At 43.3% G+C, this 122234-nt stretch overlaps 4 protein-coding genes and 2 long non-coding RNA genes across 6 annotated transcripts; 2 read left to right on the top strand and 4 right to left on the bottom strand.

The window, feature by feature from the left end:
• Positions 1–3329: 3329 nt before the first annotated feature.
• LOC147415090 (uncharacterized) lies at positions 3330–4635 on the bottom strand. The gene is made up of 3 exons (XR_015183567.1): positions 4604–4635; positions 4027–4090; positions 3330–3513 (listed from the first exon to the last, which is right to left on the bottom strand). It is a non-coding gene; the product is annotated as an uncharacterized LOC147415090 (long non-coding RNA).
• A 5968-nt stretch (positions 4636–10603) lies between these two features.
• Positions 10604–11913, bottom strand: LOC147415091 (uncharacterized). The gene is made up of 3 exons (XR_015183568.1): positions 11876–11913; positions 11299–11362; positions 10604–10787 (listed from the first exon to the last, which is right to left on the bottom strand). It is a non-coding gene; the product is annotated as an uncharacterized LOC147415091 (long non-coding RNA).
• A 20470-nt stretch (positions 11914–32383) lies between these two features.
• On the top strand, positions 32384–33704 carry TMPPE (transmembrane protein with metallophosphoesterase domain). Its single transcript, XM_009957564.2, has one exon. The coding sequence runs from the start codon at positions 32384–32386 to the stop codon at positions 33698–33700; it is 1317 nt and encodes a 438-aa protein (XP_009955866.1). The 3' UTR covers positions 33701–33704.
• Positions 33705–35757: 2053 nt separating this feature from the next.
• On the top strand, positions 35758–75384 carry GLB1 (galactosidase beta 1). Its single transcript, XM_086468536.1, has 16 exons — positions 35758–35856; positions 40788–40957; positions 47861–48011; positions 48310–48370; positions 49189–49283; positions 50606–50786; positions 51978–52036; positions 52929–53050; positions 53149–53189; positions 53673–53785; positions 56869–56943; positions 62639–62728; positions 64630–64743; positions 65851–65982; positions 70878–71117; positions 75108–75384. Exons 1-16 carry the CDS (start codon positions 35758–35760, stop codon positions 75366–75368), a joined length of 2004 nt encoding a protein of 667 aa, XP_086324662.1. The 3' UTR covers positions 75369–75384.
• Positions 75385–91618: 16234 nt separating this feature from the next.
• LOC104351452 (C-C chemokine receptor type 4) lies at positions 91619–92706 on the bottom strand. The gene has a single exon (XM_009957565.2). It carries the CDS (start codon positions 92693–92695, stop codon positions 91619–91621), a length of 1077 nt encoding a protein of 358 aa, XP_009955867.1. The 5' UTR covers positions 92696–92706.
• Positions 92707–105204: 12498 nt separating this feature from the next.
• Positions 105205–106304, bottom strand: CX3CR1 (C-X3-C motif chemokine receptor 1). Its single transcript, XM_009957567.2, has one exon. It carries the CDS (start codon positions 106297–106299, stop codon positions 105235–105237), a length of 1065 nt encoding a protein of 354 aa, XP_009955869.1. The 5' UTR covers positions 106300–106304; the 3' UTR covers positions 105205–105234.
• Between the last annotated feature and the right edge of the window lie 15930 nt (positions 106305–122234).

Here is a 122234-nt window from a genome sequence, read left to right on the forward strand (position 1 = left end):
CCTCCCCAGAGCACAAGGACAGAGAGGCTTGCTGGCCATTTCCCGGCCACCAGGGCAGACTAAAGCTGCAGCTGTGAAGAGAGCTGAAGTGAGCAGAAGAGAGCTGTTTCTCGGACTTAAACAGCTGTTCCTGCTGTGAAAGCCCACATGAATATGACTTCATGTTGCAGCCACTGGAGAAGATCCCATAAATATTTGGGAACAAAAATATTTTACACGTTTGGGGGAATAAATTTGTAAAAAAACCCCCAATCTTAAAACTTGTACCTGAAGTTATGCAGTGGCTAGAGACTGAAATAATATACACCGCATAATTCTTACTCTTGCCTCAACCTGGAATTGCTACCCTGATACCAGCAGTAGTGTTCATCGAGTGGAAACACAATGGCTCGGGCAGTGTTTCTATTTCAGGCGACATCAGCTTCAGAAAGAAACACAGCAAAGTTTTCGCGCTGCAGTTTCCGAGTCTTACAAGATGCCCCAATGGCCTAAGCGAGAACAAGGGGTTTTGGGGACCTGACTTTGGAAAAAATTGTTCCACAGTGAGAACCCCAGAACCCCAAGTGACACCTGCAGTTTATTGTTCAAAGAGAAAGATCCCCACGGTTTTATCACAGGGAATCAACAGCAGTTTTAAAAATCCTGTTTTGAGTAGACGTCATCGCAACGAAAAATGTCAAAACTAACCAACAGCCATGGAGAAAAAAGTCTGCACAGTTTGCCTGCTCCAGTAGCTGTTGCTTGACCTGTTCAACCCAGGCCTGAACTCTTGAGACGTGGGTGGAAGAACCTGATGATCCTGCATTCCTGTGTCCGTGGTCATTTACACAGCCCTAGATGGGTTGCTACTCCGCTTCTTCAACTCCAAAATACAGCAATTCAAATCCTGTCTTCAAAAGCATCCCTTCCCTGCACCCCGTTTACAATTTGACCCAAGGTCTTACACAACTAATTCCCAGTTGGATTGCTGGGACACCCTGTAGCTGACAAAAAGTAAAAAAATTCCAAACTGAACGATTCTGTACAACACTTTCAGCAGCGCGCTTCCTTCTCTATCGCTCCTTGAAAAGATGGATGAAAACCAAAAATTTCTTAGAGTATCGACTCAAGCGAGGAGACTGCCATTCTATTAATTCCTCTGGCTTGTTTCTGCACTACTTGGGGCAGCCTCGAGATTCCTGGAAAGAACAGACACAGAAATAATTCTCATTTCTCTTAGTCTCTGCCAGGAGTAGCTGAAAGGGGCAGCTTTACTGAGGGCCTCTTTAAACCTTGTCCACCTGGTTTCAGTCAAATCATCCAAAGAAACGGCAAACATCTCCTTCAGAATAGCTGTTTCTTACTCAGGACAACACCCAGTTACAAGGAAATAAATGGGCAGAAGTCCCATTGCCTGATGTCATAAAGGCTGTCAGCTCGGATACCTGGTCTCACCTCAGAACACCACTAAGGAGGGGAGTGCCAGGCACCCTTTTCTCTGCTAAGCACAGCCAACAGGCTCTTTAAATGGCATCAGAAGAGCTGCTACGGGGATTCTGATTCCAACCTGGAAAGGAATGACGTAGTCAGGGCAGAAGTCCCTCACATTTCTTAACAGCACTTTTACTACAGCTTACAGCCAGCGTGCGCTGGTTTCTTGGCTACAGACTGGCAGGCCTGAAGATGCATTGCTGCTTGTTTTAAATGTACTTGGGAGCTTGCGCGCGTGCTTAAAAGCAAATCTGGCCGACCAAGGGCACGCCCGAGTCCTCATCAAAACGGATACGCGCCGTACGGCCGTAACAACTGAAGGGAAGCAGAGACACCCAAAGGTTCACAGGGCAGACAGTCCACAGAACTCACTGCAGACTAGAAAGGAAACATAATTCTGGAAAAGTTAGCACTCACTGCAAACTAAACCTGCTTGCAAGCTGAGCATACCAAGAGGCTGCAGAAACACGTACTCAACACCTTAAATGATCTTGTGAGGAGCTGCGACTGTAACAAGCCTTACTTGTTCCTTACACCTGGCCACTTTGTGGTGGCTGCTGCTGGTTTCGCCTGCGGTCCCACAGTTAAATCACCCGGGGGGGGGGGGGGGGGGGGGGGCGGGGTTGGAGGTCTCCCTAATACTTTTCCTGTCCCACTGGTTGGTCCCAGGTTCCAACTCCTTTCACGCACGCCCACGTCCTCTCTTTGAGGAGGGCACGTGCTGCTGGCCTGAACCTCTGGGTTTCCCAACCCCATGAACTAAGCAGGCTCCTGCTCCTGTAAGGGAAGTTTTCACAGGAACTAGCCTCACGATTGATGGGGGCCACCCCTAACAGGTGCAGCAAAATGTCAAGTGTTCTTTATTGACCTGAAAGCCATGATAAGAAAAAGACCCAGAACTGTGCCTGATTTAAACACTAACTTCTCCTGGTGGGTCTCAGTATATTACACTCAGTACCTCTTCCATGGCACCTTCCCCTCAGCTGAGGCGCCGGCGTTTTCTTCCTCTTGAGTTTGGGGTCTTGAGTCTGTTCAATACCTTTAACTCCGTGCTCTGGCCTTGAAGGAAAACCTCCAGTTGGCTAAAGCCACATGGGTCAGCATTCCCCAGCCTTATGACACCAGTACTTTTTCCCTCCTTGAAATAAAATGAGGACATTTCAGAGATACCTTGTTCCTGCCTCATTTCTGAAACTGATTTCTTTCACGTAGTTTCATCCAACACTCCTTCCACTCAGATGCAACTCCACGGCAGGATCAAGCAGATCAGCTCTATAAACAAAGTTGAGTACCGGTTTCACTCGCCTTGGTTTTAGACGGGAATTGTGCACTCCCTTGTCTCAAAAAAATCCTAATCATTACAAACTCAGAATGTCTGTTATGTCAGGGTAATTTCTATTATATCGCGGTATCAGTTCATTTGAAAGCTACGAGAAATGCAGTGTTAGTTCTCTTTTGAGCTTTTGGAAAAAAAAAGCTTTTCTTTATCAACAGGTAAAGGGCGAGTGTCAGGAGGATGGAGCCGGGGTCTTCTCGGTGACGGCCAGTGACACGACGAGGGGCGATGGGTGCAAGCTGGAGCACAGGAGGTTCCACATTAACATAAGGAAAACCAAAAACTTTTTCACCGTGAGGGCGGCAGAGCACTGGAACAGGCTGCCCAGAGAGGCGGTGGAGTCTCCTTCTCTGGAGACATTCAAAACCCGCCCGGATGCGTTCCTGCGTGACCTACTCTAGGTGGTCCTGCTCTGGCAGGGGGGTTGGACTGCATGATCCTTCGAGGTCCCTTCCAAGCCCTGACATTCTGTGATTCGACCTGCGAGTTTATCAACGCAGAAGACAGAGAGAGGAAACAAAAATTAGCTCAAATGCAAACATTTTATTATTCAACTCATTTCAAAATAAATATAACTTATAAGCCATGTAAAAGTTCTAGGGGTGGGGGATTAATTGGAATGCGGCCGATCGTGAATCTCTCTGCTGTGAACTCTTGTATTTCTTCAGCCGACAGCTGGCTAACGCTGCTCCTCCAGCACACATTCACTAGGAAACAAAAAAAAGAAAACCACAGGTGAAGGTGAAATTACATGGCCAAAACAAAACCACCAGAGGCTACTGCCTACTTTGAGTCCAGAGTCACATTCAAATACCCGCTACCGTGAAAATTAACAAAATTAACTGGACGATCTTACCATATAAATGAACGTGCGCTGCATTCCATAGCAAAATTAAGGAAAAAAAAGAAGAAAAAAAGAGGAAAAAAAAGAAAGGGCTATGTTTTTCTATAAGTTTTTGGAAAAGAATCGAAGGCATAATGCTGTCCCAGGGGCTCTGACAAGTCCTGAAATCTTTGTTTCCTTCCTTGTCCTCCCGCCTGCAGCTCCAACCCCATCTTGCTAATAACACCACCAGCGTCGAGTGCCCAGCCCAGGTTCCAAACAGGGATCGCTTTCTTCCCATGCCAGCAGGACCACAGAGAACCAAGCGAAGCAGTGTTTTCCACGGTTCTTACTGTATGTCCCAGCCTGCCCCTCGTGATCATGTCCTCTGCATTACCTCTGAACGGCCGACGGACAGGCGGCATCCATGGGTCCATCGCCGCCTGGTCCCATGACGGTGCCTTCCAACAGAAAGAAAAACCATTAAGTCATTAAAATGTGAAACCACACCACATCAACATGAGCTGCAAGTGGAACCGTTCCAGCGGTGGCGATCAGCAGCTTGAGCAGAAAAGGCGGCTTTTCCCCCCTGCGCTGAGCCGGTCTCTCCGGGAGCTGAACCCAGCGAGCTCCCCGGGACCTCCTCCTCACGGCACCGCGCCAGCAGCAGCTCCGGGGCACCGCAGGGAAGGGGCCGTTTGGCTCACGCTGCTTCCCCGGGGAACTGCCCCAGCCCGCAACGAGACACTCGCAGCCGCCGCTTCCCGAGACCCGCGTCCAACGGCAACTGGGCCAACCGCTCGGCTGCGGAGCTCCCGCCGGCGGCGGGCTGCGCGGAGCCCCGGCGGCAGGCCCGGCCCCGGGGGCAGGCCCCGCCGCTCAGCCCCCACCTCCAGCCCCCCGCCCGCCCGGCTAGAGGCTGCCCAGGCAGCCGGGCGGCCCCGCGCCCTCGGCGCCGCCGCCCTCGCCGGTACCTGGGTGCCGCGGCGCACAGGGCCCGTCCCCGCCGCCGCCACGGCCGCCGCCGGGAGGGTCGGTGCGGCGGCCGCCCCCGAAGAGGAACCGGCCCACGGCCGCCGCCGCCCAGCGCCGCCCCATGGCCGGGAGAGGCGGGCGCGGCGCGGCGGGGCAGGGCTGCGGGGGAGCCGGGGATCGGCGGGAGGAGGAGCGGGCCGGGGAGGAGGAGCGGGAGGAGGAGCGGGCCGGGGAGGAGGAGGCGGGCGGGGCCCGGCCGGGGCCCAGCGCCCGCCGCGCCGCCGCCACCGCCGCCGCCACCGCCGCCAGCAGCGCCACCGCCGCCAGCTGCCGCGCCGCCATGTCCGCCCTCGGGCAGCCGCCGGCAGAATGAGCCCGAGGGCCGCCGCGTCGCCCGGGCGAGGGCCGGTTGCTGCTGACGCCACAGTGGCTGTCACCCGGCAGCGCGGCCGGGCCCTGTCGCGACAGGCGGCCGGGCCGGCAGAGGGCAGCGTCGCCCTGCGACCCGCTGTCCGCCCGGAGGGGGGGGGTGGGAGGAGGTGCCGGGCCCGCGCGGAAGGCGGCCCCGTCCTCCTGCTGCCGACGGGGTTTTCGGCTGCGGGGCGGGAACGGACACCTCCTCGGGGAGAGAGAGAGACAGAGAGAGAGAGAGAGAGAAAGAGGCGGGAGAAGGGGCTTCGCCGTCTTCACAGCCGACCCAAACCGGTCACTTACCGATAGGGGATGTCTCCCTTCGTCATGTTATTTTAGTATCATCGAAGGTAAAAAGCCCAAGTCCCTTTGAAAAGGGCCAGGGGAATCCAAAGTCACTGGAGAGGAGCAGATTTGGTGACTAAGATTTGCTTCTTTCGGAAACAGGCCAGCAATTACACTTTACAAGATCTACAACCGTCCTGTTACCCCTATTTAACAACTGTAATACGGGTCACAGCAGCCAGGGCTGCTTCAGAGTTAACCCCCTCCCCTAGAGTTAGCTTTGCAGTCCATGCCTAGGCAGAGGTTTTGTTATCCCCTTTTTTCAGAGGAGAACCCCGATCAAAAATGGATGCTTTGTCAACCTTCTCCTTCCTTTTGACACAGCACCTCCATCACTCTGAAGTCTGAGCCTGGTTGACCTGAACTGGCTCTCAGCCAACGTGAGAGGAAGGCTCTGTAGGTGAACACTCTGTAGGCGAACGCTCTGCTGTGGAAAACACGCCACTTGCCGCAAAAGACTCGAAAGGAGATGTTGGGAATTCTATTTGAAGGGACCTCTGCATCATGACGTAGCAGTAGTTCATCAAGGCACTAGCTTTTAGTGGTGTTGTGTAAAATCGTTAAATTTGAAATGTTAGACCTGTGTGCATGTTTTGAAATCTGTAAGCATAGAAACCTCACCAGGTGATTGCGGTTTAGAAACTAGAGAAAGTGGAAACCTGTTATGCACCAGTGATGCTCTTTGAAAACCCCTTATTCCTTTTATTCTGATTTGAATACCAATAATTCTAGTTAGTAGATATTAGTAAGGGTGACTAGTGATAATTTTAGGTAGATCAGTCTTAAATAGAATAAATGATCAAATATAAAGTAAAATCTGTATTGCTTATGCTGCTAGCATGCCTCTGTAAAATTCCAGACCTAAGGTATTCACTAACCAATAATCTGTTAGTGGTTAGAAACAAGGACAGTATGTTGTAGTCCAAGATGTCTGCAAGACAGGATTTATGATGGTACCCATTGTGTATAATCTTTGAATCATGACCGAAGCAGGTACGAGCCAAGAGCCTGCAAGCCAGGGACATGTTCCTTGACCAAACATGGTCAGTTCGAGGAGTGGTCGAGACCTCCGACTCACGGTCCACCTACCCAAATTACACCACCTACTCAAAAGAGAACAACAGAAGACTAGGACAGAGGCTGCGCGCTAATTAGCATCAGAAGCGAGAGAAGAAGAACCCATCATCGAGAGGATGAAGCTAAATATGTATTGTATAAATTAACCATGTATGAATTTACTGTGTAAATATCTGTTGATTGCAATGTGCAGGCGGACATCTTTGGGAAGGATCCCATGTCCCCGGTGCGCATCGTTATTAAAGGACGTCTCTACTTACCTAACTTTGCGTAGATAAGTTTTTCTTAACCCACTGCAGATTTGCAACAGTGGGACCACGACTAGGTCAACACAAAGGAGGGCTCTCCTTACGAGGCAGCAAGCCAGGCCCTGGCAAGGTGCAAGCACTGCGTTTTGTTTCCTCTAATTTTAAGGTATTTGCCTTACCAGCTGCCGCTGCTGCCAAGGTTGCTAATGGCTTCAGCAGGAGAAGAATGAGAAATTTCCATCGGAAATAAGACGGACAATCGCTGTGGGCTTTTTGCTTGTGACTTGGGTGACAGCGCACAAGGCTGACACTCCGTGCTAACTGCTGCTCCACGCTGGATGACAAGGGTGGGCACTTGGTTACACAGCTTGTGTCTGACCTCTGTGGCACTGGGGCCTGTGGTAGAGACAATCCTAAGAAGGGGAAGCGTCACGTAGCAGAGCGAGTCTTACACGGTGTGAGAAACTTGACAGACGTGTGCCTTCCAGGCCCCTAAAGCGATCGATCACCTGTGAGCTTGCTCAGTCAAGCAGTGCATTCCTCCAGCTGCTCCCATGGGCTCGTGAAGCCAAAGGAAAGCTTCTGCTCCCTTCAGAGAGCTCTGCACCAGGTAGTTAAGGCCAACGGTCTAAGAGCAGAGAGGAGTCCTTCCCTCTGTCATCCCAACAGCAATCAATAACAAAGGATTTCTTTCTTTCTTCTCTATTCACTGCAGCTGCTCCTGCTGCGAAAGCCCACATGAATATGACTTCATGTTGCAGCCACTGGAGAAGATCCCATAAATATTTGGGAACAAAAATATTTTACACGTTTGGGGGAATAAATTTGTAAAAAAACCCCCAATCTTAAAACTTGTACCTGAAGTTATGCAGTGGCTAGAGACTGAAATAATATACACCGCATAATTCTTACTCTTGCCTCAACCTGGAATTGCTACCCTGATACCAGCAGTAGTGTTCATCGAGTGGAAACACAATGGCTCGGGCAGTGTTTCTATTTCAGGCGACATCAGCTTCAGAAAGAAACACAGCAAAGTTTTCGCACTGCAGTTTCCGAGTCTTACAAGATGCCCCAATGGCCTAAGCGAGAACAAGGGGTTTTGGGGACCTGACTTTGGAAAAAATTGTTCCACAGTGAGAACCCCAGAACCCCAAGTGACACCTGCAGTTTATTGTTCAAAGAGAAAGATCCCCACGGTTTTATCACAGGGAATCAACAGCAGTTTTAAAAATCCTATTTTGAGTAGACGTCATCGCAACGAAAAATGTCAAAACTAACCAACAGCCATGGAGAAAAAAGTCTGCACAGTTTGCCTGCTCCAGCAGCTGTTGCTTGACCTGTTCAACCCAGGCCTGAACTCTGAGACGTGAGTGGAAGAACCTGATGATCCTGCATTCCTGTGTCCGTGGTCATTTACACAGCCCTAGATGGGTTGCTACTCCGCTTCTTCAACTCCAAAATACAGCAATTCAAATCCTGTCTTCAAAAGCATCCCTTCCCTGCACCCCGTTTACAATTTGACCCAAGGTCTTACACAACTAATTCCCAGTTGGATTGCTGGGACACCCTGTAGCTGACAAAAAGTAAAAAAATTCCAAACTGAACGATTCTGTACAACACTTTCAGCAGCGCGCTTCCTTCTCTATCGCTCCTTGAAAAGATGGATGAAAACCAAAAATTTCTTAGAGTATCGACTCAAGCGAGGAGACTGCCATTCTATTAATTCCTCTGGCTTGTTTCTGCACTACTTGGGGCAGCCTCGAGATTCCTGGAAAGAACAGACACAGAAATAATTCTCATTTCTCTTAGTCTCTGCCAGGAGTAGCTGAAAGGGGCAGCTTTACTGAGGGCCTCTTTAAACCTTGTCCACCTGGTTTCAGTCAAATCATCCAAAGAAACGGCAAACGTCTCCTTCAGAATAGCTGTTTCTTACTCAGGACAACACCCAGTTACAAGGAAATAAATGGGCAGAAGTCCCATTGCCTGATGTCATAAAGGCTGTCAGCTCGGATACCTGGTCTCACCTCAGAACACCACTAAGGAGGGGAGTGCCAGGCACCCTTTTCTCTGCTAAGCACAGCCAACAGGCTCTTTAAATGGCATCAGAAGAGCTGCTACGGGGATTCTGATTCCAACCTGGAAAGGAATGACGTAGTCAGGGCAGAAGTCCCTCACATTTCTTAACAGCACTTTTACTACAGCTTACAGCCAGCGTGCGCTGGTTTCTTGGCTACAGACTGGCAGGCCTGAAGATGCATTGCTGCTTGTTTTAAATGTACTTGGGAGCTTGCGCGCGTGCTTAAAAGCAAATCTGGCCGACCAAGGGCACACCCGAGTCCTCATCAAAACGGATACGCGCCGTACGGCCGTAACAACTGAAGGGAAGCAGAGACACCCAAAGGTTCACAGGGCAGACAGTCCACAGAACTCACTGCAGACTAGAAAGGAAACATAATTCTGGAAAAGTTAGCACTCACTGCAAACTAAACCTGCTTGCAAGCTGAGCATACCAAGAGGCTGCAGAAACACGTACTCAACACCTTAAATGATCTTGTGAGGAGCTGCGACTGTAACAAGCCTTACTTGTTCCTTACACCTGGCCACTTTGTGGTGGCTGCTGCTGGTTTCGCCTGCGGTCCCACAGTTAAATCACCCGGGGGGGGGGGGGGGGGGGGGGCGGGGTTGGAGGTCTCCCTAATACTTTTCCTGTCCCACTGGTTGGTCCCAGGTTCCAACTCCTTTCACGCACGCCCACGTCCTCTCTTTGAGGAGGGCACGTGCTGCTGGCCTGAACCTCTGGGTTTCCCAACCCCATGAACTAAGCAGGCTCCTGCTCCTGTAAGGGAAGTTTTCACAGGAACTAGCCTCACGATTGATGGGGGCCACCCCTAACAGGTGCAGCAAAATGTCAAGTGTTCTTTATTGACCTGAAAGCCATGATAAGAAAAAGACCCAGAACTGTGCCTGATTTAAACACTAACTTCTCCTGGTGGGTCTCAGTATATTACACTCAGTACCTCTTCCATGGCACCTTCCCCTCAGCTGAGGCGCCGGCGTTTTCTTCCTCTTGAGTTTGGGGTCTTGAGTCTGTTCAATACCTTTAACTCCGTGCTCTGGCCTTGAAGGAAAACCTCCAGTTGGCTAAAGCCACATGGGTCAGCATTCCCCAGCCTTATGACACCAGTACTTTTTCCCTCCTTGAAATAAAATGAGGACATTTCAGAGATACCTTGTTCCTGCCTCATTTCTGAAACTGATTTCTTTCACGTAGTTTCATCCAACACTCCTTCCACTCAGATGCAACTCCACGGCAGGATCAAGCAGATCAGCTCTATAAACAAAGTTGAGTACCGGTTTCACTCGCCTTGGTTTTAGACGGGAATTGTGCACTCCCTTGTCTCAAAAAAATCCTAATCATTACAAACTCAGAATGTCTGTTATGTCAGGGTAATTTCTATTATATCGCGGTATCAGTTCATTTGAAAGCTACGAGAAATGCAGTGTTAGTTCTCTTTTGAGCTTTTGGAAAAAAAAAGCTTTTCTTTATCAACAGGTAAAGGGCGAGTGTCAGGAGGATGGAGCCGGGGTCTTCTCGGTGACGGCCAGTGACACGACGAGGGGCGATGGGTGCAAGCTGGAGCACAGGAGGTTCCACATTAACATAAGGAAAACCAAAAACTTTTTCACCGTGAGGGCGGCAGAGCACTGGAACAGGCTGCCCAGAGAGGCGGTGGAGTCTCCTTCTCTGGAGACATTCAAAACCCGCCCGGATGCGTTCCTGCGTGACCTACTCTAGGTGGTCCTGCTCTGGCAGGGGGGTTGGACTGCATGATCCTTCGAGGTCCCTTCCAAGCCCTGACATTCTGTGATTCGACCTGCGAGTTTATCAACGCAGAAGACAGAGAGAGGAAACAAAAATTAGCTCAAATGCAAACATTTTATTATTCAACTCATTTCAAAATAAATATAACTTATAAGCCATGTAAAAGTTCTAGGGGTGGGGGATTAATTGGAATGCGGCCGATCGTGAATCTCTCTGCTGTGAACTCTTGTATTTCTTCAGCCGACAGCTGGCTAACGCTGCTCCTCCAGCACACATTCACTAGGAAACAAAAAAAAGAAAACCACAGGTGAAGGTGAAATTACATGGCCAAAACAAAACCACCAGAGGCTACTGCCTACTTTGAGTCGAGTCACATTCAAATACCCGCTACCGTGAAAATTAACAAAATTAACTGGACGATCTTACCATATAAATGAACGTGCGCTGCATTCCATAGCAAAATTAAGGAAAAAAAAGAAGAAAAAAAGAGGAAAAAAAAGAAAGGGCTATGTTTTTCTATAAGTTTTTGGAAAAGAATCGAAGGCATAATGCTGTCCCAGGGGCTCTGACAAGTCCTGAAATCTTTGTTTCCTTCCTTGTCCTCCCGCCTGCAGCTCCAACCCCATCTTGCTAATAACACCACCAGCGTCGAGTGCCCAGCCCAGGTTCCAAACAGGGATCGCTTTCTTCCCATGCCAGCAGGACCACAGAGAACCAAGCGAAGCAGTGTTTTCCACGGTTCTTACTGTATGTCCCAGCCTGCCCCTCGTGATCATGTCCTCTGCATTACCTCTGAACGGCCGACGGACAGGCGGCATCCATGGGTCCATCGCCGCCTGGTCCCATGACGGTGCCTTCCAACAGAAAGAAAAACCATTAAGTCATTAAAATGTGAAACCACACCACATCAACATGAGCTGCAAGTGGAACCGTTCCAGCGGTGGCGATCAGCAGCTTGAGCAGAAAAGGCGGCTTTTCCCCCCTGCGCTGAGCCGGTCTCTCCGGGAGCTGAACCCAGCGAGCTCCCCGGGACCTCCTCCTCACGGCACCGCGCCAGCAGCAGCTCCGGGGCACCGCAGGGAAGGGGCCGTTTGGCTCACGCTGCTTCCCCGGGGAACTGCCCCAGCCCGCAACGAGACACTCGCAGCCGCCGCTTCCCGAGACCCGCGTCCAACGGCAACTGGGCCAACCGCTCGGCTGCGGTGCTCCCGCCGGCGGCGGGCTGCGCGGAGCCCCGGCGGCAGGCCCGGCCCCGGGGGCAGGCCCCGCCGCTCAGCCCCCACCTCCAGCCCCCCGCCCGCCCGGCTAGAGGCTGCCCAGGCAGCCGGGCGGCCCCGCGCCCTCGGCGCCGCCGCCCTCGCCGGTACCTGGGTGCCGCGGCGCACAGGGCCCGTCCCCGTCCCCGTCCCCGCCGCCGCCACGGCCGCCGCCGGGAGGGTCGGTGCGGCGGCCGCCCCCGAAGAGGAACCGGCCCACGGCCGCCGCCGCCCAGCGCCGCCCCATGGCCGGGAGAGGCGGGCGCGGCGCGGCGGGGCAGGGCTGCGGGGGAGCCGGGGATCGGCGGGAGGAGGAGCGGGCCGGGGAGGAGGAGCGGGAGGAGGAGCGGGCCGGGGAGGAGGAGGCGGGCGGGGCCCGGCCGGGGCCCAGCGCCCGCCGCGCCGCCGCCACCGCCGCCGCCACCGCCGCCAGCAGCGCCACCGCCGCCAGCTGCCGCGCCGCCATGTCCGCCCTCGGGCAGCCGCCGGCAGAATGAGCCCGAGGGCCGCCGCGTCGCCCGGGCGAGGGCCGGTTGCTGCTGACGCCACAGTGGCTGTCACCCGGCAGCGCGGCCGGGCCCTGTCGCGACAGGCGGCCGGGCCGGCAGAGGGCAGCGTCGCCCTGCGACCCGCTGTCCGCCCGGAGTGGGGGGGTGGGAGGAGGTGCCGGGCCCGCGGGGAAGGCGGCCCCGTCCTCCTGCTGCCGACGGGGTTTTCGGCTGCGGGGCGGGAACGGACACGTCCTCGGGGAGAGAGAGAGACAGAGAGAGAGAGAGAGAGAAAGAGGCGGGAGAAGGGGCTTCGCCGTCTTCACAGCCGACCCAAACCGGTCACTTACCGGTAGGGGATGTCTCCCTTCGTCATGTTATTTTAGTATCATCGAAGGTAAAAAGCCCAAGTCCCTTTGAAAAGGGCCAGGGGAATCCAAAGTCACTGGAGAGGAGCAGATTTGGTGACTAAGATTTGCTTCTTTCGGAAACAGGCCAGCAATTACACTTTACAAGATCTACAACCGTCCTGTTACCCCTATTTAACAACTGTAATACGGGTCACAGCAGCCAGGGCTGCTTCAGAGTTAACCCCCTCCCCTAGAGTTAGCTTTGCAGTCCATGCCTAGGCAGAGGTTTTGTTATCCCCTTTTTTCAGAGGAGAACCCCGATCAAAAATGGATGCTTTGTCAACCTTCTCCTTCCTTTTGACACAGCACCTCCATCACTCTGAAGTCTGAGCCTGGTTGACCTGAACTGGCTCTCAGCCAACGTGAGAGGAAGGCTCTGTAGGTGAACACTCTGTAGGCGAACGCTCTGCTGTGGAAAACACGCCACTTGCCGCAAAAGACTCGAAAGGAGATGTTGGGAATTCTATTTGAACGGACCTCTGCATCATGACGTAGCAGTAGTTCATCAACGCACTAGTTTTTAGTGGGACCACCGCTAGGCCATCACAAAGGAAAGCTCTCATTACAAGGCAGCAAGCCAGGCCCTGGCAAGCTGCAAGCACTTGGTTTTGTTTCTGACCTCTGTGGCACTGGGGCCTGTGGTAGAGACAATCCTAAGGAGGGGAAGCGTCATGTAGCAGAGCAAGTCTTACACGGTGTGAGAAACTTGACAGACGTGTGCCTTCCAGGCCCCTAAAGCGATCGATCACCTGTGAGCTTGCTCAGTCAAGCAGTGCATTCCTGTCCTAGGTTACAGTGTAAAATGTGCCAAAAGGAAAAAGAAGTATTCTATTACCATCTTCAGGAGCTGTTGAGACCAGTTGGGGCGGTGCTCCCTGCCTCCCCCCTCTGGACTATCTCCTGGTAATGGCCCATCAAGGAACTGCCTCACGACTCCCCATCCCATTGTGAGATGCTCCGCCCGGGGGGGGGGGGAAGGAGCCAAGCAGTCCATGCCAAATAAAAACTGAGATTTCGAACACCCTAGCAGCCTTCTTCCACCGGATTCCCAGAGGAGCTTTTCACCCCACTGGAGTTCCAGAGGACAAGAGCTACCTACCTACCACTGGACCTTCGGAGGAAGACCAGACTCTTTTACCTGATTGCTGCTTCCACAGAACTACATCCATCGCTTCAGGAGGACTGCAGCCATCATCTTATCGGACTGCTACTGCCACCCTAACAGGGTGTCAGGTTGTATTTCTGACTCTGTCAGTGTAAACCAGTGGGTTGTTTGTTTTTTCCTGACTTGTGTATATATATATTAGTAAAGAACCGTTATTCCTATTCCCCATATCTTTGCCTGAAGGCCCGTTAATTTCAAAATTATAATAATTTGGAGGGAAGGGGGTTGCACTTTCCATTTCAAGGGAGGCTCCTGCCTTCCTCCGCAGACACCTGTCTTTGAAACCAAGACAATTCCTCCAGCTGTTCCCATGGGCTCGTGAAGCCAAAGGAAAGCTTCTGCTCCCTTCAGAGAGCTCTGCACCAGGTAGTTAAGGCCAACGGTCTAAGAGCAGAGAGGAGTCCTTCCCTCTGTCATCTCAACAGCAATCAATAACAAAGGATTTCTTTCTTTCTTCTCTATTCACTGCAGCTGCTCTTGCTGTGAAAGCCCACATGAATATGACTTCATGTTGCAGCCACTGGAGAAGATCCCATAAGTATTTGGGAATATAAAATATTTTCAGTTTTTTGAGGAACGCATTTGTAAAAAAAAAAAAAAAAATCTTAAAACTTGTACCTGAAGTTATGCAGTGGCTAGAGACTGAAATAATATACACCGCATAATTCTTACTCTTGCCTCACCTGGAATTGCTACCCTGATACCAGCAGTAGCGTTCATCGAGTGGAAACACAATGGCTTGGGCAGTGTTTCTATTTCAGGTGATATCAGCTTCAGAAAGAAACAGCAAAGTTTTCGCACCAGAAGTCCCAGTTAATGAAAACAAATGCAACAGACAGAAACTCAGCCCTTGAGTAAGTCTGCGGTTTTAATACACTACTTCTACCTGCCCCAGAAACTGAAAAAGCAACCTGTAAAATTATGAAGTGACTATGAACCCAATGGGCTTCAATGCATAACAAGGCCAATCAGCATTTTTTCGCAACAAGATGATTTGGTTTGGTCCTTACAGGACAGAGTCTCTAACAAGTAGCATGCTGGTGGTCAGTTAAAAATGAAGCCACAATAATTCCAGACTGCCAAAGAATTCTGTGTTTCTGTCAGCTCACTCTCGTTGTCCAGAACATCCAAAATTGTAATTCACAAATCTTGATGGGTACAACTCTGACTGAAAGAAAAAGTATATAATTTTATCATCAGTGTTTCTGCTAGAAGGTCTGGTATACTTTCATAGGTGTCTTTTTCATTTTGCAATTACGTAATTCTAGCATTTGAAGATTCCTCTAATAGCACTTCTAAAATCCCAGTTTGTTCCAATGCTTATGTGACATAGATCTGTACCAGTTCCACTTCTGGAAAGCAAGTTACTTTTTCTTAATGTACTGCCTTGCACCACCATTATCTTCATCTTCTACTACAGGTTAGAACGAGTCAGCCAGGGAAATTCCTGGAAGCAAAAGAAAAAACACCCCAGAATAAAATTGTATCAGAATGGACAAACAGTAAGAGGAACAGGATACAAATATGTATTAACTACCAGGTGGAACCCACAGGAAAGACAGACTGCTCAAAAATGTTTTGTCTCCTTTTGTCAGGAACAAAAAGGAACAACCATAAATCCTGGAAACAGTCATGACAGACACTTTGCATTAATAAGAACCAATGGGAAAAACTAAACCCAACCCAAAACCACAAGGAAAGCAGATGGCCAGTGTAAAAACACTTACTCTGCTATCGCCCAGGTCCAAAGACAATCTTTCTCTGTTGCAGCTGACTCTGCACTGTCTGCGGTTCAAGTGGTACTTCCTGAAGGTTCCAGAGGCTCACCTACATGACCCTTGCAGAAAACAGAAAACATACATACCTGTTTCTTTCTCTCAGACTGTGGACCAACCATTACATTTATAAGAGGAAGTGTTTGCTTGTCAGTCATGCTTGCTTTCAGAGCATTCTACAATTCTTCCAGCATTTTAACAAAGTACCCTTTACCTCCAAAGGCAGACACCATTTCCTCATAGTGTGAGTTTGGCAGGAGAGAAACAGGAGGTACACTGTAACGAAATGGAAACCTTCTGATTAACCACAGGGATGAGTTGCTAGACTGACCAATTTAATTACTTCAGCACTGATTTTAAAGTGTGAGATGATTATTGTGCAGGCCTGATGAATTCTTCTGGGCTGCAAGAACTATGTCTCCTATACCACTTAAACTACGGTTATAGGGTAGCAGACTCATTTTCATCTCCTGGAGATATTCCTGAGCAAAGCTTTAGCCTACGTCTCTTGGTACCAAGATCTCAGCTCCAGGAGCAGAAGCCCAGCGTAAACTCAGAACACAAGTCCCAGGTAATTTTGGAGATTATCATGATTTCAGAGGTTAGCCTACTACAAACTCTGTACTGCGTGGCCTGAACTGCCGCAGGAACCTGAGACAACGAATAGTCATCCTGCTGCTGCACTGTTATCCCCATCCCATCCCGGCGCAGCGTGAGGTGGGCGGCGAGCGGCCATTAAATGTTGATGGCGCATGCGGAGCCTGGCTGCGAGCGGTTGGGGTGGGGAGGCAAACGGGCCTGCCGGGGGGCGAGAGGGGTGGGGAGGCGAATGGGCCTGCCCGCCGTACCAGGGGAGAGAGGGGTGGGGAGCGGTACGGGCCTGTCCGGTGCCCGCCGGGGGAAAAGAGGGCAGCGCTCTGCAGCACGCCTCGGCGAGCGGCTGGCCTCAAACCGGGGGAGGCAGGAGAGGGTGGGCGGGCTCAGCACCTGACCGAGGCTCCCCTAAGGCCGCATTTGGCATGTGGCAGCTTGGCCTCGAAAGCCTGTGGAGCCACGGGACGAACTGCGCGTGCGGGTGGGGCGGCCGGCTCCGCCATGTGATGCCTCAGCGTTGTGGGGTGGGTCGGGTGTGGCCGACAGGGAGCGCGGCGAAGGGCAGGGTGTCCAGCGGAGATTCCCGACAGGAGCATTCCTGAGGAGAGGCGGGAGTGCAGTGCAAGGCGCTGCCCCAACATCCTCACCGGAGAGTGGTGTGCCCCACTCTATTTATCTGACTCTGCCCGGCTCTGCCGCGCTGCGCCCGCATGTGCTGGAGGAGTGACGCAGTTGTCCTGCCCCGCCTGCTGGGGCTGCCGTCTTGAGTTGTTCAAGCCAGAATACTCATGATGGGAGCGCTCAGTTCATCTTCGCTCTGTCAATGCCTTAGATAACATAGATCTTTAATTATGAAAGTATATTTCAGGCGTCTCGTGAAAGGTATAAAACTTTGTGTAAAAATGTTATTTTAGAACAGGCAACGTTCTTTAAAAGTAGATTGTGCCTCGGGGTAAAAACCAGGAAAGTAGATCAAAGTTATATAGTGCCTTGCACACAGAATAAACATATTCCAGAAAAGGAAGTGCAGGACACCTGTTTATATTGAGCTATGATTGCATTGCTAAAAAACCTAGATAGTAAAATATGTTAAAATATAGTGCAGCATATAAAAGCAGTAGATGGGAGGAATCGGTGAAAAAACCCTTAATTTCACTGTATTTTTACATCTCTGTAGGGGCTGCTGTGTTATATGTTCTATATATTAGAATGACAGCATCACAGTTCATGGATACCACTCAATGTAAAAAAGACAATTATTTTTCTCATAGCAAATTTAATATTTTGCCTAATAACTGTTACTATTTATGTTACTATACTTTAACAGGCATTTGCTATTGGTCACTTAAGAGGACCCAGACTAGTGCTGTGCTACTTCTGCTTTTTATAGTCTGATGGATTCTTCTGAGTATAAAAGTGCTAAGCAGCAGGCTATGTGTTGCTTTCCTCTGCGTGTAGATCTATGTACGGTGAGAGTTGAGTTTCCAAAGTTGTTGAAAAGTGAGCTAGTGGATACTTTACTTCACAGTGTACTGAGATTAGATGGTTCGGAAAAACTGAATAGGAAGACTGTCTACGCTGTGACTGGGGGGAAAACTTGTCTGAATCGGCACCCAAAACTTAAACACCAGTCTTTCTACCTTTCGTACTAGAACACTGTGACTGCTATGAAATACTTACATTTGGGTGAGATGATCCTACTGAAGCATATCTGTCAGGCGAAAGACCACATAAATCACAGGAAACAGACAGAAAAAGAGATTAATTTATAAAGCATTTCAGTTCATGAAAATTTATTTTAAAGTCATGGCTCAGGTGAGGTGAGAGCTTTGTAGACCCTGAACAAATTAACTTCTCTTCAAGGGAAGGATTTATTAGATAGCGTAGCACTTCCCATTAGGAAAAAAAAAAACAACCAAAACAGAACGTGGCTGAGACTTACTTGGAGTCTCACAGCCTGACTGCTGAGTAAATGCAGATGGGATCTTTATTTTGGCCCGAAAGATTACTGTCCCCGAGCACAGCCTTGGAGCATGTCACAGCTCTCCCTGTTAGAAGCGATCCATTAGGTAGGAGGGTTCTGTTGTCTAAGCTGTCAAATAGGGGAAGGGCATTAGGGAGCAGTCATGTAGGTGCTCAGCTGTCATCTGTGAGAGTGGCAATAATCACAACCAAGTGTAAGGACTCAGAGGAATTACTTTAGTTATGAAATTATTTTAGTTGGCCAGGTTCAGCCAGATGGAATTGTCTAGTTGGCTGTTCAGTGCTAAACCTCTTGGGCATCTAAACGATGGAGGAGGGGATTCAGGTTAGTACTTTGAGTGTTTCTGGCCTTTCTGACCACCAGAAAAAAAACGTGATGGAAAAAAGAGAATTCTCCAAGTATGTCTGTAAAATACAACATTTTGTAGAAGCCTATTACCTGTTGATTTTTTGTGTTGGTTTGTTTGGCTTAGAAGGCAAAAAGGCTGTTTTTCTAACACATGGCAATTCCATCCTGAGATCTGAAACTCTCCAGCTTTTTCCATCACTAGTAATGATGAATTCTAATTACATCTTAGTTGACAACTTTGTTGAGAAACAGCTGACTAGAACCCATTCCTGTACTAAATAGGCATTTTGGCTCTGAAGGGATGACAGAAATAGCAAAAATAGTTTTGTCAGTGAAATGCAACACAGTATGTTTCTTTTCAGTGGCTTCCTTTACTGTGAGAGGCTTCCCACCTCTCCTCTCCCTGCTACTGCTTTTTATCTTCGTGAATACCTTGGTGTTTCATTTGCATCTGCACAGGAGAAAGTAGGATCTTCTGTTCTTGATATGCATTGCCAAATCACACACCCCACCACCACCACCCCACCCCCCGTAAGTGCTGGCTGTTTTCCTCAAGATGCAGAATAGCAAGGGGAGCTTATTGCACATCACTTATCAAAACTGTTTATATAAATGGAGTGTCTTTAATAAACTGCTTACAGAGATGCCAAGGCTTTATTCTGTTTTTATTGTGCTTTAAGTAACTGAAATTTACCCTTGAATGCATGTATATATGGACGCATTGGCAAAGTTCAAAAAAATATAATGTGTAGTTGAGCTTAGCAGCATCTAATAGCCAAGTTACTCCTGGACCCTTAGTAAGTGTTATTACATATTAAAACTCTTTGGTTGAGGAAACAAATCTTCTGCCTACTGTGGTCACTTCAGGTTATGATTTTCCTGTCCTACACAGTTTGCTGTCAAACCAGTGTTGCAAATAGCGTGTGGAGCTCATGGAAGCAAAGAACTGGCTTAAACTAAGATACTGCTTACTAAATGCCTTTTAATAGCTTTCCTCACCCTTCAATTTGTTCATTGTTGATACTAAACCAGTTGGTGTTTAGACAAAAGATAAAAAAGCATTGAGGAATGCTTAGCCGCTGCTTTTCATTCAGGAATAAAAGAGATATTTTAAGTTAACTTGCCATAGACTTTTTTTTTTTTTTAGGTACAAAACTACATTTAATATAACATGAATAAAAATAAAAATGGGATCAGTTTAAAATGGATCTTTTTTTTTTTCTGCTGAACTCCTAATGGGAACCAGAGAAGGCTCTTAACACATGTATCTTTCAGTCTGTATTTGCTTTGGAAAAATCAGGGGGTTGTGGATCACAAAGACTGAAAGGTGCTAAGAGTGTTTTGGAACATTTTTTTCCTTGGGTAAAGAGTTACTGAAGAGCAAATACCATTAAAAAGTCAGTAACTAAACTTGAAGGCTGTGAGCTATCAATCGATAGCATCAGTGCATCGCTCCTGCGTGCTCTTTCAGCTTCACTGAGACTCAAGATTTAATTCCCTAGTGATGCTAGTAACACTGCAGTGACATATTGTCAGAATAATTCTGAATGACATGGCATTTCTGTAGTATGTGTGACTGCATCAGTCAGGCCTTGTGGTGTGTAAGTCAATATTTTCCCAGTGTGGGAAGTCAAAAGGCTACATGGGGTGCCCCAACCTTCCAGACTCACTAATTCTTCCTTTCTTTTTAAGAAAAGCTCAGTAATGCAAATTTTCTGCATTTTGTATGGATTTTTGCTTTACTGTTACTACTATGAAAGAATTTTTAACCTTACGTATGTGCATTGTATAGGAGGAATGCAGATCTGAATTGCGCTCAACGTTTTTATAAATGCTGAAAAAAGCTGCACTGTGTGAGACAAATTAGTCTATTAATTACATATGTGGAGTTGGAATAGAGTGAATCCATAATCCATCAGGAGAGGCGTTTTCATGATAGATAGATAAATGCAGCAGTAGCATCTAGTGTAATTCTTTTGTCAATTATCTGTTTCTGTATTGATAAAATAAGTTCTGTTTCTACTTGACTACTAAATACAGTGTCCAAGTAATTTTAGGAAATGCTACTTTTAAATTCATCCCCCATCCCCAAAAGGGGGACAAACTGCAAATTTGAGAGCTACTTTTAACTTTTCCCAAAGGTGTTTTGACATATGGTGCAGTAATCAGAAATGAATGCGCAAGTTAATTGTAAAGAGAGACTAAGCAAGGAGATTAGTAGGACTAACTATATATGAAGCTAAAATGCTTTTAAACAGGACACAGTTATTTAAAGCACCAACTTCGATAGATGTAAGGGTTAGAAACAATAGGCGCATGGTCGTTCAGGAATTTAAAACCACCACACGGTTCAGCCACTGCTGAGTCTCGGTTACAGTCCCTATTTAATTCTAAATATGAGTTCCTGGCATGATTTGTTGCTCAAGCTCCCCCCACCCCACCTGCTTTTTTTTTTTTTGCTCTAGGTTTATGGCGTACACCATGGTGGATCTGTGCTGGAAGCTGTCCATCTGCTTTTTGTGCTCTCAGGTTGTCTCGGGAAGAGTTAAGAGGGAGGGGCATTATGCTGCTGCCATGTATGAACATAAGTCCATACTGAGTCCTAACCGAACAGCCCTGGTTGATTGACAGTCCGTGCTGGAACTCATGGGCAGAAACCTAGACATCTATGAACAGCAAGCAGTGGCTGCTGCAAGACAGGTATGCGCAGATTCGTAGCAGTTGCATGTGTCCTATATATAGAGAGCAAGTGCTATTTGAGGATAATCCTTCACATTTGTGTTCCCAGACAACTCAAGCCATGTTTATATACATAACTATGGTCTGTTTTTCAGATAATCTGACCTGCCAGCAGCTCTGAAAAAAATCAGGCCAATTAGCAACTTGCCTGACTTGAGTTATTCCAAGCTTGGAAAAACACGCCTATAGTTATTTAGTATATGGAAATTAATTTTCGATTTTGGTCTCGATACCTAGCTCCTGTTTTCTTAAATGGAATGTTTTTATTGAAAGATTGTCTTATAGGCAGCTGTCTTTGGGTTTGATTTTATTTCAGTGCTCTCAGTGGAAATTCTTGAATGTTTCTAAAAATTAAGGAAGTTAAATGCTTTGGAAGTGAATGTTCCACCATTAACAGCTTTGTGGAAGTAAAGTTTTCCATTCCTTTCTCCTACCCTCCATGGAACGGCTTTCAGTCTAAATAGATTTAGAGGAGAGACACTAGTATTTCTGGCTGTTCTTATGCCTAGCCTCCTTTCCTTCCCTCCCCAAGAAAACTCAAAGCTGGTTCTAGTCAGAGGAAGCAGGCATTGCTGCCCCCGCGCAGAGAAGAACTGACTTGCAAGTCACAGATCTGTGTTCTGGAACAGAAGAACCATTCTTATATCATTTGAAAATGTGGTTTGTTTTTTTGGGTTTTTTTTGAGATGTTCCATTGACTGGGCATCACAGTCCAGAAGCATAATAGCTGGTTTTATGCAGTACTGCATCCAGGGCACATAAGTTATCCCAAAGCCATAGCATAGGTAACATGTTTGAACTGACTTTTGAAAAGTCAGAGGAATTTGAGTGACTGATGCTGTGTCTGTTTTAAGAGGAATCTACCCCATTTTTAGGAACAGTTCAGATTTCCCTGAGCTTCAGGTAGAGCCAACCTAGCTCTGACATGGCTACATTTCTACCAGAGTCTGCTTTGCTTCCACAGTCAGGCTGTTTCTGAAAACAGCACTCCCAGTACCCTCTCCAACCCGATGTACCTGATCAAGGCATATAGCCTGGACTAAGCGATGCTGCACCTTTGACACAGGTGCAGCACCTTTGACAAAGTTCGTTTGCAAATAGCATAATCCTGAAAGAAAATTAAGACAAATGTTAACATCATCAATCTTTAAGCTGAATGATGTCATTCTCATGACTCGTGTGAATGGACAATACTTTTGATACGAATTTGGATGAAGGCTGCTTTTATTTGCATGCCCTCAAAGTAATGTCAAATAGGGTATTTTTCAAGCTAAAGGTATGCATCAGGTTAAATAAGCTTTTTTTTATACACATAGTTACACCTACTATGAAGTCAAAGAAGAGATATTTTCAAACTACATTCTTGTCACAACACACTTGGGTTATCCGTAACTTTCTTTAGCTCTTTTTACCCATGGGATTCCCTTTTCTCCTTTCGTATTTAGGTCGGTTTTGCTTTGCCTACAAAACGTGTCTCTGTTTTACATACAGGGGGCACAGGTCATTGTTTTTCCTGAAGATGGAATCCATGGCTTCAACTTCACCAGAAGCTCCATTTATCCTTACTTAGATTTCGTTCTGCATTCCCACGCTGTGAAGTGGAATCCGTGCAGAGAGCCGTATCTGTTCGATGACACAGAGGTAATGCAGGAGTGACTTCTGCAGAGTGGTGGAATAACTGGCTGCTAGCATTGTGTTCCTATTGGGAATCTAGCTCTAGTAGTTTTGCTTAGGGAAGTAAGCAAGAAGTTTAACAACTCGTAGTACTGTCACTTGGCACCATGCTACCGCATTGGCAGCATGGCATCCCCTTCCAAGGGAGCAGGGTGCTCCACACTCAACTGCAAAATCCCCACTAAGGTGTCTGCATATCTTTAATAATTAGTTGTCATCGAAACAGGTGTAGGTTGGTATGCAACAATACCTCTGTATGGCCTGTGGCCTCTCTTGCCTCCTGGATCTCGGGGTAGGAAAACAGAGGTGGGGGAGCAGCTAAACCCCAGGGCACTTGCTAAGGAAAACATAGGTATGAAAGCACAGGCGTAGCCTCTGGGCTCAGTCACAAGTTACTCAAGGTTGGCAAGTGGCTGCCTGCCAGCAAGATCCATGGTAATTACCCCTAATTCAAGCTAGTTTGGCACTCGGTGTAACGCAAGGTGATTCAGCGTTGGGAGAGCTACATTAACTGCAGTAGGGTAAAGGCAGGCCTGTGGGCAAAACCTTTGATGCAAAGGATCTTCACATCCTTTGGGCTCTCCTTCATGGATCTGAGACCTCACATTCTGGATTTAAGTGACTTTAATTAGACCTAGCTTAATTCTCCCTAGAAGCAAAGTAATAACAGAACCTGTCCACGTCACACAGCCAGTTCCATTGTCCTAAAAGTCCATGGGCAGATAACCAGACCGGAACATGGGCAGTGGCTCATCCTGGTCATTATTTTTCTGCTACATGCCATTTATTAAGTGAGTTTCGCTGACAATAATGGCATTTTTGTCCTCAATGGTGGGAACAGAAGGAGGAGAACAGTGTGAACCTTCCAAATCCTCTTGCCATATTTCTGCCATACTGGTTTCCTATTGGCATCCTTGCTCAGCGCTGTCCACAGTTAATTTGTTTTGAACCAAAACAGAGACAGTGTGGTCAGTTCCTGCGACACCAGCATGAATGATCAGATAACTTGTGATTTCCCTCCAGCTTATAGCATTACAAAACTAAGCAGCTCTGTTTTTCTTACAAATATATTGCTTTCATGCTTGCCAAGAGAACTTGCAAGTGTAACACTTTTTTTGTTTGTTTAAAGTAAGTGGGAAAATGAAAACCATCAGCATTTCTTGTACATCTTCTTTTTAAATTCAGGGTGTTTAATTTTAAGCACAACTTGGGGATGATTTTTTAAGCTACTCATTTAGTGCATGTACTAATGGCAGAGATGTACTCAGCTTGATGTGCTGATCAGGCACTGGAAAGATTTTGCAGAAACAGAACAAAACTTGGGGTTACACCCTTTGCTGAGGCTAACCAAGAAGTTTCCTTTTTTCACAGTGAAAACTGCACTGTGCTTGCACTAAATCTGTCTTTTTAATATCCCTATTTTCCCCTTCCCAGGTAAAAGAAGGACATTAACCCGCTTCTCTCCGAGCAGGCTGTTTCACAGGTTCAACAACTCCTCAGCTGGTCTGTTTAGGAGAGGCTGTGGCTGCGATTTGCCATCCTCTGTGAGGAGGATATTTGCAGTCGGTGAGATCAGTGCCTTTTGTATGCAAGCAAATCACATTATCTAGGAACTTTCTAGAGATCAAAATGCTTTTGGTGAGTCCTAGGAACATAAGACTGGACATGACAGGTCACTTCAGATGTTCCTTGTTTCCCCAAAGTGAGGCAATACAAAACACCTGGGCTGTTCCTGACAAGCAAGAGTAGTTATCCATTGAGCAGTCTCTTACATTTTCAAGCAAAGATGGCTCTGCATAGTATCATTCCCACCCTAGACACTCATCAACACTTTTCAAATCAAAAGCATGGTTCTGCAGATCTTTTCAGTATTTACTTATTCCACCAATAACTCAATTTCAGCCGGGTTACTCGCTTATGTAGACTACGCACAGTGTTTCCTATGGTTTTACCTAAGAAGCAAATGAAAGGGAATTCTTATTCCCATTTTCAGCGAGTGTACAGAGTCGTTACAATGATCAAAAATGTTTGTGATTTCAGACGTAAATTTTGAGATGTGCAAGACCTGCCTGGTTTGGTTTCTTTTTTTCTTTTTTTTTTTTTTTTTTTTTTCTTGGGAGTACATCATGTTTTCATAACTTACCCCCAGCTGACCCGGTTGCAGGTGGAAGTGCATGCAGCACTCCTGTGAATCTGATCCTGGATGTAACACACTGGGTCTCCAGAAAACAAGGTACCTGCGACCAGAAGCCACCTGCAACAACACAGGTATGACTCCCTCCCTGCTGTCACACAAGGTCACCGCAGCACACACAAGGTTAGACACTCCTGGGGGGAGCCAGGCTGCCTTGGTCACAAAGCCCTGTCTCTCTCTCTCTGACTCGGTATTTTGAGAAAGACATATTTGACCTTTTTAATGATGCTGAAGTCTGTGAATTACTAATCTTTGTTGGATGGATTAGGCATTCTTTTTGGGCTAGAATGTGGTTTTCTAAATGTGATGCATTCTCATTTTCTCAAATTCTCAAACAAGTGTTTAGCCATGAGTTTTTCAAAATCAATTCCGCATAGCTGTTCCAGGCCTTCATTCACTTGAAAGAATGTGTTTAGTCTTCACCATTTTAAACTGCATCAGACCATCCTAGTTAAACGTATGTTTTAATAACTTTATTTATGGAAAAGTTTTACAGGGCTAAACCTAATTTCTAGTAAGGAGGTTTAATGGGTTTCATTTAGCAAATGATGTCAGCAAGCACAATATTATCAGTGCTTTTGCAGGAGAGATTGGTGAAGTGGTAATGATAAATCACACTTGTGACAGCAGAAACTGTGATTTCACATGGGTAGCCAGCAGCATCCAGCAACTCAGCTGAGTCACTTTAAAGGATCACAGACATGTCATTTCTCAAGTTTAAGTGTATCTGTTAAAAATCTGTTCTCACTAGGAAATCCTTAGCAATCATATTAAAAGAAAACTTGTGTATCATCTCTCTGTCTCACTATGTTATTTTGAAGTCAGGAGGAGTGAGGAGAAAGTATATCACAAATATATTAATGTGGATTCTTATCTCAGAATTTGTTTTTATATTTCCCTTTTAGATGGTTTTGACATTTCAGTAAGTTTATAACTTTTGACATTTCACCTGACTTGTGGATGAAGGGAAGGTGGTGGATGTATTTTTTCTGGATTTTAGTAAAGCTTTTGGTACTGTCCCTCACAGCATCCTTCTGCACAAGTTGTCCAGCTGCGAGATGAGCAGATGTGCAATGTGCTGGGTGAAAACCTGGCTGAAGGGCCAGGCTCAGACGGTTGCAGTGAATGGAGATAAGCCACCAGCGGTGTTCCTCAGGGTTCAATCCTAGGGACAACTGTTCAATACTTTTATCAATGATCTGGATGCAAGACATGATTGTACCATTAGCAAGTTTGCTGATGATACCAAACTGTGAAGTGCTGATGACTATCTTGAGGGACAAGATGGCTTGCAGAGGGACCTAGATAGATTGGAGCATTAGGCAATATTTAATGGCATGAAATTTTAACAAGTCCAAATGCCGGATTCTGCACCTGGGGTAGAGTAATGCCAGGCACAAGTATAAATTGGGAGAGGAGTGGCTGGAGAGCAGCCCTGCAGAAAGGGATCTGGGGATGTTGGTCAACAGCAGGCTCAACAGGAGACAGCAGTGTGCCTTGGCAGCCAAGAGGGCAAACAGCATCTTGGGGTGCACCAAACACAGCATAACCAGCCGGTCAAAAGAGGGGATTATCCCACTGTATTCAGCATTGGCGCAGCCTCAGCTTGAGTAGTGTGCAGTTCTGGGCCCCACAATTCAAGGAGCATGTTAAGGTACTCGAACGCGTCCAGAAGAGGGCAACAAAGTTGGTGAAAAGGCTGGAAGAATGTCCTACAAGGAGCAGATAAGGACTTCGGGCTTGTCTGTTTTGGAGAAAAGGAGGATGAGGGGCGACCTCATTGCCCTCTACAGCTTCCTGAGGAGGGAAAGCAGAGAGGGAGGTGCTGATCTCTTCTCCCTGGAATCCAGGGATAGGACATATGGGAATGGTTCAAAGCTGTGCCAGGGGAGGTTTGGACTGCACATTAGGAAGCATTTCTTTAACAAGATGGTGATCAAACACTGGAACAAGCTTCCTGGAGAGGTGGTTGATGCCCACAGCCTGTTGGTTTTTAAAAGGCATTTGGACAACGCCCTTAATAACATAGTTTAACTTTTGGTCAGCCCTGAAGTGGTCAGGCAGTTGGACTAGATGATCACTGTAGGTCTCTTCCAACTGAACTATTCCCTTCCCTTCCCTTCCCTTCCCTTCCCTTCCCTTCCCTTCCCTTCCCTTCCCTTCCCTTCCCTTCCCTTCCCTTCCCTTCCCTTCCCTTCCCTTCCCTTCCCTTCCCTTGAAAATAACAATGAGACTATTATTTGCCTGAAATGCCAGGGGGTTTGCAGCTCCAAAACCACTTTGAAGGACACCTATCACAAAGATTACAAGTGGTAACAGGATTTTAGTTTACTCTTCTCAACCTGTTTCAGAGCTGATGCTTACAAGCAGTAGCATGGGGCACACCTGTAGCCAGGAGCAGGCTGATGCAATCCTCACTTTAGCTTGAAAATACATCACTTGAAGCCCAGTGAAGGAAAGTGAGAGCCACAGAAGGTTGCAAATCCCCTACATCGTGTGGAGAGCTGGGTGCATGGTTATTATGGTTGATGAAATATTAACCTTTGCCAGAAACAGGAAAGCAAGTAACTGACTGATTCCCAGAGAAGGTACCCTCAAGAACAAAGTGTTAGGAATGTGAGTTTTCTCTCTTTTTTTGGGTAATGATTTTTTTTCACATTAATTTTTATCTTGGGATCCAAAAAACTCGCAAAACATTCTCTCACCTAGTTTATAATTATTTCTTCTCTTGTATTTCTAAAGTCTTCCTTTGTTTCAGCCTGTGGACTGAAGAAAGGACTGTTACGAATGTCATGTATAACTTCAGATGAAAAACTTAAGTTTCCTTCCCCTGGATGTGAGACATAAGGGCCACCTTGGTGGAGCACAAGCACCAGGCACCTAGCCAAAATTGCCCAAAGGAGCCCTGGCAAAGGGCCATGATCAGCACTGCAGAGGAAGGCAAAAAAACCCCGGAGACATTTGCTAGCCCACCATGGGTGAAAAAAAGCCTTCCTCCTGCCAGCTGCAGGGCACGAGAGGCCATCTTGGTGGTGCACGAGCCGTAGGCAGTAACCCAGCCAAAAGGGGTGGAGAAGCCCTGACAGGTGGTGATGTTCAGTGCTGCAAAGGAAGGCAAAAAACCCCAGGGGACCAGTGCCAATCTGCCTGGGGGAAAATTCCTTCCTGACCCCAACGATGTCAACTGGCTATTCCCTGACCCTCCCTTCACCACCTTCTTCGGAGGAAGGCTTTTGGGGTGCTGATGCTGAGGCAATCCCCGTGCCCAGGAGTCCCAGGGGGTTGTGCCTGCCCTTGGTGGCCCTGCACTGAGCACAGCTGAAACCACCCAGGCGTGGCAGTGGGATGAAATTACTGAGGATGTTACTCGGCTGCAAAGGAACTCCTTTTTGTTTCCTTTTAAATTAATAAAAGAAACGGTGAAAACCAATCCTCCAGCACACGCTTGGTAATGAATCGGTTTGCAAAACTGGTGCAATGAGCGCAGAAGGCTGCTAGACTATGTCTATTCAGTTACAGAATCTCAACGCTTTGATGCCAGCTGTGTGTGAAGAGCCAGGCCCTCGCAGGTGCCCAGGCGTGACTCTGATGGCTCAGCAGACAGAGGGAAGCTGGAGAGGAATTCCCCTGCCAGGAGTGCCCCCTGTCCCGAGGGCTGTTAGGAAAAAGACGGTGCGTCAGGATCAAGGACTTCAAACCATCCCTAATTTATCAGCTCAAACCCCTGCTTTGAGCGATCCTTGAAAACGAACCGCTAGGCAGTGGATGTTGAGAGCATGCCTTCGCCACGCGAAGGGCCCTGCAAGGCAGAGGGGTGCTGAGCTGGAGCTGGAGCTGTAGCAAATGCATTCGCCTCTAGCGGTGTATGCAGTGACGATCCGGAGCGGGAGCACGAAATTCCTTGATCATTGCACCGGCTGCCCCCGCAGAAAAGGCAGGGGAGGTGTTGGAGGTACTGGAGGCGGCCCGGGCAGGTGGTGGGGTGCCGGCGGGCAGGCACGGCAGGCGAGCGGCCGTGCTGCGGGGGCCAGGAGGGGCGCGCCCGTTGGGCCCAGCGGACTCCCGGGCAGGGGGCGGGGCGAGGCAGTCAGCTGACGCCGCCGTGTCACGGGACGGCGGGCCAAGGAGCGGCCGCTCCGCAGCCGCCGGTTCCTGCCTGCGCGCGGCTGCCCGTGATGCTGCGGCTGCTGCTCCCGCTGGCCGGCCTGGCGGCGCTCCTCCGGGCGGCGGTGAGTCCCCTCGCCTCCGTCTCCCCTGAGGGCACCCGCGGCGCCGCGGGGCTGAGCCGTGCGGACCCGCGGCTGTGGGGAGCGGCCCCGAGCTGTGAGGGGCGGGGGGGGGGGGCCCCCGGGCGGGCGTGGCTACCGGCGGGTAGGGGGCCTCCTGCCGCCCCCGGAGGAAGACGAGTAGCTTCGGTCCGGTTTTAATTCGTTAGCGCCTTGCGGTTCATGGGTGGTGTTCCTGAGGGCGCGGGTGCCGGGCTTGTGGCCGCTCTGAGGGAGGAGCTGGCGGGGCAGGGGCGGCGGCGGGGTCCGGCTCCTTTTCCTGAGCAGGCCCGGCCGCGCCGGCCGCTGCGCTGGGTCCTTCCTTGGCGGTTTTGTGTTGAGGAAGGGCCGGCGGCGCCTGCCCCTGCGCCCCGGGCGGTGAGCTGTGCCGCCGCCGGCGGGGGGTGGTCGCCGGAGTGGCGGCCTGCTGGGCGTGCGGGCCGAAACGGAGGTGCCAGCTGCGCTCCTTCCACTGCTCGGAGAAATCATATTACAAAGCCTCATTAAGCAGCCCAGGGGTGTGTGTGGGGAGAATCGAGCAGCAATTGCCTGATAATGACACTCCATTAGCAGTTCCCATGGGAAAACTTGCTCTTCCTGTGGTGTGTGAGAGGAGGGAGAGGAGTTTTTCCTGTTCTGTCCAGGTTCAGCATCGACTCTCTTGCTCCTGCTTTGTCCAGTAGGATGCCGCACTGCTGCCTGGCCAGGGCCTTGTGCAAATTCTTAGTGTTTACAGCTGCTTTGGGAGCCGTGCCTTGTTGCTTATGCCTTGAGTTTGAAGCAGAGTGTCAGTATTATCTTGATAGATGTTGCCATTGAACGGTGCACGGATGGGTAAAGCGGTGTGAAAAGTAGCACAGCCTCACGGGAGACCTTTATCAAAGGGGAGATTGGATGACAGTAAGTAAAGTCTCTGAGGGGTGAAGTTATGGCTGAGACACAGTTCTGAAGGTGATGGGTAAAAGGAATGGAGAACCAATACTCACCAAATTTGATAGTATTAGAAGAGGGACACTCAGTGGATTTACTTTAAAACAGATAAAATACTTTAAAAATGCATAGTGAATTTGCTGCTACGGGAGGTTGTAGAAGTGGACAGTATTTAACAGATTAAAAAAAAAATGATCAGCCAGGTTAAAATACGTCAGGTTCTTAAACAACATGCAAAAATACTATAGAAGAATTTGCCTTCTGACATTAGTGTAGCAGCTTTGTCAGCTGGAGGAGTATGAGGGGTGCAGACTACAGACAGTGGCCAGGGTCATGGTTTTTCTTTAAACAGTATTTCTCACTGCTCTTGCCTAGGCAGAATGCGGCCTGGTGTCTAGAGGAACTCTGGACTCAAACCAATAGGGCATTTCTTATGCTATTATCTTCCTAGGTTTGTTTATTTTCTGTAGAGGTGTGTGTGTAAAACAGCCATGTTTTTAAGAATAGTTTTGTTACAGCTGAGAGGGCTTCAGGAACCAAGACTGGCAGGCACAATTTGTCTGACCAACTCACAGTTCCCTGACCAAGCAATGAAGGAAAGGGTCTTTTTAAAACTTGGTCTAGTCCTCAAAATATAGCAGGGCCCTGTCATCACAGTGGTGCTAATGTTCTTTTAAATTAGCTTGGGAAAAGTATATGCTGCAGATAAGCAACCTGGCAAACTCAGGTTTGTAGACTTCTGGGCTCAAGCTTACTGCAGAGCCCTACTAGGCTGCTTTTGTGCCCTAGTTCTGAGATATTTTTGGCTGTAACAATTGCTTGCTTTTTCTCTAGTAAGTGTGGACTGAGAGACAGGAAGTGTTTTGAAAGTAGGTGTATGCTGCTGCATGGCTTTAAATAAGGTAGTTTGTCTCAAACTTGCTCTCTATTTTATGTTGTGAAAGACCATCCAAACTGTTTTCATCCATGGTTAAAATAAAACAGTAGGTTTATTTTAAATTGAAATGTGCAAACTGGGCATTAGTAGAAACATGAAGAGCTTTGAGCAAAATAGAGCAAACAGGGAATTCCAGTACAATTCAAACATAACTGATGCTTGCTTATTTATTTTCAATCTGTGAGCAGAGATTTTACAGACTTAGCACTCTCTTTACTTCTAAAGTAATTTTAGTATTTGCCATTTTAGTCCCTTTTCAGCTTAGTTGCATCCTGTTAGACCACGGTATGCTGAAATAGGTGTTGAGTCTTGGTAATTGTACACATAGTGGAAGTGAGAAGGAAGTTAGTAGCAAAACACAGTGTGGGTTTCACTGGTCCTGCTGATTCTGAGGGCTTTGGGGAAGCCTTATTCACAACTGGAGGCAAGGATATCTGCCAATACATCAGCAGCAGTTTCTGGGACCACAGTTGCATCTGGTAGCTATTCCAGTGGGGATTTCACTGTTACTGTAGCATGTGTTCGTAGAACCTCTTGCATTTGGCAAGAATGATGTGGAGTGATACCTACTTTTGAGCTGGAACCAACTGCTTGGGAAGAAGAACAGAAAACAGAGGTGCTAAGTTAACAGCAGAAGCAGCTTAGTCCCAGTACATGTTTCCAAATACTATAACGGTTGTTTTCAGGACTCATTGCATCACTGTTGTGATCTACTGCCATCTACTATAAGGAAGTCTTAATGAAGAAAGAGTACATTAGGGAAAAAAAAAAACCAAAACCAAACAAATGGGAGGGAATCATTGAGGAAGACAGGCAGGGAGCTTGGAAGGGGGCTGCCAGAATCCAGTGTTTTCAGTTGTCTGATTTATTCTACATCAGGTAATCTCCTCTCTGTCTTTATGATAGTGATTCTGCATGACCCAGTGTCTTGGATGTAGTATGTGCAGAGTAACAGTCCTTTTGCAGTCTGGGAAAAAGGGAATGTATGTATTGTTTTAAAACGGCTGATACTGGTTCCTGGTTGCAGGCTTCGTTGACCCAAGGCGTCTCTTCATAACCACGTTATTGCCTACTGGAGACTTCCGTAGAACAGAAGGGAACGGTCAGGAAGCAAAGATGATCTCCTTCAAGCAACTGCCCCTTGAAGCAAAGGCTGCAGTGGCTGCAGGAGCAGTTTTCTTCTCCATGATGCTATCGCGGAGTTACGTGGCAGAAAAGCTTGATCTCAGGACGCGGCGTTGGCTTCTAAGGCTGCAAATGGCATTATTTGCTAATGCACTCATGTTGATAGGATCCCTTCATGTTTGGAGAAGCACAGTCACCACATTCTCCAGGTCTTCAGCTGCCAGCTCCTTCTGTTTCATGCCATGGAAAATAGCTGTGTTCATGTTTCTAGCTTTGGCTCATTCAAGCTTCTTTACATTGCTCTTTCTTGTTGCAGAAGAGCCCTATTTCTTTTCTTTAGCTGCCTACACTTGCCTGGGGGCCTATATCATTCTTATCTTCTTCCTTTTCACTCTGGGCTCTGTAGAGCAGGCTTACAAGTTCTTGTCTGGGAGAGGTGCTAAGGCAGGCACTGGCAACAAGAACAGAACAGCGATGAAACCAGTTTTGGCAGTCATGCTGACTGTTGTGCTGACTGTTGTTGGGCTGTTAAATGCTTCCCAGCCTCCTACTGTGAATTCAGTGGAGGTTCCAGTTCACAAGCTGCCCTTGACAATGAATAATGTGAAAGTGGTGTTGCTTTCAGATATCCACTTGGGGCCTACAGTTGGGAAGACCAAGCTTGCCATGATTGTGAGAATGGTTAAAGCTTTGAAACCAGATATCACTGTGATTGTTGGGGACCTGACTGACTCTGAGGCACAGATCATACGACCTGCTGTTGAGCCTCTTGGAGAACTTAACTCTCCTTTGGGGACTTACTTTGTCACAGGAAACCATGAGTACTACACATCAGATGTTAGCAACTGGTTTGAGCTGTTGAAATCATTTAACATTCGGCCACTCCATAATGAGAATGTGAAGATTGTTTCACCGAAGAGCTCTGATGACTGGTTCTGCCTGGCTGGTGTTGATGATATTGAAGCAGATGTATTACGCTACTCAGGACATGGCATGGATTTAAAAAAAGCTCTCAGAGATTGTAGCAGTGAGCGTGCAATAGTGCTGTTAGCTCATCAGCCGATTGCTGCAAAGTGGGCCCTTCAGGAGAGACCAGACATAAATTTAATTCTCTCTGGCCATACCCATGGAGGGCAGATGTTCCCACTAAATGCTGGAGCTTATTTTCTGAATCCATTCTTTGTTGGCTTGTACAAAGTTGGGCAGAACACCTTTGTCTACGTCAGCCCAGGGACGATGTACTTTGGAATACCCATGAGGTTGGGCAGCAGAGCTGAAATAACGGAGATAATTCTACGTTCTGCTTGAGGAGTTTTCTGTTTGACAGACTTCTGCCATCTTTTTTGATCAGTATATTGGCTCTTCTGCTCTGGAAGCAAATCCTTTTTCAGGGAAGGAGAAGATGTGTTGGGGTGGACTTCAGCAGGTTCTGTTAGTTGGAGCAGAAAACACTAACTGTATCTTGGGCCTGTGAAATGAATTTGGGGCATGTTAAAATACCAAAGAAATTAATTCTTTGAGTCCATTATTATTGAGGTTTTGCATTTAAAGATACCACTGACATCATGGAGATAACACGTGTCCTGTGCATGTTTTACTAATACCTGTGTCCTGTGGCTACTTCATGTTCTACTGTTTAGTATCCATCAGGCAGCTGCCTTATCAGATCCCAGACAGGTGAAAGTCTGATCTCTTGCAGTGAAATCGCTCATGCATGTTTTGTGGAAGGGACTACAGAGTATGTAAACTCTAGAAGCCTTCTGCTAGAAGTGTTACAGGAAGGGAATAGTTTTGGGTTTTATATTGAGGCTGGATGTCTTTATCCTGCTAGCTATCTGCAGCATGTACTAGGGCTTCCAGTCTCTGCTGCTTACCAGTACAGTAAGTTCCTGAAATTCAATTTTTTCCAGTTAAAAAGCTGGGGAGACTGATATCAAAGGGTGAAAGTAGCTGTCTTCCTGCAGGCGTTTTCCCCAGAATGACTGGGCATCTACTAATTACTTACTGAAAGTAGCTCTAATAAAAGCAAATGAGAAAGAAAACTCACAATTAACATAACTGCTGTTGCTGTCGGAGCATACAGTACCTCCCGATGTAAAGCACAAAATCCAAAGCTGAAATAGTCTCTTTTCTCTTCATTCTTGTATTTTTTTGTTTATGCTTAATTTCTCTTCTGTGATTTTTCTCTTACCAAGAGTAAGGCGATGCTATTTGAAAGCAATGCAAAAAGGTTAATGCTTGAACTTTCATATTTTAATATTTCAAGTAAATGGTGTCCTTTTTAAGAAGACTAAACTCTGCAGCAGATGACTTTCCTTAATAGCATTTGTGTATCAATGTCCTGGTTGTCTGATAGGCATATAGCAGAGTAACTGCTACAGAATAATAAGGGATAGAGAATTTGGCTCTGTCTTTCCTAGAAGGGCTTAACACAAATTAATATCATTCTGGGAAACTTGAGAGGTTAGAAAATACTAATAAAAAATTCTTACTTCCATATCTTTGTGTTCAAGTAAGAAAGCCAGGGTGTAAGTTATGTATATTGTCCAGGCTGATGAAACAGATTACTTCTGTACATCTTCCTCTCCTCCCCTTCCACCTCAGTGTTGCTATATGAAACGCCATGAACAATACAAGTCTGGGAATCCTGCTTCTGAACTCTGCAGCTGTGGCCACAGGGTTTCCTTTGCTCCGCCTTTCTGCCCACCTGTACCCAGGTGTTTCTCAGGCAGACCTGTGTAGCATGGGGCAAAAGAGGCCAGTGCTTACAGAGGAGACTGAGAATGGCAAGACCAAACTGTGGTGTTCAGTCTTTTCCTGCCTTCCTGCGTGATCCTGAACTGTACATGCTTCTGTTTTATTCTTCAGCACCTGTTCTTGTTTTGCTGCAGGTGTGTGGGGGTGTATTTGAAGAGTACTACAGGCTTGAAAAGTTGAGTTTTTCTGTAAGTGAAATTTTGATGTTTCACTTCATCCACTCCCCTCAGCCCTGCCCCCGCCCCCCCCCCCCCCCCCCCCTCCCAGGCAGAGTTTCTAACTGCTAAGCTAGTTTTTGTAGCCTGTTCCTCTGTACAAACATGTTGCATTTCTACTCACGGAAATATTGAGAAATACTGTAGATGTGTCATGTGCACTGGAAGGTTGGTGGAAGAGTTGCAGCCCTTCTTTAGTCTGAACACCTGACCAAGCCAGGCTGTCTACTTGCCAGACTAGATAATTTCTGTTTCCCAGCACCTGTAACTGTCATTTTTTTTATGCCTGTGCAATAATATCTGCTTAAGTATCCTAAAGTTTCCATGCGTATTTAATGCTGCCCACTGCCTGCATGAAGTCCTTCTGAGGTTCTTTCCTGTTTACTTATCGACATGCCTTCAGTTCAAGGCTGCATTCTGAATTTAGGAGTGCGGAGTATTCCCTCTAGGCCAGTGGTCCAGGAGGATAGTTTTTCATTTGTTACGCTGAGGGTTATTACTGTGTTAAGATGACTAATTGTTAAGCAAGTTTCCTTATCAGGAGGCTTTTGTGGGATTTGGTTTAGATGGTGTTAGTTTCCCAGTGAGTTGCTATTATTATTTCTTTTTTTTTTTTTCCCCTACCCTTTTTATTTCTCTTAATTCTGTCCAAATGTGTGCAAAAACCTAGCTGAAGTGGTCCTTCCATCCCAGAGGTGCATAGATGACTTCTTCATTAGTTTGTACATGCCCCTCTTGGAAGATCTTTGTGTACCCTTTCGGGAGCAGATACACATCCATTTAGGAGTGGTCCTATTATCATTTCATAAATTCATTGAGTTCTCCCAATGTAATTTAGTTCTTAATTTTTTTCTTTAAGTATCTCCTTCTGAAAGCTTGTTTGCTTGATGATTAGTGATCCCTGAAAATGTTTTCTCTCTGTGCCAAAAGGCTTTTCTGTTTCAAAGCCTTTTCCTATTTTGCCTTTTTTTTTTAAGTATGAATGGAAAGCTTCCTACATCAACTTTGGTTTTGATAGTAAGAGGGATTAACCTTTTCTGAAATCTCTCTGACAGCAATTCCTAATTGTCCTTCAAGGCTTTTCTATAGTTTTTCCAATTTTACTTGAATGTGCATGATGTAGACCTGTGTTCAGTATTCCAGATGAAAAAAAAATTACTGTGCTGCTTATTTTGTAATTTTTTTTGATATTTTTTTGTAAATCTTTTTCTGATGTGTGTGGAATGTATTTGATTTGGAGAACTTAACTAAATGAATATATATTTCTATAAAAGGCCAGTTTATTGCGGGGAGTTAATCACTGTCAGAATAGTACTAGAATAAAGACCAGAATAACTTGTGAAAGTTATATTTATTACATTATATAATCAGTATAGAGTGGCTTTGAAAATATGTAAATTGTGATATAATGAATGTTGGGATTTAATAAAACTTTATTCGCTTATCAAGAAAAGTGCCTCTAATGACCATTTATTTTGTACCGATATTTATTGTAGCAATTCATGCGGAATAGTTTTAACACACTAATTCTATTTACCAACAAAAAGCTACTGACAATAACTCTGACTAGTTTTGGAAAATCTTACACCTGCACTGCTAAGTGAGGCATGGTGGAAAGTGGGAAGGGTAAGGCCATTGTAAAATTTGCCTAATGCCTACTAGGGGGAAGAAGTGCAGGCTGAAGAGATGAGCATGTGATGCAGAGAAAAGGACCACTGCAAGGGCAGAGAAGAGATACTAAGAGGATTTTTTTGGAGGGAGCAGAAGAAAATGTGTGGATTGTGGTTCTTGATTTTGATACTTAATATTTGGGGTAGAGAAGGGGGTGTTCTATGTTTGATTGGTCTGTATAAGAGATGCTAGAAATATTCACAGTATTTGTAACCACATTTGTTTGTTTTCCAAATAAGAGAAATCCTGTTTTGTAAATTCAGAGAATGAGCGGTTCTAACCACCGTTAAATAGTTTTGTGTGCTGAAGCTATGATTTTTTTCTGATGTTGAGACACATGCACATTAGAAAATGTTGAAACAGCATTAAGGTTGCAAAAATAAATTCTTACTTGATTTAAGAAAGGACAGTTTCTTTAGTTCTTCCCTTTTCCATGCAAGTGTGTTCTGAACATGTAAGATGCAACATTATACCATTGTCTTTGAGGGTCTGAATTTTCAGGTGGGCATTAATGTGATGTGGTGTGAATGAACTGGCATCCTCAACAGTGCAGTTACTTTGTGTCTGTTGAATCTGCTTACCAAACTAGTAGACCCACTACCCCATCTTCTACGGAGAGGCAGGGAATTCATTCCTGCTGTATATTCACAACTGTGAGTACACAATATTAACAGAACTGTTAGTTTTCATGGCAAGCCCTGGTCTGCAAGCAATGGGTAGAGCCATGCACTGACAATAAAAGAATGTTGAGTAATTGATCAAGAAGGGAAGTCTGCTTACAAAGGGGAATGAATGAAGTGAATCGGAGCAAGTACTCTGGAAGCTTCCTCTCCCTCCTTGCCCCCATAATAATACTGTATCAGGAAGTGTGGGTGTAAGGAAGGTTACTTAGTTATGGTCACAGCTTTAAAAGCATGGCTTCTAAATGGTAACCAGTTCCACGATGATCACTTTGATAATTAGTACCTTCTTTTCATTGTTTTAAGAAAATCTTGTTTCTCTGCCAGAGGTGTCTGTCCCCTGAGGGTGGACCTATGTAAACACTTCATTGAACATTCCTCATCTCTCAGCAGTTATCTGCCATAAATGGAGCAAGTGTCTTTTCCATAGGCCTCTTGATGTGGTTAGTCTAAATGAGGGGGCTAAAAATCCTCTTTTTGAGGGAAAGAACAGCAATTTGTTTTGACTCTCCTTCTTTATTTCCAGGGATAATGATCTTTTAATGTGCTTTTTTCTGTAATGCTGCCTTTTTTTTTTTTTTTTTTAATTTAGTAGTGTTGCAGAATTGTGTTTCTACACCTGGTTTCTGAGTTTCATTTAGTTGTGATCACTCTGAAGCATTCAGCTCTGTTAATGCTGCGACTTGTCACAGTGCCCTAGAGTAAAAAAACATCTGAAGGGTGAGAATCATAGAAAGATCTGCATGGTGTTCATAAGATTGAATGGTTTCCTGTGGGGATATACACAGTACAGGAATCCCAGCCTTTGAGTTACTTTTGTTTCAGAGCAGTTGGCTTGTATTTCTCAGCTCTGTAAGGTCCTGATTTTGTGGAGACCTGGCATGTCCATACCTTTGTTGAGTCAAGATTTATTTCAACTTTCATGGAACTCTTTGTTAAATAACATTAAGAATGGGTCTGTGTTTGTGGGGTCAGGGCTTAAAAAGCTTCCCCTATGCCATACTTGGCAGTCCCTCGCAGTCTTTGTTTCCCTGCCAGCTCAGGGCTGTATCTTCTCAGCTCTGTTGTTAGATGTCCACCACACTGACAATTTTGCTTATTCACTGTTGGCAGAATGTTTTGGATTGCTAGGTGCATTGAAGACATTTTCCACAACTCTGTTTTAGGTTTTATGTGAAGAAATGCCTTTATCACAGTTGCAACACTATAGTCTTCCTCTTCTTTGGAGTTTGTAGTCTTCAGATGTTTGTAAAGTGTTATCTCACTCAGTTGCTCCATTTAATGACAGTCTAGGGGTACGCATGTCTACCCAGCAATTCTGTCTTACAGTTCAGGAGAGTGTGTTTTTTCTTTGTACTCTATTCAGTAGTTTGTACTCTTGTTCTTTTGACCTGTGGCATATTGCACTGGCTCCTTTTTGCTGTCTTGTTGCACTAAGAGTATGCTCTTCATTGGCAGTTGTGTCCAGTTGTTGGCCAGGAGTCTCAGTACTTGCAGCTTTATCATTATACATGCCTGCTGTATTTCACACTATTGTAATAAAATTGTTTATAATTTAACAGAAAGAAGTGGTTTCATGGGAAGAATCTTCAAAACTGTGTGGTTTGGTGGTCCCTACGTAACCTTTGGGCAGATTTCCTCTGACGGTGGATGGCTGTTGTGTAGCAGGGGTCATCTGGGGTCATATGGTGATCTACATCTCTCTTGCCTTTCTAATTTCATCACTTTCATTTCGTGTAATCAATTTCCTAATTGCTAAGCCTCATTCTCAATACGGGACAGGCCAAGGCCCATCTTTGCAAGAACAAGGCCTAGGTCCTTCAAACAGCTTTTAATTTATGCTGTTGAAAAATGTGTTTCATTTGGACTAGTATGACATCCAATGAATCATGAGGTTTGTTTGGTTGACTTCTGACTTGTTTTCTGATAGGTATGGAGAACTAGCTGATAACATTTGCTGACTTGTGATTTTTTCCGTAAATCCTTACTGATCTTTCATTGAAGGTTTTTTTTTTTTAATGTGCTCAGTAATGAATCTGATAAAACACAAATGTAAAGTCATAGAACATGAAGAAAAACAACCTACTGTTCAGTGGTGTGTGGAGGACAAAAGCAGTACTGGTGACAAGGATGCCAAAGATATGTGAGAGATGTAAGATGTTAAGGTTTCTTTAAAAACAAAAATAAATTAAAAAAAAAAACCCAGTTGAAAGTTTCTTAAAGACATAGGGCCAGGCACTTAACAAAAGGTCTTCTATTTTCCCTGGTTTTTAACAAGCAAAAGAAATACTCCTGTTGGTCATAGTAGTTTAAAATATGGGCTCACTTGAGGAGTAATCCTGTGCTCTTGAAGTTAAGGTGTTTTTCTTATGGCTAGGAAGTGCAGATTCTTATTCTTAATTTACCTGTTTCTTTAAGTTTGCTGGTTTGGGTGTGCTTAGCTGGAAAAGTATTGAAAGTAGGACTTTCTCTAAAAGACGGATTTTTAGTGACTTACATAAATGCATGCAGTTGGCCAGACTGATCTATCAAACAGTTTTATACTTACGAGAAACTGAGCTTTCAAGCATGTATGTATAGGTGCCCTGGAGCATCCAGAATGTAGTATTTGTTCCTCAAAAGCTCCCAGCTGGCTTTTGCTTCTAGACTTAAGCATGACATTAAGTTGGAATTAGAGTTGTGTTTTCCAGCAGTTTAGTAAGTTGAAGCATTGAGTGTTGCAAATGCAGTGTTGGCGTTCACCAAATCTCCCCTAGTTTATTCCTCATCGCTTGCACTGGTGTGAGCAACTGCAAAATGCGTCACTGTAGAGAGGTGGTACTACACACTTGTTCAAGTGAAGAATGCGTGTGGCGTATTTCGGTGTAGTAGTGAATCCTGTCATTACTGGGTGGTTGGCAGATGCACTGTAGTCCTTTGGCGTGTTAGGCTCAGGTGGACTATAGCTAGTGGAGACACATTAGCACCATTGTACCTTCTATTGTGGACAACCCACAGGTGTTGTATAGACTGGTCTCCGTGTCTTTCAAGGCAGAAAAAGATTATATTGTGTATATTTTTTTTTGTACACAGAATATACCTCAGAGAAATTTTGGGATTGATTATGACTGTGACTGCTTTGTCAAGGATGGGAGACCTTTCCGTTACATCTCAGGTAGCATTCACTACTCACGGGTGCCTCGGTATTACTGGAAAGACCGCCTGTTGAAGATGAAGATGGCAGGACTTGATGCCATTCAAACGTAAGTAGCTGCTGACTTTCAAAGTGATCTATAGCCCTATAGTCTGGGGAGATGTATGAGAAGTAGTGGAATGCTACCATTGTTACTTGGTTTATTAATTTTTAAGTAATAGGTGAGAAGTGAAGGGTGGTACAGGATGATCTCTGACAGCATAGACTGGGACGACTGGGCACGTTATAGCTACCAGTCTACTTCCCTGCTGATAGGCACACCTCTTACTTTGCAACCCAGGGTGCACGTATGACCTGAAATAAATTGTTGGACTGTGAACTTTGGCAACTGTGAAAGTTGTATGTGCTCTGCCTCTGCCAAGGGCCTTGTAGTTTCTGATCGCAAGGCAGATGAGGTGAGAGGGGATAATAACCTCTTAATACAGCCTAGGTTGTATTGCCCTGAAGCCTTGAAAATATTGGCAAAGGCTGCAGTAATACTTAAAGCTATTTCACCAGGAGTGTTTAAATTTAGAAAAATGGTTGGGTACTAGGTGTACTTTTTTAAAAAAGACGGTTTAAACAGCTTTCAGTTGTGTGTACCAGACCTTTAGTACAACTTCCTTGTCTTTCCTGCTTGGTTGTGTACTTACTGCAACAGGTGAGGCACAGATGAAAAAACCCCTGCAGTTTACTCTTATTTTTGCCAAAGCTTAGCTGACAAGGAAAGAGGAGTGGTAGAAAAGCGTAAGGCACAGTATTCTCAAGCAATGATTGTAATTCCCAAACATGTTTTGTTTTATTTCCTAAATCATTACAAGGCTTAGAGCTTCTCTTTGAAACAGCCTGCTTGTGTGCTATGGATTGCCAGACAGTGTTGGATCTGGCAGAGTAGAGGCTGTAGGCCAGGGCACTTTGCTTAGCGGGAGTGTTGCACCATCTCTCTCTTTCCCCTCCCTTGAAATCTGTATTTTGTTAGACCTGCAAGTTGCAGGCTTGCCTTGTACACTTGGGGATGTGATTAGTTAAAGGTTAATATGTGAAGAACAGATGGCAGAAAAAGAAAACTAATTGCTTTTCTTCAGATTTAGGGTTCTCTTTTTTTTTTTTTTTAATGTCTTAAAACTCATTCTCTGTGTTGTGATGTAGTGACTTTTTGTTTGGTGGGTGTTTTTTGGGGTGGCTTTTGTTGTTTTCTAATAAAGCGAACAAGTTCTATCTTCCCTCATATAACGTAAGAACAGTGGGATTAACTAACACACTTGCTCAGGATAGAGTTGCTGGAATTGTCCATGTAATTATTTTTCTCTGCAGTAAAAGTAATCTCAAATAGACCTGATGTTTATACCTTTTGATGTCTGGCTTGAAGGTCAGCCTGGGTCCTGACAATGGCTCTGACTCCTGTGATCCATAGTGCCTCATACTTCCCTTATGTCTCTGATTTATTTTTCTCCTCCTCCCAACACCCATATATCTTCAGTGCCCTCTTTTCATTTCCAGCTTTTTCAACCAGTCCCTTCCTTTTTTCTTTGAAATTTCGTGTTCATGTCTCTGCTGCATCACTGGTCTTTGGAGATGGGGATCTTTTCTTTCTCATTCTCATCAGTATTGTTTAATGGCAAAATTGCTGCAGGGCTGGGTTCCTCCCCCACCCCCCCCCCCCTTATTTCCTCCTCCTTCCTTTGTAAGCTCCTGTTAACGAGGGTTCTTTTTATTTTATTTTTTTTCACTTGTTGAGATCTCTTACTCTGTGCTTTACTGTTTAGCATTAGTGTCCTTCCGCTGCGCAGGAAGCAGTGGAGGTCGTCTTGTGTTGCTGGTGTCAACAGGTCTCTGTTGGTCTTGGGAGACCCGAGTTGTTTCTGTTTGGGCACAGATGGTACAGTACAGCTAGCAGGTGTTGCCCTGTGGTTATGTGGCCTGTGGCCTTAGGTGTTGTTGCTGGATCACCGATGACAGATAACAGGTTGTTTACAACCTCCTTTTCTTTCGGTAGAGCAGACTGGGATTCTTTAATTTTCTCCTCCATCATTGTTTACTTTTGGATGTTTTTCCACAGTGTGCAAGATAGCCCCGTGATGTATATCTTATAAGAGTACCTCTGTGCCTTGAATTTTCTGCAAGGATCAAATCCATACATCTTTCCATTTGACACTGATCTCTCTTTCTCTCAGTGCTAAGAAAACCAACAAAAAACCACCCACCAAAACACTTTAGTTTTTCTGTGAAATTTGCATATAATCAAGCCTTACTGCTCTTGATTATTTGAGATAAAGCAATAAATTTTCATGCTACCCCAAACAACTGTGCTGTGTTGCAGAGTTTTGTATGGTTTTGGTAAAAATGGCAATTGATCTACATGATTGTGGTTTTGTTTTCTCTTCTGCATGCTCTTTCCTGGATCAGTAAAACTATTAGCAAGGGACTGAAATACCAGTTGTGTAAAGTCATTCTGGAATGGGCAGCAGCACTGCCAGGCCTTCTGGCAGGATGTGTTATTGGACTCCCAACCTTGGGGCCACCTCTGAAGACTGATTTTGCTGCTTGGGGTTTTTCCCCTGAGACAGGGAAGGGTCTTGCTATAGTTTGAAATATGGGAGCCTTCCTTGTTCTTATCAAGGTGCTCCCAGTGAGATTTACCACCTCAAGGGAAATGGGCTCCTTTTATTACAGGGTTGTCCTTGTAAATACCTTGTGGTCAAAGCAAGTCAGACTTGCTCTTCTTTCTGTTCTCTGTAGCCTCATTTCCAAAAGACTTGCTATGCCTTGATGAATTGTTCAGCTAATGACTGACTCTGCAGCTCATCTGGTGCTCTTGAATGGGTGAAGTCAGGATATGTATTTAACCATCTGCCCATGGAAACATCTTAAGCAATAACCTGATATGAGAAAACAGGTGACAGGAAGCTTGGTCTTGCATTAAAGCTTAAAATACCAAGGCCAAACCTTCCAAATAGCAGTTTGAAATTCAATGTTGTGGTTGGTGTGACATCCCAGAAGCTGATGGAGGCATACCTAGGAGCTCTGCTCCTGACCTCAGCAGGTAGTGCTCAGAGGCATCTGGTCACACAAGGGTAACTGTCCTTGTTTTCAGTTCCTGAACTGTGTCTGCCAACTAGAAATGAGTGCTATCAAAGACATCTGGAAAGGACTGAAAGTGGTTTGGGTTTTTTGGCATGGAGGAGATAAACAAGTAACCACTAGATGGGGCTAAATATTTACAGGATTTACAGATCAGTGGAGAAGCTTCGTGGAAGAATCGGCAGTTACCATACAGGCTCATAGAAGGTTAAAGAATGCTGAGTGTTTTATTTGTTTTACTGTATTTGTTGACTAATAAGCAGAAAACTGTAGACCTTGTAGAAACTCCCTCTAAGAAAGAGCTTCTGTATAGAATATCTGTTAATTAAAAAATAAGCACAGTTTGCTTTTGCCTGAAGACTCATAAACATGTAGTTTAACTAGCACGTATAAAATGCTGCTCTATTATTTATGAAATTAGTACAAGCTGTTTAATTTTACACTCTTAAAAAAAACACCTGGTATTACAGAGGGAATTATTCTGTACATTAAAGTGGCTTTTTTTTTTGCCTGTTGAAATCTCTCTGAAATAGGAGAGGAAAACTGTGACTTTTAAAGAAAAGGAAGGTTATAGGATAAAGCTTAGAAGTGGTATGTGAATGGAAAGTAAATGCTATTTGAGTAATAACGCAAATACAGAAGAAATACCACATTTCAAGTTTGAAAAAGAATGTGGCATTCCTTTATAAATTCATTATTCTGTAGCTAAAGCAGTACAGCTTTTAACAACTGACTATAAATTTGTACGGTGGTATATAAGAATTATACTCACTAACAATTTTGAAATAAAATTATTTAATTTGAGGCTATTGCTAGCTGTAGAAAATATACTGGGGGATTAAAGTATATTAGTAGCAATTTTTAGACCAGTTTTTAAAATACATTTATATCATGATTCATCCTGTCAGAAAGTTTCACATAATTTTTTTTTTTTCTTCATGTTCTTCCCTTCTTCACTAAAATCTGCTTCTTTTTTTTTTTTTTTTTCTGGCCGTGTGGGACATAAATTAAAACTGTTTCTGGAAGAATTTGTCTGTCGTCTTCCATCTTGAGTGTAAGGGAGCTGGAGAAGCTTTGTCCTCACCTCAGACACTATTAAACATATTTAGACCTTCAGACTTGTTTCTAGAACAAGTTCATCGCACTCTCCAGTGAGTTTAACAGGTTACAAGGTGTAGTTAAATTATAGCTAGAATGCTTTTCTCGTATGAACCTGTAATTTCCTTATCAGTTGTAAATAACTTGTTCAGTAGCCTAAAGAGAAAGGAGTATAAGCAGTTGCTGTCTTTCTGTAGTAGTATTTTAGGCAGTGAGATACTGTTATGAAGTTAATATCTAGTCATCTTTATTTAGCTCAAACAGGAGCAGCTCTCTGGTAGAAGCATTTTTCAGTGAATGAGTTGTTACATCAGCATGCCTGTTAGTTCCTCCCAGAAAGAGCTTTGTCTCTTACCGCAGTGTCGTGTTGGTGATTCATAGTCAGATGGTACTTTTCAGTGGAACCTGCAGACCCTTTTCCTATTAATACCACTTCCATATGTCTTCTGTCTCATTTTGTATTTTTTTGCCTTTTCCTATGCAAGAGAGAATTAAAGTGGTAACTGTTAATTCCTTGTTGATATCAGACCATGTTGCTCGTTAGTTAAGAGCATTTAGAATCGTGATCATGTTCACTAGTGGATTTGCAACTGTTCCGCATTTGCAAAGTGTTCTGTGCATTACATCACCCAGATGTCAACAAAAGCTTTAGATATAGTTAGACCTACCAAAGAGACTTGGGATGCTCCTCAAAGTATCCCATTGCTTTCTCAGGAAATTGTGGGTTGTTCTGTTGTGCTTAATTTTTGTTCTATGTTAATGCCATACCAATTAGCCTCTTTTTTTTTTTTTTCCTTGTTTGCTTATAGGGATGTCATACAGCAAAGTACCACAAGCCTTCCTGAGTTAAGACCTCACCTTTTTTCCTTTTCTTTAATCCTTTAGGCAAATTTTTCTGTGAACAAATGGAGTTAGGCTTATCTGTTCTTGACAAATCCATTGTCACACATTCTCAAAACTCTTGCTTAGTTATATGTAACATAGTTTATATGTAACATAGTTGTTAACGGCTTAGAGCAAACTAAAATTATTCTGCAGCGATAACTTGGATAATGATACGTGGAACAAGGAAAGCAAGAACCATATGATACTCTGGTATTGGCTTTTTTGAGGTAGTTGGTCATTTGTTTGTTTTAAATAGTTTTCTACTTTATCTATTTTAATTTTAGATGTCAGCAATCAGCTTGCTCCTCTGCTTGAGATTTAGACAAAGTGCACAAAACTAACGTTGAATGTATTTTCACATGGTTCGTGTATTCATTAAATGCACATTTCGTTCTATGAGTTAATCGTGTACTTAGGAAACAATTACAGCAGGTTGACAAATAAATAAAATATACTACATAGAGGGGAAAATCTGTGTTTTGATGCCTGAATGCATTGCTTTGATTCCATCCTGGCATACAAATTTTAAGCGTTATCTTTTCAAACAGAGGCTTAAGATTTTGGCAATTGCGAGGCTATAATACTAGCTAATGTTGCTGAAATACTGTAATTTTTGTATTGGATGTTCGTATGCATATATGTCTGAGTATGTCCACTTCAGTAATGTGCTCATGTGCGGGTTCCTGTTTTTCTTGCTTATTGAAAGTAGTGTCTTCTGCACTTTCTTTCCCTCTTGGCTAGTTCTTACAAAATTAACTCTGGAACATATAAACAAACCCAGACACTAAGAAAAGTGGTGCCTGAAAGGATCTTTGCTTGACTAACCACAGTTTTAGTTTTACAGATTTTACTTAAATTTGTTCTCTCTGGAACAGTATCAACAGTTCTCTTAGAGGGATTGCAGACTTATGTGCAAAAAAGTAAAGGCATGGAGAATGAGTTTTCCTGTTGTCTTGAATACTTGCTCAGGCTGTATTCATCCCTAATTTTAATGTCTGTCTATGCTATGACTGCCCCTTAGTACTATCCCAAGCCAAAACTCTCATGGTTGTCAAGCATGGGCCATAGGCTACAACACTATGCATAGTGGTTGGTAGATACCATGTTTCTGTGTTGTAACCAAGTGTATTTTTTTATCTTCTGTGAAATGTTCTGTGGGGAGGTTGTGGTTTCCTAAGTCCTGGAAGTAGGAGAGGTGTTCTCTCAAATGGTTATCTTGTTTGGCAGCTTTATTACTTGATTGAAATGAAGTTTGACTTTGTCCAGGCTCTTGAGCACCTTAGCATCCTCTAACTTGACCCTTGTTCCTATGCTGGCTTTCTAGAACCTGTGCTGCCTCTGGTCAGTGAAAACTTTCAGGAGCTAGATGCAGTATCATTTGAGGCTTAGACATTTTTAAGTTCTTTGTAGCAGCAGCAGCATGGAACTGTCAGCCTAGCTGGTGTTCCCTGTGCAAGCTGGGTGATCCATTTGCAAACGGTCATGCGCTGTTTTGGGCAAGCTTGTTCTTTACCACCTCCTTTGTGAGTGGTTTACAGTATTCATCTCTGCACAAACCTTCCACCACTATACCACTGGCAGCTGGCTTGCTAACATCAAAATGGGTAACTACTTAAATTCCAGAACAGGCATCATGGTTTCAAAATGACACTACCAAAACCCTTCTTGAATTGATGTGGACTCCTGAAGACATACTGCAATGTACTAAGCCTTATTTTGGTATTAATTTTAACACCTGCTGCATGAAGTACCTTGGAGAATAAAGGCCCTAGAGTTATTCTTGTATTTTACTCATCTGAAGACCAGTTCAGCATTACAGATCTCTGGGGTGTGTGGTGCAAACAGTTGTTATTTGGAGTTCTGATTTAGTCTCAGTTTCCTAATGGAAGGCGATCTTCTCTCTTTATAGGTATGTGCCATGGAACTACCATGAACCCCAGCCGGGCATGTATGATTTTTCTGGTGACAAAGACCTAGAGTATTTCCTGCAGCTTGCTAACGACACTGGTTTGCTGGTTATCCTGAGAGCTGGACCTTACATCTGTGCAGAATGGGACATGGTACACCCTTTTGTAACAGTTATCTCATTTCAAGGCTAAATTTAATGCAAGTATTTCTGTCTTAAAGTAGACAAGCATACTTGGTGTATCCTTAGAAAGACTTTTGGTTTGGCATATTAAAATCCATGTATCCTAAGTGACTTCTTGCAACTTAAGCTTACTTTATATTTGTTCTTTTCATTGAGAATTATTACTAGTAGAAAATAAATCTTCAGGTCTCGCTATATATTTTGATAAAAGGCTAAATTCTTGCATTTCCTAAAAATGGTCACTGAAGTGATTCCCTTTGTTTTCTCAGGGAGGTCTTCCTGCATGGTTGTTGGAGAAGAAATCCATTGTTCTCAGGTCTTCTGATTCAGGTAGAGGCATCAAAAAGGACTAGAAAAATACACTTTAGCAGCAAGACAACTTGCTGTTTGAGGCCATTACTACATAATTCATATTTCGTCTTGAGTTATCTTGTGAGTAAAATCTTCAGTAATTAGAAGCATGCATTCAAGAACTATATAGAATGAATTAAGTAGGGTAGAAAGTTTCCAAGGTACTCAAGTTTTCTGAAAATTGGTGCCAAGAGAGAAATCATTGTCACCATTGAGGAAAAGAGAGGTAGCTCTCAGCTTTGAGTTTTTCGGTTTTGCAACAGCCAACTGGTCACTTGTCATGGGCATCCTTCCTGGCTGGTCAGTGTGCATTTAATTCCAGAACTAGTTACAGCCTTCCTATGTGCTACCTGGTCATGGATCAGACATGGAGGGATGAGATCAGACAGGAGATTAATGTGGTTATTAGAGTGTGTATTAGAGGACAAATATATATATCATACCTGACTTCAGTTCTGCTCATTGTGGGATAAATTATCCATTTTAAAAAATAGTAAAATAGTATCATTGAAATTTATTTTCCTGTTGAAATGTATTGGGACAACCTGTGTGAGAGACATTGAAGTCCCTCTGGTGATTTTCAAAGTTTGTCAGTATTTAAGTATTTTCTTTTTTAGTAAACTCTACTGGAAGCTGACATTTATGGGCAAGTATAAGAGCACATCAATTCATTAAATGCAGTTCTATTATACTTTACATATTTAGAACAGTAGGTAAAACTACCCATATATATTTTAAAACAAAAAAAAAGGAAAAAGCAGAGAAGTTGTGAAACATTTATACTTTGTGTATCACAGATTACCTGGCAGCAGTAGAGAAATGGATGGGTGTCCTTTTGCCTAAGATGAGGCCTCACCTCTATCAAAAAGGAGGTCCAATCATCATGGTGCAGGTAACTTCTTGAAAATCAAATGAACCCCATCAGTATGGATTCTTATATTGCTCTTGCAGACACTCCATGGGTGTTGGGTGGTAATGTCACATATGTTCCTTAACAGTTTCAGGTAGCTGAAAGTTTCTGATGAAATTCCTTGTCCTAAAGAACCAAATGTTTCCAGAATTCAGAGCGCGCTAGTCTGCTCTATCAAAGTTGTTTCCCACAACTATAGAAAGCAGTAGAGGAAACTCGTGGAGCTCTTTAGATCTGAGTTTCATGCCAGTTTTCACATAAAGCCAAAATACGTTACAGTTGCCTGAAACCCTCTGACAGGCAAAAGGGGAATAAGGATACCTGCAGAGAGAAGCAAAAGCAGTACGGAGTAAGCCTTAAACTTGTAACAAAAACGGCCTCAAAACTTAGGCTTTTTAGTTCTTAGCGTCTAACTTAAGCTGTAGATGTTTCGGGGCACAATGATGTGCATTTAAGGTGAGTAGCATCTCCCTTAAACTCCTTCTAGATGTGCAGTAGCAATTGCTCATAGTATTTAGTGATGATTGCTCTTCGTAATATTTGACCATAACAAAAGCTTTGTTTTAATTTTTTTTTTTGAACTCCCTGGTTGGCACCGGATGGAATAGGAGACCCTTCTTACAATATGCCCGAGATTATTTTTCTTGAACAATGTGTTGTAGCTATTGAGCAAAAGCACTGGGCAAAATTACTCTTTGGCAGAAGTAATATGCTTATAACAGGATTTTCAGAAATAACCTTCAGGTGTGTGCGGCATTGGATCTGGAGCTTGACAGTCCATCCCCTTGGGAAAGGGGCAAGATGTGTAGTACCTCTCAGTAGTAGCAGGATTGTCCTTCTCCCCTCAGTCCTTTGAGTCCACTGCAGGGCTTTGCTATTTCTGCGAGCCCCTTGTAAGGTGTCTCTGTTCTAGAAGTCCACTTCTGCTACAGTTTTGATCATGTCACAACCTGTTCTATGGTTTTATTGTTCTGCTTGGGAGGTGGGTCATAGCTCTTGATTTTAATAGAGGCTGTGTTTTGATCACTGTGGTTAAGTAGCTAGGGTAGAGATTTTTATGTGGAGAGTGATTTTGTAGGAAAATGACTTACCTCCACACAATGATTGCTCCACTGTAAGATACAGGTGAGAGGAATGAGCGTCTAGAAGTGTTGTCTTCTGTTACTCCTCAGGTCTGGAATTCAAATGACATTTTCAGCATTGCTATCAAAGGAAGTGAAGGGTTGGATTTGGGCTTTCCATTTTTAGTATTAGATGCTGGCTGAAATTTGCTACTGCTTTACTGACTTGCTTTTCCTGTGCAGGTAGAGAATGAGTATGGCAGCTACTTCGCTTGCGACTATGACTATCTACGTTCCCTTCTGAAGCTCTTTCGCCAGCATCTTGGGGATGAGGTAGTGCTGTTCACAACCGATGGTGCAAGCCAGTTTCACTTGAGATGTGGAGCTCTTCAGGGCCTTTATGCAACAGTGGACTTTGCCCCAGGTTGGAGACTGCTGTTACCAAAAAATTTGGATGTGGGCGGGTGTGTTTGTGGCAAGACAAACTGAATTGACTGCTTGACAAACCTGTCTGCTTTGTTTAAATGGGGTAATAGGCATTTATTTATATTTGAAGAATCACCCACAAGTACGCAGTTAGAGAGTCATAATCACTTCTTCACATTGTGAAATCACGAATAAACAATTTACACTGCTCATAGTGCGTATCTCTTAAAAATCAGCAGTAATAGTTGGCATTAATTACATTTGGTCTTTAAAATGTTTTTGTGTTGGTTTTTTTGTTGTTGTTTTGGTTTGTTTTTTTAATGTCCTCTGTCCCAGTATCTATACCTCATAGCTCATTTCTTTTAAGCCAGTGGTTACTGTAAAAAAAAAAATTACTGCTGAAGATCATAATTAGAAATGTGTATGCTGCTACAGTTATCTGTGATATAGGCCTGAGAGTGGCTAAGCAACTGCAGTGTGTTCAGAAAGTGCCCTTTTGATAGAAGAGGAGAGTTAATGATGTAAATATTCATATACTGCACAGACTTGGCAAAATAGGCTTAAGGCACAAGAAACAAACTCCAAGATAGATCTTCCTGTATTTTTTTACATGTGGCCTCTTTTGTATGTTATTCTTTGTACAAAGATGTGTGCTTAGTAGGAATCTGTTATCTTACAAGTAGATTGAAATTGTGAACTGCATATGTATCATTTATAGGATGGTGAGCTACTCATGGAAGTAGTTATTTCCAGTCACTATGGCTTGAGCCACTAGGAGCGATCAGAAGTGAAACTTATCTTCAGAGATTGCCTGACTTCTGTTCTTCCCCATAGTCTTGGTACTACAACCCCAGACCTGTGCTTTCCACTGACCAAGCAGCAGTTCTGATGCATATCAGACTTTTTGGTGCCAGGATGTCATTCCTGAGAAGAGCTCGGTTTTCAGAAGATGTATCTCAAAAGCAAAGACATACATGGATGCATGCATTCATGCATGTGTATATTTTAAATTAGTTCTGCAACTTAAACACAGGAATCAAAGGCATCGATTCTCATGTTCTCTGAAGTATCTTTCTTGTCTGGATTTTGGCTAAGTGTTGAAAGGGAGAAGAGACACCTATTTAAGTAAAATGAAGGACTGAAAAAGCCATGGATGTAGCAACTCAGTTTTATTTCTGTCTGCTTATAGGTGGCAATGTCACAGCAGCATTCTTAGCTCAAAGGGGCAGTGAACCTGCGGGCCCTTTGGTATGTCTTTTCACTTTAATTTCTTGTATCAATCCTAATCTTGCAGTGGTTAATAAGAAAGGAGTGACGACAGTGTCTTGGACAATTTTAGGGACATAGTTACAAAGACATAGTTTCCAAGTCAGTCAGAAAAACTGAATAAAGGAGCTTCTCTGTGTGTTTGTCAAATCCACATTAACTCTTGTTGTGCAAATACTATTTTAGTCTCAAAAGGTACTGATTTTGTTACAGTATTTTTACTTGCTAAGACAGCTGTTTACAAAGCAGCGGAAACAGTAAGTATGATTAGATGAGTTAGTGAGGTGTGTGTGTGGGTGGAAGCTAAAAGCAAAAATTAAAAGGGCAGGTTAGAAGTTGCTTCCTGTTTTCAGCTACCCTAGAGGTTTGACACAAGCTATAATGGGATGTGAGATCACTGGAAGCCATTTTGACAAAGGGAAAAGGACCATTGAGGTACATGATTATCTCTGTGCAATAAAATTTAGAACACAATTGAGTATTTGGAAGATTTATTTTTCATTACATCTAGTCTAGATATGGTAGTCTGCAGAGAATATGTTGGTTCTATCACTTACTTGAATGCTAAGCGTCTGAAACATGTTCATGTTGACAGGTTCTAAGGAAATCCATACTTTTTGGTACTTAAGCAATTACTTTCAGTGTCCCTATAAAATTACTGAAACAGTTCTTTAATTTGTTTGACCAGTAATCTGCTGAAAAGGACTGACTTAGTGTGTATTTTGCTCTGTTTATAGTAGTCTAAAAATGTCTTGAATGAGTCAAGGTGCCCTTTTTCCTTCCCTCTTACAGTTAGTAACCTTAAATCACATTGCATTCTGTTCTTGTTTCCTCTTCATGTTTTCCCTTCCTCTTTTGCCCTTCCGCCTTTCAGGTTAATTCTGAGTTTTATACTGGATGGTTGGATCACTGGGGGCACCGTCATTCTGTTGTGCCTGCAGAAACTATAGCTAAAACACTTAGTGAAATCCTGGCACGTGGTGCTAACGTTAACCTGTAAGTGTATGTTCAGTAGAGGTTAATTTGGGGGGATTTTTTTTTTTTTCCCAATTCAGCAAAACCTGATTTAAGTGGATGGCTTTTTTCCTTTTTAGGTACATGTTTATAGGTGGGACCAACTTTGCCTATTGGAATGGTAAGAAATTATTTGAATGATAGTAATGATGTAGGGGAGCTGTTTATAAATTAGGTAGTAATGTTTTCTGTGAAAGAATAAGCTATGCCTACTTTCACGTGACAAAAGATGACTGCGCTAGCTGTTCTCTGTCTGTTGCCAGCATATTGTACTAAACCCACATGGTATTTGTCTTTAGAAAAGCTACTTCTGCTTCACTTAGTCCTGTGAAACAGTTGAAACATGGATAAATATGTTTCTCTTCACAGTATTTCTGAAGACTGTATAACAGAGTAGTGTGAGCTCAGAAGGAGGTTGTCCTCCATCAGGAATAGTTTCTTTATGCCAAATATCAAGGCCTATGTTGAATCTTGAAATTGTAGTAGAGTCTGGCTGTGATTGGAAAGAATTCTGAAAGTTGATACCTTTGGGGAAAAAAAACCCAAACAACTCTTCCACTGCTTCTATTGCCCTTTTTTTTTTTTTTTCCCTTACCTCCCTTAGGTGCTAATATGCCCTATATGCCACAGCCCACTAGCTATGACTATGATGCTCCACTGAGCGAAGCAGGGGATCTGACAGAAAAATACTTTGCCTTGAGGGAAGTCATTGGTATGGTGAGTGTCCCCAGGACATGTTCAGAATGGTTCTCTGAAACATCCCTGTGTACTGCAAACTCTCTCGCTCTTTGTTGGTGCAAGTTACTTCTGAATTTACTTTTTTCTGCTGGTAAGGGAAGTAGAACAAGGCAGTTGGACCAGCCTAACTGCTGGTTGTTACAAAGAGGAAAGGTCTTGCACTTCTGGCTATCCTTTCTGTCCTGATGGCTCCCTCCTCCCTTTCAGAGGAGGGGATACAGGTGCAGATCTGATACTGAAATGGTTCAGCTCTGCTTTTTTTGCTGTTTGTTTTCTTTCAGCTGAAGGTGAGTAAGCTGAATCAGCTCACCCAGTTCGATGAGAGAGCCAGTGCTGGCCCAAGGGGAGCAGAGGAAGGCAGGAAGGGTTTGGCTGGGAGTAGAGACAGAAGAGGATTGAAGAGGACTTTGCTGTTGCAGTGTCAGTCAGTCATTCAGTCAGCTCAGGCTCGCCACCAATGTCAGCCTGATACGCACTCCAGCTTAGTGCTTTGGCTATCTGTATCCCAAGCTTCATGTGGTTTTGGGCCTCTGAGGAGTGTGCTTATCCAAATGAACACATCTTGTTTTTGTGATGCCACAAACTGTAGCTAGAGGGTGGGACCAGTTTTGCTTTGCTGTAAAAATCCACAGTATCTCTACAAACTGGAGATTGAAGTGAAACATGGAACCTGTATCTGGATTTTAAATACCCCTGCATTGGAGGTCGTTCAGATGAGGCTTAAAAACAGATTGCATGGGAATTCCAAGGCTCAGGCTTGTACTGGCCGTCCTGTTGCATGCTAGCAACATTCCTGTTCACTGGAAGACATTTTTCTTATGGGAGTAGATCTCCCAAAAGTGTATTACACTGTCTCTAGGGTTGAGCATGTCTTTATCTCTGTACCCGTGGAAGGCCTGCTGTGGATAATTTTCTTCAGTTTCTCCATTGTCCCTATGCTTTCTGCTGATGAGATAATTTTGATAACCTTTCGAGCGGAACCTCCTATCTTGATACAGCTTTTCGGACCAGAGAAATTCCCAAGCTTCCTGGTTTTGAGTAGTTTTCTTCAAGGCAAGGTCCCTATCTGAAATATAAGTTGTGTTCTAGTATGGTGAGAGAGCCTTGATGAGATCTAAAGTGTTCGGTATAACCTAAGGTGTGGGTCATGGTACAGCTTTTTTTTTGGTGTGGTTTGTTTGTCACTTACCTTCCATATCCATAGGATCACAGTGAAGTTTTTCTGTCTCTGCTGTGGGTTCTAAACCTGTAACAGTCAGTCTGAGGTGGAGCTGATGAAAGAAAATAAGTTGCCTGTAACTAATGACTGCATTCAACATGTTAGCTGTGCTACAAGGCTAGCTATGTTACAGTCTTCCTTTACTGTTTTCTTCAGTTAATAAATGTAATAAGAAGAGTTTCAGTCAACAGCTGCTTTCAGTTGCTGACAGCATGCTCTGATTTTTACTATTTGGGCTGAAATCTTCTACTTTTAACATCTTCTCTTGGGTGAATATAATTTTTCTTTAAGCCTGAATGTCTTGGTTATTTTCAAATACAGAGAGAAAGAAATGAACTTGTTACTGGAAATATAAATCAGGCTTTCATCAGTCCATAGTTGACATTTGAGACAAGGGCAGTGGGAATTCTACTGCTATGGTCTGGTTAAAAAACAAACAAACAAACAACAACAAAAAAAAACAAAACCAAAAAAAACCAAAACACTGCCACAAAAAACCCACCAAAGACTAAAAGAAACAGCCCCATTAAACAAAATAAACCCTTGTCTTGGGGCAGAGGCAAGCTTTTGAGTGTCAGTTTTATGCTGGATAGACCATGTGTTAGCCCAGCAAACCATGCCTTTTGCTAAAACTTTCAAGCTGAAATCAAAGTAAAATCTTTTAAGAAAAAGGCCCTTTCAGCCCCTTACCAAATGTATTTAAACAAACCTAGGAGCTGCCAAAGTAAGCCCTCAGAAGTCACCCAATGTGCAGATTAAGATAGCCTTCACAGTGGGGGTCACTTGTCCATGTGTGCTGTCGTGTGGGCTTAGATTGCTTGATCACATGGGTATCTCATCTGCAGAAGTTTTTTTCTCTGTAAAGCCCAGACAGGGCCATGTTCAGTAAATGAAAGAACAGAAGGGAAGAGTGGACATTACAGGAGACAAATAATAGCAGGAAAGGAAGAAGGGTATGATGGCAAGGAGGAAAGAAGGTTGGAGGCTCTGAAAGGGGGACGTTAGAGTATGGGGCAGAAAGCCACTGTCTAGTCTTGCCACTCCTCAAAGTTGTCCAAGAAAGTGGTGGACACCCTTCACTCCTTCCTGCTGATTTCAGGTGGTTCTTCCTAGAGATCTATGGCAAGTAGTAAGCAGAAATAGTCTGGTAGTCAAACTATGTTTCCTTGTTATGTTTCCCTGTGATTGACTGGGCAGTTGTCTAGACCAGAACCAGAGGGAAGCTAATGATGGGACCTCAAATGTTCATGGAGCTGTGGAGGAGGCTTTAGTCTCAAGGCCTGCTTCTTAAAGAAAGCAGCCCGGGCAGGTGGTGGTGGAGTATAGTAACACTGAAAGGAAAGAGACAAGAGGCTAATTATTCCCATATGGAAGTGCTGCTAAGGAAGGGTCAGGTGGGAATACTGCCCTACAATCTTGGGAAGGTTAACTCAAACTCCCATGGACTGAGGAGTCCACTGCAGGAGGGTTGTAGAAGACAGTAACGCAAGCTCTAGCCACAGGAGGGCTCCAAGGGCTCTGTGATTCTTTGGCAGCTCATTTGTTTGCTATGCTTTCTACTGTTACCTCGAGTTGAATAGTTACTAAAAATTGTTTTCCATATGTGATCAAGTCAGATTTTTGGTTTTATTTAAAACAAACAAACCAACCTCCATCTTGGACTAGATGCAGCTTAGATGCAGCTGTAATTCTTTAGCACAGTGAGATGATCTACTTTTGGCCAAAGTTCTGCTTTTGTAAGTAGTGAAGTGGAAAGTGAGGATTCAGTTAAAGCATGTTAGCATGTTTGTATTTAAGTTTTGTGTGTGTGTTTTTTTTGTTGTGTTTTTTTTCCCTTTTCTAGTATAAGCAGTTACCGGAAGGTCTTATCCCTCCGACAACACCAAAGTTTGCATACGGGGAGGTTCGTTTGCAGAAGGTAAATTAACATCTGTAATATACTGTGTGTCTTTCCATAATGTTGTATGTTTGCTTTTTGCAAAAAATGTTTATGAGGGTGTCTTTAGACGTCATACAAAATAAAGAGGAAAACCTTGAAAGCAAACTTTCAGGAAGGAGGGAGCAGAGTTTGGAACTTGGGAATCATGCCCATGGTAGAAGATGAGAAAATGTGTGCTATCTGGATATAAAAAGATGATTTTTACAATATGCAGTATGTGCCTGCATTTTTATAAAGTGAAATTAATATATTATTATATATTATTAATACAACAGATTCATAGTTGTCTAAGGTAACTTATGAATGCATAATATATCTGGGGGAATGCTAGCATGAGAGCTATGAGTAAAGAGTGGTTTTTGTAGCTGGTGATGCCTTTGAATTAGAAGCAGCAGTTAGGATATAGATACCTTTTAAATACTTCTAGGCGTTCAAATTTTTAATATGGAACTTTTTCAATGTATTTGAAGGTCTCTTATTGATAGTTTCTTACAAGATGAAAATCTGTAGTTGATAAGAGAAGTTAAATTAGTTTCCTGGTGAGGGAAAAGCATGCAGAACCTAGCCTTGCCTATATCCTGTCTGAACAACAGTGGTCAGCATGTGAGTAGGTGGGGCTTGTCCATAGCAAGGGACAGGGACACTTGACCAGGGACAATTTTCTGTGAAATACAGTTGAGAACTAGGTTCCTGCAGTGAGCGTAGAGAATGGCTTAAGGGAGGGGGGGGCGCTGGAAGAGACAATAGGTATGAGCTTGGGTAGATTCATTCTGCTGGGCATAAAAAAGTTGTTCTGAGGTGGAGGATTACTGCAGTTAGTGTATTGGATACTGTAATTCACAATGCTTTGATTTTATACTTTGTAGTTTTAATTTGGCAGCCACTTTTCCAGTCAGCAATGTATCTGATCTGTTATGCACTGCAGCTGAAGCATTGCAAAATTTGGTAGAGATAAGGCTTTGCAGGAGTTTTCAAGTCATCCCACTCAAGTGGTGGGCAGAAACACTTTTTGTATAAGAGTGATTCACCAGTGAAGTTGAAACAGATCTATATGATTTTCAACAACCTCTGAGGATCTTAAGACCTTTTAGGTCAGGGGTTGCTATATGAGGTTTCACTGAACTGGCTTATATTTGGTAGTGACTAGTCATATACTATTATCAGTACACCCGCTACTTCTGCTGCTGTCATAGATGTTCAGCGTTTGGGAGCCTGGCAATCAGATTTTGACTCTCCTGACTTCTCATGGTTCATGGCTCTCAGATAGGGCTGTCCAATTTCACTAGAATGATGAACTTTCTCTTTCATGCCTTCAAGAAATGAATGCTGCAGGGTGCCTGGCCCAGACGCCTGTCTTACAAAGAAGTGAGGTGACTAAACTTGCTCAAATATCACAACTTTGACCTGACCATCACACTGGGAGCCCTTTTCCTGCACTTTCTCACCTTCTACACTTCCTGGTTTATTTGGGAGGAGGTGTTTTACTCTCCACCCAGCAGTTTTAGGAATCCAGATGGCATGTCTAAACTGCCAGGTGTGAGGTTCCTGTCATTGCCTGTACATATACTGCCATCTGCATGGAAAGCTTCTACATTTGTTTTCTGGGAAGAAGGCTGCTTTTTTGCTCTGTGAACCCACTGCTTGACTTCATCAGCAGTTTATTCCTCTGCTTGGTTGCCCTCCACACAGGACGAGTCTCGTATCACAGTGGGTTTGTACCATGCCAGCCAAAGCTGTCATCCTAACTCTGTCACGCATTCTAGCCCCTGCTGGGACCAGATCCATGTATGTTGTTGTATGGAGAAGGCTGAATGTATTTGGGTGAACATCAGAGAGGGGATATTCTAAACGATTGAACTTAGCTTTGGTAATAGTAAACTTTCCAGCTATATCGTTTGCAGTGACAGCGCTAAAACAGGTACTGTATGAAGCTTCACTCTGCAGTTGAGGTCCAGCAGTCAGTCTGCTATGCAGACCACTGACTCTACTGCAGTGAACCAACACCCTTGATACTTTTGCAGAAAGGAAGAGGGACTCCAGAGTATTTTCAAGAGTCATATGGTATACTTTACAGAGGTACATGTAACCAGAGCAGGCTGTTCTCTGTCTAACAATTCAGTCCTTAAGTACCTAATCAGCTACTCAGAACTTAAACTTGAGGATAAGAGATCTTTGCCCTTAGCAGTGCTATCTGTCATATATGCCCGTTTTTTGGAGGTTTGCAGATAGGTTGCCTCAGATGAAAATAATTGGGGAACCCACACCAGCTGGGAAGGGAAAAGAAATAAAAAATAATAATAAAAACTCCCCTGGTGTTCCCTGATCAGGCACTTGTTCATTTTGAGCTATTGAATTATTTCAAAGAATTCTCCTGCGTAGGGAAAAGTATAATTTATTAAAAGATGTTGAGGACAGTGACATTGCTACAGAAGAGCAGAAGGCAGGCAAGCAGGCAATAAGGAAAATAGTCTTGTTGCACAGATGCAAAAGAGAAGCACTGAAGAAGGGGAATGAGGGCAGGCTAAGGAAGAACAGCAATAGATGGACTCAAGAAATGTGAGCAAGATGACAGGGTTTAGAGGTTTAAGACCCAGAATGTGGGGAGCATCCTTTCCAGAGAAAAATGAATGAGTCTTAGTGCCTGCAATGTGGCTGTGCAGGCTTGTGAGCAGGTGGTAGTTTCTGGGCACCACCTGGAGGGCCCTGAGAAGTGCTTGGTAACAAGAAAATACCTGCTCCAGCACTGCAACCTGCAGACTCGTAGGTCCTGGAGATGTGCTCAGTTCACGGGATGTGGAAGCTCAAGCAATAGCAAGTGGCATTGATACAAGTTGGGGGTAGAAAGGGGTTAAGCAAACAGGTTGCTGCCAGTGGTTGATATTCCTGTTGGAGCTATTTTGTTTCTTTATTTTTCATGCTTGATCTTATGATTTGGATTTGAAGACCTTGCTCTGGAGGATAAAAAAAGTATTTCTATTTTTTTATTAGTAGTCATCTGTTGTTTTACAAGTTGAGTTTTTAAAAATTCTTTACAGTATTTGTAATTTTTATATTTACTGTTAAGTTTCTGTTGCAGTACCGATTGTCCGGTAGTCAATAGGAACTTGCAGCAAGAGCAGATCTTGTTTTGTTTTGTTTGGGTGGGTTTTTTTGTATTTTTTTTATAAGACTGAAAAGCTGAACAAAAATAATCCATTGAAGTTTCAAAGAAACAAACTTCTACCAGCCCAGTCCGTAAGTGAATCATATGTGGTTGACCTGTATTCGGAACAGAAGCACCCTTAGTAGCAGGAATGCAAAAAAAAAAAAGTCAAACAGGAACACGTTCAAGCTGCTAATACTCAACTCAGCAAGGCACAAAGCAGCACTCATTGCCAGTTAGTAACATAGTGCTTATGTTCATTTCTAATTTCATTGTCCACCTGGAGCCAAGACTATTGATGCTCATAAAGTTGTTTTTTAGTTTTATAAACCAACTCTGTCAGTGTCTGTGCAAAGACACTCCTCTCTTGGTTCACAGCTGTTGCACAAGACCTGGCCGTTCAATCCCTCCTGTGGCCTGCCAAGTCCTGCATATTGCTTTAACTTTACTGGCTCCCTTGGAGGAGCACAAGAGAAAGAATGAAGCACATACAGAGTCTAGAGCATTTGGGGAATTTTACTCTACAAAAGCTGATTGTTACTTTAGGTATAATGCTTAAACTAAAAATGTAAGAGCAAACTACTTTCATCAGAATTCTGCAAGCCATTGTTTGACTGGCAGTAGTCTTGCCAGGGTGAACATGCTTAGCTATAGACTAGTGAGGGTGACCCAGCCTCCAGGTAGTGGTGGCGTTACCCGTTGTGCACTTACAGCCTCCTTTTGCTTTCTTGCTACTAGCTAAAGAGTTGAGATCAGCTCATTTCAAAAGTCCGTTTAGATCTCTGTCTACATGCTTGTCATGGTTTAATCCTGGTAGGAAGCTAAGCACCACACAGCTGGTTGCTCACTCTCCTCCAGTGGGATGCAGGGGAGAGAATTGGAAAGGTAGAAGTGCTTTGCACTCATGGGTTGAGATAAAGACAGTTTAATAGGTAAAGCAAAAAGTGCACACACAAGTAAAACAAGATAAGGCATTCATTCCCCACTTCCCATCAGCAAGCAGGTGTTCAGCTGTCTCCAGGAAAGCAGGGATCCATCATGTGTAATGGTTACTTGGCAAGACAAGTGCTGTAAGTCTGAACGTCTCCCCCTTCCTCCTTTTTCCCCCAACTTTTATTGCTGAGCATGACATTATATGGTGAGGAATATCCCTTTAGTCAGCTGTCCTGGCTGTGTCCTTCCCAACTTCTTGTGCACCCCCAGCCTACTTGCTGGTGGGGCAGTCTGGGAAGCAGAAAAGGCCTTGACTCTAAGCACTGCTCAGCAGTGACTAAAACATCTCTGTTACCAGCACTGTTTTCACTGTGAATCGGAAACAAGCTACTATGAAGAAATTTAATCCCAGCCAAAACCAGTACTATACTGAAGAAATAATTGCGCATACATAGATGATTCATGCTGACTTCTGTCACATACAGCATTTCGCACAGTGATTTTAATATATATTATATATAATAAAACATTTTAATATATAATTTAATATTTCAGCACTGCTGACTTTCATGTATGCTCTGCAAAAATTCAGTACTTCCATTATTGACATAGACTCAGAAGTTTGTATTGCTGTGAATGCTCTTATAGTATACACTTTTACATTATTTTAAATGCCTAATTTTTCTTACTTTTTTTCCCTTAAGCATTTGAAAGTAAATCTCCATTTGAGAAATATTTTGAATGTCTGATGTGTAATTACCACTGAACAGTGACAATACTTTCAGTGAAACAGACTGACATCTTGCAGTTGATTTTCTTGAGCTTGTAAGACACTAGGCATATTATGGGCATCTTGACTAACATAAAATTGATAGTGGACTTTGAGAGAGAATTGTAGATGAGTAGAAGAGACTGTTTTCACAGTAGAAAATTGCAGATGGCAAAAAAAGGCAATTTAATTATACACGTGTAAGTCCCTCTTCAGCAAGGTACTTAAGCATGTGACTCCCAGTCTCACTAAAATCAGTCCAGCTACTTATATGTGACACTGAATTACAGCGTTAGGGTTTCTAAAATCATTTAAGACTAAATAGGGGAAATTAGTCTTGGATAATTCTTGGTGGAACCAAATTGTATCCCTACTTAGCTCAGAACAATTCCAGAGTAACTCACTGGAGATCAGTGGCATTTTCCCTAGCTTGATTGTGAGTATAATTGAGCAAAATTTAGATGATGTAGTTGTTCTGTATTAATTGCCCAGAGCAGTTGTGTGTGTTTATAGAATTTTTGTAAGAAACTTCTGGGTTAGTTCTCATTAAACAATAAAGGGTCACTTTTATTTTTATGAATGCGTAGCAAATTTAGAACATATGGATTTTTTTAAAACATTGCTCCACATGTAGCATCTTGCTTTCAGGGTTCATCAGTTCTCTGTACTGTATTGTTTTATTAATGTTTCTGTAATGATGATGTAAAGGCTTAAGATTTCTTTGCTTTCTGGACAGATGCAGCTAGCTGGCTAGGTGGCTGGATATGCAAGCTGTTATATTTGGATTGAAACTTACTGATTATCATATATCTGCTTTTTCTATGCTGCAGGTGGGAACTGTGGTGGAGGTTCTTGACAGGCTGTCACCTGCTGGACCAGTGAAAAGCACTTACCCATTAACCTTTGTTCAGCTAAAGCAGGTGAATTTTCCTTCAGTAGGCACTGTGCAGTAATTCTGTAAAGTTTATTTGAACAACCCTCTGTGTTACTACTCTGGACAGTGTCTTATACCCTATCTCAGCATAGAAGTAATAGTATTATAAAGGTGTCTGGGATTTTTACATTGGAGATCTTTCTATATTCTACAGTGCTCCTGTTTTGCACCCAGGGCCTTCCTCTTTCCATGAATGTGGGTATCTGTGCTGTTCAGCCTTTCACCTTTATCCCTCTCCTTTCTGAAGTATTGATTTTGAGGTTAAGAGACTTTGTTACCCATCTTTTTCTTAATTTAATTTTCCTTACTCTGTTTTTCCTTTGCCTCTCCCCACCTGCTATCAGAGTGAGCACAGTAGCTGAGGCACTGCTCTGTCATACAAGTCAGGGGGCCTGGAGATCGGGCAATGCAGTCTATTTGACACTTCTATGGGCTTCCTACTTATTTGTAATCCTTTTCTTTTACTACATGTGTGGTGAAGCAAGAGAATGCAGTGAGAAACCTTTGGGAGCAAGCTTTTGGAGCTGTTGCAACCCACTGTCAAGGTCATTCACCCCGCTGGTTGATACAGGAAAAATACCTTTCTCTGCATTTTCCTGTGGCTTCTGCTCTGACTCCCACGTTCCCCTATGTTCCCTCTCTGTCAGTCTCTTCATCAGTTTCCGTGTCAATTTTGGTGACTTTCCATATCTTCTCTCATGGTCAAAGATCTTTCCCTTGCTTCTGAGGGACTCTGTCTTTCCATTAAGGTTACATGGCTCCTTGATCGTTTCTGTGCTGAATTTAGCAGAGACTAGAACGTGTGCCTGCAGCTAAAATAAACTACTTGGAGAGAATGGGGTGCTGGTAGAAGAGGGAAGCAGTTCAGCAGATGCCTGGGATATGGCATTAGTCAAGTAGGGGTTCAAAGCTCAGTTTTCCTTTCCAAGCCAGTAATACAGCAGTGAGAGAGAAGCTGCTAGTAGCATATTGTGGCTGGATGTAGTTTCTAGTGGACTTTTCTCTCTCATGCTCTGGCTTTCCCACCCTTAGTACTCTGCTTAGAAAAACTCCTGAGAAGAGAGCAGTCAGCAGAGCTTCCTACAGTATTTAAATTATTTTTTTTCTTTCCCTCCCTCAAGGCCCACCCTCCCCTCACCGCCTTTTCTGGGTACCTTGTTGTGAATGTAATGCAAATGTAATAATTATAGCAGAATGGAGATGGTTTACTCTCACTTCTTCCTGACAGGGTTATGTTCTAATGCAAGTCTAGAAAATAAAGGGTTTTGTGGCTACTAGAAAGAGGCATTGCATTTTTTTGCCTGTTTTTAATTTGTTTCACTTTGTGACGGGAACAAATCTAATGATTATGATTCTCTTTTTCTTTCCTGATGGGGAACTTAGAAAGAATATTCTGAAATGTTCCTGGTGTAAATGAGATAGTTTTTCAAATAGATAATATCAACTTGGTGAATATGTCAAATTATGGGCACTGAGTAACAAGTGCAGTTTCAAGTTTGGTGTATAAACTCAGTTATGAAGCAATTTTCCAGCTCTGTTTTCATTGATTTTAATGAAGAAATAATACTGTCACTCATTAACTGCTTTGTTTTTATTGAGGAAATACCTTTGTAGCCAAGACTGTTATCTTTTAGAGATATGTTAGTGTTCTGATGCAACATTTTAAAATGGAAACTATGTGGAATTTACACCCATTACTTAAAGGTCAAAGTGAACTCTAATCTGAAACTGGTATCTGTGATAGATGCTATCTGAAGTGAATGAAAGTTTAACATTTCAATCCAAGTGTATAGAGAGGAATGTAGGATACTTCTAATTCATGACCTGAATTGAAACTACATAATGACTTGGTTCATTAATCTGGGGTTTTTTCCTTTCTTTTCTTAGTATTTTGGGTTTGTGCTGTACAGAACCACGCTTCCAAAAAACTGTACGGAGCCAACACAACTGTCTTCACCTTTAAATGGAGTTCATGATCGTGCCTATGTCTCTGTCGATGGGGTAAACATTGTTTTCTGGTATTCGTTTCTGCCGTGAGTGGCCTTCAGAAAAGTCATGGATACAGTCTGCTTTTTTTTCCCCTCCTTTCTCCGGCTTACCGAAACAACTTTATTAGATAATCTTATTTAATCAGACAAAGGAAGTAAGAAAGTATACATTTGATTAGTACTAAATGTTCATATTCTTATTTCAGAAAATGACTATATCTTATTACTGAGGAAAATGTAATTGTTTCCATTTTTGAGATATTTGAATGTTGATACAGATTCATGGCTTAAGTGAAAAAAAAAAAAAAAAACCCCAAACCAAACAACCTAGAAGAAGGGTTTACTTGCAGGTTCATGAAATATGTTAATGATATATAGGCTTGGTGACTTTCTACAGTGTTTCCATAATGTACTTTAAAAACTTTTTTTTTCACCTTTCAGGGTGGAGGGAAGTGGAAGCCTGAGCCTATGTCTTGCTTTATGAAACTGGCTTCTGACTACAAGTTTAAAAAAAAAAAGTTTATTGTACAGGATGTGAACTTTACCTTTTGTCCCTTAAGCAGGATTTTGTTCCTGCTTAATGAGAGTTAATATTAATTCATGGATTTTGATAGCTCATTTTTCAATTAATCTTTGACCTGTGCTAACTTTAATCACCTTCATGTTCAGGTCAAGCTCTTCTTTCCTTATGTTGTGGGAATGGGAATAAATAAAGCTAAACATTGATGTGAGCTTTATTGGAAGATGAAGCCCCTTTTAATCACTGATATGGCCAAAATCTTTTCAGTCACTAGACTAAATCTGACAACTTGCTTTTTGTTAATCAGGTGCATCAAAAACTGCTAGGATTCTAAGTTGTTAGTTGAACTCATAAGGAAAGAGATGGTGTCGGTTAAACTAGTAGCACATCCAGCTGATGTACTGAAATGTGAATATTGACATAGCAGCACGTGTGTGTGCGCTCGCATGCAAGAGGAGGAAAGGAAAACTTCCCTTTTTTAAACTTTGTTTGTTTCCTTTTTCCTCTTTCTTTTCTCCATGCAAGTTGAAGAGACAAATAACAGGGTTTTGTTGGGTTTCAATGGTTGTTGTTTTCTTCCTCTTGGTGTAATACATATAGGTTCCCCAAGGTGTCCTTGAAAGGGACAAATCGCTTATGATAAATATAACTGGGAAGGCTGGAGCAAATCTGGACATCTTGGTAGAGAATATGGGTCGAGTCAACTTTGGTAGATACAATAATGACTTTAAGGTAAGTAAAATCAGTTGAGATACTGGATTGTGGTGGCTTTTCCTCTTTTCCACAGGTTAAAAAGAAAGTAGTAGCTTTGAAAGAGCAAAAAGATCAGGATTACACGGCTGTAACTTTGCCTCAAAATATAACTACTCACTAGTTTTCATTTGAGTTTTTCCAGTCACCGAAATTACTGTGGAACTAAAAACTGACAGACGTCTTTGAAATTGGTTTTGTTGGCTCACTTACGTTGTCAGCCAAAGTGTCACCCACAAGACTTTCAGGTTGAGTTAAGCCTGTAGCTAACGTTTTAAAATGTGCAAAGCTGTTTGGATAAACTCCAAAAATGGGTGGGGAATTGGTCTAGATCTTGGTTGTACTTGGAGGCTTGTGAATCCTGGGATTGTGTTTGTGTGTGTGTGTATATACGTATATATACACCCTTTTGTCTCTCTTTATGTCCCATTTCATTTGGCAGTAGTGTACCCTTGCAGTATTTTCAGTGTGGCTAGGAAAGGCTGTCTCACTTTAGCACGCAAAATTGCCATTTCAGATTTGGACTGATCAGATGTTAGAGAGAATTATCAGAAAGCTTCTGAATGCTTCTGGGTCCATGCTACACTTTTAGACTGTCACTTCCCTGCATGAGTGGCTGTGGTAGGTTGACCTTGGCTGTCCAGCATTCCTCCTCCATCAACAGGATGGGGAGAAAATACGACAAAGGGTTTGTGGGTTGAGATAAGGACAGGGGAGATCGTGCAGCAAATACAGTCACGGGCAAAACAGACTCAATCTTAAAAAGAACTTCCCCTCACCCCTCCCTTCTTCCCAGGCTCAACCTCACTCCCAGTTCTTTTACCTCCTCCCCCTTGAGCAGCACAGGGGGGTGGGGAATGGCGGATGTGGTCAGTTGATAACACTTCATCTCAGCCGCTCCTTCCTTCTCTCACACTTCCCCTGTTCCAGTGTGGGGTCCCACCCACAGGAACAGTCCTTCATGAACTTCTCCAACATGGGTTCTTCCTACGGGCTGCAGTTCAAAAACTGCTCCAGCGTGGGTCACTTCTACAGAGTGCAGTCCTTCAGGAACGGACTGCTCCAGTGTGAGTCCCCCACAGGCTTACAGCATCTGCCAGAAAACCTGCTCCAGTATGGGCTTCTTAACACACATCACAGCTCCTGCCAGGAGCCTGCTCCAGTGTGGGCTTTCCATGGCTTACAGCTTCATTCAGGGCACATACATCTGCTTTGGTGTGGGGCCCTTCATAAACTGCAGGGCGGATATCTGCTCCGCCATGGACCTCCATGGGCTGTGTGGGGACAGCCTGTATCAGCATGGGTTGCAGAAGAATCTGTGCTCTGATACCTGGAGCACCTCCTCCTCCTCTTTCACTGACTTCGGTGTCTGCAGGTCTGTTTCTCTCCCATTTTTCTCATTCTCTCTCACAGCTGCTACACAGTTGGGTTTTTTTACCCTTTCTTAAATCACAGAGGCACTACCAGTATCGCTGATGGGCTCAGCTTTGGCCAGCAGTGGGTCCTTTTTGGAGCTGGCTGGAACTGGCTTTGTCCAACATGGGGGCAGCTTCACACAGAAGCCACCCCTGAAGCCCCCTGCTACTAAAATCTTGCCATGTAAACCAAGTGCAGTGGAGGTGCTGCTAATGTAACACTGAGAAAGGCAGGGGCAAAAAGGAAGCTTCTGATATTAGACTTAATGAGATCCCCAGTGCTGTGTGATACTTGGTAAAGAGAGGGTGATTGTAGAGGCCAGTCTTGTCTTTTGTTTGTGAGTGCTCAGTGCCACAGCATGCTGGTTTTTTAGGTTTTGATGTTACTAGGCCACAAGTAATAATGAAGTAATAACAAAGCTTTACAGCTAAGGGGAGATTGGCAGACCCCTAACTGCTAGATTTGACTTAATTGATTTGACGGTGCTCTTTCAGAAAGCTTGTCAACTGCTTGATGACTATCCAGACTAGCTGTGTGGCGATTGTGGTGCCTTTTGGTGCTAGGGTGATGCCAGATGAATTAGAAGCTCCTGTTTCCTCTCAGTCTGAATTCTGACTGTGATAACTGTCTTGGAGCAGAATTAAGACTTGTCCAAAGCATTTCTTGGTTAGCTTGGATGGAAGAGCAGAAGATAGATAAATGTCACAGGAATGACATGTGCCTGAACATTACTATTTAGTTGTCAAGCAGAGGTACGTATGCTGTGAGGAAGCAGGATTTTTAAGGTTATAAGTAGGGGAAAAAAGTAAACCCAAGCGTGGATGCATCTTGACTAGCGTAGTTGATGCGACGATAACTCTGGTCAAGTTTGGGCCTGTTAGAGAATCTAGTTCAGTTGTAAAACGTAGACTGGGAAGAGACTTGCAAGAACGCCAGTAGGCAGAAACTCCTGTTCTCACACTTGTGTTTTGCTGCCAAGAGTAGGATGGGCCTGTTTGCATTGTTGAAGAAGGATATATTGATAATGATTAAGCAGCATAGAAGAACTTAAGCTGATACTTGGTTTAAAGGAGTCCATTTGACCCGTTATTGTAAATGTGGTGTGGTGAGGATTTCTAGGTGTATGTCCAATTATGCTAAGACTCTAATCAAGGCAAAACCATATAAATCTCAGCATTTGCTAAGCTGGTAGCCTACAGGCTTTCACCATATCAAAAAGCAGTTTCTGCTGCATTACATTTTGGAAAGCATGCAGTTCTTTAAATCCTAATCAGAACAAGATAAACATATGTGGGAACTTTTAGGATGCATGAAGGCCTCTAAATTAAATGCATCAGTAACTGAGGTTTTTCTGTGCTTATGGCATATAAATTCAATGGGTACCAGTAGTGCCAACTTTGTTCATACCATCTTTTCAAGGTACCTTGCCTTCATCTGAGTGGCAGGGGAGGGCAGCTGGTCCTCCAGTGTTTTGCCTTCATGTTGAGACAGCAGCAGTGTGGCATTTATTTGTTTAATAACAAGCCAGGTGATGAGGAAACCTTTGTGCTTAGTGCTCAATTAAGGTAACAGAATAGAGGAGTAGAGGTTGGCTTAGGGAGGTGCTCAGTGTTGCTGTGGTTGAGCTGAAATTCACACTTCTGCCAGGGTTTCTACCTTGTAAAAGTTGAAGAATGAAAGCAAGTTTAGTAGCCATGTGCATTGTGAGAAGCAGCAACTAAAAAGCAGGATCCTTCTGTGTAGAAGAGGCAGCCTTTCTCAGGTAGCTTTGGAATATGTGCATTGTTTCTTTCCATCCCTCCCTTACCCTATTCTTTGCGTTGATTTTGAAAATGGGGAACAATCAGTACCGTCAGTGTTAGATATTTTGTGCTTTCAAAAATAACTTTAGGGGAGGAGGTTCCTACCTTTCGAAACCTCGCATTTTTAAGCAAATAAGGTAGATTTTTCTGTTTGGGTTTTTTTAATCACTTTTTCTGAGCTTGAAATGGAACCAGGCATCTAGCTTTTGGGAAGGAATCTTAAAAGGATTTTGGTTTTAAAACATCCTGCTGATTTAAGTTAAAGGACACGAAGTTGTTAAAGGACATAAAGGAAGGAAGAGTGTGGTTTCTGTTTTTTTTTCTGTATTTTTTTCACATGCTCACTGCCACCTATACCTTTGTTTTACTTGGAAAATTTATATCTGTATCTGGACTGTTGAATATGCATTCTTATGCAGACCAAAGTAAGAATGCTTAGTAGGCACTTCATTTCATTTGACAAATCACAATGTTTGTAGTGCCTAAAGGTGGGCTTAGGGAGGCAGGTCAGGAAGTTTGGGCTAAAGTGATGTTGCATTACTTCAATTGACTGCTAGTTAGAGTCTAGGTGGTATAGAAAAGTTTTGCCGCTTAACTCTATGCAGATACTTTATTTTGATATAAGAAAAATAAGTTCCTGTTCTGTAAAGTGGGCATCTGGGTAAAGGAAGATAAAACCAATTAGCGCTTGTACTGATGATGAGGCTTGTGAAGTCAGTACAATGGTTATTAGACATCAGAACAGACACATGACATAGTAACAGCCCTCCAAGGTCACAGAAAATGCGGTTTTGCTTGTTCCTGTTTGACATGAGGTGTTTGCAACAGAACTTAAGTTGCACTGAAAAACAGCTTCTATGCAGGGTCTATTCAAGCAATTGTATGGATTTAAGAGCACTGATTTAAAATCAACCCTTGCATTGCACTTAAGCACCACTTTAGCTACTATTGAGACACAACAAGGGTGTGTACAGGGGTAACTTAATGTTCCTTTTACTCTTCTTTAATCGTGACCTTACCTTGCTTTTGCATTCATTGTGCAAGTTACCCTGGTATGCTGGACACGTGGTTCCATAGAAACAAAACAAGACTGTGGGCTTGAAGCTGACTGTAAGATTGAAGTATTTCAGTGAAATCAGGGTCACAAAGCATGTGCCTTGATTTTGTGATACTGTATGTTAGCTGTAGAAGATTTGTAGGAAGTAAATACTGCTTTCTCTGCTATGGTGCAGGTTAATGTCTTGGTTTAGTGACTCAGTGTTACCAAATCTCTTGATGGTATCTCAGCTTTATGATATTTAATGCTTTTTCTGCTTCTTATTAAACCCCAGGTTTTGGAATTGTGTTCATGCTAAAGCAAAACAGAAATTTTCAGTTACGGGAAAAAAGCTTGAAAAAAACCTTAGGCATCAGTTAAAAAGCTCAAAACTTTGAAGAGAAACAGATCTTTCCCAGAGAATAAATGAAACTCTTTATTCTTAAGCAAAGCATGTAACTTGCTGAAGACCAGATGCTTGTTTTTTCATACACAGGTTGGCAGCTGTTGCAAGTACTTAGATTCGGTTTTTATTCCTGACTGATTTATAATTGCAGCCAAATAACATGAAGCTAATTTTGTTATATTTTGGGTTTGTTTTTTTTTTTTTTCCCCTCCTCTAGGGTCTAGTTTCAAATTTAACTCTTGATCAAGATGTACTTGTTGAATGGGAAATGTATCCTCTAGACATAGATGGAGCAGTGAACAATGACATTAATGGCCACCTTGATCCACCAAAGAGGCCTGTTGGCAATCTACTGAGTTATGAAGCACCTGCTTTTTATGCTGGTAGACTTTCAATTCCTGGAGGGATTCCAGACTTGCCTCAAGATACCTATGTCAAGTTTCCTGGCTGGACGAAGGTATGACTTTCTGCTGTAAAAGCTTCAAGTCCACTTGGAAAGCTACTGAAACTTCTATGCACAATCAAAGTCCACCTCTCTTGGATGGGTAGAAGTTGGTTATAGTAGTGCGGTGTCTCAAATACATTTAAACAACTAGGAAATGGATTCCTTGCTTTAAGTAAATCTGGAGATAAACCATTAAAAGAAGGGAAACGCATATTCAAAAGATACTTGGGATTGGTCTAGAAAGTGGAGCATCACAAAAAAAAGTTTTTCAACAGTGAGAAAGATGAACTGTCAGGCTATTTAGAAATGCTGCATTTAGGTGGTTTTTTTTTTGTCTTGATGTGGAGCAGAAACAGCTTTTTGGAGGGAGGGAGTGATAACATGCCTTGAAATAAAACGTTTTTTTTATTCTGGAGAAAGTGCTTACTTTTGTATATAAAACTTTTCTGGTTATATTGATTGAAAGTAACTGAGAACATATTTGGGGTGCTGTGTGAGGAGCTATGGATCCTGTTACAAAGCATAGAGTGTGTTGGACACAACTGCTGGTGTTGTGCCTGTAGATATGGATCCAATGCATGGAAGAGATTACTCCTTGTCTTCTGGAGGTTACGTGTAACTAGACTGAATGGATCCGAGAGCACTGCCATGAGAAGCTTGTGGGCAGATCTATCTTAATGGTAACTTCTCACAGGGATGGAGCATAGCTAGAGCAGCAAAGGGTGTGTTTTCAGTGACATGTTTGAAACAGCCAGCATGCAGGATGGGTAAGGACCAGGTCGGCTAGCTGGTGGGTGGCACAGAGAGCAGAAGTGCCACTCCTCTTAAGGGCCTAAGCATTTAAGTCCAGGCTCCAGGGAAGTGCCTGTGATATTGTTAGGTAGCAAAATTATCCCTTTCTGAAACAATTCACTGCTATTAAAACAGAGTAGCAGAAGGAATTGCTGGTGATCTGTCTACAGTATTTTAGTGGTTAAAGTGCTTCCCAATATGCAGAAGACTGATTTGTTGCAGGCATTTAATGTTGCTGGCACTGAACTTGGATGAGGAAGTCTGACTTAGTCCCTGTTCCTATATATGTGCATGTCTTACAGTCACTGAAAAAAATTCAAAAATAGCTCTTTGCATAGTAACTGGAGTCTGAGACTTTTGCCGTAAATTCTGTGACTCAATGAATCCTAAGTCTTCAGGAAGCAAGATGACCATGCCTGTCTGTTGGCAAACTCATCTTTGAAATGGCAAAGGAGTCCAGGAATTCTTACATATTGGTGGAAATCTTTTCCTCTTATCTGTAGAAACCTTTGTTTTACATAGTTTATATACCTTCTAAAGCAGTCAAGGTGAAGAGTTCCCATATGACCTGTAAGGAGGGCTATTGAGTTGATCCTTCAAGCTTTATATGGATTGGACCAAAGTTTTAAATAAGATACCCAGGAGTAGTAAGATTGAGGTGATACTGAGTGTAGAAACTGAGACTACCAGATAACTTTACTGATGAGCAAATGCCTTTAAGGCAGAGAACCTTAAGGGTCTAAATTCTACTCAGGTCCCACTGTATCTGGGCCTTAATTCCTTGAGTGGCACTGTATAAATTGTTGATGCCAGGGTATGGAGAGGGACACTCACCTATTTGAGTAGTTGGGAAACCATGGAAACAACATGAATCAAGAAAACATACAGTTCTAATGATGCTCCTGCCTTTGCATATTAAGACAAGGAATATGGCATGCTGGACAGCCTGGAAGGGTGTAGCCTTAACAGTCATGATCTATGTTGTAGATTGCTTGCTTGCCTTCAGCAGTTTTTAAACCCTTCACTATTAATAAAATTTCTTCCACCCTCACTTGAGCAAGCACGATGCCCTTAAGCGTACATGCGTCTGAGTGTATGGTTAGATTTATTGGACTTTTTTTTTTCTTCAACAGAAAAGAGGATTTGTAGTCAGAACTGTTCTTGATTTCTGTGGAATCGTGTGTTATAGTTGCTGACTCTGCTAAAGGAAATCTTGTTACTGAAGATAGAGATTCCCCCCCTCCTTTATTTTGTCTAGGACACATTTATTGGTAGTGTGTATAGTGGCATGATTGGCTGGTTTAGGCAGACTCAAATTCCTGAGTGTGCAGTCTTTAGGAACTGCAATGTTAATAAGGACAATTTGGAATTGAGAAATGAAATTCATAGCTTTACTGGAAAATGAGTTACAACCAGTGACTGATTAAGATCACAGACTCTGATCATAGATGCTGCATTAGAACTCTAATGCAGTTGATTCCTACAGTAAACTCATACTTCCCACAGGGTTACAGTCACTGTCTGTAGTAGGTAGGCTACTGTCTAGCGGGTACACTCGCTAATTTCATCTTTTGTGCGGGGAGGCTGCATTAATGCCATGTTTTCTTCTAAAACTACTACAGAAACAAAGTAGTGAGCTTGAATAAATAGCTGTTCTCTTGCCTTTTAATACAGGGAGAACAAGCCACAAAGCAAGATAAACTTGATTTAAAAAAAAAGTTTGAGGTCAAGGTTTATTAACACATTGGCAGAACTCTGCAAGATAGGATCTTATACCACGGAAGTGGATACGGAGCTGAAGTAACTCACCTGCATTTGCAAATGTACCAACTCCTTATAAAATTTCTCCTGCGAGTATCATGAAATTTGTTTTCATAAATACTTGAAAAAGAAAACACAAGAAAAATACCTCCAAAGCAGCTTGAACAGTAATACTCACTATATTACAATTGTGCTTCTGTAAATTCTTTAAAAGTATTATTCTGATTTCAGCTATCCCAGACAATTTTAGAAATCACTGAGTGCAGTAAATATCCTTACTTGCCACTGCTTCAGACTATTTTATTGATTTTATCAACGTACCTTGATACCATGAGTTAATTTTTTCTTTATGTTCTGATTGCCAAAGGCCAAAGCAAAAGGGAAAACACAGATGCAGTTATCGGTTCCCATCACTTTTCTTGTCCACTGACCTTGTCTGTCATGTGGTGAAAGGACACTTAGAGGAGTAAAAGCAAGTTGTCCAAATCAGCTGTGTCCTTCCTTCTGTCTTGCTTAATGAACCAAGATTCAGCGGAGCTCAGTAGGAGTCCATTTACAGTTTTGCTAAGTGTTCTGCAACTCACCAGTTTATAGACTTTTGGAAGAATCTGCATTTTCACTTCAATGTGCCTATTTTGTGGTGTATAAATGACTGTTTTGAATCTTTTTTCTTTTTTCCCCTTGCACAACTTTGTTTTATCTTTTGAACTTAAGGTATTTATAATGTTAGAACAGTATTCTGAACTAGGGGTCTGGACACCTCCACTATAAAAAGTAATTTAAAGAGTTTGTATGCCAAGTTAACCATAATTTCATTGCACTTAAATTAGTGCTAGCAGACCCACAAAGATTTTAATGGTTATGGTAACTACAACAAAATACAGTACTCTCTTGCAGTGTGATTTCACAAGCGCTTTTTATGGGCAAGCTATTACAAGTGTAATAGGCATCTGAATTCTGTGTGTCTAGACAAGCTGTACCTTTTTCATTAAATCATGCAACAGGAAGGGACTACCAAGGTAGTGTAGTCTTGCACTTGGACAGAGAGACACAAAAGAATTAGGATCTGCTTTTTTTCTGAGTTCTCTCTCCTTTTCACAACCAGCTTCAAGCAAATACAATTTTTAGGTTTGCTTTGGCCTTAAACTTGGTGCAAAATTCGGTGGAAGGAACCTGCAGTTCTGTTTTCCTAAGTATTGTCGTATTTGAAATTACTGCAGTATTTGTCCACTTTTTAAATATTAATGATGGCTTTAACTCATCAGGGAATTTAGATGCTTTTGTCATTAGCATTTTCTTGAACAGATTTTCTTCATTCCTTGTATTCTATCAAACTGAAAGATGGAGGAAACTCAGTTACTATGTGAAGACAGTTATGCTTAAAGCTATTTTGTCATTTCACCTCTGTCAAATCATTAAAATGTTATTGTTTTTTCTTTCTCTTAACAGGGGCAAGTTTGGATCAATGGCTTTAATCTTGGTCGCTACTGGCCAGCACGTGGCCCTCAGTTGACCCTTTTTGTTCCAAGGAATATACTTGTTTCATCGGAGCCAAACAATGTAACAGTGTTGGAGCTGGAGCATTCTCCTTGCAGTACCCAGGAGTGTGAGATAGAATTTTTAGACAAACCTAATATCAATGCAACCACACAGTACAAAAATTATGCCCCTCAACCCTTTGTTAGAGACATATGGCTGAGCCATCTATAATGATTTGAGTATTTCCTTATTTTCCCCTTACCTTCCCTTTCCCTCAAACCATGCTTCTCTTTTTTCTTTTTAAAGACTCAGTGTTAATCAGTAAGTTGTTTAGCTGAGGCAACTTTTGAAATTCTTCAAACACCTTTTTTTTTTAATCTACCAGAGTTAAATACTGAAATTCTCTTTAAAGAACAGAAGTTATAGTTTTAGAATTTGTTTGGACTGTGAAATTGAACTCAACTGGAAGATAATGTTTGCATCAATCTGGCAAAAATGTAGTCCTTGTAGGCTGCTTACAGTACAGGAACCCTCTTACACTTTCCTCTTTTACCGTGTTTTGCAACTGAAGAGGAGCCTACGAAAGGCGTGCGCAGTTCCACTAGCTTGCTGGTTTTGCTGATGCGAACTCATAGGTCAGAGCTGCCAATAGACTAGACACTTTCAGCTGATTCTATCACCTGGTTAGTATCTATCATTTTAGTCTGAGTGGACTTGCTGTCAATGTTGAGAAAGCCTCCTTTTTTTTTTTTTTCACCTCCTTGCAAGTGACCTTGGAAAAATTTCAATTGGTTTCTTATGGGAGCAGTGAGAACAGCTGTGGAAGAGAGCACTCAAATGCAAGCTGGTCAAACCCAGCAGTAACATGGAGAGGAACCTTGTGTCTCCATCTGTTCCCTCTTGGAAAGCCAATTTACTGCTCCCTTTCTGTTGTCTCTGAAAACTAAGTAAATTGATAACTACAGGGACATACGTAAAATTTAGGCTGTTTTGGTTAGACCATAGCCTCTGATGAACCAGTCTGCGGAATGTAGTCTTAAAATGACCTATTTTTCCTTTAATGGATCCTTTTTCTTTTTTTTTTTTTTTTCCCTTTTTTCTAATGGACCTGGAGTACCTGTTTTTCATAGGCAAGCACTTTGGAAGCCGAAGGAGTTAAGTTAAAGAATTTGAATTATCTTTTAGTCATTAATTCACATTTTCTGTTTTGTTCTAGTAAACTGATGATCTCTGTAAGTGCCTGATATTTACAAAGATGCACAATGTCTGTCAGTAAAGCTGACTTTCTACAAGACAGAATCTTCTTTTTTTGTTCTTATGGTTTTGATGTCAATCATGCAAACTCCTTAGTGAGATTTAAACAACAGAAGATTAAGATGATGGAATCAAGTATTTTCATAATCTATGGTTCTTTGATATTTTTTTTTTTGTCTAACATAATTAGAATGGTTCTTTAAAGGTGAAATCCTTCCTCTGTGTGTCTGAGAAGGAAAAAGGGGAGGAGGAAGAGTTATGAGCAGTTACAGTATTAAGGGAGAAATGAGGTTGTAAAGTCTCTATGGACACGGAGTTATTCTTGCTGATGTCTCATTTGTTTTCTGTGTTAAAGATGTGTGCAAAGTAAAGCAAAACAAAGTAGCTGTAGTGGACCCTGAAGGTGCCACTTTTCTGAGATGGCCAATGCAAAAACCTGACTTCTCAGCTGATGAAGACTGATACTGTCACTGGAGGAGTGAATGAAAAGGAGCACCCCTAATCTGAGTGGTGTATCTACATCTCTGCTATGCATTTGACGTGTTTCATGGGCTTTCAAAAGAGACACATGCCATTTAGCTGAGCTAGAGAGCTTCTACTCTTAAATTCTCACCTCAAATGCAAAATCTAATGGCTGGGGGCTGTGTGTTCAGTACCAGATAAAGTTCATTCTTGGAATAGTGGTCTGCTCTGACACTAGATTTTTTTTACTTGGCACCATCCCTGGAACATGCTCTGCAAGCAGTTTATTGTGAAGTATTGATAACCTCAGAGCCTTGAAAGTAAGGAATGGAACAAAATTAGTTTCATACCGGTTGTGGGTTTTGTGGCTTGAAGTGTGCAGAGTGACAATACTATTTAGGTATTATTCCTACAGCAGTTCAGTCCTTTAACAGCCAGGAGTATTTTTATTTTTCTGGCAGTTAGTGCTGTGAGGGGAGTAGAACTCCTGGCTCTCATTCTATCTTCATTTTGTTTTACATTGTACTTGTGAAAATGTAGTGTAATCCATGAAACTACTTTTTTGCCATAACTCTGTGTAATATTACAAGCAGGAAGGCTTTGCATCAAGGATTATAAACAAGCATCTGGTTATATGCAAGTATAACAAGAACAACATGCAATAAACATGCTTAAAAGTTTTACAAGTAGAGGTCTAGATAGCTTCCTTGATGCACCTGCCTATTTACGGCTTTCAGTGAAGTGATCTCTTGTTTACAGAAAGGAACTGAAAGTTCAGGCCTTGATGCCTAATCCTGGTCTACCTACATGAAAACACCGCTAGAGTTTGCCAAATAGTGCATTATGCATTTAAGTATACAGAACGGAGCTCTCTGTGACAAGGGGCCTTCAGAGTACAGCACTACCAGGAAGAGCCTGTTGCCACTTGCTGCTGCTTTACCCAAGAATGTGTCTGTAGGTGCTGTAGCAGCATGTTATGCCCTGCCCATGTTGGACACTGTGTCACTGTGCCCACACCACTGCTGCTACTACATGGCTGGGACTTATCCTAGATTTACTAGCCTTGGCATGCAGCATTGCTGGGACTGAGTATGTGATACAAAACAGGGCAGCATGGTACTTGCTCCTTTGCCGTCTGGAGCAGCTCAGTTGTTTTAACCTATCCTCAAATGTAGTTCTGTCAGCCGTGTCTAGGGGTGGAAGTGAAATCAGAATGAAACCTTCTGACTGAGGGCAAATGCATAGGAGAAAAGGGATTGTGAGGAGTTATATGGCTCACCCTGCCCCAGTGGTCAAGGCACTGGTGGGTCTAGTTTCAATTTGTTTTTGAAGGGCATAGTGTGAAAAAATTGTCAGACCCCTGGCTAGTATCTGTGATGTAGTTGTGTGAGCTGTTCCAGATGCTGAAGCTCAGTGGGATGGTCTTCTGTCTGGTGGAGCCAGCTGCCTACTGAAGGCATGGCAAGGAGGAATGTTCCCACTACTAAAATGGTGGCTTCTCAAATCCTCCCTGCTCCCTATTCTTGGGAATTTGCAAGTGCTTTGGTGACACAGCTGAATAACAGGCGCAGCGTTCTGTGATGTCAACGGACCAGTGCAAACCTGGTATTTAGTCAGAATCAGTCTGTAAGAAGCGGAGATTTTACACTGGTCCTATCTGGAAGGTAGGTGTGGTCTTTGCAACTCTGTAAAGTCTGTAGCTGTAGGGGCTGAGCATAGCATGGATATTTTTTCCAGCCTTGGAGTGGGGTTTGTAAGCTTAGACTGTAATCTTGCCCACTCATGAACAAAGGCCTTTAAATGGGATTACTTGGGATGAATGAGCAAGTAGGTGAACATGAACTGGTGAATAGTGTTCACTATATAGTTTAATTCTCTTTCTTAATCTATGTGTGAGACTACTCTTTCCCTTATATTCATAATATAACTATCTTCCTAAGTGTTGATCAAAATTTCATAGTCCCTGAATCACAGGGTTGAGACTTGACCTTGTCCATACCCCTTTAGACTCACTGTGGCCTTTGTAATTCTCCTGTGCAGGCAGCTGTCCCTGTCTCCCTGTTCTCCCAGCTCTTTGAAGGCTTCACAGTGCCTGTGGTTTTCTTTTGCAGTGTTTTGATGAAATACTCATTTCTTTGCACAGTTTGAATGTTTACAGGAGTCTGACTCTAGAAATAATCTTCCTGATGGGACAGCAAATGCTATCCATCTGACAAATATGTCTGGTGTTCAGAAATGGCAATTACAGAAGAAGAATCCTGTGTTTAATAGTGTGCTCTGAAGGAGGTGATACTATATTGTCCAGGTTGAGAACACAACCTGTTAAAGCCCTAAGTTTGGACTGCAACGGAAAGGAATCTGCTTTCTTTGGATGGACTTGGTCACTTTGATATAATCGGATGGCTGACTAGACTATTGCAGTCCCCTTTTAGTCTCATTTTGGATATATGAAAATCACTGGGGTCAACAGCATCTGTGTGGTGTGTGTGTAAAATGGATATTCTGACTTTTCCTGGGACGCTTTTCCTGGAAATCCATCTGTATTTGAGCAAATAGCTTGCAGTGCTGACAGATCCTAACCTGAGCCTCTGACAGCAGCTTGGTTATTTACTGGCCACTGTTGTCTCTGTACCAGCAGGAAACTACTTGAGAATGTTTTTCAGTTACATGGCTTTGCAATCACTCATCTTCCCTTTTTTGCTTGCAAATGCTCTAACATAACTTCCTAAAGGAACTGCTGATTGATGCGCAGTCCTCACATTTTCTTTTTAATCTGTTCTTACATGTATCTTTTCCAGACTGCAAACACTCTTTAACAGATAATAAAAGATGAAAGGTTTGTGAGAGATCATCCAGCCCTATGCTTCTCTACTCTAAGCCAAGGTCATCAGTGTCTAAATTATTCCCAATGTGTTTAACCTATTTGTTAAAATTTCTTGTAATGGGGACTCCAGTATTCCCTAGGCAAGCTATTGTAGTGGTTTACTATTAGGAAACTTGTCAATGGCTAACTGAAGTCTTCATTGTTGTATGCAAGCCAGTTATCTCTTCTGCTGTCCATAGCTGAAATGAAGTAAGTCGTTGTGCTCTGAGACTGTTTTGTGCCCTCTCTGTTATCTTCTTACCTGCTTGATGGACTGGATTTACAGAAATTCTAGGAGGTACAGAGCAACATAGAGGAGACTCAGCAAGGATGTGAAGGGGTGACTAGGTCCTGAATGACCTGGTCCAGGTGCTGCAGCAGCTTTTTTGGAAATGAATGACTGAGTTGCAAGAAAGCTGTCTTGCAGGCCCCGACTTAAAAGCATGGTAGCCAACGTTGAGGTCCTGGCTGGAAGATCTTATGATAAAAGGAACTAGAAGCTACAGAAGAATGGAGTCTACTTTAATGGTTCTCCTTCAATGAGAAGACAAAACCGGGCAGGAAGAGATGATCTTGGAACTTGATGCAAAGGGCTGAACAGAAAAATGTGGAAAAAGATGTCACAGGGATCTTTATCATGCTTTTGCTGAATAAAATGTGTGTATTTTAAAATCCCTTTTCAGAAGATTCTGTTTGCTTTGACTGAGAGATGTCAGAAGAAAACCTTCAACAGAAGGCTATTGAAGAAAACTTAGAGCTTCTATGAATCCTTTTTAATTTTAACTGCAAATTAAAGTTAGTGTTTTAGTGTTAGCCAAATTTTGGACTCCTCTTAATGCCTTTTATTGGGGAAAAAAGGGACACCCCCACCCCAAAATTAGGCTTTTTCACCCATCCTAGGAAATAAAGAGAACTTGGAGTGAAGGTGTCAGTAATTCAGATGCAGCAGTAGAAGCTAGCTATGTTGAAATTGTTCAAAAGGCCTTTAAAAAAAAAAAAAAATTGAAAAAAATAGTCTGCAAAGATACCAGAATAAGATTACAGTAGTAGCATATTTGTGTGAAGCTTGTTTCTCGTGTTCCTGTAGGTACAGTACAAAGTGCTGAAACAGAGGATGTTTAAGCACTATGGAGATGCAAGCAAACAAGAATATTCAGTGTTACAAAACATGATCTGGGTAAGAAGCCTGGTGAAGACAGAGAGGGAAACATAATAATGTGTCAGGTAAATAGTGGGGTTTTGGTGTTTTGTTTTTTTTTTTTTTTCAAACCCAAATAGGTTGACAGTAGCGAGGGGAAAGAAAATCATTTCCCTTTTGGTGCCTCCAGTCGCCACCAACCAGCTACAAGCTGTGGCCTTGCATCTCACTGAACAAAGGTGAATGATGCTGAGTTCTGTAGTTTTCAGATTTTCGTAGCTACAAGTTGAAAATTTTACATGAAAGGAGGTGAACTGGAGTGAAGATTCAGCTCCCCTGTCTGGATGTGCAGAGTGGGGAAAATTTATCTAAATCCTAACAAAAATCCACCTAATTGCAAGGTTATGAATACCTGTAGCTCTGCTGGTATTTGCTCCCCAACTGCTTATCACCATCTTAGTCTTCCATTTTATCCTTGCAATTCAAGGTAGAAAACAAGCATTTTCTAACAGTCCTTGATATGCATCACGTCTTTTCAGTTGTTCACAAAATGATAAGGCTAGATGATGCCTGGCTTGGTTTCACTACGGTTTCTGGTGAGCAAGTACCTTCTTCAGAAATACAACCGTGCTGTACTTGTTCTGCAAGATGGATGAAAGACCATTCAAGGATTCCCACTGTTTCTTCTCCCCCTGTAATGAGTTTGTCAAGGGTCTGTCCTGTTGGCACAGCACACAAGAATTCTTTTGTCTGAGGGCTTCAAAATGAGCTCAGCTCATATTATTTGTCTTTGTTTTCTTTTTCTCATTTAATGAAAGTATATTTTTTCATATAGGAATAACGGTACTGTGTTTGACTGAGGTCCGTCTAACCCTGTATCTTCTTTTGAAGGTGAGCTTATCTGATCTATTTCTGAGTTTCAGCACCTGAAACTTTCAGGTGAAGACTTTTTTTCTTACAAAGTTGAGCTGGAATTTCAGTGCTTTTAAACTCTTTTCAGTAGAAGAGACTCAGCTTTGAGTGCTGATTCAACTGCTCACTGCTTGCTTGCCATGACTCGGTTTGCAAAAAGAACAACTCCAAACTCTAAATCTCACACTCTGCAAGGCAAACCGGTGTACAGCAACTGAGATTATTTAAAAGCATCAGCTCTCTTTCAACCACCTTGGTCTGTACTCCATAGTGTATTTTGATTTTGGGTGTTACTCACTTATTGTCAGTCTGTATGCCTTTTGGTGCAAAAATGTGATACAGGTTTGACTTGGAAAGAATGTTCCTTTTCTTATGAAGTACTTAATTTTTTCCTGCTACCTTTTTTAGTGTCTTCATGCAAATTGGTGAAACCCCCTGCTGATTACAAATGTCAAAACATGAAGTAAATCGGACAAGCAAGTCTAAAAGGGGTAGGGATTTTGTCTGCAAACCTTCATGATTCAGGACAACAATCAGCCATTGACTTAAGAAATGTTAAAAGGAAATTGCTGAAAACCAAGGGCTTTTTTTTAGAATAATGCACTATGAAGTGGTTTTCATCTTCTGTGGAAGGAGACGAAACTTTCTGCGCTGTGAGTGGAAGAGTGTGCATGGTTCTTGATGTATTGAGACAAGACAAGATATCTGGCAATGAATACAAAGATTTTTGTCTCTAATAATAAATACTCAGTTTCATTGTAGCACTTTTCATCTGCAAAATGCCTTGTTTTGTATACAAAGGAGGGCAGAGTCTTGATCTCTACATAGCAGATGCAAGAGCTGAATTGACTGAGATCCCAGGCAAGGCTGAAAGCAGAACCTTAAAAACTGCTTGCCTTTTTTTTTTTCCTTTTTTTTTTTTTCTTTTTTTCCTCTCCAGGGAGAAGTAAAGGCTGAGAGTGCTACGGTCTTTTGGGCATATCAACTCTAGTCCATACATAGTGACGGACATGGTTGGACTGCTACTGCCCAGTTTGAGTCTGCAGCCCAATACAATGAGGAAGTCAGTGCAGACAGTGGAAGCTGTCTAGTAAGCTGTAGGTAATAAAACCTGTTGGTTTTGGTTTTTGGTTTTTGGGGTTTTTTTAAACACAACCATTGTCTGCGTGAATGTGACTGGGGCCAGTTGCGTTCTGACCCTGTGTGCCACAGCCTTGTCTGTATGAGACTTTCAGCATTTGCTGTCACAAAGGAGAAATGCCCTTTTGTTCAAAGGGCACATCTGGCTGGTGGGTCTGTATGAGGTCTCATGTACCAGGTTCTTGGCCTCTGCTCTTGTTGGAGTACATTCATCTAGCTTGTGCTATTCACTGACCAGGCAGATGTGGCTTTTGCTGTGAAGGATCTCAGTGATCTTTTTTTTTTTTAAAAAAAAATTTTGTTTTGTTTTGCTTTTGCCAAAGCAGGAACTTTGTGGGATCTTGTGGCCTCAGGTCTAGAAAACACTGCACGTTTTTTTAGGAGGTGTTACTAAAATGAACTTTGATACTAGTTACCTATTTGCTCTGCTGTTAGGCAGTATCACCTTTTCCACAGCTATTTCTGTTCAATTGGCTGACATTTCTAGAACTCTTTTTACATTTTCCCTGGAACCTGGAAGTCTAAACATAAACAGTGGTTTACGTTGGTGTGACAGTTCATGAATTGGGCATGTGCCCTCCTGAGATTCCAGGCCACATTCCATCATATCATATATTATGACTGAGGTCTTTACTTCAAATTACCTTACAGGCTTTTTTTTTCCTGTTTATGACACAATTAGTAGGTGCCATGCATCTGTGCTAACCCATTCCTGGAATTAAAAAAAAAAAGTCATCCAAGATTCTGCAGAATTTTTCTGTGCATATCTAGTGCTGACTTTGCTTTCTGAGTCTCTGACACAAATTATTAAGTAATTATCACTTAAGAGTTGACATTTCATAAATGCTAATTTGATGTTTGGTTGTTTAAATTTTATTTGCATAGTCTCATTTTGATAGAGTTGATAAAACACTGTAGATTTTTACACTATAGAAGCAACAAAAGTTCATTTGCTAGGCAAATTCTCATGAACGAAGTCAGTAGATCTCAAAAAAGAAAAAAACAACCACAACAAAAAAACCCTTTTCTGTCTACTAATCTTCTATAGTAACATTCATCACTTTACTGAAGTTCTGCTTCTAAGGCTAGCTTTTTTCTAAATTCTGACACATTCCTATGGGTATATGAAATAAGCAATGTGGTGAATTTATTCTATTAAGGAGGTTAACAAAAAATAGTGTGTTAAATAAGACAAGTCCATGAGTTCTTTCTACCGTTTTTGGTTACATGAGGACTTTTGAAATTATATCCTACATCAGAATCAAATTTTAATAAGAATTCAGAGCAGAAATAAAGAAATATTTTATTTCAATAATGTTGAAAAATAGACTGTGCTTGCTTCTAAAATAGTTCTAATCTGAGGCTGAAACAAAATGCAGACAGTAGTGTTGTGGTTTAAACACCCCAGCCAGCAACTAAACACCACACAGCTGCTCTCTCACTCCTTCACCCCTCCTAGTGGGATGGGAAGGAGAATCGAGGCGGGGGGGGGGGAGAGTAAAACTCGTGGGTTGAGATAAGAACAGTTTAATAACTAAAATGGCATAAAATGTAATAACAAATATAATAATAAATGTGATGAAAAGGAACATAACAAAGAGGAATAAAACCCAAGAAAAGACAAATTATGGACAATGCAGTTGCTCGCCACCTGCTGACCAATGCCTGAGCGGTGATCAGCCCCTCTCAGCCAACTTCTCCCGGTTTATACACTGAGCATGATGTCCTATGGTACAGAATATCCCTTTGGCTAGTTTGGGTCAGCTCTCCTGGCCATGCTCCCTCCCAGCTTCTTGTGTGTCTGCTTGCTGGCAGAGAGCAGGAGACTGAAGAATCCTGAACTTGGGATAAGCACTGCTTAGCCACAACTAAAACATCAGTCTGTTAGCAACATTATTCTCACACTAAATCCAAAACGCAGCACTGTACCAGCTACTAGGAAGAAAATTAACTCTATCCCAGCTGCAACTAGGACAAGCAGAGTCAAGCTAAAAGGTGTTGATAATCAGCCAATGCAGCTGTTGCCAAAAATATGTTCTTTCCAGTGTTCAGATTTTTCTGAAACTGCCTTTTCAAATGCAAAATATTCTGCCAGTGTAGTCACACGATGGGCATCCTACTTCTATGACTGCTGCATGTGGAGAATGTGAGCTTAAGCTGACAGATTTACTCCCTGTGGGTAATGGGAGAGGAGGTTGCAGCATACGTGTTCATGCAAAAAGCCAGAGCAGGAGCAGATGGGAGCCAGCCTCATCATGGGGGATTTTGGGGGTTCCCTAATATTTCTGAGGAAAGGAAGCAAGTACTGACCTGCATTATGCAAGAATGGTGAAGCGGAACTGAGGAGAAAATAGCCCAAATCCAAACTTCCTTTTTGTTTCCTTTCATAAACTCTTCAGCCCCTTCTCTGTAGCATTGCAGGTTTTTGTGTGACACCTCGTGTTATGGGTTTCACTCTTCTAGAAAGCATAAACAAGATTTTTGATAGTGAGGGCAGGCCTGTGCTCTGTAGCTTCTCAGCACTTTTTGACTGCAGGGCCTGCAGACAACATTGTCGTTCCTTGCAATCAACCAGCCTTGTTTTCTTTTGTATTCCTGGTGCTTGTGAGTGAGCAACAAGGTCATGAGCAATAGGAAAAAGCATCCTTCTCTCTCTTCCCTACATGATTTTTACACCTTTCCCACATATTTTGGTAGCAGAAAAGGCAAGTCGCTCAGTCTGCGGTCATAGTCTTGTGGTCAAATTTCAGTTTATCCATTATGAGCAAGTGGTCTTTCTTCACTTTGGTTAAGATACTAGCTAGTACTGCTCTTTCTGTTTGTGTGTGATGGCGACAGGTTAAAAGTCAGGGAGGGACCCTTTTTTCCATTTACCTGTCCAAACCACAAGACTTTGATGGAGATACTTAAGGGAGTGCAAAGTCCCTGTGCAAAAGAGACAAATATGCTTTCATGCAGGGATGTCTGCCTGTTGTTTCAATCACTGTCCCAGGTACAAAAGTCTCTTCCTGAACTTGGCTGCTTGAGGCTTCTCGGAAAATGCTGATCAAATGCCACCGGCCTCTTTTGAGCGGAAGAGTGGATCTGCTAATGTCAAACAATTCAATCTTTGTTGTCTTACAGGCTGCTAGCAGCACCGAGTACTTTTCATGAGGGGTTTCATATCTATGGAAACAGATCAGATTCTTGCAGATCAGATTCTTGATTGCTTTTGCTTTTAACAGCTATAGCAAGTAAGGAAACAAACAGCTTCTTGGAATTTTAAAAAACTCTTAGGGCCTTAGTAGTTTTTGTTTTGAAACACCTGAAATCACAAAAAGCTTGCAGTGTGCAGTTACTGAGCTACATATACTGAATGCATGCTGTTAGTCTGAAACAAGAAACTAAAACCCAGAGAAATGTCAGCCCTTCCAAGATGACTTGAAATAACAACGAAAAAAGGCAGCACAAAACCTAAAGGAATATGATGTCTTGATCAATCATGTATTTGGGCTGCATTTACACAGAATGATTTTTTTTTTTTCCTTTTGGTCACCTGCAAACAGGAATCCTTGCTTTCTGGTATGTTAAGACAGACAATGCCCTCTGTGCCAGCAAAGAACATGTTTTACTGGAAGATGGCATTAGCTGGTCATCTTCACTTACTTCCAGATACCCTTCACATTAACCTGTGGTCCTCCATGCAGAACCTGGATCCAGACAGGGACTTTTCTGACTGTGCCATCTCAGATTTGGCAACCAGAAAGGGCACAGTGTGGGCAGCTCTTACCTGGAGTTCCCCTCACCAAGGTGAAGTGTGAATCCTCCCCAAGGAGAGCTAGGAGGGCCCTGAGATTCTGACAAAAATGTGCATTGTGTTCATAACATCCAAGCTCTTGCTCTCTGCCTCAGCTCACCTACCTGTAAGAGAGCAGCTTTTTAAAGAAAAGGCCAGTGATGCAGAAGAGAAGACATTAATTACTTTTTTCAGTAGAGATATCATGTGCATGCTACCATTTCTGAGAGTTCAAAGGATGATCATAAATTAAGACAAAAGCCTGAGCATAGCCTGTAGTTACCTAAAATAAAGACTCTCAAAGCTATCGGAGTTTAGAGAGGAGATACTGCTTTATTCGGGCCCAGGTGCTAGGGGTATTTCACCACAAAGCTAGCAGACAATCAGACATCTTTGTCAGTCATTTATACGCACAAATGCACAGGTTTTCACCTATCTAATTACATATTCATTACTATGACCAATTATCCTCATCTGGTCATGAGTGTTCTATATTGCAAGGACAGCAGTCCCTTCTGCGCATGCCCAGGAGTTTTCAGTGGTCTCTGGTGGTTGTGGGCAGTGGAATACCCTTCCTTACATTATTCTTTTTTAGGGTATTGAGTTGTTTCAGGACACTAATCTGCTGATTAGCTACTTACCAAATTCCTGAGGAAGGTAGGGATGCTCCTGGAGGCACCTCCTTTCTGCATCTAAGCCCATGTTTTGACTTATTTACAGGCCTTGAAGTGATTAGTTACTGACCTGTTTTCTCTCTACCATTATTTATGATGTAGTTTCAAGGTTTAGCTGCCTTCCTGACAAGTGTTAAACAACAGATAAAAGGTTAGAAAGCCAATTAGGCCTTTGCGACAGGCCTGGGAAACAGTTAGGCCTTGACCACTGTGAGCAGTCATCCTTTGTGGTGAGCACGTGAGGGACGTGTGGAGAGAAACGCTCTGCTAAGGGGAAGAGAACAGCAGCATTGGTCAGTCATGCCACTGCTCCATCAAGGAGCTGGTGGAAGACTGGGATTTTGCTGGTCTGGAACAGACAGAGGGCTTTTCCACTTTTGAGCCTCATTTCTGTGAGAAATGTCATTGATTCAATGACTGATTTTGTTGGTTTTTCCAATGGATGTTGCTGCTGAATGACTATGAAAAAGAAAACCATCCTGGAAGCATCTAACTTGGTGTCTCCTCATTGGTAGTGCCTGCTCCATTAGGAGTGATTTCACCATGACTGCCAGTGGCACCTGCATACATTGTTACTGTGTTAACAAGATCACTGCAGATGCAATCAGCATTACATCACTTTTAAATGGTCTTATCAGTTATGCAAATGCTAGAAATCTCACCACAGTGATATTGACTATTCATTTCCAGTCTCCTACTTAAAAGCTTCTTTCATGACTGGAGTAGCAAAGTCCTGTTGAGCTCTCTGTAAGCATTGCCTTAAGCATCATTTTAATGATAATTTTGATTGATACTGCTAAACGGCCCTCTATTTCTAACTGTAAATCAAGTCAAATGGAGATCCTTGCATAAGAGATGGGAGTTGATGAGGTTAGTCTCTGTCTGTGTTGAAGGAGTTGTTGGATAAAACTGGAAACTATTAAGAGCTCCTGGAGGAAAATGTGTATGTGTAGGTCCCTGCTGACAGTTTTAGACTGGAAGCATCCTGGTAACAGAGGAGCACAGTAGTGCCTGTTGAACTGTGCTGTCCTTCAGACTGGGTGTGCAGAGCTGGTGCTGGGACAGTGGCAAGCAGTAATAGTATAGGAAGGAGAATATCAGTTCCTTGCTGGCTCTCAGACTGAGAAGAGCAGATTGGGAGGAGGCTGCCGAACATGATGCTTCTTCTGCACAATTAAAAGGGATGAAGCTGTCTTCCAGAGTAAAAGGTAAGTCTGTAATTCAGCTTTATGTGTAGGGAGTGACTGTGGTGGCCTAAGCACTGTACGAAAACAAACTGACCTTTTCATCATTATTTGTATTTAATATAATTAAGCTGATTTTTCCCCTCATCTACCTTTCTATGGTGGCTTAACATAACTGAAGAGAGGATGCAGACTGGCCTTCCGAGGAACCCTGATGTAAAAATGTGGGTTTAAGAATGAGTCAGCTTTGCTTCACTCAAATGTCTATCCATTCTCTTTCATGGTTCAGTAGGTCTGTACATACCATTGTTCGTTGCTTGGAAACTCTTGTTCAGCTAAAATGACATTTTGAAAATCCCTGCTTTATTTTTGTCTGTATTAATACTATTACCTCGTCCTTTCTCATCAGCAGATTTCAAAGCACTCTCTCAAAAGAGTGGCATTATCCACTGTAGCTTGGTACATGGGGGAGAAGGGTTTGTTCCAGGTGACAGAGGAGGGAGCCACTCAAGTTCAATGACTTCCAGTCCCAGGACCTGGGTTCCTGAGCCCATCACTTAAAGATGAGCTCCCCCTTGCACCCAATTCAGCAAACCTGCCCAGAGCACAACTTTCAGCTCGGTTGCTCGGTACACATTGAGTAGTTGTGAGTATTACTGGGAGGACTAGAAGAGGTTATTTAGGCAGAGAAACAAGGACAGTGTTCACCTGGAGGGTGCTCTGGTTGGATCAGGCACCCTCTGCACTAAAGCGACACGTGCACACGCTGTGGGGCACAAAGCCAAGCAGCGATGTGAAGCGTCTTTGAGTTTTGAGTGGAAAAGGGGCTTTACGCTAGCTCCATTTATGGCAATGTGCATGGCTGCTGGGTGCGGCCTGTTAATTCCACACATGAGCAGATTTAACATCCTCTCCCACCACAGGGTGTGTGCCCAGAGCTGGACCAACCTGCAAGTTGTTGGCTATCTCGGTGCTGTTCCTCAGCACCGCACTTAGCCCTGGACCGCTCTTATCTCATGGTCTCCAAGAGCCTACGGCTTGTTTTTTGCTTGCTGATCATCATTTTTGCCAGGCCAAACCAGGCAGCCCTTTCCCTGGTCTGGAAGGCAAGGTTTCTCAAAAGGATCTGTTTATTCTCACTGACTAGAAGGATCACAGATTAGGACCAAGAGAAAAATAACTGTGGTGTGCGGTCTGGCTTCTAGGTTAGTTTGTGGACTTCACTGATGAACAGGTCAGCAGTTTGCGGTGCCTGTGCCATCAGTATCACATCTGTGAGGATGATGTGCCGTGCCAGCTTGGGAGTGACATGTTGAGTTCAGTAACATCTGTGAGACTTTGAAGCACCTGACACTTGTAATGCGCCTTCCTCTTCCTTTTCAAAATAGGTAATGGATGGCTTAACCCGCCCCTTGCAGCAGTTTTTCCCAACTGATGTACTCAGTGGCTTGTAAGGTTTTGAGTAGTAAGAATTTATAGTCTTTTTCTTGGGAAGGAAGACGCTTTCTTACTGCGAGTAATGTCTTCCACAGCTGTTCTCCTTATCTGCATTAATGCAGATCCTTGCTTGTCAGCCTCAGTGAACTGCTGATGGTAATGCATTCCCAAAATTAATTATGATGGATATGTGTGTGCATGAGTATTTAAGTGTGCTGCTTTTTATTTCCAGTCTTATATCATGAGAGAGGTCACATGGAGGTGAGCTTCCACTTATGTTTCTTATTTAGGGTGATGAGGACAATGGCACTACAATATTTTTACTGTTCTTATCCAACCCTTTCCTGATGCATTTTAATGTCTTGTCTGCTCTTTGCAGCCATGCCTGAATGCTGAGCGGGCACTTTGTTATTGACAGCCCAAGAAAAATAAAAGTCTTCCTGCTGAATGGTTGTTGTCCAGCAAAAAGACGCTGGAAATATCTTCCAATACGTATTATTCAACTCTTACTTTTTCTGCTAGCACGTTACTGATTTTTGCCTCCTTTTAAGTTATTTTTGTACCAAAATTAACTTTGCTCTGTGAGTTTCCTTCCTGTTCCAGATCTCTGATTAATATCACGTAGCTCCATGAGCGGCTACTGGGGCATCACACTCTTCACATTTTGCTGTTATCAAATGATAGGATTCTTTATGTAGTTTTTAAGTTATGCCAGACCATTTCTACACAATCTCTGTTTTTACTTTTTTCTGTTTTGCCAGATATATCTCCAATAAATGAAAATTGAGTCTTAGGGTTAAATACTTTTGGAGCAAAGAACGTTTACTTTAAAAGTTATATTTTTAACCAAGATGCTTCAAATTTATTCACACATGCTGGAAAAGTAACTTTAAAAAAAATTTTATTAAAAAATATTTTAAACATTTTCTATGTTAATTGACATATGGAATTACTATCCTGAATTACAGTGATAAAGTAATTCAAAATGCCTATATATACACCTACACATAGGCATATGTGGCAACTTGGATACCTAAGAAAAAACGTGTCTATAAGACCATGTAATGCATTTGCTTTGCATCTTTGTGCATATAAAGAATATATTTTGTGTTCTTAATGACAGAGGGTGTATCCTCTCCCTGAGATTAAACATTTAACAGTAGCAGGTACTGTTAGTAGCTTGCTAAGAGTCAGAGCGAACGAGTCCTACACAGATCAACTGTAGAAGAAAAAAATATGGTAATAACCATCCTTCTTGAATAAATGAATATATTTTCCAAATGCACAAGCTGATGACAAGCAGCTGTTGCTCCTCTGCCCTTCCATGCAGGCCAACCTATGTCCTGATGTTGGCAGAAAGGAAGCAGCATAGCACAGTGCTTTGCAGATAGCTGAGGCTGTTGTTGCATCTGAGCAGTGATTTGTAATCGCAGCAGATAAAACTTGCACGTCCATCTTCCACGTTTCACATCTAGGACACCTTCTTCCAAAATATTCAGAAAATCTAGAGGCAGAAATCAAAGCTGAAGTAAGTAATTATCCAGCACTAGCTTATTGTTAAATGCATGTGCATTTGCTTAGCTTTTCAAAGCTCCTGCTTTTGTCAGTTTGCTGATGAGTTCAGTGGCTGGTCTGAAACACATTACAGAGCGTCTTGATCCCCTGTGGATTGTGTATGGAATGAATTGGTAGATTCAGTGTGGTAAGTGATGTGAACTCCACACCACTTGCAAATATCTCCAGGTAACCACCAGTTCTTAAAGAGCATCTTCAGGTACTTCTTAAATTTTTCCCCCATGAAGAAGTAGATGACTGGATTGAGGCAACAGTGAAAAAGGCCAAGGATTTCTGTTACCTGGAAAGCATAGTCCAGATTCCTGCTCACTTGACAGTCTCTAATGACTCCCGTCATTTCCAGCAGTTGCAAGAAAATAACAATGTTGTAAGGGGTCCAAAAGAAGAAAAACATGATCATGACAGCAAAGATCATCCTCACAGCCTTATTCTTCTTCTCATTTCTACAGTGAACTAATGTTTTAATGATCATGGAGTAGCAAAATGTCATAACTATAAAAGGGATTATGAGCCCTAAAATGTTGATTTCCAAAGTGGAAAAAAGTTTCCATGTTGTGAAATTGCCTGGATATCTCGGCTTGCAGGTAGTATAATTATGTTCATTAAAAGATTCTCTAAATACAAGTTCTGGAACTGAGGCTGAAAGAGCCACTAGCCATACGATAAGGCTAGTAATCAAGCCATGGAAGGCAGTCCTTGCTTTCAAGGAAAACACTGCACGAACAACTGCCAGGTATCTGTCTATGCTCATAAGCATAATAAAAAATATCCCACTGTAAAACCCAACCAGGTAGATCCATGAAATTATTTTACACCAGGGAGTTCCAAAAACCCATTGGTCTATTGTGAAATAAGACCAGAACGGCAAGGATAAAACAAAGAGCAAATCTGAGATGGCGAGGTTTAGCAGGTAAACATCAGTCATGCTCTTCAGCCTCTTGTATTTGAAGAGGACCACAATGACCAGAATGTTTCCCATGAGCCCGAGCAGGAATACTAGGGTATACAGAACAGGCAGGAAGGAAGCTGCAAACCTTTTGACGCTTTCCTTACTGCATGGTTTTGGAGCATCGTTATAATTATCATAATAGTCATATAAGGTTGAGATTTCAATTTCAAAGGACTCTGTACTTGAAGAACTCATGTTTTTTCCCCAGTTCCTGAGAAGGAAATAATACAGAAATGTCAGTGGCTTTCAGTGCGTGAAGACCGTGTGGTTACTCTGCAAGCCTGAATCACTAGCCATGACTGACTTGCAGTTCCAGCACGCTTCTCATCACAGGTTCTCAAACACCATTTAAGCATGATGGGATGCATATGCATACTTGCAAAATATACTGTTATTAACATGCATGTGTTCAGTCCTTGCAACACTGTGCAACTTGGATGTCAAGCACACAGAACACTTGGTCAAATGGTGGAGAGGAAGGCAAATAGGAATGAAAGATACGGACCGCAGATGTCAAGTCAGAGAGGGATAAATCCTGTGTGGAATAAAGTAAAAAGCAAAGTCACTGTTCACAGCAGTTCAGGATTTCACCTACCTTTCCAATCAGGCAAACATCACCATAAGAAAACAGTAATAAAATTGCATCTGACTCTTCCTTCTAATAAAATTACGCTTACTGAAAGCTGACATGAGTTTTCAGTAAGTGCAGTCTTCAGTGGCTAAATGAATAACAGGAATTTGACATTTTTGTATGTATGATCTTTTCCAATAGGCAGAGACAGAGTTTTAAGTGTTATTTCGAGGTAACTTGGACACAGTGCAAATACATTGCTGATGTATTACTGTGTGTGTTATTCGTATCACAGCAAGTGTGATTTTTTTTTTTAGCCTAACATACTAGAATTTTTCTAAGCCTGAGTTTTTGCCTTCCCCTTTGTTTTTATTTTTATGAATGGAAAGGAGAAGAAAAGTGACTATCATTGCTTTATTTGTCTTTGAGCTGTACCTTGCTGCTACATAACAACAAACATTGACTATCATTAACCTGTCCCCTGCTGTGTGTAGTCCCAGGCACCGCGCTTCCCCGGCCTACAGTTCTGTTCCATTATACATAGAGAAGAGTTTAATCAGAATTACAAGTCACAGAGACAAAACTGATGCCAATGGTGTAGAGATGACAACTTTGCAACAACTGTACCTGGACATACTTGAAGGTAGTCTAGGTTCAGCATAATATACTTAAATATTTAAAACTGAAAACATGCTCACAGAATGGACATACACTTATTTCTGATGATGCAGAAGCTCTTGGAACTGCTTTAAAAATTACCTAAGCAGCAATAAAAGCTAAATGAAAAAGCATTACAGTCACACACATGGTGAGCACACATGATAGGCAACAGGTTTAGCAACTGCATTTTGTGAATTTTACCTTTTCTCCTTCTTTCTTCTCAGATGAAGCTTCTTTGCTCTAAGGGTGCAAATCACTTGCTTCTCACCAGGTAGCTCTGCCAGGGAGGTGCTGCCTACACAGCAATATCCAGCAGCTGCAAAAAGCAGATGTCACTAGGTAGCTGTGTCTCTTAACGGAAACTTCGTACTTCCTTACAGATTTTATCACAAGTGCTTCTCTCCTCTATGCTCATCAGATGGTCCCTTAAACTCAGAAATAAAATTAAACACATCTTATAATGTGTAAGGAAATGCAAAATTTCCACTGAAAGCTTGATTACTGAGTTAAAGCAGCTTCATCTTATCCAATAATCATTAAAATAGATGTCACTAAGCAGCTCTCATTCTTTCTTATGGGTTGTAAAATGCACTTAATATCAGAAAAAAAAAAAATCAAAGGTTCGACTGTAGTGAGAGGAGGAAAGCACTTGGTGGGAGGTGTGTTTCTATTCCCTCTTTGCCATATAACTAATTTTGTAAGTTACACTATGTAATTGTAGAAGGAAAGAGCTGTATAGATTTGGTGTAGAGAAGGCTCCTTTTATTCATTGTTGTTTGATCTTCCTAACTCCTACTTACCTTGCTAAGAAAAGAAATGATTGCATGTTAATTCATGCTAACTTTTTCCTTGATGTCTCCCATAGCAGGTTTTATATACAGCAAATCTACCTCCCACCACTGACCTGGCACAGATGGTAGTAGTGGTCAAAATATCAAATAGGAAGTAGGATGTGTGTGTGTGTGTGGTGTGAGGGCAGAGGGTCCTGAGGTTCTTGTCACAGCAGGAAGCTTAGCAGTTTGTCAGTTTCTCCTGAGAGTGCGGTGGGCCTCGTGTGTCTTGGGGATCCCAGGAAGGGAGAAGAGAGCACAGAGAACATGTTCTAGTCAAATGGGATGATTTTGAGTCCTGCCAGCAGAAGAGCTGTGCTAGCAGCTGGCAAGTGCCGCTCTCCTCTATGTCCCAGAAAAGGCTGCCCAAGCAGAAGTAAAAGCCATTTCTCAACAAGGGAGGCTTGCTTGTTAGCAGGAGAAACTAAAGAGACACAATAAGAAGCAGAAACAAAAAAGCTACAGGAGGTGGTTGGGAGGGTAGGAAGAATCATAGATCTCAGTCTAGGAGAGATTATATGTCTTCTAGTTCAACCTCCGGTGTTATTCCGGACACAGTTATAGCTTTTGTTCAGTTACGCTATTTGCTGCTATCCTGTATGCCTCTGACATTGTTACTCTGCCCAATAACTTATATTTGGCTGAAGTGTTTCTTCCAGAAAAGCTAGATGTGAAGACAGCATGAGTTGCAGGATCTACTGGTTTCATGTTTCGTCAGAATAAAATAATTGTATGGGAAGTAGCTTCTCAGTCATCTTTCGCAGGCTGCATCTGTGGAGATTTTTAAATCTGTCACTGGGAGATGCTCCTCCAGTGCACATTATTGCTCTGCAGATCATGTACATCTTCTCTTCAATTTACTAGCAGTTGTTTAAAGATATGAACATCAGAGCAGGCAACAGTGTAGTACCAGTTTCATCAGCTTTGCTTACAGAAAGTAGCAGCTGTTCCTCTTCTTGCTCTTTTGTCCGTGTAAGAGCCTCATTAATCTCTTCTTTGACGTGTTGTTGCGCTAGGGACACAAGTTCAACTCTTCACCCACAATAACAATGATGTAAAAACTATCTTTAAGCACCATCTTTTCAGGAAAAAACACGTCTTGCTCTGTAGGCATTGTTCGTTCTTAGTTTTGGCTGTAATGGTTTTGCCTCAATAAACCACCATGCGTCTGCATGCTTATCTTCTAGTCCCACTTGTTATTTTCTGCTCCATCAAATTAGGTATCTCCTTCAAATTTCATCAGTGGTGATTTTTCTTGATTTTCAGGTGAAGTAGTAAATAGAATTCAATCCATCTACAATCTCTCTTCTACCGTGTAAGAATCTTTCTTGGGTGAGGGATGATTTCTCATCAGCAGCAACCTTTTGAGGTTTGTCGACCTGTCCTTATCACACATACCACGCTTCAGATATGCTTCTGATCTTTCAATCATACTGTTAGCAGGGACTAAGACTGCAGCCTTATGAATGCCACTTTAGCACGATTCATATGGCAGTGGCCTGAAGAAAGGACTTAACTGGCATATTGCCTTTTGCCTGGACCTCCCTTGGAAGACTTTCAAGTAGCGAATGCTTCCTAAGCAGCTTTTTGTACCTGCTCGTTATCTTGGGTGGAAAGCTGGGCTGCTACCACCAGAGGAGTAGGGCAGCAAAGGATCCTTGTCAGGGCATGTGCACATGGCTGTGATGGGGTGGAGAGTGATTGCTGGACCACGCTGTCCTGCAAAGCAGCTGTTGTGTTGCAGAACCCTGCCATACCAGTGCATTTCATGCTGCACCAGCAAATGGGAAGGTTTGTCTTTGTAAGGAGACTGAGCAAAAGCATGTCTGCAGAAAGAGGAATGCTCAGCCTTGAAAACAGAAGAATGGTTGTGGTTACAGACAATGAAAACTTAGGATGTATGAACTCCGGAAAATGAAACTAAAAAAAAAATATCTGGCAGTTATGAAAATCAAGAGGAAAAAAATGAACCCTGAAACACTTTCTGATGGCCTACCAATGAAGAGTCCCTGGGAGAGCCTGCGAGGAAAACTGCAGAGAAGACAAAAAAAAAGAAGAAATCTCTGAGCAAATAAGACAATGCAGAAAATGGATGAAAGGTGTTGTGAGTGAAGGTCCTGCAATGGCTTGGAGAGAAAGAAGAATGAAAGGGACTAAGTATAACTGTAGTCCGTAACAGGGGAGCTCTGAGGTCTCCTTCCAAAATGGCAGCTTGTCTTTTTTCAGCTCTTCCTTGGAGAAGAAGGACCTGACAGAGACTAACAAAAGGGAGAAGGCAGGAGAATGAGAGGTTAAGAGGAAAGGGGGAAGGGATCTCAGTGAGATGTAGAGGATGTTGCTGTAACAGCTAACAGGCTGGCAGGGGAAGGGGAGAAGAAAGAAATAGTCTTACCTCTTTTCTAGATGGTGTCAGATATGCAGCACTGGCCAAATAAATCACGAGAGTGCAGAGAGGTGGACCAAACCTGATTAGCCTGACTGGGAGGAGATTAACCTTTTATATAAGATGGGGAGGGGGGCATATTAAAACTGACATAAGGGAACTTAATAAAAGCAAAAAGCAGAACAACCCAAACCATGAAAACCTTGCTTCTCACCAAAAGATGTTTTCAGCCACTCCCACCTTTTACAGAAAGTCTTATCATTAACTTGTCATTTTGCAGGACGCATAAGAGTCTTGCCCAAGGAAGGGCTGGAGATAGACCTTTATCTAACCCACTAGCTAGGCTGTGAGATTCTTGCCACAGACACACTGCCAGTGCACCATCCATTCCCTCTGATATTACTGTCAGCTATGGGTAGATGATTCAGAAATACTTATTAGACAAGTCCTCATACAGAAGAGACTGCCTCAGGAGAGAGGCAGGTGACAGTGACTAAAGATAGCCAACTATTGCGAAATTCAGTATGTTGACTGATTGTGTGGATCAGCACACGATCCAGTCTGCCAAAGTCACGGCTGGACAAACGATTACCTTTCTCAACAGACCGTCCTCTCCATCAGGCAGCCAACCCCTTCTTGCATGGTCAGGCCTTGTGCAATTCTTTTGGAATTCAAGTGAATTTGAATTGCAGTTTGCGTATCTGTGGTTCCCATCCTTGCTCGTTAGCAAAGTGCCACCAATTCGTTGTGCAGTTCCTTTCCTCATAATTTTCAATTTATTCCAAATTTCCTGTGTGTGACTAAAACTGCAGCAATCTGACAGAGGACTAAAAAGGAAAGTAAATTAATTTCCTACTTTTAGAGACAACCACTGTCTACACTGTTGTCCCAGGTGTCATAATTTATCTCAATCTTTTTGAACATACAAATTCCATTGGGACAAGACAGCTGTTTGCACTGACAAGCAAAAGATTTAAGGCCAAAACATGTGTTCCTTGCTCAACACTGTTAAGTTGCAATTCCCCACATCTTTATTTCTTTTAGTGGTCCAGTCCTATGCATTCTGCTGTTTGTATCCACTGATGATTCTGTGAATGGTATTAGCCATCATCTCCCTCAGCCTAATTGGCTTTCTTTCCATGTGCTCTGCTTGCAAAGCTACTATATTCAGAACTCCTCATAAAAAAAAGAACTGAAACTTCAAACCTCAAACATGACTGAAACAGTCATTTTGTACGCTGAATTTTACTTAAAATAAAAATCACTGATGCAAAAACCATGATTTGTAGTCTTTTTAAATGTGAAATGACACTGTGAGGAGCTTGCTTTGTCTTGTTCAGTGATCTGTTAAATGGTCCCAAGCTGTTTCTACAGGAATATGACAAAATTGGGCTGTTTCCACTCTGAGGAGCAGTTGCTAGCCGAGATATAATTTTTCTCTTTTAAATTTCCCAGCCATCACCTAACCATCACTATGATGTCACCATTGAAGGCTTGTCTCTCAAAAAAAAAAAAAAAAAAAAGACAGACAAGGCAGCAGTGACTAGCAGAGGTCTCCTCGGGCTAGATTGATGTTTATTGTGATGAGTTTAGATACAGAGGAATTATGGCATTCTGGTGTAAAGGCTTTTGTTTCTGTTTGCTTTGTGGTAGTGCCCCTCAAACACTGTAGTTGTTGGCAGTCTTAAAAAGCTTATTAAATAACTGGCCTTATCCTAAACATCTACACAACAAATATCTTTCCAGTCTCTCCTGCCATGTTCCTCACACAGCAGTTGTAACATAAATGAAGCTAGTTAGAAAAACCAAAGTATTTGCAGAGGATCAAGAGAAAGAACCAATACTTGCTCTTATCAATTCCTAATCTTCTATGTTTGCTAAGACCCAGGCACCTCTGCCATCACATGGTAAAAGCTGTTACACTGCAAGTCCTCTTCGTGACAAGCTGTACAGCCAACTTACTTAATATTCAGTTTGCCTTTAGTAGCAGGGGAACTGAACTCAGGGCACTGAAATAAAACTGTGATAGCAGCAATAAAAGGTTTTCATTGGAACATCTCTCTCATCTTTGTGATTCACAGGATATTCTGATGTATTTTGTGAATCATTGGTGAAACCGCTTGTAGTTAATTTAACATCCACAAGCTCTCATTTGCTTAATAACAAGCAAATAAAAAAACTTGAAGAAATTGATGTTTCTTCCAGCAGCAGAATGTAGTGACTATTTTTTTTCTTACTTTTCATAAATATATTTTTCCACTCTGTACTTGTTCTTCAGTGACTCCAGTTGCTAGACTGGGGTGTCCTCCTTTACCATGAATGACTTTTAGGTCTGATAGAGTTTAATAATGCCACCCTCTAGTGGAAATGCAAAGAAAGCATTGATACTACAGATGGGCAGAAGAAATGATGGAGCAAGCTTAGGACAGAGGGTCCTTCATGAGCAAGGGTAATTACAGGGATAGTGAGAGGTTATGGTGACTCTGGAAATACTTGGCTCCAGGTGTGGTTAGCCTTGTGTGAAAAGATGTATGCCACTGCCTACAGTTGCCTTTTCTGAATCTGACTTTGTCTGTAAACCCTGGCCTGTGCATTCAGTGTTGTCTTTCTGGTAGCTTGTATTTTTGTCCATTACTTGCACTGTAGCCTCCTGAAACCTGAGCTACCAGGAGGATGTGGAGAGCAGGAACCAGCAACAAGACCACGAAGAAGGAACTGAACAAGAGACCAAGTGATGGTGAGCCTTAATGGTTCAAATGAGGGCTCCCTTAGAAAAAAAATCAGGTGACAGCAGAACGAGGATACCTGTTTCCTAAGATAGGACCCCGAGGGGTAGAGGGACTAATAAAGCAAAGGCTCACTGGAGAAGGGCTCTGAAGCCACTCGGAGGTTACGACCTGGTCAAATTTTATTGAACTCTAATACTGCCATGTACAAAACAGGCAAACTCAGCTTTGAGCCTCCTCAGACACCTTCCTTCCAGGGCAAAGAAAATGTGCTGGTGAAGGTCCTTCATCTGCACCATGAGGTCTAGCGAGATGTCCCTAGGAAGTGCTGAAAAAGAGATTCCTGTGCACGCTTACCCAGTTCCCTATCCCTGAGTGTTTTAGGCCATTAGCACTATTGCTTAAGGCCCTTCCAGGGGGAAATGCTCCCCATTGCTGTGTAGTCCTTCTATGGCCAAGTTGGGGTCTATGTTGCTCAGCAATTGCCTGAGGCAAAGAGGATGGCAAAGGGCTGTGGACAAAGGTGGTGCAACAACCTGCTCCAGGTGCCTCTTAAGACATACCATTTCTTTCTAGTTTGCTCCTACCTGTTTGGAGCCCAGAAAAATAATTGAAGCTGCATGTCAGGGTTTCAAGAGTTCTTGTATGTAAGGAACTGTGTTGGTAAAGTGCGTAGGAAATTGCACATAGAAATAGCAGCGCATGTCTGGCACTAGAGGGAACTGTCTTGTCAGCAGATCCATGGAGCCACCTACTGTTCTGCTTCCTCAGCTTATTCTCTGTTCTCTAATGTGCCCTGCAAATCGTGGCCATTGCAAACTACTGCCGTTTCTTTGCGTCACAGTGCTGCCAGATTTAATTTTAATGTAGCAAATGTAGCATTTATAGGCTAAATGCAAACTTCTTGTGGGAGAAAAGTCGCTTCTTTCAGTTGCCTGCATTATCCTGGCATATGGACCTATATGTAGCTGGACTATTGGGCTGCAGCTGAATATGGAACAGTGACAAATGCATGTAATTTACCAGAGACTTAAAATCTGAATGGAGTGGAAAAGAGACTGTTCCAGTTACAGATGCAGTTGTCAAGTGTATTATATCCCCTGTAGAGTGAAAAAGCTGTGCCAGAGTCCTTGCTTGCATTCTCTATCCCATTCACTAACCTCTGTCTTCAGTGATACAAATGTGCTGCTTCCTTCTGATTGAAGGATCACAGTTGGAAATTTGGTAAATGCAAACTATTCTTCACAAGCAAACCATTTACCCTATGTCCAACGGGAGCTGTTTTACAGTATTTCTTTAGGGAGAGGAATGATAAATACGATGTATTAACTATTGACATTTGTGTATTGAATATTAGTCTAACAAACAAAATTATATGGGAACAGTTGGTGGATATTTTTTTCTGTGTTGAAAACAATGTGTTAACACTGACACTGCAAAACCCAGGTCTTGAGGTCTGGGTGCTTATAAGTTCAAAACCAAGATCTTACAGTAGTTATCACCTCTCAAAGGTGATAGAGACAAAAATGGAAGTGACAGAACTTAACCCATAACCAATGCGTTTATGAATAGTTGCTCTGTGAAATATAGCCTTAAAACTTCAGACTACCCTGGACCAGATCTTCAGATCCACTCCCAGCAAATTCCAAATCCAGAGGAAATATGTAGGTAGCAACTCCTTCTGATGCCAGTGTTGAAAAGAACAGATTTCACCGCTGAGCTATTTCCTAGGTCAGTGTGATGCTCTGACTGGCTGCATTTCTAAGGTTTTTGTGTAAGTTAAAAACCCCGAGAGATCAGTGAAAAGAATTCAAAGCAGCCACACTCAGCTTAAAAATTAAGAAACATAAATCCTGTGATTTTGGGACTGTGATGTGATATTTGAACAAGTGGGATTTGCAATGGCAACTAAAAAAGATACTGATATCCATGTATCTCACTGCAAGGAGTATGGTTAAATATGTGTCTTGTTCATTTTATTTGTAAGTAGAACATGAAATATCGTTGTGAACCTGCCAAGGAAATTTGGATTTAGGTTTTATTAGTTCCTCAAACTGTGACCCAGCTGGGAAAAGATTTATGGTAAGTGTCAGTGTGATTCTCAAACAGGAAAAAAGTTGATCATTATGAAAAAATAAGATGCAAAGATAGCTCACCACCCCTCAAAACCCCAAAGCCCAATTCCCCCCCAACCCAGAGAGTTCCTGATTCCTTTTTGCACAGCCAAATACTGTTCAATGGATAGATACAAGAAGTGTGCATGCGTGTGTGTGTATTTTCATGTGTAAATTGTGACTTGCTTGCTAAGTAAGGGTCTATCCTTTATAGTGGCTGGAAAGGTTTTATCCAATACTGAGAGACTGGCTTACTTTCTCATGTGTAACGTGTAGGGACTGGATGTTGCTGGTCCTCGGGGCTGTGTTGATCCAGTGTAAGGATGTATGCAGCATTAGTGCTGTGTATAGAAAAATGTTATGCTGTAAACTAGCTGGGCAGTTAGAAATCACTGGTTTCCTGTTGCAGAGGTTTTAAAAGAGAAGTAATGTCTGTCTTTATTTAAATAAAGGCTAAAGCTAACTGAAAGCAGTGGAGGGACTTACAGAGACATCAGTGGGCTTTCAGTCAGGCTTGAGTGGTAGAAAGAATATCTTAAGGACTGTAATGTATAAAATTAGCATAAACAAAGGAAACTACATAGTATTATCTGTCACAAATCACATGGTGTAGCATGGTGTGGGCAGGAGCTGCATGGCGGCGATCCATGCATGCTGGCATGGTGCAGAACAGCAAAGAGCAGCAATGCTTGTCCTGGTAAAGTTTGTTACTGGTTCCCCTCAGAGCACTGGTATGTTTCATTGAGGCTGAAGTTTTTTAAGGGACAAGTAAAACAAAACTCTTCCTGCTAATGCCAACAAACCAAAAATGTTTATTTTGGTTTTCAAAGATTTACCACTCCTGCTATGAGGAGGCATCTGCATAAACTAGCTATTTGTTGCAGAGCCAAATGCCTAGAAAACCTTCTGAAGCTTTAATCTAATACAAATGCTCAAATATTGAACAATAAGACCTTGCATGTAAATAGCAAATTCTATATAATAACTTGCATATACATGGCATAAAAATTGACGATGTTATGCTGACAATCCTTGGAAGTCTTCCATTGCAGTGTGGCAAAGAAGACAGAAGGAGTGCAGGTTGTCAGGAGGGGCCCTTCACTTGAAAGTAAGGGACTTTTGCAGATGCAGTTTCACACATTGCAGCTTGCAGGGGCCCCGGGCCTGTCAAGGCAGTTTGACTCACAGTAGCAAGTCTGCACTGCCAGAGGGAGATGCATCTGGAAGGTGTGTGTGCTGTGATGCACTGTGCTGGTGACGGGTAAGATTCCTGGGAAAACACTGGGGCTAGGCAGGAAGATGCTCTCCTTCCATTGAGAGCTGACAGAAAGCTCTGGGCTTGCACCTTCCATTCTGGAGACAGCCCATGGATCATATTTAAAGGTGCCTTTTACTCTTCCCACTCATTAACTCACCACTGTCTGAAAAATAAAAGGAAAGTTAAATAAACTAAGTAATATTGCATTGCTCAGCCTGGCAATCCACCCTCTTCAGGCTGATTTCATGCAGATGACTTCTTGTTTAGTCTCAGAGTTCCTTCCTCTTTCTTTCTGCACATCTTAGCATTTCTTTAAAAAAACATTGTAAAAATACCATTTCTTAAAAATACCATTTGCTTGGGGGTGGGCACAGAAGGAGTTGTCTTACCTCACTTGCTTAGACAGACTGAATTTTGAAAAGTAATTTAATTTCAAGTGACACTCATGGTACACTTAATCTTAGTCACTAAGTCTGGAGTGTGGAAGTCCACTTATAGCTGAAATTTTAAAAGTTGAGCATATAGAATATACTTACACCTACTACAAGGCATTTTATGAAAAGAGGCTATTATACTGTAGAGTGTGCTGAATGTTCAGTAGCAAAAAAAGGAATATTTAATATTTGTGGAATTACTGCATATGGAAAACTGCTCAATGGAAAAGCTTTCCTCCAAGCTTTCTTAGAAACAAGGTGATACTAAGGTCCACAAAGAAAGGTCCTACTCCTCCCCCGATACTCTAGAACAACTCTTTTGTGTTAGTTGGAAAGTGAGAGCATTTCTTCAGATTTGACATATTGCCAGTTCCATAGATGTATAGAAATAGGGTCCCACTGGCATGGACTCATTTTGTAAGATTGGTCCTTGATTTTTCCTTGTAAGGTGATCTCAGCTTCAGAAGTGGCAACAGTCCTTTTTCCATTCACCTAACTCCAGCCCACAGTGCCAACAAAAATCTCCTTTGCTGTTACAGCAGGTGATAGAAGGAGCTTCTCAGTGAGGTCCCTGGGGAAGGACTCTCAGATGTCTGATCGACATTTTCCATCCCAAATGCATTGTCATTGCTAGAGTAAAAAGGATATTTGGAGGCTGTGGACAGCACATGGTCAATGTGTCCTCTGGGACCCATTAAATCTGGGTACACCTGCAGGTTTCCCTGGGGAAATCAGCTGTGATGAGGGAGGCCACAAAGGTTGAGGAAGGTTGTGGTAAGAGTCATGGGCAGTTGGTTATTTTGTCCCAAAAGCTGTTGTCTGTGATGGTATGGACACAGTTGGTGTTTACAACGTGTGGCAAGCAGAGCAGGGATGTGAAGCACAGCTTGATCATGCCATATTTGGACCAAGCACAATGATACCCAAACCCATACCTCCAGTTCCTGTTGTCCCAGCATGTGCTGATGTCCATTGATCAAGCTGTCAGCCACTGGCTCAACAGAGCACTTGAGGATGCGCTGAGTGAAGGGCTCCACCAACCTCTGGCCTCTGGCTCAGGCCACAGACCATGGAAACTGGGAGATATGCCTGCTGGCTTACATCAGCTCCAGGTCAGGTCACAAATCCTTAAGGACGGTCCTTGCTCTGATTATTGCATACTATAAACACTGAGTTCATTCTTTAGTTGGCACTAAACATATATTCAGAAAGAACTTTTTTTTTTTTTTAACAGTAGGATTTTATTAGGTATGAAAGCACAGGTAAAACATTTCTTGCAATCAATAATGCCAAAATCACTACCATATGGATATATAGAATAAAAAATACACACCTTTACTATCAAAAATATTCCCCTTTGCTAACAGTCAGCTACCATTCATTAAAGAGATGTCTTCCCTTAAAAAATGGGATTTATGTCTATGTACATTTGTACCACATGTGCATACACTGACACACGCACAAGTTTTGATGATGAAATTGTTTAACAGCTTCCCTGTCCTTAAATTCATCTCCTGTTCTAGGCACAGAAATCTGCTTTTGCTTCTACTTTCCCTCTTCCTCTCTCTTGGTTCAATTCAATGATCAGCCTTGACATATTGTAATGCCTTTGTTTGTAAAATCTCTACTGTTTTAGAATATTTAATGCTTAACAAGAGGCACGTCAGTAATTCAGTGCAGCCATTAAGTCTCTTCATATGGGTAATGGCAACCTCTCAGCAGTGGCTAGCCCTGCAGAAAATATATTTACAGAATCTTTTAGACGAAGACGGAGCCATCCTGGTCACTGGTGTTCAGGGTTATGTTGCTGTTGACGACGCTTTCTGTATAGCTGGCTGAATAGGTGACCTGGTAGCGACTGCAGGGACCACAGAAACACATGAATGGACAATACTTTAAGCAGACATCATTAAGGTATTTCCTGAATTTTTTCCCAGCAAAGGCATAGATAAGAGGATTGAGACAACAGTGACTGAATGCAATGGTTTCGGTCAGGTGCATTGCATAGTCCAATAATTTAACTTGGTTGCAACTTGTGAATAACTCATAGTGCTTTAAAGTCTCTAGAAAAATCAGTACATTGTAGGGGGACCAAAACAGAAAAAACACAACCACCACAACCAAAACCAATTTTACAGCTCGTGTTTTTTTCTGGCTTTTGCAGGACAGCAGGGTTTTGATGATCCCACAGTAGCAATAGCAAATGATACAAACTGGGATTAAAAAGCCAATGGTGTTCAGCTCCACATTGCAGAACACTGGCCAGATGTTCTCCAGCTCCTGGGGGAAGACAGAAATGCAGTCGTTTTCTACCAGCTTGGAGAACACAAATTGTGGCACGGAAACTAAAACCGCTATTACCCATACTCCACAGGTTATAAGAAAGCCATGTTTTGCTGTTCTGGATTTCAGAGAATATGTTGCCCGGACAATGGCCAGGTATCTGTCGATACTGATAACAGTGATAAAGAACATGCCCCCAAAGAAACCGATGTAATACAGCGAGGAGACAGCTGTGCATGGAATAGTCCCAAGGGTCCACCCACGCACCGTGTTGGAAGCCCAGAAGGGGAGGGAGATCACAAAGAGAAGGTCCGAGATAGCCAAGTTCAGGAGATAGATGTCAGTGATGCTTTTTTTACTGCCTTCTTTCACAATGGCAAAAAGCACCATTAGATTCCCTGGGAGGCCAAGAGCAAACACTGCAATGTAAAATATTGGCAGAAATATTTTCCCAAATTCTTGTATGTCAGTCTTATTGCAGGAAAAAGCTTGTTCATCATAAGTGTATTCAGCTGTTGTTTCTGTGAATGCTTCCGTCATGCTGAATTTTCTGGCTAGAGGCAATGTGAAAAGGGAAAAGACAATAATGTTAGAGAGAGAGATCCAGTATCTGCTATGGTAAAATACTGAGACACCTCACCAACACACATGCTTTGGGATTTTGTTGCCATTTGCGGTAATGATAGTGATATTACTGTGGAGGTGATGGTAGTTACTAACAAAAGCCAAGACTATGCTGTTACATGTACTTCACTGGAAATCAGCTCTTTTGGATAATAAAACATTAGATAATTTCAAGGGCTGTTGAATAAGCCCCTGCTTATCAGAAAAGCAGCAGAAGCAGCAGCAAACCAACATGTGACTAACTGGGCTCTGCAGGTGGTGCATCGTAGCGTGAGAAATGCAGGCGCTCTCCCAGTCCGTTGGGCAGTGCTCAGCAGGAAACTATACCTCACATGTAGCTGTTGATCAGCATGCAGTGCCTGTCTGCACCACCAAAAGCCCAGTCTTGCCCCACACCTTAGCCCCAGGGCAGAAGTGTGGTAAGACGGCCCAGTTTGGCCAGATCTGGGCTCATGCTCGCTGATGTGGGAGGAGCAAAGTTTGCACTTCGGGAGCAAGCATGTCTTTGATGAGGTTTTTTAAAAAATCATCCTATGATCAAAAGAAGAGAAACTACATTGACCCTTTTCCTCAAGCACCAAAGCATCTTGTGACTGCTCCTGACTCAGCTGCAAGTGTCAGGTTGGAGCCAGGCCTTGTTAGCTTGGAGCTGCACCCAAAGAGAGTATGGGGTGCAGCTGTGCGACCTCTGGGCTCACCGGTCTGCACATCCAATAACTCAGAGCACCTGTCAGTTCCTCTGCACTCCCTTGGGATGTTGTGTGCACATCTACACAAAGATTTCTGTTTGCAGGGAACCAAAAATTGTGGAGGGGTGAAGATGTTACTGCATTCAGTCTGATCCCTGGTTGGGATAAAAAGCTTGTAAGCATCCATTACTTCCTCTCACTGTAGGAAATGAAGGAAATTGTATGTGATATGCTGTGCAGAAGCCCAGGGAGATGAGAACATGGCCAAACCAGCCTGTTAAAACTGAGTCTGAAAGGAAAAGTCAGCTATAACAAAATCACATCTAATAACTACTCCTTAGTCACAGTGTTGCAATCTTCTTACAGGAACCCCTGCTGACTGTAAAGAGGGGACTCAGTTCAGTGACCATAAGCTGTCTCTAATACAGATGTTTACATCTCCTGTTAGTGGGAGATGTAGTCAATACAGCCAATGAAGAGCAGTGTATCCAATGCAGGTCAGGCCTAATCTGCTCTAAGACAAGCCAGACTGCTTTCCAGACACTGATGACTGTGTTGGTGAAAGCTCTTTTGACTATAAGGACAGCATGGGCACATTACTCAGTAGTAGACGCTGACAGTGTATTATTACTCTCGCTCCTGACACTTAGAGTGAAGTAGTTGGAATCCCAGCCTACATGTCCATGTTTCACTGATAGCAATAGTTTTTAGAGCCTCTGTTTAAAATAAGCCTTACAAGACTAAGCATGAAATAAAGATGTCCTCAGGTGCGAGACAGTCCTTGCCGAAGCAGTTTCATATGACATAGTAGTAACTATAACAAGCTCCCCCATGGGTGGCTTCTGCAACCATATTGACATTTTCTCCTAATGCCTCATTGCCAGAGTGCCATCTGTGGTGTGGGCCATGAAGTTCTAGCTTCTTAATTTTGTAATAATTTCTCAGAGGGTTTTTTTTTTTGTGCTAGTTGGAAATGCAGGCTCTCAATTTTAAAATATCTTCTTATTCTGAAAGTTCAAAGCCTAGTTGTCACCAAAACATTTAAATGAGAAGTGCCCACAGTCATTAGAAAACAATCTTTGTGGTTTCGTACAGGAAAAGCGGGCTAGAAGAAGGGCTGTCTCAGTGCTGGTAGTTTTGGGGCATGGGCAAGGCGTGGGGAAGGTTGTTTGCAGCAGGCAGGCACACCCATGGCCTGAGTGGCTCTTGCATTGCCTTTCCACTTTAACTGGGGGCTGAGTCTACCTGCAGAGTTTGTCCAGCCTCTTGCTTGCAGCCCAGTTTAATTCTCCAGCTTCTGGAGATGTGGTATCTGACACCAGCAGAATTAAAGGGGGCAAATAGGAAATGCCTAGGTGCTGGGGCAGAAGCTGACAGCAATTGCAAACAAGATACTGATTTTCTACTGGTGAGATAACTAACCAGAGTTGCCTACAGAGATATGTGACAGGTTCCTCATCTCTTCATGTGTCTGTCCAGTCATTACTTTATCTGCCCTCTTGAGGGATATAGAAATGAGCAGTAGACATTGTACCTAATCTCAATAGCCCATCATGTTCTGCCTTCCCATCCTGACGTTTTCTTTCTCTTCTTCTGAGGGTAAATGTATGCAGCAGATGCTTTTAAAATGAAAAGAAGTGTGGGGGTACACCAAGTCTCTTGTGCCAAATATGAGTCACTACACCAGCCCACCCAGCTCCTTCCCACTGAGCTGTTACTGTACCCGTCTGCACAGAGCCACAGAACCTCTGTCTTACTCTGCAGGCTGATGTGCTCCACAGCTGGTTCTTCACCGATGCACCAATGTGCGGTAGCTGAGGACTGCCAAAATGGTTGGGGCTGGAGCTCCTGGTGTCTGAGAAGAACTGGGTTTGATCAGCCTCAACAAGAGACATCTCAGGGGGGATCTTGTGAGAGGAATAAGAGGCAATGGCCATGGGAAATTGTTACTCACTATATGGAAAACAAAACTAACTGTGAAGTAGGTCAAACACCAGGACAGGGCTTCAGGGAGATTGTGGGATCTACTTGAAACTCAGCTGGCCCTGCTCTGAGCGTGCGTTTGGACAAGAGATCTCCAGAAATCCCATCCTAACTTTGTGACTCTGTGACAAAGCCAGACAGAGGCCATGATGTCTCTGCAAAGTGCTGCAGCTTCTTCTCTGCCATGTAAGCTCCTATTTCAGACACATCTTTCCTGGTGTGACAAGCAGAAGTCCCATCATGCACAGAGGAAAAAACTGATTGATGCCTGCTCGTATCCCATTAGTATTTTTCTAACTGTGCATGCATCCAGAGAGTGCTGCTTGGTGGTGCTTGCCTAGACTGGGTGTGCTGTGTGAAGTCCCTGATCTGGAGAGAGGGGGCACACACTGGTGTACTCTCCTCTCTGAGAGCCTCTAACTGTACTGGTTTTTCCCATGCTTACTCCTTTAATTCATGTCTAGAAAGGCAGTTCGTTGCTCTGGAGAGTTTCCATATGCGTCTGTGCAAGCTTCTGTGCTCTGTGGGGCGCAGGGAAGATTTCAGGAAATGCAACTCCCACCACGGGGTAGCCCTCAGGTCTGCCAGACTTATGCACAGGCTGTGCCCACTGGCATTGCCTGGAGAGAAAGCTGGGCATGGGAATGGCCACGTTCTTTACAGGAGAACATTCATATGTTACATAGAGATGCAGGATGAAACTCCTGGCCGTATTGGAGTAAAGAGGAACAGCACTTGGGCTGGGATTTTTCCTGAAGGACCTTTTCAGTCAGATAATCTCCTCTAGCTCACTGATGGGGATCATTTATTTCTACAGTAACAAATTATTTCCTTTACCCCTGCATGGGTGGTTGCAAAGCCCATGGTACCTAAGCCAGTGGGAAGGGTGAGAAGCTGCATAGTGCATCCAGGGGCAAGCGAGAACCGCACTTAGCAAAACGACATTGGCGTCTGAAACTGCTGGCACAGTCTGTGGCTTGTTTGCTTTCTAGCTCCAGGATTTTATGTATCACCAGCCACAGACTCATATCCTCCCACCACCACTCATTGCATGTACAATGCTGTCGGTTGTTTTAGAATATTTAGCTCCTCTGATGCCACTTTGCTCAGTTTAAGCTCATGTTGCTGAACAGGTGGGCTGCAAACTCCAAAGGGCTCCTAAAACCCAGCCCATGTCAGATATAGGCAAAATTGATGAAATTTTATTGCACCCTAAAGTGAGGAAACTTAGGTCTGCCCATCCTCCATCCTTCCCTGCCAGGTATTCTCTGTCAGCCTCGCAAAGCCCACCGCAGCACATGCTACAATCTTCTCACTGTCAGCTTCTGTCTTGTGCTTATGATGAACGTCCGCCTAAAGGATGAAGTGAACTGAAGAGTATAGAGGACACTGAAGGAGGACTGCAGAGCTGTGAGGTCCCTCCACCAGATATTTTCCCTTGCTGAGTACAGGAAATAGTAGATTCACTTCTGCTTCTCATGGAACTGCTCAACCACTTTGCTGTCTCTCCAGATTTCCCCAGCAGTTTTACACCCTACTCCCCACAAACACTTCTGCTTTTAATCACGTTTATAGCTGTCTCAAAGACAATAGTTTGCAGGACCAGACCCCTGTTTCTCAACTCAGCTATTCCAAATAACCATATGCACTATATGTAAAACACAGGGAAGTGAAATTTTGAGAGATCCACAAGCTCCTCTGAGCAACAGAAGTTGCATTTCAACCTTCAAACAGCTCTGGCATCAGGCTGGGTGACACAAGAGCCAAATCCTGTTTATGCATTTGATCTTCCCAGTTACCACCCTGGGCGCTCCAGCCAAGTGCCATGTTACAAGTTTTACTGTGAAGAAGAGAGGTTTGCGAGCACTTTGCCTCTCTGTGGTGCCTCTCACATCACCGAGTGAAAACAAGTTTAAAAAAGTAATGAAACCCAGACCTCTGCCAGAGGGTCATGCTTCAGATTTGCACAGTATGCTGACAAAAGTATTTAAGCCTCAGAAAGATTTTCACACCTTAGTCAGCATTTCTGGGTGAGGCTGACTTACAGGCTTTCCTCATGCAAGCATATTTTCAGTGCATGCTGAATGGGCCGGAGCTGCGCACCAATGATTCAGCTGGCCCAGGGAAGCTGTAAGCTTTGTGGGAACCCCTGTGAAATCCTGTAGCCCATAAACCTTTCTCACCCTTAGATCTGAGCTGCCACCACCCCACTTTACTTTTGCGCATTTGCGACTACACCCATCTGCTTCTTGCTGGCTGGTGATTCTCAGCAAGACTGTAGGGATGCCTTCAGGTACCTCCAAATGAATCGTTGTAGCTGCTGGTGGAACTTCTAACACACACACAAAGAAAAGAGATTTAAGGGAATTAACCAGAACTGGGTGGAAACTGTCAGGAGACGTGCAAGTCTTATTAGCACTCCAGGTGAAACTCTTAACCAGCCTGGGACCAAGCTGCTAGCACGCGGTCACCAGACTGCCACAGACATCCCTAACCACAGTTTGGATGATACCCAAAAAACCTCTTAGACTTCCGGGCAATACACCAGCCAGATGGGGCCTGGTTTCTAGTTCTACACCCAACCGGTTCCTGTAATTCACTTAGCTTATATCTCAGAGCAAGTGGCTCCATTCTTAGGGGACCATCTCTGGAGTTGCCTGGACTTGTATTAGATAGCCAGGGTCAAAAGCAGGCCCAGCCCAGCAGACACAAGTACTTTAAATCTTAAATCTCAGTCTTTTATTCAGTCCTGAAGTGGGGAGACGTTCTCCTTCTTCCACCTCTAAAGGTGTTGGAAGCAGCTGACACAATGCCAACCTTCAAAAGTGGGAAGCAAGGAGAAACAGCTACTGTAACCTAACCTTTAACCTGGGCAAAATAAAACTTAAACAGTAAAGGGGGAGAGTGTGGCTAATGCTAGTCTGCATGGCTTTAGTTTGGACATGTGATGAGATGATTGCAAGGTTGATAAAGGGTACTGCACGGGAGAGTTGGAGCTTTGACTTGCACTGCCTGCTTATTTAATTGACACATCTTTTCAGCCCAAAGCAACACAAGCCCAACAAAGCACTACAATGGGATTTGGGCTGGTAAGCTGTCAGATCTCAAAAGCCAGCCATCCATGGAGGAAGCCTCACTGAACTATGAATATTGCTTGTAAAAGGTTTGCAGGAATGATGAGTTGAAAGCCAAAAACTCTTCAGTTTTTCATCATTGGTCTGAAAGCAGGTTGGGAATCAGATCTGGCAGGGGGAAGTGATAAAAGACTTAGAGAATTAGACAGCGATTCAGACAGATCTGAGTAGTGCGGGGCTTTTCAGATGATTCATGTTGGCTTTAATGTAGCCAAAGTGACATGTGTGGGAGTTAAACAACACAGGCCATGTGTTGAGAGTGGGGGTGCATCCGCTAGGAAACCTGACTGCCGATATGGGCAGACTCTGAAACAGACCTCCCAGACAGATGTCACATAGGAAAAGCTGATGCAACCCTTGGATGTTTGAAGAGGTGCTAAATGGGAAGGAATGAAAAAGGGAAGACTTCACCATTGTAGAGCTTGACACTGGGGCTCTAGGCATACTTTGGTAACACTCGATTTCACTTTTGCTCATGTTAATAATCTTGCTCATTTAGTGGGACTACCTGTACCATAAACCAATGCATAGAAATTCAAACTAGAAACATGCAAGCTAGAAATCAGATACACATTTTTAATGATGAAAGGCTAATGACTGGAACTGACTTCAAGTAGGAAAAGGAGACTTTTACATATCTGAGGGTCTCCACATCAAGAGAAGATATCAATCTGGGAAACGGGTTTAGGTTAGACACAGTGGAGAAGCTCACCGGGGGGTGCTAGGTAAAACCCAGCAGCCCCTGATAGGCAGAGAGGCAGAGCAAATGGGCTATTGGGGCACACTCATCTTAACAACCACGCCTGTTTTGGTAATAAATGACTGAAAAAGCAAAACTGTCCTCTCCTCAGGTTCTTCACCAGCACTAGCTAGCCCCAATCCTGGGATGTGACCCCCTGCAAAGAAATAGAGTCCTGTAAAGAGCACGGAGCAGCTGCTGGGGTGGGGTTAGAGGGGAGGCTGTATTGTGGCTGTGGAAAGAAAGCAGCACAATTTGGGAACGGGGATGCTGTTGCCAAACAGCCAGTCTGTACTGCCTCTGTTAAACCCTGTGTGTTTTCCCTACTTCTAACCAGTTCTTTTATCATTCCTCCATCACTTCTGAGTGGCTGTGGTGTAATCCTAGATGCATCCTTGCTCACTGCTCCCCTAGTCCTTCCCTGATGACTTCAAGGTGAGGAAATTGCTCTTTTTGGTTTTTCTTCTTTCTTCTGTGATTTATTCTCAGATCAACTGGACCATTTCTGTGGCCTGGCAAAGTTCTGCAAGCTTAATAATTTCCTGTTGATTTGGCTGACGTAGTTTATGGAGGCTCCCCCCAGGACTGTGAGGATAGGTTTTTTAAGAGCAAGTAGTGATCTGGGCTGCTTCATTATTGGATTTTCCAAATCAAGGTGGAGTTCAAGGTGCAGAAACATGATGCTGAGGCTTTCCAAAAATTAGGACATTTAAGGTGTCCTAAATAAAGGACCCAAAAATGGAAGCAAATCAAACCACTGCTGATTAAGATAAATATAAGCCTGAATATTGCAGAGGCCTGTGGTTTCTTTACAAAGGCATTTAGGTCATAGAGATGAAAAAAATGCCCCTTCCCTGAGCCAGTTCTATAGTTTTTACATCAACATCACAAATTAAATTAAAAGCAGACATGACTAGCTGGAGATGAGCAGCATGTAAATCTATGGATTTAAACAAATAGTTTTGGGTAAAAAAATACATTTGAAAAGATCAGGCTTGGATCACGGAGGGCAGGAGGGGATAGTATGGAGTCCAAAATCCTCAGGATCTCTTTCACCTTCACTTAGGGCTTTATAGTGTTGGGAAGTGCTTTCTCAAAGACGCTTCATGCTAACCTGGAGATAACTGCACAAGTTTCAGCTTAACCGATTGCATCAAAATTAGGTGTACTCTGATTTATAAAGAAAAGACAAAAACATGGACATACTACTGTCTCTGCCAGCAGCGAGGGCTTCACCGCCTATGCTTCAGAGCAACCATAGAGGTATTATTTTGACCAAGATCTTGCTCTTGCTCCATCGGTGCACAGTCCAGCTGGCCGAGCCAGCGGCCTTACTTGGGCTGGTTGTGCTATCAACACAGCAAAGTGGGCACAGGGGGCTAAACCCTGATGCCCTGGGTGAATCCTGCCTCCAGCAACTTCCCTCCACTTGCTGGTTTGTTGCTCTGCCAGGAAGACTTGCTGCAAGCTGTCCGGGAGGGACAGCAGCACTGCACGGCGTGTGGTTTGCTGGGGCCGTGGCAAACACTGCCAAAGCCCTGGGAGCTCAGCCCTGTGGTTGCTGGTGTATTTATAGCAAAATCTGTAAGCTGAAGGTTTCAATGGTTTCAGCACCTTCCCTTGACTCTAGGGAGGACAAAGCCCCTCTGAGGCTGACAGGGTGGCCATGCAGGAGACTTGGTGCCTGCACACTGCGGCTCAGGTTTCAGGGCATGACTGAGGCTCTTGAGCAAGTGAAGATGCAAGGTCAAGGCGTTTTCCTGGGGTGCCATTGTTGATTTAAATCATTGTTCTGAATGGGAGCTAAGCACTGGGGGACTTCTGAAAAATCCCACAAGGCATTGGTCCGAACCCCTGGCAGTCAAATTACCTTTAGAAATCTGGCCCTAAGGAGGTCAGAGCCTTAAATATCTGTTTCAGAAATGACGTATGCATTTAGGAAATAGGACCTGACAATATGATTCAGACTCCTGCGACTCCCCTGGATCTTAAAATTGAGGTTCAAAAATCACTGAAATGGTTCTGAAATTTTCATCTGTGACTCTCAGGGTCATGATTATGTAGTCTCAATCCTATGACCAGATGCAAGGGTCCTCTGCAGAGCCTCTACAACATGAGATGATTTCCAGGAAGTGTCCTGCCCCCAGGGACAAGCCAGAGGATGGGAAATTAGGTAGGTAAATGTTGTGAGAATCATGGTGAAGATCAGTATTTATTTTTGTCCTTGCAGAGGCTAGGGAACACTTTAAGTCAGCTGCCAGGGGGGCAGTGGCAGAGCTGGGGAGGGACCAGGCACCCTCCCACGAGCTGCCCACGGGGCACTGGGTATTTGGGGTTGTCATCTGACTGGATGGTGATTGCCAGGATCAGGATTTTCTTGGAAAATTTGTTTCACAGGTATTTCCTCCAGTCTGTTAGTTCCCCTATTAACGTCTTTGTCAGTGACATGGATAGTGGGATCGAGTGCACCCTCAGCAAGTTTGCCAGTGACACCAAGCTGTGTGGTGCAGTCAACATGCTGGAGGGAAGGGATGCCATCCAGAGGGACCTTGACAGGCTTGAGAGGTGGGCCCGTGTGAACCTCATGAGGTTCAACCAGGCCAAGTGCAAGGTCCTGCACCTGGGTCAGGGCAATCCCAAGCACAAATACAGGCTGGGCCATGAGTGGACTGAGAGCAGTGCTGCAGAGAAGGATTTGGGGTGTTACCAAAGAATGAAAGACTGAATATGAGCCAGCAATGTGCACTCACAGCCCAGAAAGCCAGTCACATCATGGGCTGCATCAAGAGAAGTGTGGTTAGTGGGTCAAGGGAGGTGATTCCCCCTCTCTACTCCATTCTGGTGAGACCCCACCTGCAGTGCTGCGTCCAGCTCTGGGCCACCAGCACAAGAAAGACATGGACCTGCTCAAGCAGATCCAGAGGAGGGCCATGAAGATGATCAGGGGGCTGGAGCACCTCCCTGATGAGGACAGGCTGAGAGAGTTGGGGTTGTTCAGCCTGGAGAAGAGAAGGCTCCGGGGAGACCTTATAGCAGCCTTCCAGTACTTAAAGGGGGCCTGCAGGAAAGGTGGGGAGGGACTCTTGGTCAGGGGATGTGGTGATAGGATGAGGGGTAACAGTTTCAAACTGAAAGAGGGGAGATTTAGATTAGATATTAGGAAGAAGCTCTTTACCATGATGGTGGTAAGACACTGGCACAGGTTGCCCACAGAAGCTGTGGCTGCCCCCTCCCTGGCAGTGTTCAAGGCCAGGCTGGATGAGGCTGGGAGCAACCTGGTCTAGTGGAAGGTGTCCCTGCCCATGACAGGGGGGTTGGAACTGGATGATCTTTAAGGTCCCTTCCAACCCAAACCATTCTGTGATTCTGTGATACGATTCTATTTTCCCTTTCTGCTTGCACAGTTGCTTGTGATACTCTATCATTTTTTATATATATAGCTGAGCATTTTGCCAGGGTTTTCTCTTACCTGCTCTTAGACAGTATTTCTTTTCCCCAAGCCTTCCCTTCTTATGCAGTATTCAAATTTCTTTTGTATTTTCTGTTGAAGGGACAGTGAGAACAGATGGTTGTTTGTAGCTATGTGCACTGTTTGCATTTGCTTATGGTTACCATTCGGTCCGTCCTCTTGCTACCTTTATTGTGGTGCCTATTTACTTCCTGCCCCACCTTTTTGTTATTCATAAGCTTACATTGCCTTGGCCTCCTTGAGATATCTGAGAAGTCTCTCTGGAAATGGGAGATCTCTTAAATCATCTTCTCCATTGTTTTAGAGAACAGCACATATTACCCCTTCTTGACTGTATCTGGATGAGATTTAAGTTCTGGAGTTGCCAGCCCCTTCCTGGGAAGATCACATTTACTGTGTGATTTACTCTCAATTTACTATGTGTTCTCCTTTGTAAAACTTTAGCCTTTTCCTCTCTGTTTTGGACTTTTTCTGCACTGCCCAAGCCTTTGTAATTCATTGCATTTGCTGTCTTTTATCCTGTCACCCAGTTCACTGCCTCTGTCTGTGCTGCCTCCGCACAGGGTTTGCCCCAACAGACCAGATTTTGAGAACCACTGTTTCTGGATCTCTGTTTATATCACACAAGTACTTAACAGGCTGACACCACTGTATTACCCAAATGTCTCACCCAAACCAGCACACATCTTCATGCAACATCCTTCCTATGAAAAGCTGAGTCACAGAGAAATTAAGTAATGTGGTGATACAGAAAGTCAGGTTTTCAAACTTTCTTAATTTCTGCCATTCTTTTGCTGGTATGTCAGTATCTGACACTTTCTATCATCTCTACTAGATTTTCTGTACTGGGGTGTCTTTCAGTGTCAATGATGTTTGGGATGTTGGCTCACTGATCAAAACTAAAAGCAAGCAATGCTGGTGAGTTGTGAAATCCCTGCAGACATCTCACAAAAAACATCTAATGAAGTAGAAAGTCTGTATCTTCTTGGTCTGTCCTTCTGGGCTAATGCTGCACACTAGTCATCTATCAGCATTTTGCTTTAACCTTGAGGACTTCTAACCAGGGTGAATATTTCTCTTACAACAACAAATAATTAGTCACCGAGTAAAATTTCTCTGCCCTGGTCCACTTCAATTAAAAAAAGTGTTCCTCTCTCTACTTTCACAACTTTTAAACATTACCTGTATCATCTTTACCCAAATTAAGTACCATTTAGATTCCAAGCACTAAGCAGTGAAAAATTTCCTTACGTTCATGAGACATCATTTCTTGTCATCCTGCTCTGTCAAATTATAGGTAAAATATAATTGTCTCTTACCTTAATTCATAGCTGCATTGAAAACCAATGTGTTCTTCAAACCGAGCCTGTTTGGGTTTAAATGCCTATTTCCTCTTCTGTAGTGCTCATACCTACCCTATGAAACATGTGAACTTTGTCAGGGCAGCTTCCTGGGCTGAGCTTTGGGGCTGAGCTGGGAAAGTATTAATGTGCTCTACACTGGTCCTGCTGGCACCTTTTGAAATTGTGAAGTGGGATGTGACCACTCGGAGGGGCAGAAGTGCTTACGGAGGACAGAACTTGCACAGGAGACAGAAATGTCTGACGAGCTTCATACTCAGCAAGTAAAAGCTCTCACCCCCTTGGTCCCCCCTATCCTATGCAGAATGAGATAGTTTTGTCTCAGACACACGGCACGGTGTATAGAGATAAAAGTCTGGTATGATAGCAAGGGCCTTGAGCAGTGGGCACGTGGGGTGCAGCACAGAGGAGTACAGTTATGAGATGGTAAAAGATGGGGCACAGGCTGGCACTGGGGACCCCCACAGCTATACGCAACTCACTGATTCAGGTCAGTTAAAAAAATGCTGACTTGGAGCTGGCAAAACTGGGTTTAGTGGAAACAGACAGACCAAAAATAGTATCTAACATACATATGGGGCACCACACATAGTAAATGGGTGTAACATGAGGCTGCAGACCAGTAAAGACAAGAAGGTATAGAAGCATGTTAGAAAACATATAAAAACAACCCCAAGCAGATCCTGGAGGGAGGCAGAAAAAATCATCAGCATGATCATTGCATTCATCCCAGGGAAGCGGTGGAGATGCTGACAGCTCACTCTAACACCCCATCACTACCACCCGGGTGAAACCACTGGCCTTAGGAGCCAGAGGAGCAGGGGAAGGGCGAGAAACTACGTGCGTGCAAAACAATTTTAACTGCATTAGTGTTCTTCCTTTTTCTGTGACCAGCAGATCTAGACCAATAATGACTGGAGTCTTGAGATTGCCATTACACTAACAATAAATTCTTGGCTTTACCTATACACACGTTGTGCCACCTCTTTGCCTGTAAACAAGATTTCGAGCGTAACATCTCTCTGCAGCCCAGGGCTTCTGGTGGACCGGAGGTGTCTAAGGGTCTAAAGCATTGGCATGCTCATTAATCAAGGAGCCTTCTTGGTCCCTGACCCAGGCATTATGCTCAGGGTTGCATTATGGATGCATCTACAACTGGGATGCCACACAGCACATTTCCAGGCACCACCGGAGCATGCAAAGCAGTTCGTCTGGGATGAAACCAGGCCGGAGGCTGCACAGTGGGGTGCGTTATTATGGGGATCTGAGACACTGTGTTGGTCGGGGGCTGTGCTGATACCAAGGTCCTCCAGCACACACAGGAGTACAGTCCTGGAAACACCTCCAGGTACTGTCCCTGCCTCAAGTGCCAAGCGAGGTTAAAATTACTTCTCCCCAAAGGCAGGGCTGTGCCGCCTCTGCACAGGCTGAGCTGGATGGGGTTTTTGGGATGGAGAGCATCTTCCAGGTTGTCTGAGCTGTCGCTCATTGATTCGTGTAGCAAGTTGTTTAAGATTACTTCTGGTATTTCTGCCAATTACATATTTTTTCATGGTGTTATCTTTGTCTTTCAAAGGTTACATCCACAACAGCTACATAGCAACATCCCAAGGTCAAACCGTGGGCCTCCAACATCAGCCTAATTATGCAAGTGATGTCAGCTGCATGGGCCAGGACAAGCACTGGAAATAATCAGGAAACCAATACTTGGTTAGATGTTAGCCAGGAACAGCAAAGATACACTTCTGAAAATACAGTCTAAAGGTTAGGGAATAGTAAAGGGCCAGAGCAGCAGATTTTCAAAACTCACCTTTTTCTCTTTTTTCTCTGACAAGTGCCAGAAGCCCCATCCTGCCGCTTCTTTATAAAAAGATGTAAACGACTCCGCACTTTTTGTCAGGAAAACATCAAAAGGCTGATAGCTGGGTTCTCCCCACACAGTGGAAGTAGGAGCTATGACTGGCAAGATTACAAACTTTCAACTTTCAGAAAGATGATTTCTGGTATATGGTACTAAGGATACATGCTCATTGTGTGAGAACTGTAAGATTCAGAAAGGTAAATAAAGGCTTTCTTGATGCCAGTGACAGTCTGTCTGACATCCCTGCAGCGCTGCCCCTGCCCTGCAGAATTATAGAATCATTAAGGTTGGAAAAGACCTCTAAGATGATGAAGGGCTGTGTCCTCCCCAGCCCCTGCCTCCCGCAGCCTTATAAAGAAGGTAAGGATAATTCAGTAGGAGCTTCCCCACTGGGGACCTGCACACACCAAGCTGGATTGCTGCTGGCCTGTAAAACATGGGTTGCCAGAGCCCAGGCAGCCACGGCCACCCTTGTGCTGGTGGGCACCCGCTCCTGAGTCACCAATACCCAGCACAGCACCTCTGCTGTTGCTCTTTGCAGTCAAAAACCTTGCAAGTAAGGGTCAGGGCTGCCCGTGTAACAGCAGGAGAGATGGTCCCCAGCCACTGCTTTCCTCTGGGAGAAAGGACCTCCTCACAGCTGGGTTTCCCTGAAGGCATTTGTCAACCCCTTCCCTCCCATGCTGCCCAGAATTAAAACAGAACTGAGCACAGAGCAGGCTATTACCCTCACGAAGAAATGAGGTCTGCCAAAAGAAGTAACCACACTTTTTTTAACTGGAGGACTTCAAATAAGGAGAAACCAAGTTGGGCTGACTCACAGACGTCCTTAACAGATCTCTCCAGGAGACAGAAAAGGCTTTCTGTTGTATTCGGCCGTTAGTGAGAACCCTAGATAAGAGTGCTGCTCATTATCATGGTGTGCTTTCGTAGTGCAACATGAATAGGTATGAAACCACCTGAAAAACAGTTGCAACATCAAGAAATATCTCTGCTCTCCATCTTCAACCTCTGTTCACCCTCTGGATTCACAGCTCAAGGATAAGAAAGTCTGAGGAAGCTGCTGAAAAAACTTCCATTCTGTTCCATACATGAGGGGAAAAACCATCTTTTGTTTCTCCAAGCTAAAAAGAAAGAGACATTGCATCCCTTGTAACCAGAGAGACTTTTCCTCGGAAGGGCTAGGTAGAGTTTGCTGCCTTCCCAGCTGCGAGGCACAGGAGGGTTTCAGAGGAGGAAATCAAGAGTAAAGGATGTGCTGTGCTTAGGTACAGTGGGTAAAGAGGGGGGAAACCCCCTTTTCTTTTTATTCCATCTCGCCCTGAGTTGCCTTCCGAATTTGAAAACTTATTTCTCTCAACATCTGGCCAGACCAGCGGTGCTTGCACACTAGCGGCATTTCCTCCTGCTCTGTGGCCAGGCTGCCAGGTCAGCTCGGGGAGGCAGGGTTTTGCACAGCAGCACTGGCAAGTTCAGGCTTTGTGGACTAAAGCACTTGGTAAAGAAATGTCTGGCCTGAAGGATCAAAACGCTGTTCTCCCCAGTGCACCCTGTTTTCACTGCCACGTGGGAGAGCCTGATGGTGGGCGATGTCTACAGAAAGCGTCTCTCTTGGCTCTCAAGAGCTTCATTGGAGTCACCTCTGCAGGGCTGATGGGCAACTGTAACTGCCTGGGGGTACCAGAGGGAACCCCAGGAACCTCCTCTCTCTCAGTGCTGTGACAACAGGGCTTCCCTCTGTGAACTTCAGAGTCTTGCTGGAGTTGCCAGACTCTTTCTTTTTGTTAGATTTATCACTTTGCTCATGTGGAAAGCAGTTACAGCTGAGACCATGGCAGAGCTGGAATGAGTAAGCAGGGGCAGAATGTGATTTTGAAGATGTAGCAGAAATGGCCCTTGAGGATTTAATTTCTTGTAGACAGGGAGAAAAAGGGTTAGTGTGGAGAATAGCCTATGGAGATGCTGCTTTCTAAATGTACAGAGGAAAAATGTCTACACAAATTTGCAGCATCCATACATTGTCAATAAAAGAGCAGATATGGTCCTGTTTCGACCGTCTCTGCTATACAGAGCAGCTGCTGGGATTTTTTGGTTTTACAATGTACTTTGACTGTAAACCATGGCTGCTTGCATCATGTTTGGCTTTCACTTTAAAGACACAACAGATTATCCAAATGATTGTTGCAAGGAGCAGCCTTCAACCCTGGAGAGCATACAAGCCTGAATGGTGCATTTGAAATGCTCCTGAAGGGTGCTGAGCTTAGGAGGCAACCATCCATTCTCTTCCCCTGGGTCCACCAGCCGTGGCTGAATGGTAATGGCACTGTGTCACTGGGTGCAGCTACAACAGACACTTGCGCTGCTTCTCCAGGCAAAGCAACAGCAGCACCGAGATGGTTCACGTCCCAAGAGAGAGCTCTTCCAGCGTGAAGCCCTGCCAGGTTCTTCTGCATTTGTTTCAAGTGGAGCAACAGGAGCAAAACCCAGGCAGCTCTGACCTTCACCGCACTGTCAGGAGCATGCTATGGAGCTGGGAGCTGTTTTGTTCAGGCAGTACCCTTCAGAAATCTTTGTTAAAGCTGGGCGGTGAGCAGGGATGGAGCTCCTGGATCCCA

Source organism: Leptosomus discolor, chromosome 7, assembly GCF_034619465.1.
Source record: "Leptosomus discolor isolate bLepDis1 chromosome 7, bLepDis1.hap2, whole genome shotgun sequence".
In the NCBI taxonomy this organism is placed as follows: Eukaryota; Metazoa; Chordata; class Aves; order Leptosomiformes; family Leptosomidae; genus Leptosomus; species Leptosomus discolor.

Coding starts and splice junctions, on each gene's coding strand:
- TMPPE (XM_009957564.2), top strand. CDS start 32,384: ATGATCTCCTTCAAGCAACTGCCCCTTGAAGCAAAGGCTGCAGTGGCT.
- GLB1 (XM_086468536.1), top strand. CDS start 35,758: ATGCCTTCAGTTCAAGGCTGCATTCTGAATTTAGGAGTGCGGAGTATT. Junction 35,857..40,787: donor TTTCATTTGTTACGCTGAGG/GTTATTACTGTG, acceptor TTTTGTACACAG/AATATACCTCAGAGAAATTT. Junction 65,983..70,877: donor GATACAATAATGACTTTAAG/GTAAGTAAAATC, acceptor CCCCTCCTCTAG/GGTCTAGTTTCAAATTTAAC.
- CX3CR1 (XM_009957567.2), bottom strand. CDS start 106,299: ATGACGGAAGCATTCACAGAAACAACAGCTGAATACACTTATGATGAA.
- LOC104351452 (XM_009957565.2), bottom strand. CDS start 92,695: ATGAGTTCTTCAAGTACAGAGTCCTTTGAAATTGAAATCTCAACCTTA.